Here is a 110,964-nt window from a genome sequence, read left to right as displayed (position 1 = left end):
CGAGGGGGGTTGAACAGGGGGCGAGGAGCCCTGAGCGGCTTCTCTTTGAAACTCGGTGTCTTGCCCTAGGATCAGGCCCGGTCTGGGGATCCAAGACCCAGAGGTCTGGGTCGAGGCCCGAGCTCCACGAGAAAGCCCGACTGTGCCTCCGCTGCCCGGGGTGGGGGCGGGGGCCGCCAGTCCGCTGGGAAGATACGGGGAGAGGCTGAGCTTTGATTTGGAGACTTTGTAAGACCGGGACCAGGATTGGGGCCTGCGGCGGAGGGGGGCGGGTTGGGGGAGGGGCCGAGAAGTCCCGCCCTCACCTCGCTCTAGGGCTTGGAGTAAACAGGGACACCCGCGGGGACACGCCGGAGCTTGTCCGCTCGCCTAGGGCTTGGGGATGGAGCCCACCTTAGTACCCGCCCCGCCCTGCTCTCCTGGCACCGGGCGCGGGAGGGGCAGTCCCTGGTTTGGAGGGAGGTGAGTCACTAGCGGGTGGGGTTGAGGAAGGGCCACCCCTCTTAGCCCCAAGAGGTCTGGGCTCATTTATTTTTTTGTTTGGTGTTTTGTTTTTTATACCTTCTGACTGGCTTCCTACCAAGTCGGGGTTTTAGATTCCAAGCAGCAGGGATTTGGAATAAGATGAGGGACTCTAGACCTCTGTCTCCAGGCCTTGAGTTCTAAGGAGGTGTCTGCAGAGTGCCAGACCTTTGTCCTGGCCTAAGTCCCTATGGGAATGCTGCTTTGAGTCCACTGGGCGCCGGGCGGTTCCCAGAGCCCGGCGAATGTGCCTCTGGCCACTGCCCCCTTCTGGGTGGTGTTTTGAGGCTGTACCATGGATGTCTGACTTTCTGGTGTCGACGAAGTCAGAGTTCAGGGAGAAGGCAGGCAACGTCGGCTGCCGGAAACTGACGTTTGAAATGAGGGAGGGTTGCACCACCCTTCTCCCTTTTAAAATTCAAGAAAAGGCCCCAAATCCTCACTCCAGTCTGGCCTTGGCAGAAAGCAGAGCAGCGTGGAGTGTTTGTTGATGGCAGTGAGAGCAAGAGAGGAATCCAGAAGAAGCTAGACCTTTCCTCCAAACTACAACTTCCACCAGGCTGGCTTTGCTCAGGGCCAAGGCCACCTGCCTGTAGACTCTCCCAGGCTGGAAACCTCAGACTTTTTGCCAGCTGGGCCTTTCCTATAGCCAGTCCTGCAAAGCCTGTGCTTGAGATTTGTCATTTTTTTCCCCTTTGAAATGGAGCTCAGAGTTCTTCCATTTCCACTGCCCCTGAGGGTTTCTCTGGGGAGGGGTGGGGTCTTAGCCTTTCATTCCAGGACTCATGGGGTAACAGAGGTGGTCACATTGCAGGGACTCACTATATGTTTTTAATGAATGCCTACTAGGTTGCTTCTTCTCCCTGGAATCCCCTCCTCATATTGTCATCCAAGTGAAGTCAGATTGAAAAAGACTTCGGGCAGCTTTGAAAGGAAAAAGCTAGCTGGAGTGACCATGCATAGCCTGAGAGGGTTGTGAGGGGTAGTCCCATTCCTGTTCCTGCTGCCTATTGTCTGCAGGTGAACCTTGCTAAAATTGCTTTCCCTGTGTCTCTTCCTGGCTGGTGAACCTCTACTGGGCGTCTCTAGGCAACGGAATCCAACGTGAACTCTTCTCTCGGTCCTGACCTTCCAATATCTGGCCTCAGCTAGCAAATCATGATCACTTCTCACTTGCTACCTCCCAAGCCCTACTGTCTCTTGAATGCAAATGTGTATTTATTTGTGTTAACTTTATATTGTAAAAAAATGGCAAAAAAAAGAGTACGAGGCAGGTACAAGGTGAAAGGTCAACTTGCCACTCTCCACACTCCCATTCTTCAGTCCCACCCTCAGAATAACCACAACTAAGAGTTCCTCAGGTCTCCTTCCAAGAGGCTTTTTTAAAAAATGATAAACAAATATAAATAAACACCTTTTGAAAATACAGATGAACTCATACGGTATATACTGTTCTGTAACTTGCTTTCTTCAGTTAATTCATACTGATTCCTTTCCATGTTGTACACACACATCTAGCTCACTCGTTATTTGGGCTACTTGGAATCTCCTTTCTTGGATACTCCACAGTCTCCTAGGATTGTTGGGCACTTGGGCTATTTCCAATGTGTGAAGTGCTGAGGTTGTCTCTGTAAGATGAGAGAATGCATTTTTCCACCTGAGCCTTTAATTATACTTTTCTCTCAGTTCCTTCCTGCCCTCATCAGCAAGGCTCTCCTGTTATTCTTACTCTGCCCTCTCCCCTGGCCATCTCCTGATAGGCTCAGTAGCTAGAATTTAGCACTTAATTTTGTGGGTTCTACGTCCACCATCAGACTATAAACTCCCTAAGTGCAGGGATCATGTCTCTTACTTCTCTGTATCCACCCAGTGTCAGGACTCTGGATTGTTTGATGGGTAAGGTGACAAGAGTGTTAGGACAGAGGTGTCCACACTGATAGAGGAGACAATGATAATTACTGTTGAACAGCATGTGACTATAAGCATCTTCTCCATATTTCTCCTACAGCACCCATTATGCAGTTCCTCTATGCTTCAGCTTCTTCTCTTCCCACTTCTTAAGAAGATTTTTCTACCTTTAAATGCTTAGGTTGGGATTATAATCAAATATGAGAAATCTGGGAGCAATTCTGTGCAATCCGTGATTGGGCTTTCAAGAATGATGACAGTGGGCAAAGAGGTTGGTGGATAGGATATCTCCTTTTTTTGGATCTCCCAGCAAATTATTAAATATCTTCCTTTCCTATCAGACTGTTACTAGGCCTTGAGATGGGGCATTGAAGAGGCCAGCTCTGGGGTTGAATGTTGGGCCAGAGACTGACACCACCTAGTGGTCATCTAAAGAAGTATAAATAGGAAAGGTATCTGAGCTGTCTGGTGGAAGTTAGGGAGAAAATCAAGACCTTTTTTTTTTTTTTTTTTAAGGCCTCACCCATGGCATAGGGACGTTCCCAGGCTAGGGGTCAAATCAGAGCTGTAGCTGCCGGCCTACACTACAGCCACAGCAAACCAGGATCTGAGCCACATCTGTGACCTATACCAGAGGTCACGGCAACGCCAGATCCTACTGAGCGAGGTCAGGGATCGAACCCACGTCCTCATGGATACTAGTGGGATTCATTACTGCTGAGCCATGATGGGAACTCCTGGAACTAAGATTTATTGAGTATTTACCACGTACCAAGTCCATGCAGTGGATTTGACATGGATTAGCTCACTTAAGTCTTACAACCACTTGGTGGCAAAGATGTTATTTCCAGTTTGTAGGTACAGAAATACAGGCTCAGAAAAATTAAGGGATCTGCCCCACTTCACAGTGCAGGTAGGAGCCTGGTTCACTTAGCAAACATTTGTTAGGTACCTCATGTGTGTCTGTTACATTGGTAGGCACTAGGGACAAGAGATGGAAGCACACAGTCTCAGCCTTCAAGAAGCATACAGGTTAGTGGGATTGTGCGACTAGATCACTGACAATTACAACGAAGTACCTTAATGCCTATGATAAAGGCACATGGCACAGAGGGCTATGGGAACCAGGGCAGGATACGAATTCTAGATAAGAGGGTCAAAGCAGGGCAGGATAGATGATACAAGTCTACAGCGTTGAAAGAGAGGAAGGAGATGACAAACAATGACAGAAGGAAAGTGTGTTTTAGGCTGGAGGACAGGCAAAGGCATGGAGGCATGAAGATGTTTAAAACATTTGAGGAATGGCAAAAATGGAATGACTGAAATTTAAGGTACTTACAGGGGAAGATAATGGATGAAGTTTCAGAGAGCCTAACCACAAAGCGTGATTTTAGTCACACTAAGGACTTAGAATTTTTTCTAGAAGTAGTGGGGAGCCAGATGAGGAATTGATAAATGCATTAGCCATAGAGCTGAAGAGGGAGAGGATTCCAGACTAAGAAGTAGGATCAAGTATACTAATTAATCATGTTGGCCTAGAGGATAGTGATGGGGAAAGCTAGATATAGAAACGGTGGCTCACATTAGAATGTTCTCAAGTGCTCAGAGTTTGGCCGCACATTGGAATCACCTGGGGAGGTTTTACAATCCCACTGCTAACAACAATAACAAATTCCCAGTGCCAGAGGACTCATACTGCTTGACTTCAAGACTTATAAGCTATAGGAGTTCCCATTATGGCTCAGCGGTAATGAATTCGACATGGGTTCAATCCCTGGCCTTGTTCAGTGGGTTAAAGATCTGGTGTGGCCATGAGCTGTGGTGTAGGTCATAGATGCAGTTTGGATCTGGCGTTGCTGTGGCTGCGGTATACACCAGCAGCTATAGCTCCAGTTCAACTCCTAGTCTGGAAACTTGCATATGCCATGGGTTCAGCCCTAAAAAGACCAAAAAAACCCCAAAAAACAAAAAACAATAGGCTTGTAAGCTACTGTAATCAAGAAAGACACTATGGTACTGGCATAAGGATTGACAGATCCATGGAGTAGAATAGAGAGCCAGAAATAGACTCACACTTAAAGGTCAGTTAATTTTGACAAAGATGTCAAAGCAATACACTGGGGGAGTTCCTGTTGTGGCTCAGCAGGTTAAGGACCTGACATAGTGTCCATGAGGATGCAGATTCATTCCCTGGCCTTGCTCGGTGGGTTAAGTTGCTGCAAGCTGTGTGGTAGGTCACAGGTGCGGCTTGGATCCAGTGTTGCTATGGCTATGGCCATGAGCTGTGGTGTAGGTCATAGGAATTTATATATGCCACAGGTGCAGCCTTAAAAAGAAAAAAAAATTTAAAGCAATCTATTAGGGAAAGGAATATCTTTTCAACAAATGGTGCTTAAACAACTGAATGTCCATATGAGAGAAGTGAGTGAGAGTGATCGCTACCTCACACCATGTGCAAAAATTAATTCAAGGTGGCTCATAGACCTAGCTATAAAAGTAAAATGATAGGAGTTCCCGTCGTGGCGCAGTGGTTAACGAATCCGACTAGGAACCATGAGGTGCGGGTTCGGTCCCTGCCCTTGCTCAGTGGGTTAACGATCCGGCGTTGCCGTGAGCTGTGGTCTAAGTTGCAGACGCGGCTCGGATCCCGCGTTGCTGTGGCTCTGGCGTAGGCCGGTGGCTACAGCTCCGATTCAACCCCTAGCCTGGGAACCTCCATATGCCACGGGAGCCACGGCCCAAGAAATAGCAACAACAACAACAAAAAAAAGTAAAATGATAAAGCTTTTAGGTGAAAACACAGAATATCTTCATGAATTGGAAATAGGTAAAAATTTCTTATGTCATAGAAAATGATAACCATAAAAGGAAAAAAATGATAAAAGAAACACCAAAATTAAGAGTTCCCTAGTGGCTCAGCAGATGGCATTGTCACTGTTCTGGCTTGGGTTGCTACTATATCAAGGGTTTGAACCTTGCCTTGGGAACTTCTGCATGCTGCAGGTATGGCAAAAAACAAACAAAAAACAAAAAACCATCAAAATTGAAAACTTTGGCTCATCAAAAGACACCATTAAAGAGTTTCTTGCCCATGTGACACAACAGGGATCAGATGTATCTCTGAAGCTCCAGGATGCAGGTTTGATCCTTGGCTTGGCACAGTGAGTTAAAGGATCTGGTGAGGCTACAGCTGTGGCGTGGGTCACAGCTGTGACTGGGATCTGATCCCTGGCCTAGGAACTCTATATGCTACAGGGCGGCAAAAAAAAAAAAAAAAAAAAAAAAAAAAAAAAAAAACAGCAAAAGGACTTCCCATTGTGGCTCAGTGGTTAACAAATCCAACTAGTATCCATGAGAATGCAGGTTTGATCCCTGGCCTCACTAGTGGGTTAAGGATCTGGCATTGCCCTGAGCTGTGGTGTAGGTCAAAGACGGCTCGGATCCCAAGTTGCTATGGCTGTGGTGTAGGCTGGCAGCTGTAGCTTCAATTCATCCCCTAGCCTGGGAACCTCCATATGCCGCGGGAGCGGCCCAAGAAATAGCAAAAAAAAAAAGACACCCACTTTTAAAAATGGACAAAAGATTTGAAGAGATAGTTCACAAAAGAACATATATGAATGGCCAATAAACATATGAAAAGTGCTCAATATCTTTAGTCACCAAGAAAATGCAAATTAAAACCCCACACTTGCCAAAACGGTTAAACTTTTAAAAACTGATAATACCAAATGCTAGTGAAAATGTAGAGCTGCTGGAACCCTCATACAGAGTTCAGAGTGTAAAATGTACTATCGATTTGGAACAATATGTAGCAGTTTCTTTTCTTCTTTTTTTTGTCTTTTTAGGGCCACACCCAAGGCATATGGAAGTTACCAAGCTAGGATTGGAATTGGAGCTGCAGCTGTCAGCCTATGCTACATCTGTGACCTACGTTGCAGCTCACACCAACACCAGATCCTTAACCCACTGAGCAAGGCCAGAGATCAAACACACATCGTCCTGGATACTAGTCAGATTCTTAACCCACCAAGTCACAGTGGGAACTCCTTTTTTTTTTTGGCTGCCCTACAAGCCAGGACACCACAACGCCAGATCCTTAACCTGCTGTGCTCAGGATCAAACCTACATCCCAGGGCTCCAGAGATGCCACCGATCCCACTGCACCACAGTGGGAACTCCCTGTTGCAGTTCTTATACAGCTAAGCACATATCTATCCTACGACCCAGCAATTATACCCCTAGTTGTTTATTCAATAGAAATGAAAACACGTGGTCACACAAACACTTGAAGAACGTTCATAGCAGTTTTCTTCATAATTGCCAAAAATTGGCTATGGCCCAGATATCTATCACACACACACACACACACACACACACACACACACACACACACACAAATAGGCAGTTCCCATTGTGGCTCAGCAGATTACGAACCCACCATTATCCATGAGGATGTGGTTTCAATCCTGGCCTCACTCAGTGGGCTAAAGATCCAGTATTGCTGTGGTGTAGGGCAACAGCTGCAGCTCTGATTTGAACCCTGGCTTGGGAACTTCCATATGCCTCAGGTATGGCCCTAAAAAGAAAAAAAAAAAAAGATAAACTGTGGTATATCTGTATGATGAGATACTGCTGAGTAATAAAAATAGACACACTATGGATACACACAACACAATCTCAAAACATGGTGAGCAAAAGAAGCCACGCGTAAAAGCACACCCAGCACACCCTGTTTTATTCCAGTCATACGAATTCCAGAACAAACAAAACAAGTACAAACAGTGGCTCCCCCAAAGGATGAGGTTAATGACCTATACCTATATTCTAGGATAATGGACTATACCTTGATAAGGTCTGGATATCATACTGCATCCAGGTTGTAGGGTAAGGATTTGAACCCAGGTGCCCCAGAGGCCATGGTTTTAACCACTATTATTATATTGCTTTGCCCCTGGGATGCTGCAGTTTGGGGTGTGGATGAGATCACATGGGAAAGGGGAATCTTCTGTGAAGACAGAAGACGGAGAAAACAGATACGAGGAAGATCAGGAGAGAGGGGCCATGGAAACCAATGGGGGAAGAGCTTATTCAAGAGTGGTAACAGTGTTGAATACTGCTGAGCAGTCCAGCAAGAAAAGGACAGGGACAGGCCATCATTCTAGGAGAGCATGTGTGACATAGGCCAGAACAGTCTCATTGGACTGGTGCGGGCAGTAGCCAGCTGGTCGTGTACTGAGTTGATGTGGAACGAAAGACACTGAATGTGAACGATGTTCCCAAGAGCTTGGCTGCACTAGGGAAGGGGAAGAGAGACAGAGAGAGAGAGAGAGAGGGAAGACAGCAATTAGAGTGCTGGTTAGAGGGCTGGAATTTCCTTGCAGAGGCTCAATGCTGACTACAGCTGTTTCCATGCAGAGATGCCTGATTTTGCCCACCCACCAGGGCTGCTACTTGTCCTTCTATGAGGTGAAGGTCTGTTGGCCACAGTAAGCCCCTGACAGCCACAGAGGTTCTTTTGGAATCTTGAGATCAGCTGACTCTGCTATTGCTCACATCCTGTCATCCTTGGCAGGCCTCAATGGGCGTCCACCCTTCTCCACTCGGTCTAGTGCTTCCTCTTCCTGACCACCCTTGCACTCTCTTCCCATGCCCCTTTTTGCACAAAGCCCCGAGCCACGCTCGGCCAGATTATCCTTGCCCCTTTCACTTGTCTGAAACCTGGCTCTTCCCTGAGGACACTCTTTTTTAAAAAACAGATTATCACTTATTCTCCCAATGGACAAGTCAGGTGGTGGTAGAACATGGATCGGCCTGATCTGTGCTCTCCATTTCTCACAGCCAATGTGGCTCCATTGGTCTCAGTTAGGGATGCATCTGGCAGCAAGTAACAGAAGACCCAATTAAAGTAGATCGAGGGAGTTCCTGTCGTGGCTCAGTGGTTAACAAACCCGACTAGTATCCATGAGGATTCGGGTTCGATCCCTGCCCTTTCTCAGTGGGTTAAGGATCCAGTGTTGCCGTGAGCTGTGGTTTAGGTCACATAGGAGGCTAGGATCCTGAGTTGCTGTGGCTGTGGCATAGGCTGGCAGCTACAGCTCTGGTTCGACCCCTTGCCTGGGAACTTCCATATGCCACAGGTGCAGCCCTAAAAAGCAAAAATAAAATAAAATAAAATAGTAGATCGAACAAAGAGTTCTGGAACAGATCCAGGGCTGGTTGATTCATCAAGAGTTTTCTACCTGTTTATACACTGCTCTATCCATAGTGTTTTGTTTTGTTTTTTTATTACTCAATGAATTCTATTACATTTATAGTTATACAACAATCATTATAACCCAATTTTATAGCATCTCAAACCCTCAACACATCCCCCCACCCCTCTATCCTCAGTGGTTGATGGTCTCTTTCCTTACAGTTGCAACAGTCATCACATATGGGCTTGACATTGGGGGAAAAAAAAGATCTTCCTCAAGATCCCCCTCAAGTCCTACTGTCCAAGACAATGGAAATACCATAATTGGCAAGACCAGTGAGATTCATCCCCTGAATGCAAGGGAGGGGAACACCTGTACAAAATCCAGACTTTGCCAACAAGGGAGAAAGAATGCTGAGCAGGCATCATCAATGCTTGCCCTGATGGTCATACAAATTCCTCTTCTTTTTAAAGGCCAGCTATTTTTCACCTTCCATTGAGAAGATGTGCAGCATACTCCTTAAGGGCATCAGTGCTTATGCCACACTAACTGGGTTCAAATCCCAGCTTACTTGCCAGCTCTTTGGCTTTGGGCAGATTACTGGGTCAAGAGCTGTAATAATTAGAGAATAAAGACAAAAAAAAAATAATTAGAGAATAAGAGGCTAGAGATTTGGAAGATGGAGGGGACAATTAATGGGACAGTGCCTGGGGAGGCAGAAAGAAGGGCCCTGAGCACAGGTGGCAGATCACAGTTTGGACAGGGGCAGAGACAGGGACACCCTCTCTTCTGAGCCTGTAGGGAGCTGCAGGTGCTGATGAAAGGTCTGTGGGCAGGGAGCAGGAAACTGGAGGAATTTCCAGTTCCTGACCCAGCTCTTGACCCAGTAATCTGCCCAAAGCCAAACCAATGGCCTCTGTTTCCTTTAATATAAATGGTGAGTTGATATCAAGGTGGATGAAAATTTGGGGAGAATGACAAAGGCTGGGGAGACAGAGCTGTCCAGGGGCCCACAACATCTTTCCATACTTCTTCCATGAACTTTTCCTTCTATCCCCCAGTCCTCCATAAATCCCAGGTTGCTGCCCAGTGCTCCCGAATGTGGTACTCACTCATCTTGTCTGTGAAATGAACTGAGCTCCTGCCATCAATCCATCACTTAGTTCTTAGTGTATGTAAAACATACACCAGTATATGCAAACTCAGTGTAGGGAGTTCCCGTCGTGGCTCAGTGGTAACAAACCCGACTAGTACCTGTGAGGGCATGAGTTTGATCCCTGGCCTCACTCAGTGGGTTAAGGATCCGGTGTTACCGTGAGCTGTGGTGTAGATCGCAGACATGGTTCTGATCTGGCATTGCTGGGGCTGTGGTATAGGCCAGCACCTATAGCTCCCATTCAACTCCTAGCCTGGGAATTTCCATATGCCAACTGGTGCAGCCCTAAAAAGCAAAAAAAATTGGAAAACAAAACAAAACAAACAAACAAACAAAACCGCTTAGTGTATGTAAACCTAGTGTAAAGCCCAGCACCAAGTGTACAGGAAACACTCAGTAAATGGTAGTCTTTGCATTCACTGACAAGAATGAATGTTGTTTTTTCTAGCTTCACAATGGTGTTTACAAGATTATATGTGTTCCTGCCCTCCAGGAGCTTATGTCCTTGGAGAAGGATGTACCCATAAAACAATTAAAGAGCAATGCAGGAGTTTCCATCATGGCACAGTGGAAACGAATCCAACTAGGAATCATGAGGTTGTGGGTTCCATCCCTAGCCTCACTCAGTGGGTTTAAGGATCCAGCATTGCTGTGAGCTGTGGTGTAGGTCATAGATGCAGCTCGGATCCCGAGTTGCCGTGGCTGTGGTGTAGGTCAGCAGCTATAGCTCCTATTCAACCCCTAGCCTGGGAACCTCCATATGCCACAGGTGTGGCCCTAAAAAGAAAAAAAAAAAAGGGCAAAGCAAAGTGATATTGGATTTGGGAAGGTTACCAACATCCAAATGGTGCTTGTTTCTGATCACAACTAGCACTGAAAAGTATCTTTTACATCAAGACCTACTAGAACTCACATAAATTTATAAAACTGAAACAAGTTTCATTAGACACTACTTATCCTAACTATATGTGATGCATTCTGATATTTCCTATTCTACCTACTTGGTTTTTAAGAAATGCTGGTCAAGGCTCACTGTCACGGGTTGAACTGTGTCTCTTGAAAATTCTTATATTAGTCTGTTGAATTCCTATGTCTCTCAAAAATTCATATTCACATGAAGAACACCAAGGATCTCAGAATATGACCTTATCTGAAGAAAGGGTCTTTTTTCTCTTTTTAAAGCCACACTTGTAGCCTATGGAAATTCCTGGGCCAGGAGTCGAAGCAGAGCTGCAGCTGCTAGTCTATACCACAGCCACAGAGATGCAGCATCAGAGCAGCATCTGTGACTTTTGGCAACATTGTGATGATCAGTGAGGCCAGGGATCGAACCCCCATCCTCTTGGATACTAGTTGGATTCTTTACCCACGGAGCCACAATGGGAACTCCTGGAGATGGGGTCTTTACAGAGGTAATCAAGTTTAAATGAGGTCCTTAGGGTGGGCCCCAATCCAATATGACTGGTGTGCTTGTAGGGAAAATTAGGAGTCAGACTTGCAAGCTGGGAGAACACCAGGTGAGCTTGAAGATGGCCATCTACAAGACAAGGAGAAAAGCCTGGAACCAATCAATTCTCTTTCAGCCCTCAGAGGGGACCAGCCCTGCCAACACCTTGATTTTGGTCTTCCAGCCTCTGGTACTGTGACACAAAGAAATCCTTTCATTGTTTAAGTCCCCCAGCTCCTCGTGCTTTGCTTTTGTTTTGTTTTGTTTTGTTTTTGCCTTTTCTAGAGCCACTCCCGTATGGCATATGGAGGTTCCCAGGCTAGGGGTCGAATCAGAGGTGTAGCCTCTGCCAGAGCCACAGCAACGCAGGATCTGAGCCACGTCTGTGACCTACACCACAGCTCATGGCAATGCCGGATCCTTAACCCACTGAGCAAGGCCAGGGATCCAACCTACAACCTCACGGTTCCTAGTCATACTCATTAATCACTGAGCCACGACGGGAACTGCCATAAATACTATTTTCTTACCAGTAGGTGCCCCTCACCTTCCTATCTCCCCACAAAAGAGCCGAAGTTAGAGACTGCATTCTCTCTGCCCCTTGTCTTGCCAAAGTTCAGGGGGACTTGGCCTCCCAAAGACCCTTAGATGGTGAAGCCTGAATTCAGCCACTGTCTGCGCTGCTGACAGGCTGAGTGGGCACCCGGGAGCACACAAAGCGCATGCGGCTTGAGCACCTTTGTGCACACAGTGCGATCCTAGCATTGCCTGTCTTCTAGATCCATGGACAGATCCCCTCCCCACCAGCTCCATCCCAGCCCTCCCTCCTCTTCAAATGGCTGCTTTCCTGACACAGTAAACACACATACCTCCAATAGACTCTTTGTGGTGGTAATATTACCCTCAAATCTGGGGACTCTGATGTAGGATAGAGGCCCTTCTGCCTGGCTTATTCTGGGACATAAAAATAGTGCCTGGAGTTCCCATCGTGGCTCAGTGGAAATGAATCTGACTAGCATCCATGAGGATGCAGGTTTGATCTCTGGCATTGCTCAGTGGGTTAAGGATCTGGCATTGCTGTGAACTGTGGTGTAGGTTGCAGGTGCAGCTCGGTTTCCGTATTGCCAGCAGCTGTAGCTCCGATTTGACCCCTAGCCTGGGGACCTCCATATGCCACGGGTGTGGCCCTAAAAAGACCAAAAAGTAATAATAATAATAATAGTGCCTAACGTTTACTATGTGCCAGGCATTTTTCTAAGCTTTCACATGTATTATTGCATTTCACTCTCACACTTTGTAAGTCAAGACTATTATTTGCTCTGTTTTACAGATGGCAAAACTGAAGCACAAAGAGTGAACTGCCCAGAGTTGTGCAGTTAGCAGCACTGGCAAGATTTGAACTCACGTAGCCTGTCTCCAGAGGCCAGGGTCTTAATTGCTATCCTCTGCTGCCTGGCTGGTTGCCACCTGTTCCACATGAACCCAAGTGGAAGGAGCTGGGCTTTGGGAATCTGTTCAGACACCAGGGGGCAGCATAGGCCTGGCTTTGGCCCCTGAGCCCAGCCCTGTTTGGGGAGAAAGGAGGGGAGTAGAAACCACCTCCCATCTTCCACCGCCCCTCAGAGACCACCCTTTGCCCACACCACTTCTCAGGTTTAGGGGCCTGAATAGCTCTCGGAGTCCCTTGGCCTTCTCCAGCTCCTCCTCCAGCAAAAGCTGCAGAAACCATCCACTAGTTATGATGATGACTCAGAAGCTGAGCAAGCCTTGTGTGTGAGTGTGTGTCCCCTTGTGACTGCATGTGGCTCTGAGTGCAGACATGTCTTCGAGACTGCCTGCACGTGTGTGTAAGTATGTGTGCGTGTTGGGGGGGGGAATCTTGTGGCCAGGGAAATTGTGTATGTGTGTTTGTTTCTGGGTGTGTCTCAGTGTTTACCCCAGAAACAGTTGGGAACTTTGCCAAGGCTGCACAGCAGATTCATATTCAAACTTGACCCTTGGGAATCAGGCAGCAACTCCAGCTTTTGCTGGCTCCCACCTGGGTCTGAGAATAGTCCCCTGTGAAGAGGGGGCAGAGATGACTTTCAGTCCGAGGACCCCTGGAGTCCTCCAGCATTCTGAGCTTCTGGGTCCCCTCCCCCACACGCTCCCGTCAGCGGTCACGAGACCTCTAAGGCGGTCCCCACCTAGAAGGGAGGGGAACCTAGGAGTTCCGGACGGAGTAGACTGGAGCTCCTTGCCTGCTTTCAGGGTCCTCCACTGGAGGGAGCGCAGAGCCCTGAGGGGTTTCGTCTTCCAGAGGCCCCGGGGGGAGCCCAGTCCCTGGTGAGCCCAAACTCCAGCCCCTGCGAAAGTTTTGAGTATGAGAGAGGCAGTATGTCTCTACTTGACATTAGGTGACTTTCTAGAGAAAAGTTTATTGCTTTTATGGGGGACAGGGTAAATGGGGATCAACCTCCCTTCCAGCCAGGCCCCAGGGCCCCCCAAATCCCAGTCCTGGCTCCCCTCACCCCATGCTCCCCTCCCCGGGACAGGAGGCAGATACGCTCACCCCACTTTCTTCCTCTTCCTCCTCCAGCCCACTTTCTCTTCTCTGTGTCGTCAGAGGTCCAGGGAGGGACCTGGGTAGTCGGAGAAGCCGGAAACAGCGGGCTGGGGCAGCCACTGCTTACACTGAAGAGGAGGACGGGAGAGGATTTTGTGTGTGTGTGTGTGTGTGTGTGTGTGTATGTGTGACTGTGTGTGTGTGCGTGTTTTCTTTTTAGTGGTGCTGGAGGGAGGGTGCTAGCAGGGCCAGCCCTGAACCCGCTGGACAGAGCTACAGACCCATGGGGCCTGGCAGTGCCCGCTGAGAGAGGGAGAAGACAGCAGAGGGGTTGCCAAGGTGAGGGGATACCTCCAGGAGGGGGGGTTGGGGGGCATCTGACTATGAGTGTGTGGGGGGTGGGGGAGGGCCTCTCAGAATCCTCCCTGGGCAGAGTGGATGGTCCCCAAGAAATTGTTTCAGCTGGGGCTGGTCGCTGGTGGTACTGAGTTTTGGCAGTTTCGAAATATCAGAGGAATCTGGGCTGGGTACAGGCCTAGCACTTCCCCCCTCAACCCCTCCATGCCGTGGTTCACTTTTTCCAGCCCCTCCCTCACCCCCACCCCCACCCCCGCGTCCCTGCACCTACAGGGACGCGCAAAGGCAGGGAAAGGAGGGAAAGGAGGTGTCCCTCTGCCGTCTGCGGTGGGGGAAAGTGGCTGCCCCTCCCTGGTAGGCTGATGCCTGGGCGTAGTGGGTCTTGACAAACCCCTACCAGGCCCCCCCATAAAGGTTCCCGTTCAAGGGTGTGGCTAGGGGGTGAGCGAGCCCCAGATGTAGACCTCATGGTGCCCCAGAGGAGGGGGAATTTCCCCCTCAAAACTGCTCCACGCTGGTCCCGGCGCGTCACGGAGTTAACCCTCCTCGTGCTGACCTGGCTCCGCCTCCCCGCATCCCTCCCCGCCCCCACCTCCACATACACACATTGGGCAACTCGGAGAAACTCTTTTGACTTTTGATCCTGTGGTCCCACGGTCAGAGGGCTCAGGAATGTCGGAGTTGAGCTGAGGTTTAGGCCACGAAGCCGGGCTGATGAAGATCCTGGACGTGGGGCTTCCCTTCCCTATTGGGAAGGCAACACTGGCCCCGCCCCCTCACGCCGGGGCTCCTCCCTCCCTGCGGCTGTTCAGCGGGGCTTAGAGCAGAAGGCGTCTCTGGCCTGGCAGGCCAATGGACACGGCCTTGTTATTGTGTGTGGGCGGTGGGTGTGGGTGGGGGAAAATCTAGCCCCTTGCAGTCTGGGGATGGAGGGGGGGAAGATTTGAAGCCAGAGCCGGGACAGGAAGCTGGCCACTCAACAAGAGGATGTAGAGGAAAGGTGGGGCTGCCTATGGCTTAGGGGTCATCTCAGTCCCCAGTAGGGTAGGGGTAGAGGGTCAAAGGTCTGAACACCTTGAGAAACGAGAGAGGAAGGGACAAGAAAGGAATGGAGTCCTCCCTTGGGTTGAAACACCAACCGAAAGGCGCCCCACCCCAAGGCGGGCGTAGAGAAAACTCTATTAGAGGACCCTGAGCAGGATGGGGGAGGATTCTGCCTTTGGGAGAAAAGAGCTCACGGGGAGAGGGCCTGCGGGGAGGGACTGGAGTGTCTAGAAAAGGGGCCCCTCTGTTCTCCATCCTTTTGCAAGAACTGGGAGAGGGGAGAGGCTAAAAGTACAGCCGGAGGACTTGGGGTTACTGGGTTGGGGGAGACCCAGGGAGTTTCCATCCCCATCCTTTCTATCATCTCTGAGAAGAGGGACATTTTGAGAAACATGAACTGAGAGACCCCTGGGAAACCACTGGTTTACCCACTCCTCCCTGCAGCCCACCCAGAAATGGGGAGGCAATCCTTTTCCCTACTCCCCCATCTCCTTTCCTCTTGCCCCTTTTCTTCTCCCCCTTTTCTAGCCTCTCCCCCTTCTAGACTTTTCACTACAGACTTATTAACCCTGATTTTTCTCCAGTTGCTCTCACCTTCTTCCTGAGTTCTCTCTGCTTTTCCTTTATTTATTTATTTATTTATTTATTTATTTATTTATTTTTTGCCTTTTCTAGGGCCGCACCCGTGGCATATGGGGTTAGGCTAGGGGTCTAACCGGAACTGTAGCCACTGGCCTACGCCAGAGCCACAGCAACGCAGGATCCGAGCCATGTCTGCAACCTACACCACAGCTCAGGCAACGCCGGATCCTTAACCCACTGAGCAAGGCCAGGGATCGAACCCGTAACCTCATGGTTCCTAGTAGAATTTGTTAACCACTGAGCCACGATGGGAACTCCTCTCTGCTTTTCCTTTTGCTCCATCTCCTCTTCAATTCGCCTCCAGCACACGCCCCCCGTTTAGGATTATGGGATTTGGATCTGGAAGGGATCCTAGCTGCATGATGTAATAGTTAACCCCATTCGGGTTCAAATCTTGATGTCCAAACTCAGCAAGTTGGAGAATCTCCTTGAGCTTGGTTTCTCTACCTGTGAAAGGGGATAATTCTATATTTTAAAAATTGTTGCAAGGTTATAATGAGGTAATGCATCCAGTGTAACGCCTCATACACAGTAAGTGCTTAGTTAATGGTAGCTATTATTAGTCTTCCATCCTCTTCTTCATCATCTAGCCAGGTAGTTTTCAAATTCTCTCACGGGGAGTTCCTGTCATGGCTCAGCAGAAACGAATCTGACTAGCATCCAAAAGGAGGCAGGTTCAATTCCTGGCCTTGTTCAGTGGGTTTAGGATCTGGCATTGCCCTGGCTGTGGCAGAGCTCCGATTCGACCTGGAAACCTCCATATGCCGCAGGTGCAGCCCTGAAAAGATTAAAAAAAAAAAAAAAAAAATTCTGTCACAGAGCCCTGGAATTGGGAGGGGTTTCTCCAGGGACACCTTTGGAGTCAGAAGGTAGGCAGAGGGAAGTAAGAAGCAGTAGAATTCCAGGGCTATTACACTCATTTTCAACAGAGAAACTTCAATTTTTTTTTTTTAATGTTTTAATTTTTAAAAATTTTTGGCTGCCCCATGGCGTATGGAGCTCCCAGGCCAGGGATCAGATCTGAGCTGCAGCTTTGACCTATGCTGCAGCTGCGGCAGCACTGGATCCTTAACCCACTGTGCCGGGCTAGGGATCAAACCCGCATCCCAGCACTCCAGAGATGCTGCTGATCCTGTTGTGTCATGGTGGGAACTCCTCCAGTTTCATATAATGGGAATTCCACAGGTTAAACTAAAATCGTCTACTGCTTACAAAAGTTTGGAAAGGGAGTTCTCTGGTGGTGCAGTGGATTAAGGATCTGACTTTGTCACTGCAGCAGCTTGGGTCACTGCTGTGGTATGAGTTCAGCTCCTGGCCTGGGAACTTCCGTGTGCCATGGGCAGAGGAAAAGAAGAAAAAAGAGTTTGGAAAGTTCTAAACTTTATCCACACTTTGTATGTTCTAGATGAGAGGCTCCAGGTCCAGAGAGGGGAGGTTTCTTGTCACCAGAGGCAGATTTAGAGCTACAACCATATCCTCTGTCTTCTCTCAGAGAGCTTTCCCTCCTGCCCCATCTCCTCTGTCTCTCACCCCTTACTGCAGCTCAGTTCCTCCCATCCCATCACCCCTGTGTCTACTGTTGAAGGAAATCCCTTGTCTCAGGCCTCAACCAGAGATGTCCCCGGTTTGAGGTGGTCTGGCTCTCTGGGAGGGCTGTCTATGGGAGGTCCCTGGCCGCCCCAAAACTAAGGCTGACTTTCTTGGACACCTCTCAGAGTGCCCAGAAACCTTGTTCCTTTCCTCCAGGCACCCTCCAAACCCCAGATCATGTCTCTGTGGGGTCTGGTCTCCAAAATGCCCCCAGAAAAACTGCAGCGGCTCTATGTCGACTTTCCCCAACACCTGCGGCATCTCCTGGGCGACTGGCTGGAGAACCAACCCTGGTGAGTCCTGGCTGCCTCACCCAATGTTGGTCTCCCAGTGTCCCCCACCCCCCTTCCCTCTCCTTGGTTTTCCTTTACCCCATTTCAGGATTTGGGACTCGTTATTCCATGTGTGGTGGCCCAGATTTAGCAGGAAATCTGAGCCACATCAACCAGCTTATGCATGAGGACACGTGTAGTCCCCCCACCCCCTTAGGAGGCTGAGCCAAAGAGGAAGGCGGCCAGAGCTGGGGCAAGGGCAGTTCTCACAACAGCTGGGAAATCAGGAAACAAGGGATACTGGGGAGGGCTGCAGAGGGTCTGGATGGAGGATAAGAGGGGGAAGGAACTGCTGAGCTGTTTGCTATGGGATAAAGGGTCAGCAGAGCTGAGGAAGCCCTGACCCAAGGCTGCTTCATCCCATTCTTCCCACAGGGAGTTCCTTGTCGGCTCAGATGCCTTCTGCTGCAACATGGCCAGTGCCCTGCTATCTGCCACTGTCCAGCGCCTTCAGGCCTTGGCTGGAGAGCAGGGGGAGGGGAGTACCATCTTGCAACACATCAGCACCCTGGAGGTGGGGGCAGAAGGGGAGGGGACAAGGCTGGGGTGGGGCCTGGAGTGGAGCTGGGGTGAGCCTTGGATGCTAGAAGAAAATTGGCTGGATGCTGGAAGCAAATTGGTATTCCTGTGGTTAGCTGTTAGCTAGCATGCAAATTAGATTTTAAAAGCATGCAAATGCATGAAAACTTCTGGAGCACAGCTGTGCTGCCTCTCAGTGCATGTGGGAGTAGTGGAGGCGGGTGGGAGTGGTGGAGAGGAGAAAGACACGGGTAAGAGCCAGGCTAATCCTGTCTACCACTCTTCATTTCTATAGAGCATATATCAGAGGGACCCGCTGAAGCTGGTGGCCACTTTCAGACACATACTTCAAGGGGAGAAAAAAGCTGTTATGGAACAGGTATTGGGATACCCCATCTTTCACCCCATCTTGTCCTGGGACTTTAGCCTGGGCCATGAGAAACTAGAAGGAATCTGAACTTCAGGAAAGCCTCAGTGTCATTGGGGTTTTTTTGTTTGTGTGTTTTTTGTTTTGTCTTTTTAGGGCCTCACCTGCGGCATATGGAAGTTCCCTGGTAAGAGGTTGAATTTGAGCTGCAGCTGCTGGCCTATGCCAAAGCCACAGCAATGCCAGATTTGAGCCGCATCTGTGACCTACACCACAGCTTGTGGCAACACTGGATCCATAACCCACTGAACAAGGCCAGGGATCGAACCCACATCCTCATGGACACTAGTTGGGTTCTTCACCAGATGAGCCACAATGGGAACTCCCTGTTGTTGGTTTTTTGTTTGGTTGGTTTTTTTGGCTGTGCTCGTGGCTTGCAGAAGGTCCCAGGCCAGGTAACCCGAGCCACAGCAGTGAAAATGCCAGATTGTTAACGCGTTAAGCCACACAGGAACGTCAAGGCTCAGTGTTCTAGGCCCAAGATGACCAAAGGAGGTTCCTGGGGTCAGGGTGAGCCCCAAGTTAAGCTCAGAGAAGCTTCCAGTGAGGGACTGAGGGTAAGGAGGCCTGGGGAGGAGAGAGCAAGAGGTAAGGAGCTGATTCTGCCAGCAGAGAGGTCTTATTTCCAGGAGATTCCAAATGGGCAGGAAGAACTGTCCAAGGAGGGTGGGGAGCCAGCCAAGGAAAGTGGCCTGTCTCCTTTTGTGCAGAGCAGAGCAGAGCAACAGGCACCCCTTCAGGGAGTGGAGGCCAAGTAGAAGGGATGGGCAGAGTGTCTCACCTGGTGGCATCTGTCCCTCCTGTGCAGTTCCGCCACCTGCCAATGCCTTTCCACTGGAAGCAGGAGGAACTCAAGTTTAACACAATTCTGCGGAGGCTGCAGCACCGAGTGGGGGAAACCCGCCTTCTCCGCAAAGCCCTGCAGCCCGGGGCTGAGGCTGGCCAAGGTAGGAGCCTGGGCCTGGAGCCCTAGGAGGGTTCTGGGGAGGGTGTGGGAATGCTCCCTTTTTGATCTCAACCTTGACTGAACCTCACATCTCTCTGCGCCCCTGATTTCTGCCCCTACCCTCAGTGTCTCTTCACAACTTGTTAGAAACTCCTGCCAAGGGGACTGGGCCAAGCGAGGTGAGTAATGGACTGAGATGTGGGATGAAGCTCAAAGTGCAGACTTTGAGAGGGTCTCAAATCTGTGAGAGGATGGAGATTAGACCTTGGAGAGGTGAGAAAGAGAGCCCTACCCTCGGGAGCTGGACAAGGAGGAAGTGTGTGGCCCTGGCTTAGGCCCTCCCCGCCCACAGGCCCTGGCCACGTTGCTGCAGGAGACTGTTGGGGAGCTGGAGGCTGCCCAGGCCCTGGTGCTGAAGAGGATCCAGATTTGGAAACGGCAGCAGCAGCTGGCAGGGAATGGCGCACCCTTTGAGGAGAGCCTGGCCCCACTGCAGGAGAGGTGGGGGCAGGGCTGACAGGGAAGAAGGGTGGGCTGGGGGTGGGCACCTGCTGTCACTGCTGGAGGACCCACAGGTGTGTGAGAGAAAAAACAGGCCAGGGAATTCCCTCTGTGGCTCCACAGTAACGAACCCAGCTAGTATCCATGAGGATTTGGGTTTGATCCCTGGCCTCCATCAGTGGTTTACGGATCCTGTGTTGCTGTGGTTGTGGCGTAGACCCGCAGCTGCAGCTCCAATTCGACCCCTAGCCTGGGAAGCTCCATAGGCTGCAGGTGTGGCCATTAAAAAAAAAAAAAAAAAAAAAAGGAAAAACCAGGCCTGGGTGGGCTAAGACTCAGAGAAGCCAGTTCCAGCAGAGCCGTGTGCGCTGTTGTTTGGATCTCATCCTGTACACGTGCTCCCAGCCAAGGGGGCACAAGCAGGAGTTCCTGCAACCCAGACTTTTCTCTTTAAGCCCCGTGCCCAGAGGAATGGGGAATCTATCTGGTCTATGGGGTGGACACCTTCTAATTTGCACAAAAGCATCATGTGTGCTGGCAGCTAACCTGGGTACCAGAGTCCTGGGGAAGAGGCAGCCGAGTTTCCACAGAGCTTCCAGGCCCTGAGAAGGAACCTCCTCCTCAGAGCCAAGGCAGGTCCCAGAACCCCTTCAGCCCAGGTCCCTTGCAGCCGCACCCACTGTCCATCCCACCCCCTCCACACACACTATCCTGCTTTCTTTCTGGGTTTAGGGGTGGAGGGTCTGGGCCAGGAACAGGCAGCCTAAATCCTGTGCCCCCTGACCACTGTCCTGGCCCCAGGTGTGAGAGCCTGGTGGACATTTATTCACAGCTGCAGCAGGAGGTGGGGGCGGCTGGTGGGGAGCTTGAGCCCAAGACCCGAGCAGCACTGATTAGCCGGCTGGATGAAGTCCTGCAAACACTCGTCACCAGGTATGAACCCCTGCCTGGCTACATCAGATCCTAAGAAAGGAAGAGGGTCAGAGTTGGGGGGGGCACCAGGAAGGACCCTGTCACTGACTTCCCTTGTGTCCTCCTCTCAGCTCTTTCCTGGTAGAAAAGCAGCCCCCCCAGGTACTGAAGACGCAGACCAAGTTTCAGGCTGGGGTTCGATTCCTGCTGGGCCTGAGGTTCCTGGGGGCTCCAGCCAAGCCTCCACTGGTCAGGGCCGATATGGTAACCGAGAAGCAGGCCAGGGAGCTGAGCATGCCCCAGGGGCCCGGGGCTGGAGCGTAAGCTGGGGCTGGAGAGGCCAGGGTGGGGGGATGGGGGGTGGGGGATGGAGGCCAGAGGAGCCTGGGGGACTGGCCTGAGGAGCAGGGTGACAGGGAGGGAGGGTGCCAGGATGTGGGAACCCTGTGTGGTCAAGGCAGAGGAAGGACAAGGACCCGTCAGCGCAAGAATGGGGCGCAAGCATCAGGATTTGGCTAAGGGGGGAACTGCTCCCTTAAGAACTCGAGGGGAGGCGTTCCTGTCATGGCTCAGTGGTTAACGAATCCGACTAGGACCATGAGGTTGCGGGTTCAATCCCTGGCCTTGCTCAGTAGGTTAAGGATCCGGCGTTGCCGTGAGCTGTGGTGTAGGTTGCAGACGCAGCTCGGATCCCGAGTTGCTGTGGCTCTGGTGTAGGCTGGTGGCTACAGCTCCGATTAGACCCCTAGCCTGGGAACCTCCATATGCCGCGAGAGCGGCCCAAGAAATGGCAAAAAGACAAAAAAAAAGAAGAACTCAAGGGGAGAGATGGAGGTTGGGGGCCAGTCATCCATCCCATTCACCCTTGGACCCAAGCTCCTGCCACAGCTGGCCCGGGTGGGATGAGCCACTCTCTGACTTCCCCCAGCAGCGAAAGCACTGGGGAGATCATCAACAACTCTGTGCCCTTGGAGAATAGCGTTCCTGGGAACTGCTGCTCTGCCCTGTTCAAGAACCTGGTGAGGGCTTCAGGGAGTGGTGGGCCGGGGTCCGGAGGTCTCTCCTTAGAGAGGGTGTTGGGAGCCCAGGAGAGGCCGTCTCTGCCCTCATCCTTCTCTCCCTCCCCCATCCTGCAGCTTCTGAAGAAAATCAAGCGGTGTGAGCGGAAGGGCACTGAGTCCGTCACCGAGGAGAAGTGTGCAGTGCTCTTTTCCACCAGCTTCGTGCTTGGCCCCAACAAACTCCCCATCCAGCTCCAGGTGAAGTGAGGCCCCAGCCCTTCCTGAGGTGGGGCCCCAGGTCCCCCCGCCCAGGCTACACACAGTGGGGGCTGGATCCTCACTCCTCACGATGGCCCCATACCCTGTGTGTCGGGATTTGTGTGTGTTGGGACCCGGGTGAGTAGGGAAGAGCAAGAACCGGAGTGCACCTGCAGGAGTGACAGGGTAGAAGCGACTGGCCCTTGTTACACACTGTCCACAGACCAGGGCACTATTTCAAGTCACACACATACCTGGTTTTCTCAATAACATTATGAGGTAGGTATGACTGCCAGCCTCATCTTATAGATGAGGACATGGAGACACAGAAAGATTGAGTAATTGGCCCAGGTCACACAGCTACTGAATGTTGAGGGTGGCATTTGAAACCTGGAGCTCTGACTCCATAGCCCTGACTCACAACCACTTCTCTGCATAAGGCCCACACCGAGCTTCAGAAAGCATCTGGTAACATCCCGTGAGCTTATAACGATGCTGTGTGAGTCCAGTGGCTTCCCCGCACCCTCAGACCCAGCCCTCTATGGAAGTCTCTATCCGCAGTAAGAAGAACCCCCTTTCCTCACCCGCTTCAGGCCCTGTCTCTGCCCCTGGTGGTCATTGTCCACGGCAACCAAGACAACAATGCCAAAGCCACCATCTTGTGGGACAACGCCTTCTCTGAGATGGTGAGGAAAGACCTGGAGTTGGGGTGAGGGTGCAGGCTGGCAGGCTGGCAGTTCAAATGGAGGTGACCTTAACTCCTTCTAAGAGACCTCTTTGGGTTCTTCTGACCTCTTTTCATGCCAGTCGTAACAACTGTCTTGCCGTAGCACCCTAAACTACTGTTGGGCAAATGCCATCTTTGTTGAATGAGCTCAGGGGGACACAGCTGGGGAGGGGCAGGCTTGGGGAGGTGGGAAGGATGAAGGCCCTCTGGAGGAGGAATGGGGAGGACAGCCTGAGATGCCCTCTCCTTTTCCCCTCCTCCCAGGACCGTGTGCCCTTTGTGGTGGCTGAGCGGGTGCCCTGGGAGAAGATGTGTGAAACTCTGAACCTCAAGTTCATGGCTGAGGTGGGGACCAACCGGGGTTTACTCCCAGAGCACTTCCTCTTCCTGGCCCAGAAGATCTTCAACGACAACAGCCTGAGCATGGAGGCCTTCCAGCACCGTTCTGTGTCCTGGTCACAGTTCAACAAGGTCATTCCCTTGCCCTTTGGACCGCCCATCCACAAACTTTTCCTCCCTGGGGCACTCAGGGTGTCCGTAGCTTCTGCCTAGATATCGACTGCTGGGATCGTCCCAATGCCCCACCACATGCATCAGGAAGGCCTCTGTCGTGGCCCAGGCAGCAAAACCCCTTAGCTCTCTGACATCCCCCAAGTCTTTGCCAGTGATTTGCATGACTCATCCAGATTGTGTGTAAACAGCTCTGATTCAAAATGACTTTGACCCCTTGGGAAAATAGTTCCTATTGCAAAAACCAGGATGAAATCCCACAGGGACATGTGCAATAATACCAGCTACCATGTGTCGACGGCTTGCTATACACCAGGCACTGTGTTTTAGCCCTCTATGTGTGTTATCCCATTTCATCCTCCCAACATCCCTTTGAGGTGGGTACTCTTATTACCCCCGATTTACAGAGGGGGAACCTGATGCTCAGGGGTTAAGTAGTTTGTCTAAGGCCTCCCAGAAGGTGAGTGGCATGGCCAGGATGCAAGCCCCTATGTTTGACTCTTGCTCTTCGTGACTATATTTTATGGCCCCCCAAATCAGGTGGCTCAGGACTGGGCCTGTTACACGAATAGGGATAAAAGGAGGCCTGGCTGTCTTGGTTGAGGACCAGCCGGGTAAAGGTAGTCATGTACTGATCTCTTAGAAAAAGAAGAAAGAAAAACCCACACGGCCAGAGGATGTGTTAGCAAAGGGAGCAGGACACTCACATCCTGCAAGCTGCCTTCCATGGACTCCACTTCCACCAGGCCTCGTTGGGAGGGGGTGGAACACAGTGGTTAGGACAGGGCCCAGTCTAGACTTTCTGGGCCAAATCCCAGCTCTGCTTCTCTCCAGCTCTGTGGACCTGGCCAAGTTATTTGACCTTTCTAGGCTTCCATTTTTTTCTCTGTAAGATGGGACAGTCATAGGACTTACCTCCATAAGCTTGTAAAGATCAGATACATTAATTTATGAAAAGAGCTTAGAATAGCACCTAGCACATGGTAAGCTTGAGTGCTGACCATTGTCACTGATGGGGGTCTCAGGTCCAGTGTGGACCCTCAGCCCTGTGACTCTGTTGTGTGGGTACTCACAGCCCAGTGCCTGCCCTAATTAGGCTCTCGCTGTGGCCCTCCTGTCCTCATACCAGCTCCCCACACGCCCAATAGGAGATCCTGCTAGGTCGTGGCTTCACCTTTTGGCAGTGGTTTGATGGTGTCCTGGACCTCACCAAACGCTGTCTCCGGAGCTACTGGTCAGATCGGTGAGTCCCTGCCCCGGGCGGCCTGAGCAACTGTACCTCCTGTTGCATACCCTGTACCTCCACCCATACCCTCTCCGTCTTCTTGGCCAGGTTGATCATTGGCTTCATCAGCAAACAGTATGTCACTAGCCTTCTCCTCAATGAACCTGATGGAACCTTCCTCCTTCGCTTCAGTGACTCAGAGATTGGGGGCATCACCATTGCCCACGTTATCAGAGGCCAGGATGGTGAGGTCACCCCAGCCAATCTGCTGCCTCTATCCCTAGGCCCTCTGGGATTTCTTCTGGGAAGGAAATGTCTTGGCCTTCCTTGTTGCCAACCCTGATCTTCGGGAAGATCTTTCTTAGGTCCAACTTCTCTTCTGCCTTCTGTGGGCTAAACTTCTGCCTGCTCACTGTGAGCTCTGTGGCAATGGAGACTGGTGGGTCTCCCTTGCTCAGGACCCTCACCGTAGCTCCTCTCCTCTTTATCTTGGTGGAATGAGGATAAGTCCAAGGGTGTGGTGGGGTTGGCAGGGTAAGAGGAAGAAAGTCTGGACAGAGGGGACTCAGGGCCTCATTTCTGTTGTAGGATCCCCACAGATAGAGAACATCCAGCCGTTCTCTGCCAAAGACCTGTCCATTCGCTCACTGGGGGACCGAATCCGGGACCTTGCTCAGCTCAAAAACCTCTACCCCAAGAAACCCAAGGATGAGGCTTTCCGGAGCCACTACAAACGTGAGCTGGGCCCGAAGTTCTGATTCCTTCCTGTTGTCCACCTCCTTCCTGCTCCCAGCTGCCCCCTCCCTGCCCACTGTGTGTCATTCCTGTCTTCTCTCTCCATCCTCGTCACCCTGTGTCTCCTACCTGCCTCTCAGCCATGCCCACCTTTTCCACCTCCCTAACCCGGAAGCACTCCAAGGCTCTCCTTTCCTCCCCACAACAGCTGAGCAGATGGGTAAGGATGGCAGGGGATATGTCCCAGCTACGATCAAGATGACTGTGGAAAGGTGAGTGTGTTGATGTGGGTGGAGGGTTGGGGGGGCCTGGGACTTACTGGTAGGAAGGGGTGGTGGCATCGACCCCTGGTCAGTCACCCACGTCTTCTCCCCTCCTCCAGGGACCAGCCTCTTCCCACCCCAGAACCCCAAATGCCCACCATGGTGCCCACTTATGATCTTGGAATGGCCCCTGACACCTCCATGAACATGCAGCTCAGCCCAGATATGGTGTAAGAAGCTTGAGCGATGGAAACAGGAGGGATCCGTGCAGGCGGGCCCTTGGCATGGGCAGCCAGAGAGCTGGCAAAGGGGGGGCTGAAGTGGGGCATTTTCCTTTTCTTGAAAGGAATTCCCCATCTTGAGGCAGGGGTGGGGGTGTCCAGGAGAAGGGCTGGCATCAGGGGTCTGCTTTCTTTTCCCCAGGTCCCAGATGTATCCACCACACTCTCACTCCATCCCCTCATATCCAGCCATCCCCCGGGAAGAATCGGTCAGTGTGTTGTCAGCCTTCCAGGAGTAAGTGGGGGCACCTCTGGGGGATGGGGTGGGACACCCCCCTGCATTGGGGGTGGGCAATTGCGTTTGTTGGGAGAGGCTTTTCTGTGAGAAAGGGGTGGCAAACCCCTAGCACTTTGGTCTCTTCTGTCCACTCCACTGGGGTGTTAGTGGTTAAGATCCAGGTTGGAATTCTGACTTTGGGCAAGTTACTTAACTCTGGAGCCTCATTTGTAGAATGGGGAAAAATGCTGATACCTTCCTCAGAGGATTATTGTGAAGGGTGAGTTAATAATATGTGTAAAGCTATGCATAGTACCTGGCTCCTAGCAAGAGCCATTTAAGTACTAATATTATCTGATCTGCCCTTGAAATTGACTGTCATGTATCTGCTGTCTTGATTTTTATTTATTCCTCTTTTTGGCCCTGTAGTGGTGTAGATATTTTTGTTCTCCAGGTAGCACTCACATTCTTAGTAACTCTCAGTCAAGGCAGGACATCTCCTCTCCCAGGAGTTGCAGTGGGGGTGGGGACTGGGGGGACTTAGAACCACCAGAGTTCAGAGTTTGGAAATCAGCTAATCTAGGGAGTTCCCGTTGTGGCTCAGTGGTAATGAACCTGACTAGTATCCATGAGGATGCGGGTTTGATTCCTGGCCTCTATTCAGTGGGTTAAGGATCCGGCATTGCCAATGACTGGTCATTGCATACGTGCCTTGAATCCTGTGTGGCTGTGACTGTGGTGTAGGCTGGCAGCTGCAGCTCTGATTCAGTCCCTAGCCTGGGAACTTCCATATGCCAGGGTACGGCCCTAAAAAAAAAAAAGGAAAAAATTAGCCTAGCTAATCTAGCTCTCCTCTCCCCCTGCCCCCAGTCCCTACATTTACTTATACAAGTGAGAAGACCAAGCGCACAGGTAGAAATGGCTTACCCAAAGCTATGCCGTCAGGATAAGGAGCAGGAAATTCTGTTCCTCACTCAGTGGTCTTGACTTTGCAACACCCTGCTCTTGCCCACCTCTTCCTTTCTCTGACTGTGCCCTCCTTCCTGCTTCCAGACCTCACCTGCAGATGCCCCCTAACCTGAGCCAGATGGGCCTGCCCTTTGACCAACCTCACCCACAGTGAGTGACAAACCACCCCTCCCCCATTCTGATCTCAAGCTCCCCATTGATTCCCAGCCTCGAAGCCACCCCCCCCACCTCATTTACTTTTCTGGGCCTGGGCAGGGGCCTACTGCCATGCCAGCCTCAGGAGCATGCTGTGTCCAGCCCTGAGCCCCTGCTCTGCCCAGATGTGACCATGGCAGAAGAGAGTTGCCTGAGCCAGCCAGTGGGAGGGTTCCCTCAAGGCACCTGGTGAGTATTGGCCTCGGGGTGGAGGCTGGGTGGGGGCTGAGGAATGGGTGCCATGCCTATCCCACTGCTTCTCCCTTTCTCCCTGCAGGGTTGGTGAAGACATGTTCCCACCCTTGCTGCCTCCCACTGAACAGGACCTCACTAAGCTTCTCTTGGAGGGGCAAGGGGAGTCAGGGGGAGGGTCCCTGGGAGCCCAGCCCCTCCTGCAGCCCTCCCTCTATGGGCAGTCTGGGATCTCCATGTCCCATCTGGACCTAAGGGCTAACCCCAGTTGGTGATCCCAGCTGGAAGGGGAACCCAGAGAGACAGCTCTCCTGCCCCCTCGGACCTGCTCTGGACACTTGCCCATGCTCCTGCCAAGCAGCGGATGGGGCGGGTGTCCTCTTGTCCCCACCTACATCCTGGCCAAGAGCAAAGGACTTTGCCAGGAGAACGCACAGTGGGTGGAACCTCTCAGCTCCTTCCCTCCCACCACACACCCTTGCCCTCCCCCTTCCAAATGCTGGAAGGGTAATTCAGGTTCCAAGTGAGACCAGCCCCAGCATGCCTGTACACGCGGAAAACACACATACGGCCCTCCCTGGAGGATGGGGCTGAGCAGGAAGAGGGCTGGGCAGGAGCACAGATGAGGGCACAGAGGGCTTCTCCACCTGCCTGGAGCCAGGGCTCAGGACTCACACATGTAGAAACATGTGGACATGTGCACACATCTGCACCAGATGCCAGGGGTGGAGGTATAGGCTTGGGTCCCAGCCCCCGGGGAGATGGGGAAGCAGTTCAGGAGACACTGGGTAGGAGGAGGGAGGGTCTGTACATTTGGTTACTGATATGGGTTTTGCCTGGATTAAAAGATGAATCCTGAACAGCTCCAAATTTGTCAGTCAGATGGAGGCTTCTGGACATGTGCATGAGATTATGCAGAAGTACAAAGGCTGAGTTTGTGTGTATAGCTGTGCAAAAGTATGTGTACTTGAGACATGTTACTATATAGATGTCACACACGTTAGCTGTACAGCCACATAGAACATGTACCTCTCTGATTTTGCCTGTGTGACAACACACGTTTGAAAGTGTGAGACACTGCACAAAAGATACCAGCAAGCATGCTGGCCTCTCTGGTGTATGCGAACCCAAATGCACTCACTCATCTTTGAGAACTGTGCCCAGAGGGGTCTTCGTGGCTGTGACATCTGCATATGGCTGTAGTTTTGGTGGCTCATCACCACCAGTCCTGCCCAGAGGCAGGGGGTAGAGAGTCTGGGGTCCAGACTCAAGTGTGTGGTCCTTTGGGTGTATCGGGGGCCCTACCCACTGCTTCTTTTCTATTTCCCCAGCCACCGCCAGCTTCCCTCCACTCCCCTGCCCCATGCCACCCTTTCTCCATCTTGGGGGTCATAGATCCTAAGCCATAAAATAAATTTTATTCCAAAATAACAAAATAAATAATCTACTGTACACGATCTGAAAAGAAAGATGCTCTAACTGCTCAGACAGGTGCTGCGGCCCAGCCCCCAGCTAAGGGAGACCCTGAGTCCACCCAAGCCTCCTGAGGGGGCTGGTGAAGGGGACCCCATGCCCCCCTAGAGAGGGCAGGAGGGAGAGAACCGCTGAGGACTTGGGAGAAGGATGGGGATGGGTAGGCAAACTGCAGCACTTGTTAAATTAAAGAAACAAACTAGAAGCACAAAAATGGGGGAATGGAGGGAGGATCAGGTCCAGTGTTCCCAGGCCCCCAGTTCTGGGGGGGAAATGTTTCCACTTTTAGTTGCTGGACCCTCCCAGGATAGTCCCCCTTTCCCCCATGTCCAAACCGAGTCCAACTGCTCACACCACTGGTTCAAACTAGAGAATGGGAGTGTGCTGTGTAAGGAAGGGGAGAACCCCAAGTGCCCTGGAGGCAGAGTCCTTGCCCCTTGCTCTGGGCAACGGTGAGGGGGGCACCACGCACCCTCCTTGTGTCCTCTCGCCAGGCCCCTGCTCGTTATTGCTTGAAGCCCCATAGTTCTATGCCCATGGGGCCGGTGGGGAGGCAGGAGAAGGGCAGCGGAAGGATCCAGGGCTGTGACTAGGTGCCAGGGACGCGGAGTCGAGGGGTTGTGTGACCCGGGAGCCCAGGCCCCGCGGTCTGAGGACAGCAGTCCCGCCCTCACTGCCGGCTGGCCTCAGCCTCCACTTTGACGCTGCTCCTCCGACCTTCCACCAGAGCGGGATGGGGTCCCGGCGCAGGGCATCGGTCTACCAGCCCCTCCTCGAACTCTGCGGGGAGAAGGGGTCAGTTAGGAGGCTGCGAGGTGAACGCTGTAGACAGAGGTGGTTGAGAACAAAGGCAGGTGTAGAGAAGGCTGTAAAGTTGAGCTCGGATTTACAGCCCTCAGCCCACCTCGCGCGCGCGCGGGTGAGTGCATGTATGTGGGGGGGGGGGTTTCTATAGCCAAGTGTGTGCACCCCTTCCCCTTCTTAGCAGTGTGTAGCTCTCGGTCTTTGTAAGTGTCTCTCTCTTTCTCGGTCTCTCCCGCCTCCGTTCTGCTGGAATTTCTGGTTCTGTCAGGAGCTGCGGGGGCGGGTTGGCTGTGACCTCTCCCCCTCCCCCCTTCCCAGGCTCTGCCGCCCCCACTCATCCCTGGCCTCCTCCCAGGCCCTGCCTACCCTACCATGCACGCCCCCCCCCCCCAGTTTCTTAGAAGCCAAATCAAGGGGATCACAGGAAGCCAACCTCCCAGCTCCTCCCCCAAGAAGAGCCCCTCTTTCAGTCCCCGCCCCCACTTCCCACCCACACACAGTTTAAAAATACCAAGCCAGGGTTGGTGGCTTTGTCTGCTGCGTCACTCTCAGCCCAGCCGCTGCCCGGCCCTCTGCTGGCCTACTCCCTCACTCCCCCTTCCCCCATCCACGCACCAAGCATACCCCTTTGGGCTCGTCCAATTCTAAGCTGGCAACCTCACCCCTACTCCTAGAATGCTCCACCCTCCTGTGTTGGTAAAAGTTCTATCCAAGCTTCTCTTCTTGATGACCCTCCTTTTCCTGCTCCCCAGTTCCCCCTTCAGAGATGCCCATTAGGGTCAGACCCTCCCTATTGGGAACAGCCCTCCAAGGGCTCCCCTCTCCTCAACCCAAGGCCTGGTTGGCTGGAGCTCCACCATCCTTATTGCCCTCTCTGGTGACTACATCCCTCTTCCTCCCACCTGGCCCCAGGACACCAGGATTGCTGTGTGTGTTGGGGGAGAGCCTGGGTGGCAGGGGTGGTTGGGGACAGCACTGCTGGCTGCCTCACCTGCGAGAGGCGGCTTCGCAGGCACACAGGGGCTGAGGCGGCCCACGCGGTCATGGGAGACGAGGCGGGCTAGCCGCAGCCCCTCATCCATCAGTGTCTGCTGCAGGATGTGGCGGCTCCACAGCCCATGGGCTGGCAATGCCAGAGGCAGGTCAGCAGGGGGCGGCGTCAGCCTTGGGCATGACCCCACAGCTGTGGGCATGGGCACGGGTCAGGTAAGGGACCACAGTCCACGGAACCCCCACCCTCAACTGCAAAGCCAGACCCATAGGCCCAGGCCCATTTGCCCCCATCCCGCCAGGCCTCCCAACCATGTTCCAGGGAGTTGCCTCCTGGCGCCCTCCTCCCAAGCTTTCTACCCCTGCGCTCCCCCCTCCCCAGTGGCCAGAGAAGTGTTCCGAGGCACACTCACCCTGCAAGTGTCCATCCAGGCTCTCCCCGGACAGGCTGGCACTGTCTTCCTCCAGGCTGGGGCGGTATGGGGGTGCATAGGACTCAGGGCCTGAGGGAGGCTGCTGGATTTCAGAGTGACTTTGCTCACCAACCTGTAGAGGCCCCAAATGGGGAAATGAAAACCTGGCAAGGGAGGGGACCAGGGAAGGCTGCCCTAACCCCCTATATGCACCCTGGAAAACCTACCTCTTGTTTCAGTTTCTTCAGTGGGGGGCCTCCCAATTCTTCGGGGTGAAGCCTTCAAAGATGGAGAGGAACAAGGAGAGTGAGGCTGGGGAAGGACAAGTGGTGGACAAGACACAGAATCTGGGGGGGGAAGAACACGCATTATTTCCAGAGTATGAAAAGATGCTGGCTAAGCAAGTCTCCAGCTCAGGCACCATTGTTGGGGGGGGGGGGGCAGTGGGGGGGCACAGTGGAGGCCTGCAATGGATGGGAGAAGGGGCCAGACCTCAGATAAGTGGACTTGGCCAAAGTCAAGGACACACAGATGGGGGAGAAGCAGTCCAAGAGGCACCTGAAGTAGAGATTAAGACATGACCCAGCTCCTTGGAAGGATTCTGATCTAGGAAGGACCTAGAGAAGGGAGTCTCACCTGGAGCCCTTCAAGGAGGACAGGTAGGTACTCTCTCGGGCCACCTGGCGGGACAGGGAGAAGAGCTCCACCCTCCGCAGTAAGAGCGTGTTGTCCCTCATGCAGAACTGGGCAGCAGCCTCATTGATGGTCAGCTGTGGAGAGGGCGCCAGCGCAGTCAGAATCCTAACTCACCCAGCACCTTGCCCAAACCTCCTCTCTCCCCTTCACCATCAGACAAGCAAGGCCCAGCCATCAGATGCTTGCTCGGGTTCTGACACTACGCAGGAGCTTTCTGAGGGAGGAAGACAGAGGTCAGCACCCAGGAATGCCCAGGGCCTCCTCCACTCCTGTGGGGTTCTGAGCAGCATGGAGGACAGCTGGGCTTTGCTTGTGTCTCTGCTTCCGCCTCAGTTGAGGAGGGAAGCACTGCAGCAGCTGGGGTTGGCTGGGGAAGGGATCAGGGCCTGGGGTCCTGGTCAAGGTCAATGAAACAGACTTGGGGAAGTGATCATTCTCAGAGATGAGTGGGTCAAGGCCTGGGAGTCAAGAGCACTCCTGGGAGGCTGGGATCCTTACCTCATGTAGGCTGAGCTGCTTGCCCTCCCGCCGCTTGGAGTCAAAGCGGCCATAAATGATGCTGTATTTGCGGATCTCCTCTTCCTTCTGGCTGTCGTTATCGTCCATCTCAAAGATGTGCCCCACGCTCCGTGCCAGCTTCTTGTTCAGCTTCAGCAGGGACGTTACCTCCCCAGCATCCCCCCTCGGGAAGCTTCGGAAGATTCTCTCCACGCTCTCCACCACCATGCGTACCATCTCTGGCTCCAGCCGATCCGGACCGCCCCCAGCCCCAGCTGCTGCCAGCCCCCCAGCCCCAGTCCCCTCGGGGACTCCTCCCCCTGCAGGTGGGGAGAACGGGGGTGAGCCAGACTCGTCTTCTCCTCCTGCCCCAACATCGGACTCTGGAGTACTCCGGCCTGGCCAGATCCGGGGGTCCCCTGCCCCAGGTCCCCCGGGCAATGGTGACAGCTTCTCTCCAAGTTCAAGGGGGCTCTTAGGGCTAAAACTGCGGGCACTGCCCGCCTTTTCCCCAGGACTGCCATGCCCGTTGCTCATGCTCCCCTTCCGGGACCCCGAAGTCTCAGAGATCTTGAAGAGCGGAATGCTGGAGACGGGCACGGCGGGCACTGGCTGGCTGAAGAGCCCTGGATTGGTGGCCCACTCTCTTAGTGCCTTCTGTAGGCGTCGGACATGGAGAGGCTTGGTGGCCATGCCCACGAGTGCCATGATCTCCAGGAACTCCTCCTCACCCGCCTCACACAGTTGCTGCACGTCGTCCCCTCCCTGCTGGATGAAGGTCTCATAGTAGGAAAGGAGATTGGCGCGCTGCAGGACCCGGTACAGCTGCAGCTCCCCCAGTGTCCGAGGCAGGGCCATGGCTCGGGCACTGGGCCTGAGAAGGAGGCACAGGACAGAGAGGGGATGGCGGTCAGTGCAAGTCCTCCTTGCTGGGTACGAACACACGTTCACGGTTGTTTTCTCTTTCCCACCCCTCTTCCGAATGCTCTCTCTGCCCAGTGCCTAGGTCGGAGCCCAAACCACAAGAACCAACCACTGCTCAGAGTCACAGCCATGCTAATGCCATCCCAAACTGGCCAGAAGTACTAAAAACCATACTGGTCTTTGTGGAAGTCAAAGGCTCTGTTCCCCCATCCTCAACTTTTACTTTTCTGGCCTGGCACAAGGAGACCTTGCGCGCTGAAGCCAGCCAGCACACCCCGGTGATGGCTGGACCACCCTCTCCTCCAGAACACAGTCCTCGTCTTCCCCCCAAACACCCAGCAATCTCAACATTACACAAGTTAGCTTCCCACACTGAGGTGAATGTATGAGCCCCCACCTCCCTACAATGGACACCTGGGCAGCTTTATTCTCTGGTGGCATTATGCTCATGTGGCTGAGGCAGAGGGTGTGGCTTCCCTGCCCTTTTCAGCTCAAGGAGCCAAGCAGACCCCTACTCTGCTACCTTTTCCCACCTCTGCTAAGCCTTCCCCAAGGATTAGGCATTTTCCTGCTGTCTCTCCCCAGAACCTCCCCCCTCTTCCAGACTGCCCAGTGGCCCTCGGTTGGTCCCTCTCCCAGCAGTGACCTTCCCACCTGCTCCAGAGGTAGGCCCATCCCTTCAGCTCAGGCACAGGGGAGGGGAGAAGTGCCTCAATTGTTCTGCTTTGCGGCCCGTTCCGCCCACACACACTCCCACGGTGGTAGCGTCCGTGGGCGAAAACCGCCGGGGGGCTCCCGCCTACCCCTCTCTCCCTTTTTCCATCCACATCTTCAAGTGGAGTGGGGGAGCGACTCAAGGCCTCTTGAGGGAGGGGCTGCACACCGAAACTCCCCTCCCCACTCTGTAAATAAAGGTACGGAAATGGAAATAGACGCCTAAGGCACGTCCTGCTCCTGCAGAGCCGCTCTGATGCGCTCTTGGTTCAAAGGCGCCGACTTCTCCCGACCCCAAAGCGGCGCGCTCCATGCCAACCACAGATTGTGCCAGCTGAGCGGCTCTTCCCCAGCACTGTTGCCAGCTAGAACTCCAGGGCTTCCCCTGGCACTTAGGAGCCCCCACATTCTTTGCAGGGGCTCACAGGCCAGGTCATGCTCACAGAGTAAACGAGGAATGGAGAATTAGATACTATTCCTTCACATCCAGCTTCATCAGATCCCTGCCTGCTCCCATGGCCCCCTAATTCGAAGGCGCACCCCCTTTCCATCAGTCTCCACCCCCCACCCCCGTCCCTCTTCCCCTAGTCCTCTCCTCGACCTCCGCCCTCCGGACCCCTTTCCCCGAGTCCAGCTCCACCCATTTCCACTCCCCGCCGCTTCCCTTTGCCCACTTACTTGAGTCTGGGCTGAGGGGTCCGGCGGGCGCTGTCCCCTCCGCCCGGCGGCTGCTCGGCAGTGGGGGAGGGAGCTCTGTGCATGGACGGCTGGAGACCACCGGGGATGCCCCTCTCAGTGTCCGGCGCTCGGCGCCTTCTGTGTGCTGCGATCTTCCTGGCGCGCGAGGCCGTGTCCGCCGCTGTCCGGGCTCCGTCCCTTCCTCCACGTCTCCTCTCTCCGAGCCTCCGCGCCTCTGTCTGTGCCTCTACCCCCCCCCTCCCCGGCTGCGCTTGCCGCCTCTCCGCGCCTCCGCCCCCGCAGGACGCACGGGGAGCGAGGCCCGGCGCAGCACTGGCTGCCAGGCGGGCGGAGGGCGTGGGCCGAGCCGGGGGCGGAGGCTTGTGGGCGGGGGGCGGGCGCCCGGGCCTCTCGGCCGGCGGTGGAGAAGCCTCAGCAGAGAGGCGGAGAGAGGCGGAGAATGTGGGGAGGGGGGTGTGGAGCAGGAGGCGGGGGCGGGGACTCGGCGCCAGGGCGCCGAGTTGGGGACTAAAGTGACCGAGGCCGGGCTGTGGAAGGCGGGCTTGGGGACTCAGCGGGCGGGGCGAGGTCGCTCGGAGCCGCCTACGCCGGATGCACAGCCGGCCTTCTTCGCGCCCACGTACCCACGTGAGCGCCCAGCCGGCGACATTCTTACTCCCACTCCTCCTTCCCCTCTGAGCAGAGAGCGGAGTTTCACAACCACGCACAGGTACACAAAGACACAGAGAAGCACACCGACGGGCACACGCGCCTAAACAACTACCCGGTCGCCTGCTGCCCACACTCGGGCTTCGCGGTGCTATACGTGTGAATGTTAGGAGTGAGCCAGGAAAAGTTGGGAGACTGGGGTGCGCGGCTCCTCTCGTGGGTGCTTCTGACTCCCGTAGAGTGTGCACTTAGGACAGATCTGTGAACGTGGAGCTCTGCAGGAATCCCTCACAGATCCTCGCACTCTTCCCAAACCACGTCGAAGTTCGGGGAACAGAAATGGGCGGGGTTTGCCATAACCTGCTGCTTAGACGCGCGTCTATTAGTCGCGCTGGGTTGTTAGTGCTTAGGTCAGGCAAGGATGGGAGGGGTATCCTGCCTTCTTCCGCTAGTAGCATCCTATTTGCTGAGAATGGGGACCTACCTCTGGGGAATTCTGTGTGGCAACTTTGGGAGGAGGATACCCCTTCTAGGGACGTCTGTGAAGGTATTTCGCCGGAGTCAAGTGGGAGACCGGCGGAGGCCGGGCGCGTCGGACGTGGCTCCCTACCGACGTGGCTCCCTACCGAGGAGTAGGAGGGAGGAGCTCCTTCAAGGAGCTTTGCCCCTCTCTGCCACCCACCATCCCTCCCCTTTCTTTTTCCCAGCCCCATCTGGTTCCCATTACACTCCCGCCCACGGCTGAGAGGGCCGACTGGCGGGGTCTCTTAGAGCCCGGCCCAGCGGCTCTACGCCCCGAGGAAATGAAGGAGGAGGGGCGGCAAAATTCCCCCTAATCCAAAATCTCAGCCCCACCCATCATTCAGCACTTCTGAGTGGCCCGGGCCAGCAAGGAGTGGGTAGCGTGGGCCAGGGCTGGTTCTACATTCCGGCCTGGCGAGGGGACCCTCCCGTCTCCGGGTGGGACAGGAGAAGAGAGGTGCACCACTGGGGGGAATTTCAGTAGCCAAGATTCTCTTGTCCGTTCCATGAAGCCCCCAAAATGGGGTTGGAGGGTGATCGGGAGCGAACCGAGTCCTCGGTTCTACAACTGGAGGGCGCGCCTACACCGGCTCCCGGCGGAGACACTCCTCGACCCCTCTTAAATGTGTGGGCGCCCCTCCCCCACTCTCTCCCGGTTATTTTAGAACCTGGGCGCCAGCGGCTGGCCCGGGGTTTCCACGTGCCTCCTCCCTCCCTCTGCCCACGCTCCCCGTGACGCACATCCTCCGCCCACACAGTCTCTGCTCCAGGCGCCCCCCTCCCTCCCACCCGGGCCCCCTAGGGGCGGTGCTGAGCCCCCGGATCCGAAGGGAGACGCTGGCTGGCCCGGGGAAGACGGCTGAATAGGGCGTGAATCAAGGGGGCGGTGACCAAGTGGGCGCCGGGCGCTAGAGTCCCGGCCCTGGAAAGGAGATGAGGGAGGAGCCTATTCTGGGGCCTGGGCTCCACGGTCCTGGGGCGGGTACTAGGCCAGAGAGAAAAATTGGGGGAGAAAAATCCTTTGCACTGGCTCAGCCAACTCCCCTAGGGATCAGAAGGGATAATTTCTGAGTGCGAACTTGTGTTTGAGATTGAAACTCCGGGGTGTTTATATCTTTGTTTCTCGGGTGTCGTGAGGGTCAAATGAGAGGGTGTATATGAAAACTCTGTGAATTGTGAAATGCTAATAAGCAAATTTAAGACGCTAGTGCCAGTTGGTGCCTCTGTACCCTGAGATTATGTATTTATATGCTTCTTTACATCGACTTGTGTGTCTGTGTCTCTGTCTCTCTCTAGGTTTGTGAGCCCCTCTGTGTGGATTTAAAAATATGCACATTTAAAAAATCATTGACTTGTCAAGCCCCGCCAGAGGCCCAGACGCCCCCGCAGCCGGAGCTGCTGAGATGTCTGTTCTTCTCTTACCTCCCACTCCTACCACCTCCAACTCCCCTCCTACTCCCTTCCGTTGAGAACAAGGAATTTCCAGCCTTTAGCAAATGGAGACAGAGACACAAAGAGACTGGGACTATGAAAAACTACAGAAAAACAATAAAGATAAGAGACAGGTGGGGGGAGGTTGACAAAAAAGGGGTGGGGGCAAATACAAAAATCTTAATTTCTTCTCTTTTCTCCCTGGGCCCCATTTTCCCCAGTGTGGCTCAAGCCACTTCACTACCCACTCACCTGCTTCACTCTCCCACCCCCCCATCCCGTTACCTCATTGTTCTCAGGGGCACACAGAGCTGAGCTATTGATCTCATTTAATCAAGGGTTAGTTTATTGTCTATACTGATCTCTTTCAGGAAGAGAAACAATATCCTGGGTCTCAATTTTCCAAAAACAGAGGAAAAGATTGTGAAGAAAGTGGGTGGAAGAGGAGTGCGGATATTGCTAACCAGAAGGATTGTCATTCCTAGGCAGGAGTAGATTTTCATCTAGCAGATTGCACTGCTCACCGCACCCACCCCTACCCCCCAACAAGTTTTCACCAGGCCAAATACAGCAAGATTTGGCTCAAATGTCACCTGCCTGGTCCCTCGCCTTCCTGCACCTCCGCCAGGAAGAATTAATTTCTTCCATCCTTCAGTAGCCTCATGGCTCTTGGTACGCATTTCGACTATAGTTGCTGGTTTCATCTTCAGCCTGGGGTCTTTCCTGGTCTGGTATCTGGTGGACCCTCTGAAGTGACTGAGTTGATGATGCTGTTTCCAGGCTGGAGCAGCTTTGAAAAGGGTAATTGACACAGATTTTACTCCAGAGGAGGCTGAACCTGGGCAGAACTGTTCAAGTGGAGACCATTGTTTTCCATGTCTCCATGCTTTTTTTTTTTTTTTTTAATTTTGGAAATGTTTTTTTATTTTTATTTTATTTTTTGCTTTTTAAGGGCACACCCGAGAGATATGGAGGTTCTCAGACTAGGGGTCTAATCGGAGCTACAGCTGTCGGTCTACACCACAGCCACAGCAACGCAGGATCCGAGCCACATCTGTGACTGACCTACACCACAGCTCACAGCAGTGCCGGATCCTTAGCCCACTGAGCGAGGCAGGGATCGAACCCACAACCTCATGGTTCCCAGTCGGATTCGTTTGTGCTGCGCCACGATGGAAACTCCCTGAAAGTGTTTTTTATTAAAGTATAGTTGATTTACAATGTTCTGTCATCCTGCCTTCTTAAAGTTTCCAGCGAGTCTCACAAGTCTGACTCCTTGGCCTTCTAAAATGTCTACAATTTTGGTAAATTAATTCATACCCAGTTGCTAGAGGGAAAAGTCTGAAATCCTCTCTGGTAACAGAAAAATATGAATATAAATTAATGATCATCCTTTTTTACTCTTTCATTAACATATTAGAATTGTAGTCTAAGGAGTATTGCTCTTCAATTTAGTAATTTTACCAGAGATGCTTCACCTCCCAAAAGACAAATAATCCTAACTTCTACCTTTAAGGAACTCGTAGACTAATAGGGGAGATAAATACATATACAATTACAGTGCAGTGCAAAAATGGGGATAGAGCCAATGACAGAAGTGTAGGGGGGGCAAGGGATGTCTTTCCCTTGGGGTTGTGAAGGACTGGTTTATACAGGCATCCAAAGGAGGTGATGATGCAGCCTAGGAATTTGAAATATAAATAAATTTCCAGGAGGAAGGGTCAGTCAAGTCAGAGGAGAATTTAAACTTACATGGGATGTTCCCATTGTGGCACAGCAGAAATGAATCCAACTAGGAACCATGATGTTTCGGGTTCAATCCCTGGCTTCGCTCAGTGGGTTTAGGATCCAGTGTTGCCATGAACTGTGGTGTAGGTAGCGGACACGGCTTGGATCTGGCATTGCTGTGGCTGTGGCGTAGGTCGGCAGCAACAGCTCCAATTAGACCCCTAGCTTAGGAACCTCCATGTGTCGTGGGTGCAGCCCTAAAAAAAAAGACAAAAAGACAAAAAATAAATAAATAAATAAAAATAAACTTATGTGGAAGTATGAACCAATGCTATATTTGAGAAATTAGAAATTGTTTGCTATTGCTGGATAGGGGGTGCTGGTTGTTAAAAAGGAGATCAGGGAGGTTTACAAGTCCATTTCATTAAAGATTTTAGAGACCAGTGCTTCTCAAACTACAGTAAAGGACCAATTTTTTTTTTTTTTTTTTTTTGCTTTTTGCTTTTTAGGGCTGCACCCAAGGCATATGGAGGTTCCCAGCCTAGGGTCTAATAAGAGCTACATCTGGCGGCCTACGCCAGAGCCACGGCAACACTAGGTTCGAGTTGAGTCTGCAACCTACACCACAGCTCACGGCAATGCCAGACCCTTAATCTACTGGGATCCCTTAGGCCAGGGATCAAACCCACAACCTCATGGTTCCTAGTTGGATTCGTTTCCACTGTGCCACGACAGGAACTCCCAAAGGAGCAGTTTTTAAGTCAATTTCCAATGCATGATAGAGTCCACTACTCTATAAAATACACCAAAAGTGAGTTAGAAAAATGAAATAAGATCCCCGTTTTTATTAGATTAAATATAAAATTTCTGTCAAATTGCTACAAAAATGTCTAAATGCCTATGCTTAATTTATAAAGTGATTTCATTGCAGATTGGTAACAAACTTTGACTAGCACTTGATTAAAATTTGTTTCTTTTTTAACACCCAAGATATGGAAGTTCCTGGGCCAGGGATTTAATCCAGGCTGCAGCTGCAGCAATATGGGATCCTTTAACCCAGTGTGCAGGGCTGGGAATTGAACCTACGCCTCTACAGTGACCTGAGCTGCTGAAGTTGGATTCATAACCCACTGTACTACAGCAGGAACTCCTAAAATTTGTTCCTTTTTATCAGTGTTTTAGGTCATATAAGGACCGTGAGCTTCATCATAGGAGATACCACAGAACCATAAAGACTGTAACATAAGAGTGACAAGATCAGAGCTGCATTTAGAAGTCGTGTGGAGAAAGGGTTTTATGGCTGCAAAAACAACAGTGAGGCCAGCTTAAAGGAAACTAAAGTGATCTGAGAGAGATGGCAAGGTGCTAGACTAAATCACTGGCCTGGGATGGAGAGGAAAGGACAGAGTCAAAAGATAGTCAGCAGGTAAAATTAATAGAACTTGATGACTGACTAAGGGATTGGGAGAAGAGTTCAGCATGACTTTTGGACTTCTAAATTTGGGTGACTGTGTGGATGGAATGGAGCATCTTTATCAAATATTCACTGTCCAGTCTTTTTCCTAAATTACAAAACCCAAAAGTTTTTCATAATTCATTTGACAACAGAACCTAATCTGACTTGGAGTTCCAGCTGACTGCAGCAGGTTAAAGGATCTGGTGTAGGTTGCAGCTGCAGCTCAGATTCAATCCCTGGTCCAGGAAATTCCCAGTCCCTGGCCTGAGGAAATTTTCCATATGCCGCAGACGCAGCCATTAAAAAAAATCCTAGGAGTTCCTGTCGTGGCTCAGTGGTTAACAAATCCGACTAGGAAACATGAGGTTGCATGTTCAATCCCTGGCCTTGCTCAGTGGGTTAAGGATCCAGTGTTGCCATGAGCTGTGGTGTAGGTTGCAAATGCAGTTCAGATCCCACGTTGCTGTGGCTCTGGCGTAGGCTGGTGGCTACAGCTCCGATTCGACACCTGGCCTGGGAACCTGCATATGCCACGGGAGCGGCCCAAGAAATGGCGAAAAGCCAAAAAAAAAAAAAAAAAAATCCTAATCTGACCTGAATTTATTTTGTGGCAGACCTAAACTTCCATGAGGATATTTATAGTTTAAAAAAATTAAACATTTATTAGAGTATAGTTGATTTACAGTGTTGTATTAGTTTCTAATGTAAAGCAAAGTGAATCAGTTATACATATGGTGTATCTATTCTTTTTTCTCATATAGGACTTTACGTAACATTAAGTAGACTTCCCTGAGCTAAACAGTAGGTCCTTGTTAGTTTTCTATCTTATGTAGGGTAGTGTATATGTGTTAATCCCATCCTCCCAAATTATCCCTCCCCCATACCCCTTTGGTAACTGTAAATTCAATTTTGAAATCTGTGTTTGTTTCTGTTTTATTTTTATTATTTATTTATTTATTTATTTGGTCTTTTGTCCTTTTAGGGCCGCACCAGCAGCATGTGGAGGTTCCCAGGCTAGGGGTCTAATTGGAGCTGTAGCTGCCTGCCTATGCCAGATCCGAGCTGTGTCTGCCACCTACACCACAGCTCACAGCAATGCTGGATCCTTAACCCATTGAGCGAGGCTAGGGATTGAACACGCAACCTCATGTTTCCTAGTCTGATTTGTTTCCACTGTGCCACGACGGGAACTCCTGTTTCTGTTTTATAAATAAGTTCTTTTGTATCATTTTTATTAGATTCCACATACAAGTAATATCTCATGATATTTGTCTTTGTCTGACTTCACTTAGTATGTTAATCTCTAGGTCCATCTATGTTGCTGCAAATGGCATTATTTCATTCTCTTTTTTAATGGCAGAGATATATGTGTGTGTGTGTGTGTGTGTATATATATATATATATGATCTCACATCTTCTTTATCCATTCCTCTGTTGATGGACATTTAGGTTGCTTCTATGTCTTGGCTATTGTAAATAGTGCTGCAGTGAACATTGGGGTGCATGTATTTTTTCGAATTATGGTACTTATAGTTTCATTTATTCCACTCATTGCAGAAATATTAATTTGTTTGAAAAAAGCAAAAAAAAAATGAGTTCCCATTGTGGCTCAGTGGTAATGAACCCAACTAGTATCCATGAGGACACTGGTTGGATCTCTGGCCCCGCTCAGTGGGTTAAGGATCTGCGTGAACTGCAATGTAGGCCACAGATGCAGCTCAGATCCCCTGTTGCTGTGGCTGTGGCATAGGCCAACAGCAGCAGCTCTGAAAAAAAAAAAGAAATATTAATTTGTTTGATTATGAATTGCTATTCCAGGACCCGTTGGGATTGCTGCCTTATATATTGTATATGCACCATATTGCATTTCTGAAATCCAAAAAAAATATGAAACACATTTACTATCCAGATTTCCCACCCCATTTACTCATCAGTCTTGGCCTGAGTTCTTTTGGCTATTTGCATAAATCAGGTCCACCTGCAGATAATGAATATTCATTGCAGTGTGTGCTATAGACTCTAAAGATGATTCTCAGTGTTTTGAGCAGTGTCCTCATTATTAAACAAGGCTAAAAAATTTTTTTTAGGGCCACATCTGTGGCATGTCGAAGGGTGGAATCAGAGCTGCAGCCTCCAACCTATACCACAGCCACAGCAACACCAGATTCGAGCAGCATCTTCGGCCACAGCTCAGACCACAGCTCACAGCAATGCCAGATCCTTAATCCACTGAGTGGGGCCAGGGCTCAAACCTGAGTCCTCACAGATGCTAGCTGGGTTCGTCACTGCTGAGCCACAACAGGAAATCCTAAAAGTCTTGAATGACTACCTTGAAGTGACAGAACTCATTTGGATGATAAGGTATGATGTTTTTTGTGGACAACCAATGTCATTACAGTACACCTCATTTACAGGTTTTAACAGTCAATGGTCAGTGATCCTTTGGAATTAGTTCTCCTCTTTCGCTGGCCTTTATTCAAAACCAAAGAGTGAGCTATGAATGCTGAGAATTTGGGATCTGGTAGAAAATGAACTGTGTGTATATAAATTATTTTTTAAAATAGTTTTAAGATTTATAGAAAAATTGAGAAGACAGTAGAGCATTCCCATGTACCCTTCACCCAGTCTCCACTATTATTTTCTTACATTAGTATGGTGCATTTGCCACCATTAATTAAATAGTGTTGATACAGTATTATTAACTAAAAATCTATAGCTTACTCAAATTTCCTTAGTTTTTAACCTAATTTTTCTTTTTCTGTTCCAGCATCCCATCCATGATACCACATTACAATGATACCACATTACATTTGGTTTCCATGTCTCCCCAGTCTTCTCTTGGCTGTTATAGTTTCTCAGTTTCCTTGTTTTTGATGACCTTGATAGTTCTGGGGAGTACCGGTCAGATATTTTGTAGGATACCTCTCTGTTTGAAAATTGTGTTTATCTCATGCTTAGATTTGTTTTATGGGCTTGGGGGAGGAAAACCACAGAAATACCCTTTTCATCACATGACATCAAGGATACATTGTACCAATGTGATTTATTACCCCTGATACTGACCCCTCTAGGTCAGCCAGGGGAGTGTGTGGTGTATGTATGTTAGAGACATATAGTTTGACCATTGCAGTGGAGGTGGCCTAGACTTTTCTGAGGATGAAATTTCTTCTTTTGTCCATGGCTCAGCCCCATCTTGTCATTTTAAAAATCCCTTATTTTGAAAGTTTGAACCTTCCCTAGCAGTAATCTCCTTCCCTGAATTTCCCCTCAACCCACTAGGCTTCATCATCTCTAGGATTCCTACCTGCCACTATCAGATCCTCTCAAAAATAAGATGCTTCACTTTGGACTAACATTTACTGAACACCTGTTATGTGCTAGGTACTCTGCTAGGCCCTCACTGTATAAGTCATTTAAGGAGAAGCACCTGATGCACAGAAAGACTTCCAGCAGGAGTTCCTGTTGTGGTGCAGCAGAAATGGATAGGATGAGGAACCGTGAGGTTGCAGGTTCGATCCCTGGCCTTGCTCAGTGGTTAAGGAACCACAGCCCAGCCCAATGAGCTATGAAATCTTGGGCAAGTTCCTTTACCTGTCTTAGCCTTGGCTTCTTCATAAATAAAGCTATTTGCACTGGGAACTGTGTCTAGTCACTTATGATGGTGCATGATAATGTGAGAAAAAAGAATGTGTACATGTATGTGTAACTGGGTCACCATGCTGTACAGTAGAAAACTGACAGAACACTGTAAACCAGCTATAATAGAAAAAAATAAAAATCATGATATTAAAAAATAAATAAAGCTATTTATCTCACAGGATGTCGTGAGGAAGAAACAAATTTCTCTTAATCCTTGCATGCATTTTGCTTTCAAAACAACCAACCAACAAACCAAACAAAAAAACACAAACCTCTACCAACCACTCTATGACTGTATTTTTTTAATGATTTTTATTTTTTCCATTATAGTTGGTTTACAGTGTTCTGTCAATGTCTACCGTACAGCAAAGTGACCTATATATATATATATATATATATATATGCACATTCTTTTTCTCATATTTTCCTCCATCATGTTCCATCATAAGTGACTAGATGTAGTTCCCTGTGCTATACAGCAGGATCTCATTGTTTATCCACTCCAAATGCAATAGTTTGCATTATCAACCCCAGATTCCCAGCCTATGACTGAATTTTTAAACGTTAATGTTTATTCCTTACAAAACTGTCAAAACAATTTTTTGTGCGTAACATTTCTATTTTAAATCATTTAGGACTTTGGAGAACACAGTCCTCTTACTTAAGCTTCCCACAACAAAAAGATCATGGTAAAAAGGGAACGAATGAAAACAAGGAACCTGAGATAGATTCCATGGAAATTATCATTTGGTAAAGAGGGCCTCGCCCATTCTAATTTCGTATTGGTTATGCTTACCATCAATCACTCTAGTTGTAAATAAACTGGAGACGGAAGCATGTTGTTAAGGGGTGGGATCTTCCTGTCGCCATTACTAAGGTGAGGACCCGTTTTCTAATAGGCTGAAAGCTGCTTCTTCCCGCCCTCTCGCGTCAGTTGCTGAGAGGCGGGACTATAGGATCCGTAACCAACGGAGTGCTCGAAGCCCCGCCCATCCGATTGGTTGGTAGGGGGCGGGTCTTGTAGCGGATAGGCTGCTGGCCCTGCCTGTTCCGGGTTAGTTGCCGGGGAGAGGCACGTGAGGAAGAGGCGGCGTGTGGCGACCATGGCGGGAGGAATGAAAGTGGCGGTCTTGCCGGCAGTTGGTTCCGGGCCCTGGAGTTGGCGGTCCGGGGGCTGTGGGGCAGTGTGGCTGCTCCTGGTCCTTTCCGGCTGCTTGGTCTGCGGCTCAGGTACCGCCCGGGCAGCAGCTGCCGAGGGGGCGGGTGCCGAGGGGTTATATTTAGAAAAGTGGGGAGTGTCTGCGGGGCGCTGGCCGTTTTTCTGCAGAGGGGGCAAGGACGTGGTGCAGAGGAAAAAAATCTTCATCCTCGGTGAATGGGCGCCGGCACTGAGGAGCCGGGGCCCTGAGGCGGCCTGGGGGAGCTACCTAGAGTGGGGAGAAGCCTGGAGCCTTTTGGCAGAGACCGGGAGGCCTGAACTGAGTGAGAATTGGTCCTGGGGCTGCGTCGCGCTGTGCGGGCCTCCTTAACTTTTTTGGTTAAAAGGAAGGTGACTCGAAGACCGAATGGGCAGGCAGAGCTGCAGCTGGAAAGGGAGCAGCATCCCATTCATTCAACAGATGAGCAACACATGAGCGTATGCTATCAGGACTCAGGTCGGGGTAGCCGAGCAGATATAGTTCCCTGAAAAGCCGTGATCTCTGTCAGTATCTGTCATTTCTGCCCCTTAAGATTCTGGCCCTATAGAACCGACCTGGAGTTGTTAAATTCCCGTTACCAAAAAAAGATACAAACGCTATTCAGTATCTAATATATTCGGAAATTTATTCATTTCTCAAGATGATTTACTTGGTTGCCGTTACTGGATCATTGGTTTTGGACTGTCATGACATTGTTTTCCTTTTCCACTTGAATCCAGAAAACCTAGAATGTGTTTGTAAAACCTCCCTTGTACCCTTCATAAATGCACAACAGAAAGATGAATGAGGTTTCCAAACATCCACTGGACGGAGTTCAGACTCATGGGGTTAAGGATAATCTTATCTCCTAAATGCACATGACTTCTTACCTCTCCCGTCCTTTGCTGCCTATCTCTTGCTGTCACTTATGATTATCCTTAGCTGCAGCTTTAAGGTTGTCTCAGGATCCATATAACTAGTTCCAAGGTGCAACGTCCTTCTGAAACGGTATTTTTTAGGGAGAGGGGAGAAAGTATCCAGGAAGGTACTTTCCAGAGGCAGAGCCCACAGTAACATTTGAAGGGCTGCATATGATCTGAATGAACTCTGGCTAGATGTTTGTCCTTAGAAGTTGTGTATTACGGAGATGAAAGAACACATGTGTATCAAAATGCTCCTACATAATCATTGAGTAGTTAACAGGCTCAAAGTTACTTTAATGAGGACAGAAACAGGAGAAAGGTAAACTCGGGATAAATGTTCTTTATGGCCTAGAAGATCATATAGGTGGCAGCTGCAGAGACAGTCATGTAATAGAATAGAACTTTCCAAAACTGAGAGGTATCTAAAAAAATGGAATACTTCAAAAGGCAGGGAGTTCTTTCTCTGGAGGTTTTTGAAAAATTTGATTATAAAAATAACGGGAGTTTATTTTAAACTATATGGCAAGCACAATTAAGTATAAAGAGGTAGAGAAAGCACTCACTGTTGATTCCATTCAGAGGCAGTCCATTAAAACACACTTTCTTTTGGTCTGTTTCCACATGTTTTGTTTTTTGGGTTTTTTGGGTATTATGTCTTTTTAGGGCCGCACCCATGGCATATGGAGGTTCCCAGGCTTGGGGTCGAATCAGAGCTGTTGCTGCCGGCCTACACCAGAGCCACAGCAACGCGAGAAACGAGCTGTGTCTGCAGCCTACACCATGGCTCACGGCAACGCCGGATCCTTAACCCACTGAGCAAGGCCAGGGATCGAACCCACAACCTCATGGTTCCTAGTCGGATTCGTTAACCACTGAGCCACGATGGGAACTCCATCAAAACATGTTTAAGATCCTTGAAACATCTTGTTAAAAATTTGTGACCCTGGAGTTCCCGTTGTGGCTCAGTGGTTAACGAAGCTGACTAGGAACCATGAGGCTTCGGGTTCAATCCCTGGCCTTGCTCAGTGGGTTAAGGATCTGGCGTTGCCGTGAGCTGTGGTATAGGTTGCAGACTCGGCTCGGATCCCGCGTTGCTGGCGGCTACAGCTCCGATTCAGCCGCTATCCTGGGAACCTCCATACGCCGCAGAAGCGGCCCAAGAAATGGCAAAAAGACAAAAAAAAAAAATTTGTGACCCACACCCATGCCAGCATTGGATATTCCAGACTGAAACACCTTTGCTAATTTTTTTTTTTTCGACCCCACCTGCAGCACGTAGAAATTCCCAGGCCAGGGATCCAATCTACACCATAGCAGCGACCTGGGTCATGCAATGACAACACATGATCCTTAACCCACTGGACCACAAGGGAGCTCTCATCTTTGCTAATTTGATAGATTGAAAGTGGTATCATTTTATTTTATTTTTTTTTGCTTTTTCAGGGCTGTACCCATGGCATATGGAGGTTCTCAGGCTAGGGGTCTAATCGGAGCTACAGCTTTCGGCCTACACCACAGCCACAGCAATGCAGGATCCCAGCCGCATCTTTGACCCACACCACAGCTCATGGCAATGCCGGATCCTTAACCCACTAAGCAAGGCCAGGAATCGAACCCAAATCCTCGTGGTTACTAGTCGGATTGTTTCCACTCAGTCATGATGGGAACTCCTGAAAGTAATATCTTAATTTATTTTGCATTTCTTGCATTATTTGTGAGGAAGCATCTTTCAGATGTTCATTAGTTATTTAATTTTTTGTTTAGACTTTTACAATTTTTTTGGAGTGTGTGTTCTTTGCTCTTCGCCTATTTATTGTTATTACTATTTATTTTGATTTTTGTATACTTTTATAATCCATTGGAGTTCCGTGGTAGCCTGTAGTTCCGTGGTGGCCTAGAGGCTAAAGGATCTGGCAAAAAAAAAAAAGGAGTTCCCATCGTGGCGCAGTGGTTAATGAATCCGACTAGGAACCATGAGGTTGCGGGTTCGGTCCTGCCCTTGCTCAGTGGGTTAACTATCCAGTATTGCCGTGAGCTGTGGTGTAGGTTGCAGACGCGGCTCGGATCCCGCGTTGCGTGGCTCTGGCGTAGGCCAGTGGCTCCAGCTCTGATTTGACCCCTAGCCTGGGAACCTCCATATGCCGTGGGAGCGGCCCAAGAAATAGCTAAAAAAAAAAAAAAGGATCTGGGATTGTCTCTGTTGTGACTCAGGTCACTGCTATAGTGGGGGTTTAATCCCTGGCCCTGGAATTTCCAGATGCTGTGGACATGGCCAAGAAAAAAAAATAATAAAAAAATAAATAAATTGAACTTTTTAATATATTAAAGTTATATGTATATTTTACAGTATATTATTATTTATATCTATTTTATATATACTATTATATATCTATTTATAATATGTAAACTATTATATAATCTAGTATTTATTGCAGAACTTTAATTTTTTTCCTCCCTCCCTTTATCTTTTTAGATAGGTTTATTCTTTTAGAGTTCTCTTGTCCTGCGCCATAGCCACAACTATTACCAGAGCTGCAACAGTGACAATACCTGATCCTTTTTTTTTTTTTTATTGCTCAAATGAATTTATCACATCTGTAGTTGTATAATGGTCATAACAATCCATTTCACAGGATTTCCATCCCACAGCCCAAGCACATCCCCCCACCCCCAAACTCTCTCCTCCGGAGACCATAAGTTTTTCAATGTCTGTGAGTCAGCATTTGTTCTGCAAAGAAGTTCAGTCTGTCCTTTTTTCAGCTTCCACATGTCAGTGAAAGCATTTGTCGTTGGTGCCTCATTGTATCGATGACTTCACTTAGCATGATAATTTCTAGGTCCATCCATGTTGCTAAAAATGCCGGTATTTCATTTCTTTTAATGGCTGAGTAATATTCCATTGTGTATATGTACCACGACAATACCTGATCCTTAAAACCCACTGAGCCACAAGGGAATCTCCTAAAGATGATAGTTTTTAAGGAAACTTTTAAGTGTGAACTGGATCTCTACTTCTGAAGTAGAGGCTACATAAGAATTAGAAATTGTTTTTCATAAAATGTTTTTCATGATTTTTAGGGTCTATTCTGGTCTTCACAGAATTTTTGATTGAAAAGTAGGTGAAAAGTAAGTTTGTAATGAATATAAGTAAATATGAAGTTACTAACTTTTAAGTAGCTGCTGCTTAATAGGTAAATACAGTAAGCAAGTTGTGATTCGCTAAATTCCAAGGAGACATTTTCCAAGAAGAACTAGATCATTGGACTCAGAAAGCATTTTTTGGAATGGTTAATTTATTCTGCTTTTTAACGTGCTGGCTGACTCAATTTGGGGAAGGGAAAAAGGTGTTTATGTCCTTTTGCTATGGGAAGCACAAGATTCTAACATGAACATTCTGATTCTGACAACTTTTATGTGTTTAAGGTAATTTTGATGTAGTTCTTGTTTTTTTCTAGCAATTTAAACTATAGCTTATCCCCTTAGGCTGAATTGGGGTATTTTCCCTCTTAAAGAATTTCCAAAGATGTGGCTGGCCAAGGTGCTGATTTCTGTGGGAAGGTTGCTGTTAGAGAGCTGTGTTTGTCTGTGTACTTGCTGTGCCTTCCTTTGAATGGTGTGGAACTTGGGAAGAGGAAGAACTAGGTTTTTTTTTTTAAAAGTTTCTTCCTTTTTTTTTTTTTTTTTGTCTTTTTGCCTTTTCTAGGGCCCCACCCGTGGCATATGGAGGTTCCCAGGCTAGGGGTCTAATTGGAGCTGTAGCTGCCAAGCCTATGCCAGAGCCACAGCAACACTGGATCCGAGTCGTGCCTGCAACCTACACCACAGCTCACGGCAGCGCCGGATCCTTAGCCCACTGAGCAAGGCCGAGGACCGAACCCGCAACCTCATGGTTCCTAGTCGGATTCGTTAACCACTGAACCGTGACAGGAACTCCTAAAAAGTTTTTTTTAATGAAGTTTTATTTCTTTAGGAAAACGACATTAAAGAATGTAAAAGTTAGTTTAAAAGCACTGATGCATTTTCTTGGCATTAAGCTTTTCAAATGGCTTGTGCTATTAATACATTATTTATATCTTACTATCCTCTTGAAGATAATAATGGGCTTAAAGAGGTGTTGTTTTATAATACTTGGTGCTGTGAGAGAGGTGGGGTTAATAAGTGTGACTCTTGGTTATTTGTTTTTTTTTTTTAAATTTGTAAGTACAGTAGTTTTAAGCTTCAGAAGAAAGAAAACTATCAATCTGTATTTGTAAGTGGGTGTTCTTTCAGTGTATTTGTGGATTTGCTAGTAAGACAGATATCAATAGGATTTTGAAAAAGTTTCATTTTATGAAAAATAGGCTTGGAGGAAATCCAAATTACTGTTGAATTAAACCCTAGTGAGAACTGATAGATGGCATTCAGGACATGCTACTCCGAAGTGTGGCACCTTGGCATATTGAATACCTTAAGCTGAGGGAGTTTTAGAAAACAACAGAAGCTGGAAGATCACTCTAACCTCCCCTCCTTTGCCCTTCTTCCCTGAAACGGGCCATCCTCATGTGCTAGGTGCCCTCTCTGTACCTGGTGGAAGAAACATCCTGACCTTCAAAGATAAAGGGATACCAAGAAGAATCGTAATAAACAGTCCTTGCTCAGTTTCTCCCAGTTTATTACACTCACCTCATACTCAACCTGTCATATTCCTCCACATTCAAACCCAGTATACAAGTACATAGGTCTAGGAGTTCCTACTGTGGCACAGCGGGTTAAGGATCTGGTGTTGCCGCAGCTGTGGCATAGGTTGCAGCTGCAGCTGGGATTTGATTCCTGGTCTGTGGAACTTCCATATGCTGCAGGTGCAGCCAAAAAAAAAAAAAAAAAAAAAAAAAAAAAAAAAAAAATCAGTACTAGATCTAACTCTTTCTTTAGGTCTTCATTTCCTTATGAAAGCTTTCATGTCACATAAAACAGATAAATATGTACGCATTCTCCTGTTACTATGTCTTTGCTAGTTTAATTTTCATACCCTGCCGGGGACTTTAAGAGGATCAAGGAAAACTTTCCTCCCCTGCAATATCAAGACTGAATTAAAAAATACTGAGATATAATCTACCATAAAATCCATGCATTTTTTTTTTTTTAAGGTAAGAAGTAGATTTATAGAGAGAATATGAGCCATCTCAGAAGGCGAGAGCTCATTGGGTTTTTTGTGGGGTTTTTTTTTGTCTTTTTAGGGTTGCATCTGTGGCATATGAAGGTTCCCAGGCTAGGGGTCAAATGGGAGCTGCAGCTGCCAGCCTATGCCACAGCCACAGCAACACCAGATCTGAGCCGCATCTGCGACCTACACCACAGCTCGTGGTAGCACAGGATCCTTAACCCACTGAGCGAGGCCAGGGATCAAACTTGCGTCCTCATGGATGCTGGTCAGATTCGTTTCCACTGAGCCATGGTGGAAACTCCTCATTGGTTTTTAACATAGAGTTGACCCTTGAACAACATGGGTTTGAATTGACTGGGTTCACTTGTATGTGGGATTTTTTTTTTAAACCTTTTTTTTTTTTTGCTCTTTAGGGCCACAATTGAGGCATATGGAGATTCCCAGGCTAGGGGTCTAATCAGAGCTGTTGTTGCCAGCCTACGCCAGAGCCACAGCAACGCCAGATCTGAGCTGCATCTGGGACCTACACCACAGCTCATGACAACGCAGGATCTGTAACCCACTGAGCAAGGCCAGGGATTGAACCCACAACCTCATGATTCCTAGTCAGATTCGTTTCCACTGAGCCACGACAGGAACTCCTACACGTGGATTTTTTTCCATAAGTATACGCTTTAGTACTACATGACCTGTGGTTGGTTGAATCCACAGATGTGAAACTGGATCCAGAGGACTTACTAAAGTTATATGCTGCTCTTTGGTGGTGTGAAGAGTCATTGCCCCTAACCACGTGTAATTCAAGGGTCAGATGTATTTACAAGGTTATGCAGCCATCACCACTGACTGATTCCGGAATATTTGCCTCACTCCAAAATGAGACCCCATATCTCTTAGTCTTGACTCCCTATTTACCTCACAGGCCCTGGCAACCACTAATCTACTTACTGTCTCTGTGGATTTGCTTATTCTGGATGTTTATATAAGGAGTCATTGAACATGGGGCCTTTTTTTGACTGGCTTCTTTCATTCAGCGTAATGTTCTTAAGGTTCAGCCATATTGTATTTATCAGTATTTTTATTTTTAAATTTCGTTCATTTTATTTCCATCTTGAGGTGTTTTTTGTTTGTTTTTTGGCTGCACCCGCAGCTTGTGGAAGTTCATGGGCCAGGGATGAACCTGCACTGCCTTTTGAACTGTGCCACAGTTGCGGTGACAACTGGATCCTTGACCCACTGTACCACAGAGGAACTTTCTCAGTACTTCTTTTTTTATGGCTGAATAATATTCCATTATATGGATAATACCATACTTTATGTAGCCATAGGTCAGCTGATGCACATTTGGGTTGTTTCCACTTTTTGGTTATTGTGGATATTGCTGCAGTGAACATTTTGTGTGCACATATGTTGTCATTTTCTTGGGTACATACATAGGAGTGGAACTGCTGGATCATGTAACAACTGTTTAAGTTTTTGAGGCACTGCCAAACCGTTTTCCAGAGAGGCTGCATCATTTTACATTCCTAGCAATGATGTAGAAGGGTTTCAGTTTCTCCATATCCTTGCCAGCACTTGGTCATTGTCCTCTTTTTGATTATAGCCATCCTACTGAGTGTGGGTGGTATATCATTTTGGTATATCATTGTGGTTTCGACTTGCATTTTTTTTTTTTTTTTTTTTTTGTCTTTTTGCCTTTTTAGGGCTGAACCCGCGGCATATGGAGGCTCCCAGGCTAGGGGATCTAATCGGAGCTGTCGTTGCTGCCCTATGCCACAGCCACAGCAATGCAAGATCCAAGCTGTGTCTGGGACCTACACCACAGCTCATGGCAATGCTGGATCCTTAACCCACTGAGCAAGGCCAGGGATTGAACCTGAAACCTCATGGTTCCTATTTGGATTCGTTTCCGCTGTGCCAAGACAGGAACTTCTGACTTGCATTTTCATAATGACTAATGATGTTGAGCCTCTTTTCATTGTGTTTATTGGCCATTTGTTTTGTCTTCTTTGGGGAAATATTTATTCAAATCCTTCATCCGTTCTAAAAATTGTTTTTTTTTTCTTTTTATTATTGAGTTGTAGTAGTTCTTTGTATATTTTGGATACTAGGCCTTTGTCAGATATATGATTTGAAAATGTTTTCTCCCATTTCGTGGGTTTTTCCATTTTATTTTATTTTATATTTTGGCTGTGCCTGTGGCATGTAGAAATTCTTGGGGCCAGGAGATCGAACCCACACCATAGTGGCCACCTGAGCTGCTGTAGTGACAATACCAGATCCTTAACCCACTGTGCCACAAGAGAACTTCATGTCTTTTCATTTTCTTGATAGTGGCCTTTGAAACACAAAAGTTTTAAATGTTTTGGAACCATTGTCTAATCCAAGGTCCCAAAGATTTATACTTGTTTTCTTTTTCTTTTTTTTTTTTTTTTTTTTTTTTCTTTTTAAGGCTGTACCTGAGGCATATGGAAGTTCCTGGGCTAGGGGTTGAATTGGAACTGCAGCTGCTGGCCTATGCCACAGCCACAGCAATATGAGATACACCACAACTTGCAGCAAGACCAGATCCTTAACCCATTAATCAAGGCCAGGGATCAAACCCGCATCCTCATGGACACTATGTCAGGTTTTAACCTGCTGAGCTGCAATGGGAACTCCCACCTGTTTTCTTCTAGGAGTTTTATAGTTTTTGCTCTTCCATTTAGGTTTAAGGTCGAATTTAACTTCAAAATTAGTCTTAGCTTTGCTCTAAAACCATTTTGAACTGGTGGATGTCATTGCCTTTTTTGCTTATGTAACTTTGGTTTTCTAAGGTTTGGTTGGGGTTTTGGTGCTTTGGGCTTTGCTTTTTATTTTTTTTAAGGCTGCACCTACAGCATATGGAGGTTCCCAGGCTAGGGGTTGAATTGAAACTGCAGCTGCCGGCCTACACCACAGTCACAGCAACTCTGTATCTGAGCCACATCTCTGGCTTATGCCGAAGCTTGTGGCAACACCATATCCTTAACACACTGAGTGAGGCTAGGGATCGAACCTGCATCCGCAGGTTTTTAACCTGCTGAACCACAGTGGGAATTCCTAGGCTGTTTTGTTTATTTAAACCTACTTTATACTGAGAACCAGAGACATAACTCAGTTTCCCCTTAGAGTTGCACTTCATGAGTTGGTAAGTACAATTTGGAGCTCAAGGAAGAAGTTACTGAAATGTTTTCTGATAAAGAAAGTACCTTGTGGAGTTCGTGTTGTGGTGCAGTGGAAACGAATCCAATTAGGAACCACAAGTTTGCGGGTTTGATCCCTGGCCTCGCTCAGTGGGTTAAGGATCTGGTGTTGCCATGAGCTCTGGTGTAGGTCACAGATGCAGCTCAGATGTGGCTTTGCTGTGGCTCTGGCGTAGGCCAGCAGCTGTAGCTCTGATTTTACCCCTAGCCTGGGAACCTCCATATGCCTTGGGTGCACCCTAAAAAGCTAAAAAAAAAAGAAAAAGAAAGTGCCTTGTGTACATTTAGGTGGGAAAATACCAGAGTGGCCTTAAATTAGCTGAGATTAAATACACACTCCTGAGCGGAGAGCTTTTGTTTTGGTAAAAATCAAAGGGACTGCGTATGTTCATTGGCTGCTCTTAAAACTTGGAATAAAACAGCTGGAAGAAGCTTAAAGTTCTCTAAATGCAAAGGCATTCCCAGCTCTTTGCATCCTACTCAGGAAATGGATTGAGAGGATCACCAAATGGGGTTACTTTAGCTATGTGTTTATAAGGGAAACAGGACCTGGGTTTGAATCTCAGTTAAGCTATTTACTAGTTGTGTGGCTTTGGGCAGATTACTTCCTCTTTCCTAAACATAAGTTTCCTCCTTCGTAAAATGGGGATAATGAGAGTGCCTACCTCATGGCATTGTTGAGAGGGTTAAATGAGACTGCATAGTGTCTGTCTTAATAAACACTTAATAGTGGCTTTAATTATTCTGGACTATTCTGGATTAGTGACTATTTGTAATTAAATAATTGCATTTGACAGAAATAAGATTCTGCTTTATTTCTTCTTTCATCTCAGTTTTCTTCTTTGTGTCTTAGTTGCTAATATTTTAACCCCAGCTTTAAGAAAGTGGTCGGTTTAATTCTTTTTATGAAATGGGTCACACTGGTTAACTTGTTCTGTTATTATACTTAATTCTTATTTCCTTCCTTTGCATGAAAGCCGGAATTGATTTAAAGGTGGTCATGCTTCAGGAATCCAAAGTTTATTGTATGAATACCAGTCAACAATCCTGTTATAAAAATGTGCTTATCCCAAAGTGGCATGATGTATGGACACGGATTCAGGTAATATTAACAACTTTGTTAAGGTTGAGATTACCCTTAATCTCATCAGTGTTTTCATCAGTAAGCATTTATACTTACTTTGTGTTCTCGCTGTTCCTTTAAGTAGCCCATAATACTTGACCCTGAGGTGGACTTCCTTCCTCTTTTTCCCAAAGAGACTACTTCCTTTCTTCCCCTAGCTCCTTTTACACACACCTCTTTCTTTTTAAAGGTCTTATGCCTTCTTTGGGCTGGAAACTGCTGCGTGCCTGTCAGGATGTAAACTCTTGCCTTGCTCTTGCTTCTCCTATTCTATTTTGATTCTACACAAGATGTTGCATAAATCCCCTGAACTAAAGTTTCCCCTTGATAGAATGACTTTGGTCTCATTTATTTCATAACACTGTTGAGCCACCTGGCAAGTGAGAGTGTCTGGCTGTAATGATTGAACAAAATGAGTCCTTTGGAAATGTCTCTACTGCTATAATAGGATAGTTACTGATAAGGGCATTTGTTCACATCAAAAACATAAGGATGGGCTTTTGTGGGGCTTTTTAAATCTTTTTTTTCATTGTCTGGTATAAAGATCATATTCCATCTGAGACATATTATAACCAACATTTACCTATAATCAGTGATTTGTGACAAATGGTTGAATATCTCAGCCTGTCACTATGGGAAACCTTTTTGATGCTGTTTATGCCTGGTAATTTTCTTAATATTCTAGGCCCTTGCTTTGTTGTGATCTCTTATAAATAGTTGTATTGTTAACTCATTCAGCTTGGAGGTCTTTTTTTCTCCTCTATGTTCTGGCCTAATATTAGATTCAGATCATGTTAACAAGACATTCTAACAGCTGCCTCTCTATACCATGTGCAGTGTTATTTGCCCAATTATGTTTTAGCTGCTGCATCTCTGTATTTCTCATAAGCCTGTGGCAAGCTGCTGCCATTATTGATTTAACTATTTACTCTTAAGTTTTTTGTTTTTGTTTTGATTGTACTTGTGAAAAATTTTAATTTAAATACTTCCTTCTTTCTCATCCTGATTTTACTTGTGTTACAGATCCGGGTGAATAGTTCCAAACTGGTGCGAGTCACCCAGGTGGAGAATGAAGAGAAACTGAAGGAGCTAGAGCAGTTTAGTATCTGGAACTTTTTTTCCTCCTTTTTAAAAGAGAAATTGAATGACACCTATGTTAATGTGGGTCTATACAGCACAAAAACCTGCCTCAAAGTTGAGATTATAGAGGAAGACACCAAGTACAGTGTCACTGTGACCCGGAGTAAGTCTTACCTCTGTTTTTCTGATGGATTCTGTGGTGAGAAGGGATTGAGCTTTGTAGGGTATAATTAGTGAGACAGAGAAGTCAGCCCAAGACAGCTCCTTTTGGGTTGTGATTATAACCTGAATATGCCACTGCTCCAAACAGTTCAGAGAGACTCCACCTCTCATAAACCTTCTAGGCCTAGAATTGAGACTTTACTTTAGCTCATGGTGAGTATTTCCTTACCTGGAATTGTGAAGATTTGCATTCTTAATATTTCCCATGGCCCTGAGCTGACATGCCTCGTATTCTTCAGAGTAAAATAGATGAATTCCTATCTTCTGGGCACTTACAGACAAAGGTAGATGTCCTGAAATGTACAGGCCTACACTTGACGACATGAATGGTTAAGGAATAAAAGCTGAAGAAGTGTAGAACTGAATATTAATGCCTCACAAGCAAAAGAATATAGGTGGAGGGAGTTCCCATCGTGGCTCAATGGTTAACGAATCTAACTAGGAACCATGAGGTTTCAGGTTCGATCCCTGGCCTTGCTCAGTGGGCTAAGGATCCGACGTTGCCGTGATCTGTGGTGTAGGTTGCAGACGCAGCTTGGATCCCGAGTTGCTGTGGCTCTGGCGTAGGCTGGCAGCTACAGCTCCGATTTGACCCCTAGCCTGGGAACCTCCATATGCCGCGGGAGCAGCCCTAGAAAAGGCAAAAAGACAAAAAAAAAAAAGAATATATGTGGAACCATAAGTAAATATGAAGATAACTGCAGTTTAAGGCCTATTTAGTATAACTGGGAGTTTTCCCTTCTCTGAATGTGTCCGGAGAAGCTTCACAGAGTTGGTGTCTTTTTTTTTTTTTTTTTTTTTTGTCTTTTGTCACAGCAACGTGGGATCCAAGCCAAGTCTGTGACCTACACCACAGCTCACGGCAATGCTGGATCCTTAACCCACTGAGCAGGGCCAGGGATTGAGCCTGCAACCTCATGGTTACTAGTCAGGTTCGTTAACCACTGAGCCACGATGGGAGCTCCAAGAGTTGGTGTATCTTTATCCTGTGGAATTCTCTTTGACTTTTGGTCTCTCCTTGGTAACTACTCTCCCAGAAGGGTGGTGGTGTGAGTATTGTGCCCTGTCCTAGGATTCTGCACTTTGGTTGAATAGGATTGGCCTGTTTTTTGGTGTTCCTTTCACATGTACTGATCCTCTCCCTCCTGTTCTGTTTGTGGGCCTCCCTGAGACTCAGAGCTCTTGGATGAGAAAGCTGTGAGAGTGACTGGTATGCCACTAAGGGGCCTCTGCTTGGGTCCTCTGGTTCTGGGCAAAATGTGTAGGCTTTTCCAGCACAGTGCATGTGTAGTGAAGAGAAGTAGGTGGTGGAGTTGGTCAAGAAAAGCAGCCAATTAGAGAACAACAGGAGGGCCCTGACCCAGAGTTCCAGGCTAATCTGCCAAATCTGAGCCTGTGAGTGATTCAAGGTGTGAAAGCCAGAGTGGTAGTGACCCCTTGTGGGTGACTGTTGAAATGCTGATGGTGCTAAGGCTCCATCCAGAGCAAAGTTTAGCTACTTTTAGCCTTAGGTAGGTAGCCAAAATAAAAATAAACTCTTCTTTGGTGAAGTACAGGTTAGGCAGAGACCTAATTATACTTTCTCTTTGGAAAGGTGCCCAGGCTTTGTGTAGAATTAAAAATGCTATTTAGGTGGACTGTTTGCTGCGTTTATTTCATTAGCTGACCAATGATGCCAACATTGCCTTTTATTCTATAATGGCTTAAATTGTTTGGTTCCCCTATTAAGCAGAAAACTTTTATTTATTTCAGGATTTGACCCCAAACTCTTCCTCATTTTCCTTCTTGGACTTATGCTATTTTTTTGTGGAGACTTGCTGAGCAGGTAGGTTCCAAGGCTTGTCAAAATGAGGAAGCTCAGACCTACCCTGCTTGACCTTTATCATAAAGTCTTGAAGTGCTGCCATTCCCTTTTCTAGGACCTTTCTTGAGGGCTTGGCCATTTCCTGCTTGGATAATTTTAAAAAATATTTTAATGTGTGTTATAATTATTGGTTTTTTTCTTATTAAGATTGACAATAATGAAATTCCCCCATTAGGTTACCCATCATGTGATGGGATTTAGCCAATACATCGCCAACCTTCTCACCATTAGAAATAACATGTTAAACCCTCATTTTTACAGAGGTGTGTGTTGATGAGTTTCATGCTGTTCAGAGATAAAGAAACAAATATCAACCACTTTAGGAACCTGCTAGCTAAGCTTGGTGAACCAAACATGTACAAATACAAAGAAAACATATAGATAAATAAACATTCAACAAAAGTAGAATCAACATTCACTTTGTACATGAGGAAAATATTTGTGGAGTAGTGAATGAAAGCTTATCAGTTGAAGTTCAGCTGGTGTGAGTTTGATGGAAATTGTTCCTTATTTTGGAGCTCCTGAGAAAAACTCACAGTAAGGGAGGAATATCTAGTAGAAAAAGCCTGGAGTAGGAGCTCTCTTCTGTGCCCTGTGTTTGGTTTATCCTTCTGGGTAAGCACTTCAGTTCTAGGTTCCAGTCTCCACTTGGGCAATACTTCTTACCCCTTCCTTCTACGTAGAGAAGGTGTGTGGTTCCTGAGAAGATTCTTATTAAAAATTGGATAGGGAGAGATGCTGGGGATGGAAGTGGGAGACTAGGCAGAGGTTTATTATTGCTATATATATGTGTGTGTATATATATATTCCCCCCCCCCCTTTATTGGCTGCCCTGGCAGCATATGGAAGTTCCCAGACCAGGAATCGAATTGGAGCTGCAGTTGTGGCAACATTGGATACTCAACACACTGTGCCAGGCAGCAGCTTGAATCAGCAATGTTACAATAGAGATAAGCGGGATCATTAACCCACTGCACCACAGTGGGAACTCCTTATTGAGATATGTTTGAGGAGCCCTCATTGATACTAATCCTCATGATCTAGCAACAACTACATTATACTCATATCTTCAGTTTTTCGGATCTCAAGTGTTGGGCAATTACCTACTCATCTTGTATCTTTTTTCTTTCTTTTGGTTGGGATAATTGTCTAGTTTGAAGAATGCCATGTATGAAGAATACATACATAGTCATGAAATGAATTTTCTTTCTGCAGAAGTCAAATCTTTTACTATTCCACTGGGATGAGTGTAGGAATTGTGGCCTCTCTACTAATCATCATTTTCATACTGTCCAAGTTTATGCCCAAGGTAAGTAGCAGAGTCCTCATATGCAGTTAGAATGAGCTTCAACAATTGAAGGACTCTTTTCTTGGATAATCTTACAGTACTGAAAGTTTGCATTGACGGCTGATAAGTCAATGTCTGTCTACTTGTTCCTTAACTCAGAAAGGTACTTTCCGTAATGAAACTGGAGCCTGATTACAAACTCTCTCTTTTTATTTGAAATCCTGTGCACAGTTGGGGGGATTAAAGTCTCCTTCCTGTTTGCTAATTACATAGATTACATAACCAGGCTTTTAAGTTATTTAGCATCTTATTTTCTCAGTATTCTTTGTAGACTATATCATTTTAAATATAAAGGACATCTTTTTAGGAGATGTATTTTGTGCAGTTTTATTAGGTTGAATTTTTTTTTTTTTTACATCATCGTTGCGCTTTGTTTCTTTTATGTATGGAAAGCCTGTTGTAACTTTGTTTTCACTTCTACTCTGTCTTAGAAAAGTCCCATTTACATCATCCTGGTGGGAGGCTGGTCCTTTTCTCTGTACCTCATTCAACTAGTTTTTAAAAATTTACAAGAGATCTGGAGGTGTTACTGGCAGTATCTTTTAAGTAAGTGTTACCAGTTTTGCTTTCCTTTTTGTATGGTTATAGGCTGTTGTAGTTGTTTTAGATGTTGCCTGCTTATAGCAGTTTAATAGTCCTTGCCATTTTATTAACTTGTAAGAATCATAGTTTTTTACTTATTTCTAACCCCTCTGTAGTTGCCACCTTCTCTTAAATTAAAATGATAATGCTTGGGAGAAAACTGATTTTGTTGGTGTTTATAAGTACACCTCTCTTTATGCAATAGGCATCTTTCTGGAAAGCTGTAAATTGACTTTATAGATATAATCATATTTTAAATATACTTGAGGACCTTAAGAAGTAAAGGACTCTACATTGGACCTTATCTATAAAGTGAGAATCCTTTGGTTATACAAATAGTAACCCTTAATCTATCCTTTGAGAGGTGACTAATCTGGATTTTCATATATTAGGTTTTTTTATAAACAGACTATTTTAGAACCGTTTGTCATGTAGCTTTAATTCTCCATTTGAGAATTAAGTAAATTTGGAACAACAGGATAGAAACTTAAAGAGATTAATATATATGAATAATGAAAAAAGTGTGAATAATTGAATAAAGATCTTACCCGTTTTCCTGGTTCAGTAGGTCCTATACCACACAGATTATTTTGACAAGTTATAGATGAAAAAGAATGTCTTCTGATAACTCTTCTCATAGGCTATGTCCTCGCAGTTGGATTCATGAGTTTTGCAGTCTGTTACAAGTATGGGCCCTTGGAGAATGAACGAAGTATCAACCTACTAACCTGGACCTTGCAGCTGATGGGCCTATGTTTCATGTATTCCAGTATCCAGATACCACAGATTTCCCTTGCCATTATCATCACTGCACTGTGTACTAAGAACCTGGAGTACCCTATTCACTGGCTGTACATTACCTACAGGTGACTGAGAGGCAATGTAACTTTGTACTGATACACGCAGTGTGGGATGCAGTTGCAGCAAAAGGAGACAGAGGTGTTGACCTGGGAGAGCCTCTTTGTTAATGAAAATGTATTATGTGTCACTTTTGTTTCTTTCAAGTCTTTCTTTTTATATTCGCTGTAGGCATTTTATAGAACTTATAAATTCTAGTCGTTTTATATAAAATAAAAACATCTAGTAAAGTGTCATATGTTTCTATTACCACTAGGTGGTGCAAAGTCTATCACTTTTCTAATACATGCCTCAGGTACCTGGTTTCAGATTATTTCACACTGGCTCTCAAATTGCTTTGGGAATTCAATTTTAATCCAATTTTAAGCATGTTTGTCACTTCACAGGGTGACTATGGAATGGTCATAGGTTCTGAGGTTATCAATGGTTGTTCTTGCTACAGATAGTCAAAGTAATGCTTTCATTTTGGGGGACCCAAGTTAATACACTACCATCGTATGCCATCATTTTCTTGTGGGTTTTTTTTTTCTATTTATTGGGAAATAAATATTTGGCTATCACTTATTGGAAAATAAGTGAGTATATCCACATAAATGAATACCATTAACTACTCTGACTTATCAGTCATAATCTAATGTGTCAAGATTACATTATAACTAATGATCTATAGAAGAAAGGTGGGAGCAATGACTCAAATGTGCAGGCTCTCTGCTGTATGCTTGATGCACTGAAGGGAACTAGAGGTAAGGATGGATGTAGCTTACTGATTAATCATTCATGATATTATTTTGGTGAGCACAGAAAGATGTGTAAGGCAGCAGAAAAGACTGTCCCCCCTCGTCTCCTGACAGAAGAAGAATATCGGATACAAGGAGAGGTAGAGACCCGAAAGGCTTTAGAGAAGCTTAGAGAATACTGCAACAGTCCAGACTGCGCAGCTTGGAAGACTGTTTCTCGAATCCAGTCTCCAAAGAGGTAAATAAACTCTTGGCCAGAGTGCCAAGCACAGCAATTCAGGATCTGAGCCCCTTCTGCAACCTACACCTTAACTCACAGCAATGCTGGATCCTTAATTCACTGAGCAAGGCCAGGGATCGAACCCGCATTTTCATGGATACTAGTTGGGTTCATCACTGCTGAGCCATGACAGGAACTCCTGACCTTGGGTTTTAACAGAGATCATACCTCTATAATCATTTTGGATTTGTGGCTTTGTTTTCTTGTTTATCTAGGAGTAGTCAAGAGAAAGGTACGTATATCATCATATGTTAAGCAATAGCCTTCTTCTTGATTCCTTGGAAGGAACTGTTTATTCTAGCTTTGATTGTAGCATTGAGATGAGAAGACTCCAGTACCATATTAAGTTTCCCCTCTGATAATTTTGCATCTCTCTCTCTTTTTTTTTTTTTTTTTTTTTATCTTTTTAGGGCCTCACCCGCGGCATATGGAGGTTCCCAGGCTAGAGGTTGAATTGGAGCTGTAGCTGCCAGCCTATACCACAGCCATAGCAACACCAGATCCAAGCCTTGACTACAGCCTGCACTGCAGCTCATGACAACACTGGATCCTTTAACCCACTGAGAGAGGTCAGGGTTCGAACCCGCGTCTTCATGAATACTAGTCAGGGTTCATTACCACTGAGCTATGACGAGAACTCTGTGGGGTTTTTTTGTTTGTTTGTTTTTGTTTTTTAAAGGAGGGGTGTCCTTTTTATTTTGAAGCAACTGTGTGAGTCTGTGAAGCTTTAATCTGAAATCCTGCAGGATGGCATAAGGTTTATAGGGCCATAAACACAAATAAATGTATAATGCCCCTTAATCTTCTTTTATCAGGATTATGGATGACTAAAGGAACTTTAGCACTTCCCTAACTGAAAGGGCAACTAAACTTCATTAACGAAAAGTGTTTATTAAGCAGGATGAGGTTACATGGGATGTCAGCCTGTGATCCCGGCCTTCCTTTTCCTCTTACTCCTTGCTTTAGTTTACTTACCTGCCAGAGTAAGCACAGGGGTGTTGGCTAGATGCAATATAGTTTGAATGGAGAGCATATCATGGATTTCAGTTTGTTCCTCTTTTGAAAAAAACAGAAAGGACGGAAGATACATTCCTAATGAGTGTTACCTTCTCTTTTCCAGATTTGCTGACTTTGTGGAAGGTTCTTTCCACCTCACACCAAATGAGGTTTCTGTCCACGAACAGGAGTATGGATTAGGGAGCATTATTGCCCAGGATGAACTCTATGAAGAAACATCCTCTGAGGAAGGGGACACAGATTCTCGGTACCCTGCTATCACACAACAGAACAACTTCCTGACTTAGATGGTCATCGGTTATTTGGTACCTCAGTGGTCCGGGTTGCATGTATTATGCAGGTGTTTCTCAAATCTTTGAAGCAGGGTGAGATAGTGCAGAAATTCTCCCAGTGAAATTACAGGCCTGAGTAGGCCTCTCCTCTGGAAACGGTCTTGGTGGTCTCTGTGGGATCCCAGGGAAGGAGATGGATAAAACAGTGACTGCTTCCCATCGCTTCCCAGTGTATCCTGTTGGTTAAGTTCTCGACCCACCTTTATGTTTCCAAAGAGACTGGGTGGCCACAGCTGGCACGGCATTCATTCCACTTCCTCTTGAAAATTGACTCACTCACGGCATTTCAAACTCAGAAGAGAGGACTGTTAAAGTGAAGTAATGCTTTCAGACTATAGGCTGCATCTTCCAGAGACAGATCCATAAATCTGAGCCTTTTTCACTGCTTTTGTTTCAGTGACTTTAGCATAGTTCTCATTTTAACTGTTTGAAGAAGAAAATAGATGAATATTGTCTTGTTTTTTAAATGAATACATGTAAAAAAAATGTAACAAGCTCATGTTCCAGAGCAACAAGCCCCATAGGCCCCCACGTATTTATTGGTATGGATTATCCATTAAAGCTCCAGGAGCTGTTGTATTGAGCTTTGAATTGGTTCTCACACATATGATATTCTAAGTTCTGCTTACTTTTAGGAACAGGCCTTCTTGTAGGGGAGGTTTGTTGGACTTTTTATTATATTAACTCTCAGTGCTATTTAAGCAGTACATTTGCATGCTTCCTTTCCAATTCCTCTTTGTCCCTTTGCCGCGTCAGGAAGGGTCTCTTCCCTCACCTCTAAAGTTATGTATAATTTGGTTGGTCTCATTTCTTATATTTCTCTTCCACATTATTCCTGCTAGTTAGGAGAAGCGACCTTAGTATTTAGGGAATTTAAATGCTTTCTACAGGTTCTACATTTTTCCTGTCAGTGGGTCGCATATCTTTGTTTTTGGGAGTTTTTTGGTTTTGTTTTTTGCTTTTGCTTTTTAGGGATGCACCTGCAGCATGTGGAAGTTCCCAGGCTAATGGTTGAATCGGAGCTGCAGCAGCTGGCCTATGCCACAGCCACAGCAATGCCAAATCCGAACAGCATCTGCGACCTATACCACAGATCACAGCAATGCCGGATCCTTAACCCACTGAGCAAGGCCAGGGATCGAACCCGCATCCTCATGGATACTAGTTGGCTTTGTTACCACTGAGCCACGACAGGAACTCCCATGTATCTTTGAATTGCTGTGGAATCAAGAAATTATCTCCTTCCTTTTCCTCTCCCTTCCTTTGTCCACTGGTTCTACGTATTCTTTTCAGCCTTTCCTCACCACCCGTACCCCTCCCTCCAAGGAGTCTGGCTAATTTGTAAGCCCTGAAAATATCTATGAAGTTTCTTGATACAACAAACAAGTCGTAGCTATGTAGCTGCTCCAATTTGCATTGCTGGGAGATGGACTGCCAGATGACCCTCATGCCTCTGGGTGCTTGTTCAGCCATCAGGATCAGATGCAACTTTTCTGTGAACTTATTGTACTTATTTGCAATTCCATTTCTGACCAGAGAGTCATGTTGCCTTTTATTACAGTGGCATTGGTTTCACATTCTTTTGCTATTGGAAAGTACCTTTATAAGCCAGCAATGCCATTTATGAGGGAGCAAATTCCCAAGTCTCTGTCATTTGCTTGGTTCTGTCTTTATGATCTTCACCCTCGTACCTTGGAAAAGCTGTAATTACCTTAGCCGGGAAGATAGACATTGATGGCAGGAGCACAGCATCGGACTGACTGACTTTACCATGATCATGGAGATGGCAGATGACTTTTTAAAAAGCTATGATGACTCCTTCACACCAGCCATTTAGTAGATAATTTTGAAAGACTCTGAGCTCTATTACTGACTTCCAAAATGTCAGCTTTGAGACTCTCCTCCAGGTGGCCAGTTGATTTTTTTCTGCGTTGTTTCCCATAGCTTTAAACTGTCCTAAAGTGACAACTACCTCAGTTGGCCGCAAATATATATCAAAGTGAAAAACAAGCAGTACTTGAGCAGATGCCCTGGCTTAAAGTTGCTTTATATTAGGAAACCTTTATACCTTTGTGAACTATGTACATGGTTAAGTTTTTAATCCCTCTACGATGAACTATTAAGACTTCTCAAATTTACTATTTTTTTCTCCATTTATAGAAATTGAAACCAAACATTTGAGCAAAGGTTGATTTGAAAAAATAATTCAGCTATACAAGTGATCTCAGGATTCCCTGGAGAGGTTGGTGCCTTCCCCATGTAGCTACTTTGGGACATGGTCCCTTGCCTCCAGGGTGACTTTTCCTGACTCTTTATTTCAGTGAGAAAGCATTGTGAAGGAGAAAAGATGCTCTTCTTTTTCTGTTTAGTGAACTCCTTGTAAGATAAGAGTTTTCATCTCAAGACCAGTTTTTCTCACTGTGTTTGAATTTGGGTTGAGTAAAATCCGACTCGGTTTATTATTCCCTGTCTGATAGTTGGAGAACTGAGCGGTAGGCAGTGGTGATGACAATGGGTCCCGCAGCATGAGAGCTGCTTTCAGACAGTGAAGTGCCTCTGGTGTGCTGTGTGTCCTTGCTCTTCCTGCCTGTGTGGCTCTGCCCCAGATGCTTTAGAGCCTCTGTGTGCCCGGAGATTGCTTGACTCCGCAAGCATTTAGGAGCTGCTCTTGTCTCCCTCTCGGCCGCTTAATCTGCTGGCTCAGTTGCTACTTGAAGCCCCCATTTAATTTTCTGTGGCAGTTACAGCTCTTGCAGTTTCAGCATTGTCTCATCTCAGACCGATCTCATCAAGGATTGAAGGGGTAACTATGGAGTGAGCTGGACATTGGAGCCACGTCTGCTGCCACGTCAGCGTCTTGCTTGGCAAATATTAAGCTATAAATTGGCCCTCCGGCTCAGGGTCTCATCAGCATTGGAAATCTATCGCCTCTAATGGGTCTGACCAAGTTGTGTAGAGCATGGCTCCCATTAATGGGAATACAAGAGCCAACTGGCCTAAAACATCTCTTCACTTTCCCATTTGGATTGCTTTTGTGAGACCAGTGGAACCAATGACTGAAAATAAGGGAAATTTAGCAACTTTGATAACTTCTAAAAAGAAATTCCTATCAGCCACTACATTGCACCCAAACTAGTTTATTTCTCTTCCCAAATTCATGACTCTTTTTTTTTTTTTTTTTTTTTTTGGTCTTTTTATCTTTCCTAGGGCCGCACCCACCACATGTGGAGGTTCCCAGGCTAGGGGTCTAATCAGAGCTGTAGCCGCCGGCCTACACCAGAGCCACAGAAAGGCCAGATCCAAGCCGTGTCTGTGACTTACACCACAGCTCATGGCAACGCCAGATCCTTAACCCACTGATTCAGGCCAGGGATTGAACCCACAACCTCATGGTTCCTAGTCAGATTTGTTAACCACTGAGCCATGATGGGAACTCCAAAATTCATGACTTTTATATCTGTTACAGGACTTTGCTGATAATAGACCTTGGGTCCCAGGTCCCAGGTCCCATTTTGTGCTAATACATACATTCTAGGGCCTAACGCTCTCTTCATTGACTGTGTTCCACTTGGCATATATGATAGAGATTTGATGAGTGAAAGGACCCAAGTAGGCCAGATAGTTTCCCCAGGCCCTGATATCCATAAAAGGCTTGGGAATGGGTTATACATTAGCCTTCAATTCTTTTGTTGTTCCAGAAAAAAAGATGGGCTCAGATGGATGCCTGCGTAAAAATGGTTCCTAGCTATGTACTCATAACTCCTCTGAATTGAGTACTGAAAGTTGAAGTAGGAGGAAAGGAAATTAAATGTCCTCTAGTATTCCTTTGGACTCAGGTCTGACATATGAGATAATAACTTATATTGAAATGCCAAGAATTTTATCTGAACCAAGGAGAGGACAGTTTGACAGATTTATTATGCCTTCATGTTACATAGGCCCTGAAACCAAGTAATAAACATAAAATAGCCATTGCACAAGGCAAATGTACTTGAAACCTTTTGTTTATGTTTTGACATAGCAGACACTGATCTTTTTTTTTAGGGAAACCTACTGAATTGTGGTGATCCAATGGTGTCTTTTCGTAAGTTAGCTTATGGATTCAGTTGCTTTTGAGTTGGATGCTAGATGGTTATTACCTTGAAAAGGGAAATTGGTGCCTTATGTGGTGGGAGCCAGAGCCTGCCGAGAATAAACAAAGCAAACTCGTGCCAGTGTCAGTGCACAGCTTTAGTGGGAATGGGAAGTCCACCCAGCCTCTTCAAATTTGGGGCTTTTGGCTCCCACACCCCCTGCCCATGTGTGTCATCTTCCTTTTCACACTCTTGACAATAACTTGAAAATGGTGAAATCACCTTCTCTGAAATTTTCTACAGTGTGGACAATGTTCTTATCTTGTTAATATAATAGATAGCTCCTAATGTGAGTATTAGAACTGTTACAGCCTGCAGTTGCTCCAGTTTATCAAGTTTCTAGAATTCATGGTGAAATGGGGAATTACTGGGTAAGTTTTAGCCTGCGGGTAATGCCTTAGTGTTATTTTAAAAGATTGCCAATTATATTTAAAATAAGTGTTCATGAATGTTTGAAAGGGACAAAATGATCAGGGAGGGCTCTTTGCCATGGGTCTTATTTTCATTCTTTTCTGTAAGAAAAAATAATGATGTCTTATTATATATTTTTTCATTTTTATTATACAAGTTTGTAAGTAATCCCAACTTTAATAAAGTTTTATAGACTGTATAGTGGTTTCTCTTAATGAACATGTGCTTTTCTTGTTTGGATCTCTTGTTTTCAGAAAATCAGCAATTAGCTCCTCTGTTTCATCTTTCTAATGATGGTTTCATTTTTCTTTCTTTATTATTTTTTTTTAACCACTGCTGCATATCCTAGATATGTCTTGGTCCGCTTCCATCCTTGGACTGGATGATTTCCCAGGATGCCAGATCTCTGAGGAGTTTTCTTGCAGGAGCAGTGGGTTGTACAGCTGTACTGTCTCATAGAAAAATACTTTATTGGTTTTTCCTGGCCCAGGAAGTTTTCTGTTCTTTTTATTTTTTTTTTTTTTTGGTTTGTTTTTGTTTTGTTCTTTTTGTTGTTTTTTTGGTCGCTCCTGCGGCCTGTGGAGTTCCCATCCACTGTGCCACAGAGACCTAGTTCTTTTCTTTTTTTAATGACATAGAGTACCTCTTTTGTTTCTGGATTGGGGTGGGGGGGGGGTGAGGGGAACACCTGTGGATTCAGCTGTGTGATGCCTTTGCAGAGCTTTCTATAGGGTGAAAAGCAGCTGGAATGTAGTGAGTATTAGGGACCATGGAAGAAAAACTTCAATTAGGTCTAGGCCCAGCTTCTGCAGTAGGAAGGAGTGTGGTACTTTCCATTTTCTTTTATGTTTTGACTATTTTCTTTGCTCTTCCATTATAGCACTTGCATTAATTCTGTACCTCTCCTCTCTTCTCAGTCATTTAGACTACATGGAAATCCATTGTCCATTTTTCAAAGACAGTTGGTGAAATAGGAAGAAGACAGGATATGGACCATATGTAAATTTATGTAGATTCATGCACATTATTCACGTCCTTTCTCTTCTGTTACCAAACTAGGTAAATAAGAGACAGGTGGTAATCAGTGGTTGAATTAATACAAACTTAAATTATAATTGCCAGGTTTGCAAGATCATGGGGCTTTGGCGACAGAAAAAAAGATAAAGTATGTAAAGCAGTTCTTCTCTTTAATATGCATAGGAATCATCTGGGGAGCTTGTTAAACTGCAGGCTTCTGATTCTGCATTTTTTTCTTTTTTCTTTCTTTCTTTTCTTTTCTTTTTTTTTTTGTCTTTTTGTCTTTTTAGGTCCCCACCTGTGGCAAATGTAGGTTCCAGGCTAGGGGTCCAGTCGGAGCTACGGCTGCCAGCCTATGCCACAGCAATGACAGATCCAAGCTGCGTCTGCTATCTACACCACAGCTCAGGGCAACACCGGACCCTTAACACACTGAGTGAGGCTGGGGATTGAACCTGAGTCCTCATGGATACTAGTCAGATTTGTTCCTGCTGAGCCACGACGGGAATGCCTGTGAAGTGAATATCCCTGGGAGGACTAGTGAGTATGAATTGGACCAATGAGTGTAAGGGCAAATTGCTGCCCTCCCAACTCTCAGAAGTCAGCACTGAAGAATCTAGAATGGCTGCTGCTGCTTCTAGTTCTACTTTGCCAGCTTCATTGAAGTATAATTTATAACATAATACAGTAAAATTCACAAGTTTTAAATTTTGCTGAGTTTTAGAACATTGTAAATCAGCTATAATAAAAAACTTTTTGAAAAATTTTTGCTGAGTTCTGACAAATGGAGACAGTTGTATAACCACCACCACAGTCATGACATAGAGCATTTCCCATCACCTCAAAAAGTTCGTTGCACAAACTGGAAATGTGTTTGTGTTTTGGCTGCTCCTGTGGTGTATGGAAGTTCCTGGGCCAGGGATCGAATCTGAGCCACGGCTGTGACTGCAGCAACACTGGATCCTTAACCCACTGTGCCAGGCCAGGGATAGAACCCACTGCCCCAGAGACAATGCTAGATCCTTAACCTGCTGTATCACAACAGGAACTCCTAGACTAGATTTTTTTTTTTTTAAAGTATTGTTGATTTATAATGTGCAAATTTCTGCTGTAGAGCAAAGTTTCCTAGTCATATATACATTCTCTTTCTCATATCATTCCCCCATCATGCTCTATCCCAAGAGCTTGGACATAGTTCCCTGTGCCATACAAGAGGACCTCAATGCCCATCCCTTCTAAAGACTGGAAAAAATTTTTTCTTTTTAGGGCTGCACCTGAGGCATATGGAGGTTCCCAGGCCAGGGATTGAATTGGAGCTACAGCTGCTAGCCTAGGCCACAGCCACAGCAATGCCATATCCTTAACCCGCTGAGCAAGGCCAGGGATGGAACCTGTGCCCTCATGGATGCTAATTGGGTTCATTAACCACGGAGCCACAATGGGAACTCCAAGACTGGAAATTTTAATCGAAGGAGAAGGAAGGGGATTTCAGAGTCAGAGTGGAAGAAGACCAGTACGCTCCAATTCCATCAGTTTTGCCTGGAAGTGGGAGATGATAGTTCTGCATCCCCTACCCCCAGAATGCTTTGACATATCTTGAAATCCTAACTAAGTTGGATGTGTACTTGGTATCTTGTTAATTGAGTGATCTACTCATCCCCATTCGCCTAGAACTTGCCTGGTTTTAGCATTCAAATTCCCATGTCCAGAGGATTCATCTCAGGTCCTAGACAAACCAGGATGTTTGGTCACCCTGGCTGTGACCTTCTTGGCATTGTTTCCAGGCCTGAGGCTGCCATCTCACTTTTACAGTCACTTCTTTCATGTGAGCACATAGTAGGTGCTCAATAAATAAGTCAATGGGTGGATATGGATAAACGCCAGTTGTAGGCAGCTGCAGATTTCTGGCCTGGAGGACAGAAGACCCGGTTCTGGTCTCAGCTCTGCCAGGTTTGCAGCAGTGTAATCCTGGGGAAGTGGTTTCTCATTCTAGGTCTCTTTCCTCCACTGCAACATAGGGGGTCTTTAGTTGTTTCTGCCTCAGACACTGTGATACTGCTATACCTACACCCAAGATTATGTTCTAAGACGTCATTTCCACTCAGCTCTCTCTCTTTTTTCCTTGCCTTTCCCTCCTCCCAATATATGTAGTAGATCAATAAATTATGTAAGGGCAGTTTGGTAATGGAATTGCTGATGCTCCAGGCTTATGCAGAGAGCTTTTGCGAGAGCAATAGAGTTTGGACCTTGATCCAAGCAGCTGTGGCTGGGAGTTGGCAAATCTAATCCTCAGCTAAGTGTTTGTAATTATCTAATTTGCTCTTTGTGCATGCCTGGGAGGGAGGATGGTGGGCAGAGGGAGCCTCTTATTTAGGAATTTTCTTGGGTGGGTGGGGTACCCTGGAAAATAGGATTTTATAAGCTTCTTGTCTATCGGAGGCAGCTAATTCCAGCTGGGCTAGTGCCCAGGAAACAGTGTCCTGGGATCTTACGCAGTATTCTAGCACAGGAGAAAGATTAAAATGAGAGATACCAGGACTTGGGCTGGAACCTATGGCCGACTTAGGATCAGGAAGCTGTGTTCTATTTCTGGTTCTGCCATGTACTGTCTGTGGAACTAGGGCCACCTCCTATCATCTCTCTGAGCTTCCGTGTTTGCCTCTCATTTTCCCTTTGAATGGAGTGAGTCTGTACTGGCTACTTCACAGGGTGTTGCAATTCAGTGAGTGAGAGGTGGAGTTCAGTGAAACTGAATGAATGAAAATGTCAGGTGTTATCACTAATTTTAGTCTTTGGGTCTGTGTGATGGGCTCTGATTCATGGGGGGAAGGAAGTCATGGTACATCTAGGGACTTTGTCCGCTTAGTTCCAATAATGTTATCAATACCCCATGGCTCCCAATAAGACTGGAAGGGTAGGTTTGAGGGAGGTACTGTGTATTTGGTCAGAAGACACCCCAGCCTACCTACCTCCTTGACAGAATTTCTGTCTTTTTGAAAAAGTTTTTCCTTGGCTATAAATTCTCCTACTTCTGCACTCGTTCCCTAGTTTGGGAGAAACAGAACAAGAACGCTGCTTGAACCCCTCAGCCAAGGCCAGCCAGATACCCTTTCCTATCTAGAGGGGGCTTTCTTATTTGGCCACATGTCTCCTTCTGGGTTTTCAGGTCTGTGAAGGGTTAAGCGAGCCACACCCTCAGCAGGAACAGCCTCGGACTTTGTGCTGAGCAGCCGAGCAGCCAGCAGCCAGCTCTCAGCTGTCTCTGGCCTCTCCTGGCTCAACTGGCACAGGGAGCCTTGGCTGAAGGAAGCAGCACAGAGGAAGGTCAGAAGCGTGGGCACTGGCACGAGGAGGGCCGTCTCTTTCCTGTCTTCCCCAACACCATGGACAGCTCCCGGTAACGAGGACACCTCTCCACCCTTGGGGCCTGGGCCTCCTATGCCCCCTTGCTGTCAAACTGAGATTTCATCCACCATTCTCCAAGGGACGCTGAGGTTTCCCCCTAGTTCCAGCGTTGGGTGAGTCCTGCATTAACCTGTCGCTACTCGTCCTTTCACATCTTTGTTTTGTTTGTTTGTTTGTTTGTTTTTTGTCTTTTTGCCTTTTCTTGAGCTGTTCCCACAGCATATGGAGGTTCCCAGGCTAGGGGTCTAATCGAAGCTGTAGCCACTGGCCTATGCCAGAGCCACAGCAATGTGGGATCCGAGCCGCATCTGCGACCCACAGCACAGCTCAGGGCAACACCGGATCCTTAACCCACTGAGCAAGGCCAGGAATTGAACCCGCAACCTCTTGGTTCCTAGTCGGATTCATTAACCACTGTGCCACGACAGGAACTCCCTTTCACATCTTTGGGTGCCCAGTATGGAGGCTGCTTTTTTCCCCCCTCCCCCACCTCCAACCAGTCATTTCCTACTCCTTTCAAATGTAAATCCAAAGAAGATTCCTTCTCCAGCCTTGCTTCTGCTTCTTCTGCTTCCCTGCCAAGTTATTTAAAATCTTAACTTTTTTTTTTTTACTCTAGAAAATGTGGGACGATGCTAGTAGCTACTTCATGGGGATATTGTAAGCATCAAATGAATTAGCCTGTAAAGTGTTTAGAGCCTGCCTGGCCTGTAATCAGTACTACACAAGTGCTAGAGGCTGCACTAATCAGGATTCTTATTGCTCCCTCAGTTGTGACTTTATAGGACGTGGCAGGTGCTCCTAGGGAAAGCAGAGTGAAGGGAGAAGGCAACCTGGGCCCCCCCTTCTTGCCTGACTTTCCCTTCCTGGCTCCCTCCCTTCCCCCACCCAGGTTCAGCAGTGCAGGAGAGGAGGATATGGCTCTTTTATTCCTGTTAGGGAGTGGCCTTGACCATTGTACTAATAGTTCTGTCCTGCACCAGGTCACCCCACCTACTCAGTCCCACGGGAAAGACTGAGGAGCACTGGGCTTCCTCCTTAGGGTACACCTGCTGTGTGCCTGCTGCCTGGGGGCCAAGCCCCACGATGTTCCCTGCCCCCCAACTCTGCTTTTCCTTGCCCATTTCCACCAACTACTAAAAGCTAGGTGTGTCCCTCTGGGGCAAAGTCCATGCCAGAAGCTTATGGGCATGGGTGTAAAAGCTGGAGACATAGGGGCAGACATGTAGGCATATCCAGAGGTCCTGACAGCTACTTGCTTGTTGGGGAAATAAATGTCATTTTCATTTTTCTTGGGTTATGGAGGAACTCCTACCTCTGTCCTCAAACTCATCATCCTGTCCAGTCCTCATTTAAAAAAATGACTCTCAAGGAGTTCCCGTTGTGGCTCAGAGGATTAAGAACCTAACCTAGTGTCTGTGAGGATGCAGCTAAGGGTCCAGCTTTGCACAAGCAGTGGCGTAGCTTGCAGATGCAGGTTTTGACCCCTAGCCTGGGAATATCCATATGCTGCAGGTGCGGCCATAAAAAAAAAAGTTGGCTCACTGTAGTAACAGGAGGGGAGGAAAGATTTTGGAACAATTTTTGAAATAAATGTGAATGTCCTGGGTGACTGAAACAGGCTGTGAGAGGTAGAGAGTGGAGAAGAGAACTGGGGACAAGTGGGGATTCAGGGCCCGGGCCAGGGCCTCAGTGCAGGTGGGAGGGAGCTTCTGGTTCTTGACCGTGGCATGAAGTTTGATTATCCTTTCTCCCCAGCCATCTCCCCTTTAAGCACAAGGATGCTCCCCCAGCTGCCCACTGGGCATCTTCTTTACCCTGGTGGTCGGAGGCAGGGGTCCTGTCCCCCCCCAACCAATCCTAATCCAGGGGGCAAAGGATTCCCCCACCTCCTTTCAAGAGTTTCTGTAGCCCGGAGTTCCCATCATGGCACAGAGGAAAGGAATCTGACTAGTATCCATGAGGACAAGGGTTTGATCCCTGGCCTCGCTCAGTGGGTTAAAGATCTGGTGTTGCCGTGAGCTGTGGTGTAGTTCCACAGATGTGGCTCAGATTTGGCATTGCTCTGGCTGTGGCATAAGCTAACAGTTGCAGCTCCCATTCAACCCCTAGCCTGGGAACGTCCATATGCCACAGGTGCGGCCCTGAAAAGCAAAAAAAAAAAAAAAAAAAAAAAGTTTCTGCACCTTCCACAGTTTGCTTGGGCTGTCTGGAGGCCTCTCCCAGGCTGGAGGCTCTCTCTAGGACTTGGGGGATAGGAAGGTCCTTTTGCCTTCCTCCCCTTAAACAGTTACTGGCCCCTAAAGCTGAGAAGACATCAACAAACTGATCCCAGGATCAGTAGCTCCACTGGCCATAATGCTCCTGGAAGGTTCCGTGGGAGTGGAGGACCTAGTGCTCCTGGAACCCCTGGAGGAGGAGTCTCTGCTCAAGAACCTCCAGCTGCGCCATGAAAAGAAGGAGATTTATGTGAGTGCACGTGGATGCCCGGGCTCTGGGTGTGTGGCCTGTACCTCCCCACAGCCCCCACCCTCGCTCATTCAACTTCGTCTCCTTCCCTGGCTCCAGACCTACATTGGAAACGTGTTGATCTCAGTGAATCCCTACCAACAGCTGCCCATCTATGGCCCAGAGTTCATTGACAAATACAGGGACTACACCTTCTATGAGCTGAAGCCCCATATGTGAGTAGAGGCACTGAGGGAAGGTGACCTTGCTATGAGGAGACATCCTGATTTCCTCTATCCTTCCTCCTGAAGGAGGTTCTCCAGCTGCCCCGTCCTCCCCTTGGCCCTCTGAAGACCCCTTCCTAGGCCTGTCACTTGCCTTGGTCTGGTCCAAGAGGGGAGGACAAATGAATCTGGGGCTAGGGATTGAGTGAAAGATAGTGTCTTGGATTGGCCCCCATACTGGTCATCACCCACTTCCTCCCCGCAAGCTATGCGCTGGCAAATGTGGCATACCTGTCGCTGAGGGACCAAGACCGAGACCAGTGCATCCTCATCACAGGCGAGAGTGGAGCCGGGAAGACGGGTGAGGCAGCCCTGGAATGACCCCTTTGTCTCTTTCTGAGCCAGGCCCAGCCCTGCCCTCACCCGCTGAAATTCCTTCCTGGTTTTTCCCAAGTCTGAATGGTATGAGGTGCTGGAATGAGGGAGATTAAGGGGGTTGGTGGGGACCCACCAGAGGTTTTCTCTTACAGAGGCTAGTAAGCTGGTGATGTCTTACGTGGCGGCTGTCTGTGGGAAAGGCGAGCAGGTGAACTCTGTGAAGGAGCAGCTGCTTCAGTCCAACCCAGTGCTGGAGGGTGAGAAGTCCAGTCTTTGCCCTCTTCACCCCACCCCCACCCCCATCCCCAGTGTTCCCCCAAACCGCTCTTCTTGTTCAGCCCGAAAAATCTGAGACTGGCATGATGGCCAGAGGGCCTCCCCCTTCCCCTTCTCTGGAGTCCCTTCTCTCCCCCCAGCCCTCTCACTTCCCCTCCCCTCCCCCCTGCAGCTTTTGGCAATGCCAAGACCATTCGCAACAACAACTCTTCTCGATTCGTGAGTGACCGTCTCCTTAGCCTGGGAGGAGAGGTTGTGGGTGTTTGAGACGGAGGAATGCAGCACAGATGCCCCCTGGACAGGGTGGTAAAAAGAGGAAGTAGCAAATTCTCTCTCTCTCTGGTCTCTGAAGGGGAAATACATGGATATTGAATTTGACTTCAAGGGATCCCCCCTCGGTGGCGTCATCACCAACTGTACGTGTCTCCCATCCCACTTAGCAGCCCTCCCACCTGCCCTCCCGGTGTCCCTTCCTGCTGATCTGCTGTAGGAAGATGCATGTTAGACCACCAGACTTCCCAACCACTAGGAACACCAGGGTTGAAGGCAGAATTAGAGGAAGCTGTAGCATCTCCCAGATCCTCAGAACACTATTTTCAAATTCTCTGCCAGATCTGCTGGAGAAATCCCGCGTGGTGAAGCAGCTTGAAGGAGAAAGGAACTTCCACATCTTCTATCAGATACTGGCTGGAGCAGATGCGCAGCTGCTGAGTATGTGCCTGCCCCCGACACAGGACCGCATACCCCCAGCCTCCATGCAGTCCCCAGAGACCCTGGGCCCCCATCCCTGCAGCCCTCGTCCCTGGAATCTCATCCACTCATCTTAGGGAACAAATGCCTTGACCTCTGTGTTCTCTTCCATTTTGAGGGTTTTATTGCTAGAAATAAGCCTTCTTACCTCTTCATTGCTCTTGTTTCTCCTGCCTGGATTCCTCTTTTCCCAATTTGGCTTCAAAAATGGAACACTTGCTTCCATCTAGCATCCTTTCCTGTCTTCAATTTAAGGGACTTTATTGATAGCTCAGCAGGAAATCAGCTGTTCAAGGACTTTTCACTGAGCTCTAGTTGAAGTTGTCCTGGGTCTACATCAGCCTCACCCAGTTCCTGGCCCTTGATTTCCTCTTCTTAGATAGTTCTGTGGAGGTTCCATTCATTCAGTCATCAAGTATCACTTGAACACCTGCAGTGATGGAACATTGTGCCAGCTTCTAGAGATAGAGTTGGACCCTGTTTTTTGTTTTTATTTTTAGGGCTGCACCCTTGGCATATGGAGGTTCCCAGGCTAGGGGTCTGATCAGAACTACAGCAACTGGCCTATACCACAGCCACAGCAACACAGGATCTGAGCCACGTCTGCAACCTACACCACAGCCTATGGCAACGCTGAATCTTTAACCCACCGAGTGAGACCACGGATCGAACCCACAGCCTCATGGTTTCTAGTCAGATTCATTTCCACTGCACCACGATGGGAACTCCTGGCTTTAAAGAACTTATCGTCATCTAGGGATGGCAGATGTGTGAACAGATACATCATGATACAGTGTGATCAATGCCAAGAGGCCTGTGCGGTTTGCTGTGGGAGTAGAAGGCATTGGGCATCTTGCCTTGTTCTGGGGAAGAGACCATCCCAACCTGGATGGTGGACGGGCCTGAGGTGGCTCTGGATGGGCATTACTGTAGGGTGATGGGACTTAAGGCCCTGCCAGAGTTTCCCTTCCCAGTTCCCCCTCTGGCTAAGGGTACTGTGGGTGTCTAGTCCACAAGAACCTGTCCTTGTGGTTTCTGGTTATTCTGTGCTGGACTTGTGCCTGTCTCCTTTCCCCTTCCTGGAGTCTCTATGGTTCAAGAGCCCCCACAGGTCTCATCATCCCCGCTGGCTTAATAGTCTTGATTGTCTTCAATTTGTCTGAATCATAGGTACTACTAGTCTCTTGGCGCTGGCTGATTCTGTACTCACTGGTTTGAGTTGAGTCTGTGTGGAGCCTCCTTGGTATCTTCATCCCAGGGCCTTCCTGACTCATTCTCCTTCCAAACCCCCCTCTTTAGCAGCTTCCTGTTTCAAATTTTGTGTCTCAGGGAAAGCTGCCATTAAGCTCTAGTTTGAGGGACACACTTTGATTCTCAGATTATTTGCATAACAGATAATTGATACCCCTCAAGCTCCCTGATGTAACCCACACCGTCCCATCTCAGGCGAACAGCTTGGACCATTCCCTTGATTCATTTATTAAATAGAAAAAAATTGAGAGTTCCCTCATGGTTTAGCAGGTTAAGGATCCAGCATTGTCACTGCTATGGCTCTGGTTATGCTGTGGCACAGGTTTGATCCCTGGCCTGGAAACTTCCACATACTACGGGTGTGGCCAAAAAGAAAAAAAAAAAAAAAGAAAAGAAAAAAGTTTCTGCATTCCAGCCAGGTACACAGAATACAAAGATAGAAAACACAATTGCAGGGATTTCCCTTGATGGCACAGTGGAAATGAATCAGACTAGTATCCATGAGGATGCGGGTTCAATCCCTGGCCTCACCTAGTGGCTTAAGGACCCAGTGTTGCCATGAGCTGTGGAGTAGATTGCACATGCAGCTCAGATCCTGCGTTGCTGTGGCTGGTGGTGTAGGCCAGCAGATATAGTTCCAGTTTGACCCCTAGCTGGGAACTTCCATATGCCACAGGTGTGGCCCTAAAACAACAACAACAACAATTAAAAAAAACCCACAATCCCAACACACAAGTCATTTGTGTGTAGGAGGGACAGTAGAAAACCAAAACCTAGCCCATGTGGTGTGCCCTGGGAGAGAGAAGCCCTGTGGGGGAATGAAGAGAGCTGTTTGGCTCAGCCCTACCACGTCAAAGGAAACTTTCCAGAAGGGGGTCAGGGTTGGGGAAATTTGTCAGTGCTTTGTGAAGATAATGAATGTGCTGACCTGGGCAAGGGTGAGGCATTGAGGTTGAGGGTGGGTAGGAGGTGCTCACCCTTCTTTCCTAGAGCCACTGAGAACTGAGCAGGACTGAGGCTTCACTTGTCTGTTTCCACTGTTTAGAACCCCAGGGGTGGGGAGAAGAGTGAAATGAGGCCTCCCTTTCATAAAAGTTGAAGGGAGTTTCCTGGTGGTCTAGTGGTTAGGATTTGGTGCTTTCACTTCTGTGACTGGGTTCAATTCCTGGTCTGGGGACAGAGATCTCACATCAAGCCACTGCATGCCATAGCCAAAAAAAAAGATGGGAAATCTCAATAATTATGAACATTCCAAACCCTAAATACCATTTTAAAATGAGCATAGGAATTAATGATCCCAAAACAAAGGAGGCAGGGGAAGAACCTACAACAAAAATGGCTCCTTAAAAGAAGGAACCAACCTAGAGCAAGGGCTGTGAGAGTGAAGGCTAGAGAACTCCAGAGAGCCTGTGTACTGACCCTTTCCCTTCACTCTGGCCCTCCCAGAGGCCCTGAAGCTTGAGCGGGACACAAGTGGCTACGCCTACCTGAACCCAGAAGCAGCCAGGGTGGATGGCATGGATGATGCCTCCAACTTCAAGGACCTCCAGGTGGGTGCCAGGATGGTCCCTTAGGCCATGCCCTGAGTCCAGGCTCTGGCCTTGAGAAGGGAGGCGTTGTTCTGGCACCATGGTTCAGCTTCGGACTTCTTTCTCCCCAAGAGTGCGATGACTGTGATTGGGTTCTCCAAGGAGGAGATTCAGCAGGTGCTAGAGGTGGCGGCCCTGGTGTTGAAGCTGGGGAATGTGGAACTGGCGGACGAGTTCCAGGCCAATGGGATACCAGCAAGTGGCATCCGTGATGGGAGAGGTCTGCACCCACCCAGCTCCCCAAATCTCCTACAGTTTCTGTTGTTCCACCATCTCCAGCATCATAGACCTCACTCTGATTCAGTCTGTCTCTGCCCATGCTTCCCCACACATATTCAGAACACCCTGTGAGGCATATTGGAATGAGGTTTTGATGTTTCGTAGACCTAGGTTCTGAGACTTTGCTGAGTCTCAGTGGATTCTTTGCAAAAATGAAGGCAGTTAGACCTGTTTCAGGAGATCCTCATATTAAAGGAGACAATGCATCCAAAGTATCAAGATCTCCCTTCTCTCCTCCTCCCCTGAGTTTCCTCCAGAGCCGCGTTCTGGATCAGCTGTAAGGACTTCCCCAGTATGACCCAGGAACACCAGTCTCTCCGCTGTTTCACTTACCAGCCCTCTCTCAGGCTGTGTTGTATGTCCTCATCACTCCAGGTGTTCAGGAGATTGGGGAAATGGTGGGTTTGAATTCAGGGGAACTAGAGAGAGCTTTGTGCTCAAGGACCATGGAAACGGCCAAAGAAAAGGTGATCACTGCACTGAATGTCACCCAGGTAAGGAGCCCTGTGGGGGCGGGGGGCTGACTTTAGATTAGGCTCTGTGGCTGCCTCACTAACCAGCTGGCCCTGCCCTGCAGGCCCAGTATGCTCGGGATGCTCTGGCTAAGAACATCTACAGCCGCCTCTTCAACTGGATAGTGAATCGAATCAATGAGAGTATCAAGGTGAGAGATTGCCCTCCTCCCTGAACACTGCTTGCCCCTGCCACTGGCCCCCTGCCTTGGGTTCTGAGATGAACAGAGTAAGGAGGATAGTGTGTTGTTTTGGAAACATCTCTGTGTTTTTTTTATTGTTTGTTTGTTTGTCGTTTTGTCTTTTTGCCTTTTCTAGGGCCGCACCCGTGGCATATGGAGGTTCCCAGGCTAGGGGTCAAATCATAGCTGTAGCTACCCGCCTACGCCAGAGCCACAGCAACGCGGGATCCAAGCCGTGTCTGCGACCTACACCACAGCTCAGGGATCAAACCCGCAACCTCATGGTTCCTAGTCGGGTTCGTTAACTACTGAGCCACGACGGGAACTCCCATCTCTGTTTTTTTTTTTTTTTTTTTTTGTATTTTTGCTATTTCTTGGGCCGCTCCTGTGGCATATGGAGGTTCCCAGGCTAGGGGTCGAATCGGAGCTGTAGCCACCGGCCTACGCCAGAGCCACAGCAACGCGGGATCCGAGCCACGTCTGCAACCTACATCACAGCTCACGGCAACGCTGGATCGTTAACCTACTGAGCAAGGGCAGGGATCGAACCTGCAACCGCATGGTTCCTAGTCGGATTCGTTAACCACTGCGCCACGATGGGAACTCCCCATCTCTGGTTTTTGAGTTCAACTGTCTGGATCCCCTCCTTACCAGCTGTGCGGTCCTTCAGTTTCACAAAGAGTCTGAGCCCCTGTTTCCTGATTTGGAAAATGAGACACTTAATGCCTACATGTTTCACAGGATTTAGTGAGGATCAAATAAAATTATGTACGTGGTTACCACATAAGCCAGCATTTCTACTCATAGGTATATATCTAAGAAAAGTGAAAGTAGGTGTCCACATAAAAACCGGTGCATGAATGTGCACAGAGGCACTACTCATAATAGCCAAAAGAGTGGAAACAACCAAATGTCCATCAACTGAGGACTGGATAAACCAATGTGGTATGTCCATATAATGAGATATTATCTGGCTGTTAAAAAGGCTGACGGGCTGATACATGCTCAGCATGGGTGGACCTTGAAAACAAAGGTCTGAAAGAGGCCAGACTCAAAAGGTCACATTTTGTATGATTCCACTGATATAAAAGGTCCAGAATAGACAGATCCATAGGGATGGGAGTTAGATCAGTGGTTACCAGAGGAATGAGGAGTGATGGCTAATGGGTCCATGTACAGGATTTCACTTGGGGATGATGAAGATGCTCTGGAATTTAATGATAATTATTGTATACCTTTGGAATATACTTAAAAAAAAAAAAAACCCGACCCCACTGAAAATTTAAAGGGTAAATTTTATGGTGTGCAGATTAGGTCAAAACAGAGCTATTATTTTAAAATTATATGTGTGAAAGTGCCATCAATTTAGAAACTGTTACTGGAAGCCAGCAGGGTAAAATGGGATTAGGTTTGGGTAAATGCTTAGCTCTTTTGAAGTTGTTGGGTTTTTTTTCATCAGTAAATTGGGAATAATCACATCTTTTAGGGCTATAAGAATTAATGAAATAAGAACTTTTTTTTTTTTTGGTAAAATGCTCCACAAATATAAGGGATTGTTATTTTCCTGGCGAGATTTTACTGTCTTTCTACTTTGTACCATGGGAGCATCATCCTGGCATCTTCCTTTCCTTCCTTTCCTCCCTCTTTGCCTGTCCTTCAGCGTATAGAGGAGGAAGGAGAATAAAATCACGGCAGTTCCTTGCCAGCTTAGTCAGGCTCACCCAGGTTCTCTTTGTCCCCTGCTCCACTCGCATCATCCCAGAAGGGCCTGGCCTGGTATGCAGAGGGCCGGTCCTCAGATTTATCTTTAACTTCTCTTCAGGTGGACACTGGGGAGAAGAAGAAGGTCATGGGGGTCCTGGACATCTACGGCTTTGAAATATTAGAGGTGAGAGAGCGTCAGCAGTCTCAGCACCGGGCTTCCTGAGGGTTAAGGACGGCAGGCTCAAGGGAGGCTGTGAGACAGGAGGCAGGGCTGAAGAGGGAGGAAGGTCTTGGGCTGAGCTGAAGAGGGAGGAAGGTCTTGGGTCTCTCTCTCTCTAACCCGTGTACCCTCCTCAGGATAATAGCTTCGAGCAATTTGTGATCAACTACTGCAATGAGAAGCTACAGCAGGTGTTCATAGAGATGACGCTGAAAGAGGAGCAAGAGGAGTATAAGCGAGAGGTGAGTGATGCCTTCCCTGCTCCCCCTCTCTTAGATGACTTCCAGGCAGATGCCAGATCTTTCTTTCTCCTTCGTCACAATTTCCTCGCAGTTGTCCCCAGATGGGAACATTAAGGACAGCTAAACATTTCAGCACTGCCAGGAAGCCCTAATTCTCGGCTGTCTATCCCCAGTTCCGCATACTCCCACTCCAGGCCAGGCGAGGAAGGGGGCAGATTGATGGAAGGGTGTCGGGTGGCTGGGGATGGGGAAGAGTCCTGACAAGAGTGAAGTGACAGCTGTGCTTGGCTCAAGGCAGACCATGAACTGGATTTAGGAGGGGCATTTCCTCCTGGGCTTGGCATCCTACCACATCCTTTTCTGGGCCCTTCTCCGTCTCCAAATCCTTTGTCTTCCCCCCCCCGCCCCCCCGGGCTGGGCTGGTGTTGCTGCCCTCTCTTATAGCACCCTGACCCCAGACTTCCTCACCAGCAGTGCCCCATGGCTCAGAACTTCCACACTCCTTCCCCTGGTCAGCAAAACCCCATGTTTTCTAAGGCCAAGTGTTAGAAAATGTCTCTGAGCTCATCCATTCCAAAGTGTGAATGGCTGAGTCTCACCCATCAAAAACTCTCCCTGGGATGTTCCCTTGAGCTCTCAAGAACCTGCGGTGGCAGAATTTCAGGCCATGTGGTCACAAGTAAAAGTTTTTTAGGTTTGTATGTTTTTACGGTAAAACTTTACATAGATGATACATTCCCTCCCATGCTTCAAGATTCAAAAAGCTTAAAAAGGTGTATAAAGAAAGGTCTCCCTCCAACCCCATCCCTGCCTCCTAATTCTCCCCTGCATCTAGAGGCAGCTAACTGAAGTCTGTCTTCTTCCAGAGGTCTTTGATGTAGACTCAAGTAAATCTGTAAATATATTTTCCCACAAAATATATTCAAGTGGCAGTGACTACGCTCTGTTCTCTATCTTGCTTTCGCCAGTTAACAAGAGACCTTTCTGTATCAGTACATAAAGATGCTTTCCTACAGCTGCATAGGATTGTAAGGCTATCATCATTCATTTAACCAGTTGGGAAAGGTGTTTTGGGATGGAGTTGCAGGGGGGCAACTTTACTTAATGCCATTCTGCATTCCCTAGAGACCTGTGAGGAGGGAGGAAGAGAAAGACTTGTGCTCCCTAACCACACCTGGGAATGGCCCGAGCCTGGGAGGTCTGGCTCTTGCATGGTCAAGAGCTATCCTGCCTGCAGGCCTGATGCCCAACAAATCTCTAAATTAGAGAATGATGGTCTTTGGGTCTTCTGTTTCTGTACCATTCTTGCTTTAAAAAAAATAGAGGGAGTTCTGGATATGGCTCAGTGGTAACAAACCTGACTAGTATCCATGAGGATGCAGGTTCGATCCCTGGCCTCACTCAGTGGGTTAAGTATCTGCCATTGTCGCAAGCTGTGGTGTAGTTCACAGATACAGTTCGGATCTGTTGTTGCTGTGGCTGTGGTATAGGCCAACAGCTGTAGCTCCAATTCGACCCCTAGCCTGGAAACTTCCATATGTCGCAGGTGTGGCCCTAAAATGTAAAAATAAAATGAAATTAAAATAAAATAAAATAAATAAAATAAAATAATAGATCAGTGGTTCTGAAAGTGTGGTCCTGGACGAGTAGCATCAGCAGAACCTGGAAACATGTTAGAATGGCAAATTCCTAAGCCCTGCCCCAGACCTGCTGAATCCAAAACTAGCAGTGGGGCCCAGCAGCCCGTTTTAGCAAAAGCCCTGCAGAGGACTGGGATGCACACTGGAGTTTGAGGGTCACTGATGAAGGCCTTTGATGATGTATCAAATTAGCTTTGCGGTTTGATGATAAGCTCATTTATGTGCTTTGGTTCTGTAGTTTGTTGCCAGAGCAGTATGGCCATTTGCTCTTCCACCTACTCAAGGATCCTTCTCTACTTCCAAGTAGGATAAGTAATCCCTATCCCAACCTTCACCCAGCACATCACATACACTCCCTTCTCCACCCTATAGCAGCTGCCGGGCCTTTACACTCTCTCATCCTCTCTCACTACTGCTCTGGGTCTTCCCATTCATCTATCCACCCACCCCACAAATTCTCCATCAACCTTGGAGGGATGGGGATGGAATGGGAACCACACCAAGGACCTCTGTGAATTATAAGGCTTTCTGATGGTCCTTTGTGGGGTGGGTGAAAGGGATCCTGGTTCTGGTGATGTCTTTGAAGACTTGTCTTGGACCTGTTCCATGTGACTTGTCATGTCTCCCCTTGCCAGGGCATACCGTGGACGAAGGTGGACTACTTTGATAATAGCATTATCTGTAACCTCATTGAGCATGTAAGTTATTCTTCTCTTCTCTCTGGGACCTCCCCTTCCAGGGTGCCCCGACATTCTTCCCCTCTCACCCCTCCCCCACCCCACTTGATAGGGATGGTAGACAGGGCAAAGGGGCGGCCGTGAGGATGCGGACATCTTAGCGGACCAGACGAGGTTGGACTGATTTTGTTCCCCCACCCAGAATCAGCGAGGCATCCTGGCCATGCTGGATGAGGAGTGCCTGCGTCCTGGGGTGGTCAGTGACTCCACCTTCCTAGCGAAGCTGAACCAGCTCTTCTCCAAGCATAGTCACTATGAGAGCAAAGTCACCCAGAATGCCCAGCGCCAGTATGACCACAGCATGGGCCTCAGCTGCTTCCGCATCAGTCACTATGCGGGCAAGGTATATCACCCCATATCGGCAGGGCTGGAGGGTAAAGGCTGGGACCTGGGCACAGGCTGAAGGCAATGGAGGAGGAAGTGGGGGTAGACGAGAACTGAGAATACCTCACAGTGAGACTGGGAGGGCCAAGTGCATGACAAGGTCGTGGGCTCTCCAGACCAAGTGCTGCTCCTCTACAGGTGACCTACAGTGTGAACAGCTTCATCGACAAGAATAATGACCTACTCTTCCGGGACTTGTCCCAGGCCATGTGGAAGGCCCGGCACTCCCTCCTTCGGTCCTTATTTCCTGAGGGTGATCCCAAGCAGGCATCTCTCAAACGCCCCCCAACTGCGGGGACCCAGTTCAAGAATTCTGTGGGCATTCTAATGAAGAACCTGTATTCCAAGAACCCCAACTATATCAGGTAACATGCTGGGCCCACAGGGGAACATACTGTGTATGTGATGACACATGCAGGGGCCATGTACAGTAGAACATGTCCGTGTGGGGGTTGGTCTCTGGAATGAGGGTACCAGAGGCCCTTTCCTCATGGAAAACAGTCAGCTGAGGAGCTAAGAGTCTCAGAGGGGGAGAGTGTCACAGTCAGGTAGGGACCATGCTATAGTGGGTGAAACTGGGAAGACTAGTGTGTCTGCTTCCTCTGAAATTTTTCAACTAAGGGGATTGCGTGCAGAATAGAAGCACAGAGACCATGATGGGTGACACTGGCAAGAGTGAAGCTCCTGCAGCCTGGGCCTTGTCCCACCTCCCACCAGGTGTATAAAGCCCAATGAGCATCAGCAGAGAGGTCAGTTCTCCTCGGAGCTGGTGGCAGTCCAGGTTCGGTACCTGGGGCTGCTGGAGAATGTGCGGGTGCGACGGGCGGGCTATGCCTACCGCCAGGTCTATGGGTCCTTCCTGGAAAGGTACCGGTTGCTGAGTCGGAGCACTTGGCCTCACTGGAATGGTGGAGACCGGTAAGACTCAGTGGGAGACTGGGGAGCAGGGGACGGGGTGGGGGGCAGGGAGCACAGCGAGCCTCTGGGTGCCAGGAAGGCAGTACCACATGCATCACTAAAGCCTCGTGAATGGATAGTTGGGGAAATGAATTGAGTAATCACTTTCAGAGGCTCTGAAGTCTGTTCAGGCCCTGGACCCTTTTCCCAGGGTAAAAGGGGTGGAGGAAAGGTGGGAGCAGTCCCTCCCCTGGGAGGCGCCTCGGCAGCTTTCCCCACCTGCTCTTGTAGGGAGGGGGTTGAGAAGTTCCTGGGGGAGCTGAGCCTGTCCTCAGAGGAGCTGGCCTTTGGGAAGACAAAGATCTTCATCAGGAGCCCCAAGACTGTGAGTTGGAGGGTGCCCTTGTGTCTGGTGGGGCTGGAAGGTGGAAGAGGTGGAGAGCCCAGCTGAGTGAGAGGCTGTGTGGAGGTGAGCTTCTAGAACCTGGAATAGTGGATGGGGAAGTCTTCTCTCTGCAGGGATGTTATCTCTGGGAACTGAATCCTTGGGCTCCCACCCTGCCTATCCTGAGCCTGGAAGTTAGGTGTGCTTGCGTTGCCCATCTGAGCATCTCTGTCTGAAGCAGGACTCCTTAAGTCAGGGTGTCTGAATTTCCAAGTCCTAGCACAGTGCCTGCTAAAGAGTTAGAGCTCAGTAGATGCTAATTACATGCATTTTTTTGTTTGTTTGTTTGTTTTTCTTCCCATATTTGGCCCCCCCAAGGCACATGGAGTTCCTGAGCCAGGGATCAGATCCAAGCCGCAGTCATGACCCAAGCCACAGCTGCAGCAATGCTGGATCCTTAACCTACTTCGCTGGGCCAGGGATTGAACCTGCATCCCAGTGCTTCCAAGATTCCGCTGATCCCGTTGGGCCATAGCGGGAACTCCAATGCTCATTACATGAATGAATGCATAAATGAATACACTAAGAGGACAAAGGAGTGGTCAAATAAAACACTGGCTAGGGAGCCTTTGGTGCCATGGGGTTCCCCTAGGCCAGCCTCTTTGTTCCACCCTTCCACCTCTCCACAGCTTTTCTACTTGGAAGAGCAGAGGCGCCTCAGACTCCATCAGCTGGCCACACTCATACAGAAGATGTACCGAGGCTGGCGCTGCCGCACCCACTACCAGCTGATGCGCAAGAGTCAGATTCTCATTTCCTCTTGGTTTCGGGGCAATATGGTACCAGTTATCCCCAAAGTCCCTTCCCCTTCACTCTAATAGGAGGGTGGGAAATGGAGAGGTGGTTCGGAAGGTGGCGTTTTTCTAACAGGCCCATTGTTCTCTATAGCAAAAGAAACGCTATGGGAAGATGAAGGCGTCAGCATTGTTGATCCAGGCTTTTGTGAGAGGATGGAAGGTAATGGGGAAGGGAGAGGGGTTTTTTCCCTGGTCGGTCAGTCGTGCCAGCTGCTGGGCGGGAAGAGTACGAGAGAACAAGTCCTGCTCACACCCAGGATACACCTCTGTGTGAGGGCACAAATGTGTCTGGGTGTGTTTCTGGGTCTGCTCTGTGTGTGTTTGGGAGTGGGTGCACCTTGGGGACATCTGAGTATGTGCCTGGGTGTGTCTCCAACTTGGCAGCAGAGCTCTGTCTTCTGCTTTGAGGGTCTTCCTCGTTGCCAGCTTGCCTGACTTTACTCCCTCCCTCCAGCTGTAGCGTCAGCTCTTGAGCTTACGCTGTTCTTCGTGTGGTGGAAAAATAGTAGCACCTCTTCCAGGCCTGTCTTCTGGCTTCCAGATAGATCTGTCTCTTTCCTCTGACTCCTTTCTTGTTTGTCCCTGCCAGGCCCGCAAGAATTATCGAAAGTACTTCCGGTCAGGGGCTGCCCTCACCTTGTCAAATTTCATCTATAAGTGCATGGTAAGTGGTGGGGGTTGAGGGTGGAAACAGGGCATCGAGGAGGGAGGGACAAGTTTGTAAGAGGAAATACGCGGGGTTCGAGAAAAGATGACTCGAAGCTTTTCCCCCAGAGCCTCGTTAGTTTGCATGTACTTAAACCCGAGAAGGGGAGGGGTAGGAGGCAACCTGCAGGGAGAGGGCCCCAGCGCCTCAGGGCCCAGGGGCAGAACCAGAGCACATTTTGGCGTGAGTGGACACTGCAGGCAACACTGTGTCAGGAAGGCGTCCCAGACACCCACTGACTAGTCCATGGTGAATAGACCAGAGAAGAGGCTGGGGCTGGTTGGTTAAAAACACTTAAGAAGCCCAGCCTCCTGGAAGAGCAGAGAGAGGGCACACATAGGCTTGACTAACCCAGCTCTGTCCGGAGATGCATTTTAGGGTTGAGCAGCGAAGAGGAGGGATCATATCTTCCTTCCATCTCTTCTGAAAGTAAAGCAGGCCAGGTGGAAATCGAATCTCAGGAAGGATCTCAGCTCTGGAGGACTCAGGTCAGGGTGGCAGGAAGAAGCCAGGACAGGCTTGGACATTCAAACTGTAGATAGTTTCCAGCGAGAGGAAAACAGGGACAGAGAGGGGTTGTATCCAGAGACCCATCTGACAGCAGCAATGCTTCTGAGAAGGATCACAGGAAGTCAGGCCTGGGGGAGGTGGGGAGCAGCACTTCCAGTGCCACCTTGGGAAAGACCAGGAGATCTTAGACAGAGGCCTGGGGGTGGATTAGAACTGACCTCAGCTGAGTTGGTTTTTGACAGTCGTTGGGACTCTTATGAACTCTGCTCGTAAAGACATGAGACACATTCACTGGAACTCCTGTTGTCGGAGAGGCTGGATGCCTTGGCTGGGTTGAGGACTGGGGGCTCTGGGCCTCTTCACTGCCTCCCTGCGCCTTCACTGTGTCCTTCTCCTCCTCCTCCCCAAGGAAGCTCTGTCTTTCTAGGCCTCCCCGCTGCCTGGGCTCTCCTCAGGCCGGCTCCAGGGTGTCTGCCTTCCCAGGGTACGTGCTCTCTTGCTGCACACCCGAGGACTGTCATCTGGTTTTGCTCTTATCTCCTGACTGACCTCTCGTCACCTTTTCTTTCACCTGTCAGGCATCTGCTGAATGTCACCCCCGGAGTTGTTGGGTTTAAACCGGTGTTTCAATAAATCATAGTTACTACAGATGTCTGCATGCAGGGCACCCCCAGGCGTTGATTGCTCCAGTGTTTCTGATTAGTCCATATTTTGCCGTTGCCTTGCCTATGCCCACAATTTTTTGGATACTAACTATGCACTAAGCCCTTTGCGTACATTAACACTAATACCTCCAACAATCCTATGAGGTAGATCTTTATCTTTCCCTCATTTTATTGGTAAAAACTAAGGTCCGGAGAGGTTGAATAACTTGCAGCTGGTAAGTGGTGGAGCTGGATACAAACTATTTGAGTTTTAACCACTGCCTATGGATGTTTCGCTGCCCCAACACCCCCACCCCCGGCCCCCATGCCCCCCACAGAGGTCTGGGCAACCCAGGCATCTATGGCTCTGGGTAGACCCAGGGGCAGGAGGGCTGCATAGGGAAAAGCAGAACTTTCTAGATCTAGAAAAAAAAATGAAGAATTAAAAAAAGAAAAGAAAACCCTCAGAAACTCCACATCAATTGGAACATGGAGGTTTATGGGAGATGCTTAAAAATGTTTATTGAATTAAATCAAACCAGGCCAAGGACTGGGGACTCCAGGGTTTAGATCAGACCAAGCTTAATAGACCTTTGTAGTGGGAAATACAAACAGCTTGGATAGTTCCTGGGTTCCTGGACAGTTATAGCAATATACTGCATGTTCTGCCTTTTCTTTCTTTCTTTCTTTCTTTCTTTCTTTCTTTTTTTTTTTGGTCTTTTTGTCTTTTCTAGGGCCTCTTCCTATGGCATATGGAGGGTCCCACGCTAGGGGTCTAATCGGAGCCATAGCCGCTGGCCTACACCACAGCCACAGCAACGCCAGATCCGAGCCACGTCTGTAACCTACACCACAGCTCACGGCAACACCGGATTGTTAACCCACGGAGCAAGGGCAGGGACTGAACCCTCAACTTCATGGTTCCTAGTCAGATTCGTTAACCACTGTGCCATGACAAGAACTCCTGCCTTTTTCTATTTTAGCTTTTTTTCTTTTTTAGGGTCACACCCATGGCATATGGAAATTCCCAGGCTAGGAGCTGCAGTTGCTGGCCTACAGCAATGCCACAGCCACAGCAACGGCAGATCCAAGCTGCCTCTGTGACCTACACTGAAGCTCACAGCAATGACCGATCCTTAACCCACTGAGTGGGCCAGGAATCAAACCCGAATTCTATGGATACTGGACGGGTTCGTTACTGTTGAGCCACAACAGGAACTTCCCTTTTTCTATTTTAGGTTTGTTTGTTTTTTTTTTTTTTTGTCTTTTTAGGGCCGCCCCCTCGGTATATAGAGGTTCCCAGGCTAGGGGTCTAATGGGAGCTACAGCTCTGGCCTATGCCACAACCACAGCAACGCAGGATCCAAGCTGCATCTGTGACCTACAGCACAGATCATGGCAACACCAGATCCTTAACCCACTGATTGAAGCCGGGGATTGACTCTGCATCATGGATGCTAGTCAGATTCGTTTCCACTGAGCCACAACGGGAACTCCTATTTTAGAGTTTTTTTTTTTTTAACTTAATATCTCAGTAAAAAGTTTTCATAAAAATTCCAAAAATTTGGAAGTCCTCAAGATCGAGCCATTTTCTATATCTTCAATAATTCTTTTTTTTTTTTTTTGTCTTTTTGCTATTTCTTGGGCCGCTCCCGCGGCATATGGAGGTTCCCAGGCTAGGGGTCTAATCAGAGCTGTAGCTACCAGCCTACACCAGAGCCACAGTAACTCGGGATCCAAGCCACGTCTGCAACCTACACCACAAGCTCATGGCAACGCCAGATCGTTAACCCACTGAGCAAGGGCAGGGACCGAACCCGCAACCTCATGGTTCCTAGTCGGATTCGTTAACCACTGCGCCACGACGGGAACTCCTATATCTTCAATAATTCTATCTCATAAACAAACAGGGTCCTAAGTGCTTCCTGGGATATAAAGACTTAATGTTCTGGGTTGGGGGAGACTAACCAGTCAGATGCCACAGCTGAAACCCGGCTGGATCCTGGATCAGAAAAAATGAAAACAAAGCTAAAGAGGACATTTCTTAGAAGTTTATAAAGCATATTAGGAGAGATTTGCATATGCATTGCTGGTGGGTGAGTGTATCTACTTAATGTTAATTTTCTTAGGTTCGGTGATGGAATCATGGTTGTATAGGAAAATACCCTGTTCTTGGGCAGTTCGTGCTTAAATTTTAGGAGAAAGGATGATAACTATAACCTACTTTAGGATGATACGGTAGCCAAGATTTGTATATATGTGTGTATATTTTTGTCTTTATATATTTGTATGCGTTTGTATATACGTGTGCTGTGCGTGTGTTAGACCACAAAGAAAGGGTAAGATGTTAACATTATCGGTTGGTGAATTTAGGTGAGAAGTATATGGCATACACATGTTCATTGTAATGTTTTTTCAACTTTCACACACATTTTAAAAATTTCAAGATAAGAAACTGCATGATATTTTAAAAAGTCAAAAAATTAAAGTTAAAAATAAGTCAGATTATGTCATTCTTCCCCTAAAACCCTTTAATGGTGTTCCAGTCCACTCAAATAAAAGCCAAATATCTTTACCACAGCCTACATGGCCCTTCGTGATCTGTCCTTGACCAGCTAACTCTCTGATCTTCTCTCCTCTTGCTCAATTTAGTCCAGTCACACTGGCTTTCCTTTTGTTCCTGGGATATAGGACCACTCCTTCCTATCCCAGGCCTGCTTTTTGGCATCCTAGCGTGTACAATTATCTGATGTTACATTCTGTGTTGATTTGCTGTGGGCCGTCTCATTCTCCACCCCCAATAGAATATAAACTCAGTGAGAATAACGACTTTGGTTTACTCTCTTCATTACTGTGTCTCCATACTTGGAACTGTACCAGGTGCAGAGCAGACACTCAGTAATGTTGTTGAATGGTGAAAAAACCCAGGACCTGGGATCCTGACTCACAAGGACTTACTGCCTAGAAGAGGGAGAAGATTTCCATGGAGATAACAGTAGTACAAAAACCACAAGTATAGGAGTTCCCGTCTTAGCACAGTGGAAACAAATCCGACTAGGAACCATGAGGTTTCAGGTTCGATCCCTGGCCTCGCTCAGTGGGTTGGGGCTCTGGCGTTGCCGTGAGCTGTGGTGTAGGTCACAGACATGGCGCGGATCCGGCGTTGCTGTGGTTCTGGTGTAGGCTGGCAGCAACAGCTCCGATTAGACCCCTAGCCTGGGAACCTCCATATGCCAAGGTTGCGGCCCTAAAAAGACAAAAAGACAAAAACAAATGAACAAACAAACAAAAAAACCCACAAGTACAGACAAAAAGGTACAGGGCTTTAAAGAAAGGAGAGACACCCCTGGCCCAGGGAATTGGCGAGGGCTTTGAGCTGCATCTCAAAGGACAGGTAGAATCTGAGTTGGCAGAGTTGAGCTGAGAGCAGCATGAACCAAAGCACAGAGTCATCCTGTATGTATGAGCTGGGCAGAGGGTAGGGCAAGGTGTCCAGTCTGGTTGGTGTGCCAGGGTGAGGCAGGGGATCCTGTGACAGGAGGTTGCGCTCTCAGTAAAGGACTTTGAGGTGCTGGGCTTGACTGAGCAGAGAGAAGGGGAGATTTGGTACTCGTCCAACAGCTAACACAAACAGTCTGGAGGCAATTATGAGCTGAGAGAGTAGGAAGCGGTAAGAGCAAAATACTGAGGTGTTTTCCTATTGGCTCCTCCCACCTCACTATCCCAGGTAGAAGGTATCTGCTCAGAACTAATCCCCCTCTCCCTCTATCACCATTCACGCTCTTACTGCGCAGCCTCAAGCCTACATTCCTACCGAGAGAGATCAGGAGGGACCCCCTTCCGTCTCCTCAGCTCCACTTGCTGCTGCTCCCTGCAGGCGGCCTCCTCCACCAGGGGCAGGATCTGGGGTGAGTTTGCCTGTCAGGCGGTCTTCTCATCATCCGAGTCCCAATCCCCCTGCTTCCAACCCAGGCTCGGAAATTCCTCCTGGGGCTGAAGAACAACTTGCCATCTACCAATGTCTTGGACAAAAAGTGGCCAGCCGCCCCTTACAAGTACTTCAACATGGCTAACCACGAGCTCCAGAAGCTCTTCCACCAATGGAAGGTGAGCAGGCCTGGGTAGCCCCTCTCATTTGCCTTTTTTTCCCTCTTCCTCCTCATATTCCTCTTCTGCCTCCCTCTGCCACTTAACTTTTTTTTAAATTATAGTAACACATAAAATTTACCATTTTAAGTTTTGTGGGGTTTTTTTTGTTTTTTGGGTTTTTTTTTTTCTTTTTAGGGCCACACCTGCAGCATATAGAAATTCCCAGGCTAGGGGTCGAATTGGAGCTGCAGCTGCCAGCCTATACCACAGCCACAGCAATGCTGGATCTGAGCTACATCCGTGACCTACACACAGCTCATGGCAATGCTGGATCCTTAACCCACGGATTGAGGCCAGGGATCGAACCTTCGTCCTCATGGATCCTAGCTGGGTTTGTTACTGCTGAGCCAAAATGGGAACTTGAATTTTAACCATTTTTAAGCATACAGTTTAGTGGCATTAAGCACATTCACACTGCTGTGCAACCATTACCACCATCCATCTCCATATTTTCTTTCATCACTCCAAACTGAAACTCTGTTCACATTAAACAATGACTCTTCATTCCCCCAGCCCTCAGCCCCTGGAACCTACAATCTACTTTCTGTCTCTATGAATTCAACTATTGTAGGACCCTCTTATAAGTGAAATCATAGCATATGTGTCCTATTGTTTGGCTTATTTCATTGAGCACTGTTCTCTATTCAGGAAAAGCTTGTGGGGTTTTTTTGTTGTTGTTTGTTTGTTTGTTTTGCTTTTTAGGGCCATACCCGAGGCACATGGAGGTTCCCAGGCTAGGGGTCGAAGCAGAGCTACAGCTGCCAGCCTACATCACAGCCACAGCAACGCAGGATCTGCAAACTATACCATAGCTCATGGCAACGCAGGATCCTTAACCCACTGAGGAGGCCAGGGATCGAACCCACAGCCTCATGGTTCCTAGTCGGATTCATTTCTGCTGCGCCACGATGGGAACTCCTAGTCAGGAAAAGCTTTTGAGCACTTGTCTGGGACTAGGCCTTGTGCTGTGTGCTGGGCAGAGAACCCTTCTGAGACTTGTATTTGATTATTTCCATCTCCTCCCCCCAGCACCCCTCAGCCCCAGTGCTCCTCCATCCCTGCCCTCTCTCAAGTGTCTAGTGCCTGTCCCTTTCCATCTGTTACTCTTCTCCAGTCTCTGCCCCTCTCCTCCCATGGTTTGGTGTTCCCCCAGCCCTGCTCTCTTCCTCCGCAATCTCAGTTCCTTCCCTTCCCCCATCACAGTGCAAGAAATTCCGGGATCAGCTGTCTCCAAAGCAGATAGAGGTCTTGAGAGAGAAGCTCTGTGCCAGCGAGCTGTTCAAAGGCAAGAAGGCTTCATACCCCCAGAGGTGAGGGCCCCCCAGACCCTGTGCAAGTTCATCAGCCGCAAAGAGAAGATTCCCCAGGAGGCACAGAGCTGTTGTTCGCAAATGTTTAGTGTGCATCTGAGTCACCTGGTGGGCTGGATAACCACCAGATTGCTGCACACCCTCCTCAGAGTTTCTGATCCAGGAGGCCCCGGGGAGAGGGGGGCCCAAGAATTTGCCTTTCTAACAAGATCCCACGGAATACTGATGTTGGTCCTGGATCATGCTCTGAGAACCACGGAGACAGTAGAAATGGTAGAGGATGGGCGAGCGAGCACAGGAGGGCTAAGAACGGACTCACTGGGGCAGGTGCAAACCCTTGGGGGTCAGAGGTAAAGACCCTGTCTCCACTGCAAACTTCCTGTGTGTGCTTAGTGTCCCTGTTCCATTCCGTGGTGACTACATCGGGCTGCAAAGAAACCCCAAGCTGCAGAAGCTGAAGGGTGGGGAGGAGGGGCCTGTTCTGGTGGCAGAGACCGTGATGAAGGTCAATCGTGGCAACGGCAAGGTGAGAGCCTACATCCTGAGCTTCCCCCTGCAGCCTGATCCAGAACCTCGCTGGTAGCCGAAAGGGTGGGGATTAGTCCCCGTCCTTCCTCACTCTTTCCTGTTCTGTCCCTAGACTTCCTCTCGAATTCTCCTCCTGACCAAGGGGCATGTGATTATCGCGGACACCAAGAATTCCCAGGCCAAAACTGTCATTGGGCTGGACAGTGTGGCCGGGGTGTCAGTCACCAGCTTCAAGGATGGGCTGTTTAGTTTGCATCTGAGCGAGGTATCAGAGCTGGGGGCTTGGGGCAGGGCCCCAGACTGGAGAATATGGTGGACATCAGGGGGCTGGGCAAGCTGGAGGTGAGGGGGACCAGACCTCTCTCTCTGGGCCTTTGATGTCTCCCAGGCTGCCCCTGAGGAGAAAAAAATGAATCCCTTCCCTGCTGTTTTTCCCCTTCCTAAGGTATCATCAGTGGGCTCCAAGGGGGACTTCCTGCTGGTCAGTGAGCATGTGGTTGAATTGCTGACCAAAATGTACCGGGCTGTGCTGGATGCCACGCAGAGGCAGCTTCCAATCACCATGACTGAAGAGTAAGGCCATGTGCTGGGGGGCGAGGGATGGCTTGGGGCAGATGACCAAGCTGTTGGTCATTGTGACCGGGAAAATTTGTGCATTCAGAAAGTAAAATGTGCTATGTCAGGTCAGGGCCACCCAAGTTCTCTGGGGCCTTGAGTCTTTGGATGTAGGGGCTGGCGGGGGATGTACTTGCCTCAAGAAGGGGAGGGGAAACCCTCATGAAAATACATAACTGGGGAGTTCCTGTCGTGGTGCAGTGGTTAACAAATCTGACTAGGAACCATGAGGTTGCGGGTTTGGTCCCTGCCCTTGCTCAGTGGGTTAACGATCCGGCGTTGCTGTGAGCTGTGGTGTAGGTTGCAGATGCGGCTCGGATCCCGTGTGTTGCTGTGGCTCTGGCGTAGGCTGGTGGGTACAGCTCCGATTCGACCCCTAGCCTGGGAACCTCCATATGCTGCAGGAGTGGCCCAAAGAAATAGCAAAAAGACAAAAAAAAAAAGAAAGAAAGAAAAGAAAATACATAACTGGGGGTGAGGGGATGAGGGCACCAGCTTTGTCCTTCTGTCTCTTCCCCCTCCAGGTTCTCAGTGAAGTTCAAGGAGGGCAGTGTGGCTGTCAAGGTCATCCAGGGCTCTCAGGGTGGTGGGAAAAGCAAGCTGAGCTGCAAGAAGAAGGGGAGTCGTTGCCTGGAGGTGACTGTACAGTGAGGAGGCACAGCAGTTTCTTCCTCCAGGAGCCGCACCAGCCCCACCCACCTTTTGCGGGAGGATCTGGTGTGTGAACCCCCTGATGGGGAGTGGAGCTCAGAGATTGAAGATCCCTTGAAGAGGGCGTGCTTCTCCCAAACCTTTCCGGTCCTCTTTCCAGACTTAGCTTCCTCCTACCCTCAGCCTTCACCCACTAATAAAACAAGAGACTTTGCAAAGATTTGGTCATGTGAGTGGGTCCCTGTTCCCCCATCTTTTCACCAGCTTGTACTTAGACCCTCTGCCCCCCTCCTTGCCTCTTCTCAGGCTCCTTGGAGCGAGCTAATGCAGATAATAAGAATGAAAAAGAAGGGAAATTGTCTCCAGGCTCCTCAACCGGCTGAGCTCCAGCGGGGTTTGGAGAGACGAGGGTGGGGGGCGGGGCAGCCAGGGATGGGGCTCAGGTCGCAGGTGGCCAGTGAGCTGATTCATTAAGTGTGTCCCTGGAGGCAAGAAGTTAGGATCCTTGTCTTGGCAGAATCTGGGATCCTTTGGAGATTGAGCCTGAAAAGAGGCCCACGGCTGGAAGGCTCATGTGAGTTGAGGTGAGCTGGGCCATGCAGGGTCCCCACACCCAGGAGCTCCACAGCCCCCTCCACCTCCAGCTCAGCCCTGGGCTTCATCACCCCTGCCCCCGGCACCCTTTTCCTTTCCATATACCAGAGATGCCAGGCTGCTGCCAGCAGTTATTTTGCTAATCACTGCCCCACAGCTGGGGCCTGCTGCTGGTGGGCACTTGACATCGGGAGGCTCCCCTACCCTGATTCTCCCATCCTCATGACCTCTTCCCTCTTGTCTGTATTTATTTTCTGCGTGTCGTCGTCTTTATTTCTCTCGGTTTCCAACTGTCTCACACCATCTCGTCCCTGTTTCTGTGGGCTCTGACTAGTGTTAACATCTAATATTTTGTATAATGCTTTAACTATCCCCCCACTTCCTTCCTGGCTATTTCCTCACAGACTCTGTCTTGTCTCAGCCTCTCCCTCTCTGGTCCCTACCTTAGGGAACAAGCAGCTCCTATGTTTGCAGTAAAATGTAGATCTGTGCTCTGTGAGCGCGTGCAAATGGCTGCCTTTGTTTCTGTCTGGGCGGCTGTGCTTCCTTTCAGGGTCTCCACCTTCCCTGCCTCTTCCCTGCTCACTGTGCCTGGAGGCTGGGGTCTCCCTCCACCTCAGCCTCCATCAGCAGGCAGCTCACGCCCCAGGTAATCACTCTGGTGGGAGACCTGATTAACTCCTCCTCTTGCCTGCAGATTAATCTTGCTCTCAGAGCACAAGCCAGCTCGCGGGCTGGCACACCCTGCTCTAAGCTGAGATAGGACCCAGGGAGGCAGCTCTTCCTAATGGGTGAGGGGCTAGAGCTGTCGTGGGGGGCTATGTCCTGGGCTGGGGCTCTAGCCACCCTTGTGCCACCCCCACAGCTCCCCCCTATCCTTGACTTCTCAGAATCAGAGAGGGGGATGGTGACCAGAGCCTGACCGCCTCCACTCGCTGCCTCATCTCCTGCTCCCAGGGCCCAAATTGTCGTCACTTTCCCAGTGAAGTGTCTGGTCATTTTCAGAAGCAATTTCAGGAAAATATGCAGCTGCTGCTCCCTGTCCTGCTTTTCCTTTCCAGGGCTGAAGGCACTGTCAGCCCTCCGGGCTGGTGGGAGGCAGAAGGGTTGGGGTTCTTCCCCCCTGAGTCATGTGGACGAATGCTAGGCTGAGGAACTTGGGGGGACTAGGGGGCTGGTGGGGGTAGTTTCCTCTCTTCTTTACTCTCCCATCTCTCCTGCCCTCCTTTTCTTTTCCATCTCTGCTTCTCTTCTGGGGCTCAGGAGAGTGTGTTTTTTTCCCCTGCAGGGGCTCAGTTTCCCTACCTGTGTTAGAGGGTTTGAATTGGCTCCATCATGATGGGAAAAGCTGAAGTTCCACTGCCCACCCAAAGTCTAGGTGGTTTGAGCCTCTGCGGGGCACAAGCCATCCTGGCGTCCCCTAACCTCTATGAGGGGCCATACTAGCATCTCATGGCACAAACCAGCTCTGCCTCAGCCCTCCTGGATCGGCCCGTTCCTTCCCCAGGTCTGTGGGTCATCCCCCAGCTGTTGTCCTGGCTGCAGGATGACACAGGACACAGAATCTGTCATCCTTCCATTCTTCACTGGATCTCCATCCAGGGCCTTGTGTGGCCCTGGACCCGCCCTCAGCATCCCTCCAGGACATTCAAAAGGTCCATGCGTTGCACCAAGCTGTGCATGTGGTGGACACACACAGGCCATCTGGTGCACACAAGCACATGCTCCATCTTGACCCCTGGGAACAGTCAGCCAATCTATCTCCTCTCAGCTCAACCTTTTCCTGGCCTTACCCCAACTCACCCCGTCAACAAAGAAGGGGAGCTCCAGAGGAAGGATCTGCTAGGGACCCTGCTCCTCTGGGCCAGTGACAGGCTCAAATGAAGAGTAAGTGTTCAAAGGAAAAACACCTAGGTGCTCTGCAGCAGCAACACCTGCTTTACATGCTATTTGCATATGATCTGTGGGCAAAGAGAGGGCCAGCCTGTCCTAACCCTCCAAAGCCTCCCTCCTTCATCACCTCTCTGATTTAGCATCAGTTCTTTCAAGTCCTTGCTAATCCCAGAGATCAAGGGGTGATCAATTCTCCCTGCCATTCCCTCACCCCCTCCAGCCTTGGCTCCTGCCATCCTCTCTGAGATGCCTCATCATCAAAGGACATTATTCATGGTGGACCTTTGCTGAAGCCTTGCTTCCCTAGCGCCGTGGCTTGGGGGCTGGGCTGGATGGCTTGACTGGGGGAGGGAGGCTGATGCAGAGATGGGACCCAGGAGGCTTTAGTCAGCCCTCAGTCTAACATGATCTTCCTCCTGCACCCCTAATCCCCTCTAGCCTGCCCAGCTTGGACCTCCTCTCCCAGATTGATGAGGAGGGAGGAGGGGAGGAGGTGGGAGATGGCCAGGTCCAATTAGGAATAGCACCTAAACTTTTCAAAGGCATGAACCAGTCATAGCATTTACATGTAAACAGACTTCCACTTCTACCCTTCATCCCACCAAAGGATCCCAACTTTGGGTCCTGGGCCATGGTTGTCCCACATGGCCCTGTAATTAGCTGGGTAATGGGAAACTTTAAATGAGGCCTCATTAGACTCTCACATAATACGGGGGCCTTGAGATCTAGCTGCTGCCCTGACTCGGGGTGATCGTGGGGCCCTGTGCAGCCAGAATGACTTCTCAATATGACCCAAGCCCCAGGGTGAGTGGGATGGGGAGACAAATATTTGGGGACCCTAGCAGGGCTTGAGAGGCTCTATGAGCAATTCCTATTGTGGCTACGATGCAAGTAGCTGGACTTGGGCTTTTTTTGTTTTATAAAATTTTATTGAGTACCTATTGTATGCCACACACTCTAGAGCTAGGAATCCAGTAGCAAACAGATGAAAGTCCTTGCGCTTGTAATGCTGACTTTCTGGTGGGGAAGTGGGATGGACAGACTATAAGTAAAATCACAGTATGTCTGAGGTAACATATATACGAAGGAAAGAGACAAGAGCATATGGAGAATGGAGTGGCAGCTGATTGGGCAAGGTGCTGGTGAGCAGGAGTCTTTGTAGTAAATATACAACAGAGCTATGATTCCCTTCCAGGTCCCAAAATGTAGAAGAGTACAAGGTCCCAGACCTTCAGGTCTGTTGGGGAAGTGAACCTCTGCTCCCTCTGGGAGATGCCACTGCTCCCTTGCTGTTCAAAGTACAGACAAGCACAGTAAAATGAAGGGGAGGTTTGGTGTGAGAAAAACCTGAATTTGAGGCTGTTCTCCAGTAGCTCTATGTCCAGGAGCCTGTGACTGAACTTTTTGGGCCTCAGTTCCCTCATCTGAAAATAGGGATGTTTCTTTCTTACATGGTGGTGGTGATGAAAATTGATCAGGTTTCTCTCTGCTGAAGCACCTTGCAAATATTCAAGCCCCGCACCCACTGTAAATGCTGTGAGCGATGATTGCTCTGAAGCTGGCTTTCCCTTTGCCTCCCCTCATCTCTTGCAGCAGCGTTTTTCTCTGTGTCTGTCTCAAATCCTGACTGACTCAGACTGTCCCCTGGGGCTCTCTACCTTGGGTGTGAATTGGGCAGAATAATCTTCCTCAACTGTGGGGTGGGAACTAGAGGCTTGCAAGTTCAGGGGAGAAGATGTCTGAACTGTAGGTAGACAGATCAGAGTGGGGAGAAAATGTAACTGTGAGGAGAAAAAGAAGCAATTAAGGATCAATGCTGGAACGGGGGCGAAGATAGGGGAAGAGCTCAGCTATGGTGTTCTGCTCCTCCTTTCAGAGATGACTGCAGGAAGGATACAAGTTAGAACCCTGGAAGGATGCAACCAAGTCAGTCTGATTCAGGGCCAAGGGGAGAGGCGTTAGCGCTGGGGAGGTGGCAGAGGCAGACAGACACACTGGCGATCTCTGCATTCTCTGCAGAGGGAAATGCTGACCCTCAGTTTTTCTGAGGACCAATGCACGATGGGTCAGCTTCAGCCGGAAGGGGGACAGAGGGAGAACTGAGGACTGGAGGCGGGTGTCAGATTCACTGCCCAGTCCTCAGGGTCCTGAGCCTGGTCGTCCTGATGGGAGGAGGGTCAGAGAAGCCCCTGCCAGAAATTGTTTCAGACTGGCAGTTGAGGCTGGAAGTTTAAAGGGCAAGGAGCTGGTGGGTGGACAAAGAGGAGAAAGAACCCAGGAACTGCGCCTATTGAGTTAGATCTGGCATGGAAATTTTGTGACAAACCCTATGAGACACTGTCCCTTAGCATGTCCAGCTCAGGGGCTATTGGACTGTGGGCTGCTGTAACTCCAGCTTTCTGCTGGGTTTGTGGGGTGTGTGTGTGTGTGTGTGTGACTATGGGCTGCTGTAACTCCAGCTCTCTGCTGGGTTTGTGGTGTGTGTGTGTGTGTGTATGTGTGTGTGTGTGTGTGTGTGTGTGTGTGTGACTGTGGGCTGCTGTAACTCCAGCTTTCTGCTGGGTTTGTGTGTGTGTGTGTGTGTGTGTGATTGTGGGCTGCTGTAACTCCAGCTCTCTGCTGGGTTTGTGGTGTGTGTGTGTGTGTGTGTGTGTGTGTGTGTGTGTGTGTGTGACTGTGGGCTGCTGTAACTCCAGCTCTCTGCTGGGTTTGTGGTGTGTGTGTGTGTGTGTGTGTGTGTGTGTGTGTGTGTGTGTGGCTGCAGCCTATATCCCCCTCTCCCCCCACCAGTTTTCCCCTCCCCTCCAGCCACCCTGGGATTGGTGATTCTCAGTCCCTCCCCCGGCTCCCCCAGACCCTCCCAGAGCCTTTATCAGGGAGCTGGGCTGGAGTTCCTGCCACATTCCCAGAGCCCCTCCACTCCCCCTTTCTCTCTTCACAGCAGCGCCAGCAGCGTGTGTGGGGAGCGGGCAGTCTTCGGCCAGCTCCCGGATCTTGTTAGACCATTTGCCGTAGGCTCAAAGCTGCTCCACAGGTAGGCACAAGCGGGAGAATGTTGGCTGGTTGGAGGTGGCACCATAGGACAGGGCAGAGTCAGGAGGGAATAAAGGTGGCAGCCTTTGATCGGGGAGCAGGATACTGGGAAGATTAGCAGAGTCGATAGAGGTTGATGTAGTGATGTTTGGAGGTCATGGGTACAGACTGATTCTTCCAATATTAGAAAGTTTTTGCCTAAGTCTTGGGGCTACCTAGGGTTGGAAAATAGCATCCAGGATCCTTCTTCCGGCCAACTAAGGAAATAGACCCATGCATGTCCTATAAATCTATCATCTTCCCTGGGAGCCTAGAGTCCCCGGCACCATTGCACCATTGCTCATTGGCAGGTGCACATCCTGGGGAAATATGTGATGAGGGAGCAGGGAGACCGAGCCCCTTCTGCTCAGAGACTCTCCCAGACCAAGGCTTGGGCAGGAGGATTGGGAGCGCTGGGGAAGCAGGGTCAGGCGAGGCCGTTGATCGTGAACATCTCCTGCATTTGCACCGAGTTGTGTCTCTCTCTTTGCCTTCCTGTCCTTGTCCCTCTGCTCTCCTAGGTATCATGCGAAGCACCCTGCTCTTCGTAGCCATCCTGGCCCTCAGCTTGGCTTGGAGTTTGGGGGCTGCCTGTGAGGAGTCTCAGGAGCAGCTGATGCCCGGTGGGGGCCACAGTAAGGTAAGGCACCCCCTCTGGCTTGCCCGCCCTGGCAGAGTCCTGGGCACCACAATGGGAGCCACACTCTGCCTGTTCCACAAGCTGTAGGGAGGAAAGTGGACAGGCAGATTGGGAGTTACCTGGTTACCCATCGGAGGGTTAGACTATCCTGCCTCTCTGGTGGCCTCACTTTCTGTCTCCCAGTATGTCTGTCAGTGTCCCTGTCCCTCTGCCTGTCTTTGATATCTTATATGTAAAAGGTACCCCACTAATATATTGTTTGGTTGGTCGATTGTCTGATCACTTGGTGATTGGGTCATACTAGGAGGGGCAGCTAGGGTCGTCTCTATTCCTTATGGTCCAGCTCAGGTTCTGTCCCTTTGCAGACGGACAGATCTTCCCCGCTTCCTAGATGGTATGAAACACAGAATTTCTCTCCCAAATGGTCATTTGTATGCTCTCTTACCTATCAGTTTTGTGTATTATTTTGTTTCCAAAATGCAGATAAATTCCCTTATCCCCTACTCATCCACCTCTAGTAACCTCAGGTTCCTAGATCCCAAATCCTTCTTCTCTCCTCTCCCATGTCCCCCTCTAGCCTCTGCTTAGTTCAGGGTAGGAAAAAGACACAAAACAAATTGGGGCCCCAATTTCCAAAGTTTCTCTAAGAAAATGAATAGGACTTGTCAGAGTAGGGGTACCAGGGGAGGGCAGAGAGGAAGTCTTTTCAAGATTTTGAAATGACAGCAATTACATTGGTACGAATGCTTTTAAGATGATTACAGGTGGAACTTATTACAAATTCAGTGTGTGAAGTCTAACTGCCTCTCCAGCTCAAATCTGTTCAGCATCTCATTACAGGAGATGCACAGAGTATTTGAACCATTTGGGGAAGTAGCTGCATGGGAAGCTATGTGCTGGGCAAAGAGAGGGATCACTAGCCTTCGTCCAGCTGGTGGGGTGTTCCAGGGCGTCATATGCTGGCAGCTTTGCAGGTGGCAGTAGTTGCACCAGGTCCAAAGGACCAGAACCAGTTCAGAAAACATAGAGCGAGTGCCAAATATGGGCTGGACACTGTATGTGGAACCCAAAGTTCCAGCTGGAGAGAGTCAGAATATCTGGGTCTGTTGCTCCAAGACAACTTTGCTTCGAGACCTTGCCCCTCTGGGTCAGTAAGAGAAAGAAATTGCTATCCTGCCTCTTCTTGTCACAGGTCTGTGAGGATGAGGGAAATTGGGATGGGAGAAGGATAGAATATATGTGCTCCTGGGCATCCAGGTTGGCATGTTTGAGGGTGCATCTTGGGTAATACGCATCTGCTTGTGCTCAGCAGCCCCAAGGACCCCTGGGCTCTGCAGAAGGAGGCACCACTGAGACTCAAGATGAAAATCTCCAAATGTGATCATTGTCATTGTCTTCTGCAGCTACAATTAGCTGGGCGTGTGATGTATACCCACCAACCATGCTGCTGTCCCCAGGTTGCTAAAAAAAAAAAAAAAAAAAAAAAAATCAACAAGATGATTAAGAACCCCTGCTTGGCAGTCCATTTTTGGCATGGGGTTCAACTGTGGAGGAGATGAGCCTTCATTGTGAGCATGCTGCCTGCTGCCTTCCTGAAATTCTAAATGCAGGGCAGAAAGGGGAGAGGGATAGAAAACCAGAGGCAGAAACCGATGGAGAAGAAAAGAGAGGAGGAGGCAGCAGGAAGTGTGGGTGGAGAGTCATCCACAGACAGAGTGCAGAGTGGGGCAATTGCAGGACCGCAGGTGTGCCCGCTACCTGCCCCCACCTGTCCCCAGGCTGGAGTCCTGTCTGTGACCCAATTATGGAGCACAGAGCAGAGGGCACTAGTTCTGTCTGGTGAGCCTTTCTTGGTAAGGATTAGTGGCTCACTCATTTAGTAGGGCAACCACATCCTTGGTCAGACCACTTCAGGAGAAAAGAACCCGCAGGTGTGCCCGCTGCCTGCCCCCACCTGTCCCCAGGCTGGAGTCCTGTCTGTGACCCAATTATGGAGCACAGGGCAGAGAGCACTAACTCTGTCTGGTGAGCCTTTCTTGGGGGACTCGTGGCTCACTCATTTAGTAGGGCAACCACATCCTTGGTCAGAACACTTCAGGAGAAAAGAACCAAGGAGAAAAGAACCAGTGGCCTTTCTCACTGAGAAGTGGTAGGAGCTGGGAGAGAGGTCTGAAGGTTAGCCCCCTTTGAGCTTGAGAGATAACATGATCAATTGTCCCAGTTTTCCCAGGATTGTCTCAGCTTAAGCACCAAAATCCTCACATATCTGAACAAACTGGGACACTTGGTCAGCACACAGGGGTGTCCAATATGTCCCCTTAACATGTGCTTCCCAAAACTTGCTGGGCATACGAATCACCTGGAGGCCGGCTAAAGATGCTGATTCTGTCTCAGTAAGTCTGGGGTAGAACTGAGAGAATGCATGTCTAACAAGCGCCCAGCGATAATGCTGCTGGTCCATGGACCACACTTTGAGAGCCCACTTTTCCTCCAGGGTAAACAAGAGGAAGTAAGATGTCAGGTTCAGCTGCAATGGGCTCAAGAAGAGGCCATTTCTTGTGGGAAATGAGTGAGTGGATTGGGTGTGAGCCTCCTCCTCAGCCTTCTTTGTTTCTCTTCCCTAGAAGGACTCAAATCTCTACCAGCTGCCCTCGTCGTTGCTCCGGAGACTCTGTGACAGCCGCTCCATCTCCCTGGATGGATTGCTCAAAATGCTGAGCAAGGCTAGCGTGGGTAGGAAGCAGCCCCGGGGAGAGGGACGTGTGGGCAGAATTCTGAGAATTAAATTGTCCCAGGAGAGGAGTTCCTGTCATGGATCAGTGGTTAACAAATCCGACTAGAAACCATGAGGTTACGGGTTCAATCCCTGGCCTTGCTCAGTGGGTTAAGGATCCGGCATTGCCGTGAGCTGTGGTGTAGGTTGCAGGCACGGCTCAGATCCCACATTGCTGTGGCTGTGGTGTAGGCCGGCAACTGTAGCTCCGATTCAACCCCTAGCCTGAGAACCTCCATATGCCGCGGAAGCAGCCCAAGAAATGGCAAAAAGACAAAAAAAAAAAAAAAAAAAAAAAAAAAAAAAAATTGTCCCAGGAGACCCTTTGTATGCGAAGAAGACTGGAGATGGTTTAGTGAATAATTGAGGGCTGTGGAGTTCCCATTGTGGCTCAGAAGTAACAAACCAGGCTAGTATCCATGAGGACACGGGTTCGATCGCTGGCCTTGCTCAATGGGTTAAAGAACCTGGTTTTGCCATGAGCTGTGGTATAGGTTGAAGATGCGGCTCGGATCTGGCATTGCTGTTGCTGTGGTGTAGGCTGACAGCTACAGCTCCATTTCGACCCCTAGCTGGGGAACTTCCATATGCCACAGGTGCAGCCCTAAAAAATACGAAAAAAAGTGAGGGCTGTGATCTGAACCCATTCTGATGGTCACTTCCCAGAGTCCACCACACAGTTCCATGCCTGTTCTTGCTTCACAGGTGCTAAGGAATCATCGCTTCCCCAGAAACGTGAGTAGCCTCCTCTCCCTCCCCATCTCTGCTGACCACTTGCCCAGAGCTCCATGGGCACAGGGCCCAGTGACTATGTTGGCTGGCTCCCTCTCAGCTGGCATAAATGACATGCCAGCTGCAAATGTTCAGCCAGCCTTTCCTGAATGTGAGAGGCCACAGGGAGGTAGGAGGAAGCAGATGTGAGGGGCAGGGCAGAGTATCCTCTCCTGGCTGGTGATTGGGAACCAAGAGGTCTCTTGGTGGCTGTGAAGATTCTAAGCCAGGCACCTGCTGGGTGAGAGAATTTTAGAGAGTTCTTGGAATGTGGGAGAGGGAGAGGTAGACAGAAAAGGTGGGCCTAAGAGATAGTCTGCTAACTGTGGGGATAGTGAGATAAAGAAACAGACCAGAAACTCATCCTCAGAAGTCTTGACACATGCCAGGGGCAGCGTATCAGCCCCTCATCAGCACTGGTGACAACTGGCCCTTTTTCTGCAGGTGACATGCATGACTTCTTTGTGGGTCTTATGGGCAAGAGGAACATCCAGCCAGGTAGGAGCATGTGGAGATGTGGTGGAAGGGGTAGGGTCCTGGCAAAGATATAGCAGAAGTCAACTGCCTATATTTGTCACCAGAGGGAAAGAGAGGACTTTTCTTAGCTACAGTGAGAGTTCCTCTGCCCTCCCGCCCAGTTGGCTTGGACCTGGGAGCAGAGTCGGGAGGCCTTTACAGACAGTCCTGCTGCAGCTGAAAGGGGGTCAGGGAGGCTCTGCTTCCTCCCCATCTCTGGTACAGAGCGTCCCTCCTCTTCTCAACACTGTCTTCTAAGCTGTCCTGCATAGCCAGCCCTTTGTCGTTGGGTCAGGGTGAAGGTCATATGCAGAAAAATCCCTCCTAAGTACATTGTTTACCTCACCCCAGGCACTCCTGTTGATGGGAACCAAGAGAACGCCCCCAGCCTTGGCACCTTCAAGTATCCCCCCAGTGTGGAATGAGGTAAGGATTGCTGGTCAGGGAGAGGAGAGGGGACTGTGTGTGTATGGGGCGGGGGAGTGGCCGGAAGAGCATTTCCTCTGATGCTATGGGAGTTAATCTCATTGTTAATACCTTAAATACGCTGCCAGTGCCTGACACTTAGAAGTGCGTGCTTGGGAGTTCCTGTCGTGGCACAGTGGAGATGATCTGACTAGGAACCATGACCTTGCGGGTTCAATCTCTGGCCTTGCTCAGTGGGTTAAGGATCTGGCATTGCCATGAGGTGTGGTGTAGGTTGCAGACGTGGCTCAGATCTGTCATTGCTGTGGCTGTGGTGTAGGCTGGCAGCACAGCTCTGATTAGACCCCTAGCCTGGGAACTTCCATATGCCACAAATGTGGCCCTAAAAAAAAAGGGCGTGCTTATTTGTGAGTGTGCATGCACACATGCAGACACACATGCACACACCCCTTTCTCATCTCTTTCCTCTGTCTCATGGACCCCGGCTGACCGTTGAGCAGGAATGAGTGGTGGGAAATAGGGGTCGAGGGGCTCCCCCTGGGGCTTCTTTGATGGGCAGCTTGTGTTGTTTGGACTCCATTCTCTCCTGATCTCTCGTGCAAAAGATGGAGAGATCATCATCTGATGTTTACAGGTCCCACATCTAAGTCATAGGTGAAGCATTTTGCTTCCCAGGCAGGCTGAAACTGCCCAGGCCATTCCAAATCTTGGGTTACCAGGTACTATATAGTTCTTTGCCAGGGTGATTTAGGAAGAAATGCAAGTAACTCTGAAATCTAATGGGGAGTACCTGGAAACTATATTTTAATTGCTCCGGGTAATGTAATAGATAAAAGCATGTCCCGAGTTTGAATCCTGGATCTGCCACTCCCGAGCTGTGTCCTCTTGGCCCAATTACATAACCCTTTTGAGCCTCATCTGAAAAACGGGGGTGATGACATTGTCTCGCAGGGGTGTGGTTTTGGGTATAGGCAAAGCATTCACAACAGTGACAGGCGCACATCCCTGTGTGTTGGCTTTATTGCGATTGCTGCAGTCTGGGAGGTGTGGGGAATGTCCCAGTGTTGTCCCTGGCAGGCTCTGGTCTGTCTGCCTGGAGCTGTCTGGGCTGGACCCTGGGACTGAGTGGGCTGACAACTCTCCACTTGGTATGTGGGTGAGTGCCCCCGGGGACATGTCTTGTCAAAACACGGAAACTTCCCCCTGGACACCATCTTCCCACACACAGCGATAGCAGCTCACAGGCGGCTTTCTTTGCACCAAAGAAAGAAAGTGTAGGGGGAGGAAAGGGGAGGATCAGGAAGCCTGTCTTCACAGAGACTCCTGCCCCTCTCCCTGGGGCTCTGTTACCCACACTCATTGGTCTCAAGGGAGACCCAAGGACCAGGAGGTGACTCTCCATGAACTTGCCTATGCATGACTCCCCGGGGCCCAGAGACCAGGCCTGGCCCCCCATTCAGTGTCGGGTGAAAGGGCACAAAGAGCCGTAATAACCGTAACTTGCTGATTACATGGTACTTACTGTATCATTTTACTCTCATTAGATTGTTATTTCAGTCCTGCCCACGGCCAGATAATTATACGGGCAGCTATATCTGGATGACATACTCTCCCCAACGTTATGCATCAGCCATAAAGATAATTACAGTGCAATTTTGCTATAGTATTTTATACACATGGCAGAAACAACCATATTGTGGAAATCTACTTTTAATGCTTTCTGGTGAATCTAGGCTCTTTTCAGAGGGACCAGACCCATAACTGCAGCCTTCATAATCTCACCACTGATGGTGCATCCTCACCCTGCGAGGTACAGGGAAGAATAGACATGAGGTACAGGGGACTGGCATTTACAGGAGATTAAATGAGATGGATCAACATAGATCATTGTGCCATCTTATTTCATTCATGGGAAACTGTTGAAAATGGAAGTGATCCGTGGGCCTGTCCTTTCTCTCAAAGCTGTCTGGAAAGAGGAAGAGGGTCTGGATGAGGCTGGGGGAGCATTAGTGCCAGGGTCCATCAGATGGGGCTGTGTGTTTGCCTGGCTCATGGGGAAGCCAGGATGATAAGAACTTCACCATTGCATCTCTCTGGATGGGCCCCCCAGGCTATGTGCACGGTATTTACAAACGAGTAACCTGATAAGCTTGGCAGCAGGGAAGATGCACACACCTGCAGTTAGGCGAGTTCAGTCTTCAAGTCCAAAGGCCACAGGGATAGCTGAGGTTAAGACTTTCATTCTGTCTACTTCTCCCTCACAGAGGCCCCTCCCTCTCTCCCCTGCCTCTCCAGGGGTTGGTTGTGATTTCTTTTTCTTTCTTTTTTTTTTTTTTTTTGCCACAGCACTCCACCTCTGGACTCCTGGGCTGCATCCTGAAGACACCTGTAACCCTCTCCCAAGCCCCAGGTGCATGTGCTCCTATTTCCCTTCCTCTTCCCCATCCTTGTAACCCCCTTGTACTTTGACTCCTTCCACATCCCTCTACCCCACCGTCTGTAGAAACTGCCTAGTGAGCATCCCCCGTTCCTGTGGGCATTGACTATAGGTTGCCCTGGAGTTTCTGTAACGTCTTAAAAACATGAAGTTTCCCGCCGCCCCTCAACAATAAAGGATTTTTACATATTATAACAGAGAGTGACAATATGGTTGGTGGGTAGGTGGGTTTTTCTCTTCTTTGACTCTTCTGGCTACATCATACACATGTGTCTACATCTATATGACACACACACACAGCACATCATATATAAATGGAAGTATCATTGTTTTGTACATGATTTTTCCCAACAGTGTCTTGCTCATTGCTTCATACAATTAGTTTCAGAAGATTTATTTGGTGATTGATAGAAGAAATGAATTTGGAAGATGGTTTCTAGGCCTCAGAGACTTTCACAGACCAGTTTTAGATGTAGAAAAAAACCAAACAGTTATTCTTTTTTTTTTTTTTTTTTTTTTTTTTTGTCTTTTTGCCATTTCTTGGCCCACTCCCATAGCATATGGAAGTTCCCAGGCTGGGGGTCTAATCGGAGCTGTAGCTGCCAGCCTATGCCAGAGCCACAGCAACACAGGATTCGGGCCACGTCTAC

At 48.6% G+C, this 110,964-nt stretch overlaps 5 protein-coding genes across 16 annotated transcripts; 4 read left to right on the top strand and 1 right to left on the bottom strand.

Moving 5' to 3' along the window:
• Positions 13,024-29,080, top strand: STAT6 (signal transducer and activator of transcription 6, interleukin-4 induced). Of its 7 annotated transcripts, none has more exons than XM_021090928.1 (23): positions 13,024-13,074; positions 13,806-14,111; positions 17,562-17,698; positions 18,113-18,251; positions 18,552-18,635; positions 19,492-19,630; positions 19,756-19,808; positions 19,982-20,130; positions 20,932-21,063; positions 21,174-21,362; positions 21,974-22,061; positions 22,179-22,301; positions 22,895-22,987; positions 23,293-23,499; positions 24,687-24,781; positions 24,872-25,008; positions 25,352-25,498; positions 25,707-25,770; positions 25,881-25,991; positions 26,185-26,277; positions 27,313-27,378; positions 27,484-27,612; positions 27,701-29,055. In XM_021090928.1, exons 3-23 carry the CDS (start codon positions 17,583-17,585, stop codon positions 27,888-27,890), a joined length of 2,544 nt encoding a protein of 847 aa, XP_020946587.1. In that variant the 5' UTR covers positions 13,024-13,074; positions 13,806-14,111; positions 17,562-17,582; the 3' UTR covers positions 27,891-29,055. The 7 variants fall into 7 exon arrangements, with proteins under 7 accessions (XP_020946587.1, XP_005663955.1, XP_005663956.1 ...); XM_005663898.3 differs by lacking the exon at positions 13,024-13,074 and adding an exon at positions 13,414-13,552 and having other exon boundaries at positions 21,971-22,061; positions 27,701-29,080; XM_005663899.3 differs by lacking the exon at positions 13,024-13,074 and adding an exon at positions 13,414-13,552 and having other exon boundaries at positions 27,701-29,072.
• NAB2 (NGFI-A binding protein 2) lies at positions 29,012-35,161 on the bottom strand. Of its 2 annotated transcripts, XM_001929485.5 has the most exons (7): positions 34,806-35,161; positions 32,490-33,363; positions 31,932-32,065; positions 31,523-31,574; positions 31,296-31,428; positions 30,884-31,075; positions 29,012-29,868 (listed from the first exon to the last, which is right to left on the bottom strand). In XM_001929485.5, exons 1-7 carry the CDS (start codon positions 34,886-34,888, stop codon positions 29,759-29,761), a joined length of 1,578 nt encoding a protein of 525 aa, XP_001929520.1. In that variant the 5' UTR covers positions 34,889-35,161; the 3' UTR covers positions 29,012-29,758. The 2 variants fall into 2 exon arrangements, with proteins under 2 accessions (XP_001929520.1, XP_020947484.1); XM_021091825.1 differs by lacking the exon at positions 30,884-31,075 and having other exon boundaries at positions 34,806-35,108.
• Positions 45,339-68,901, top strand: NEMP1 (nuclear envelope integral membrane protein 1). Its single transcript, XM_003481636.4, has 9 exons — positions 45,339-45,480; positions 55,693-55,817; positions 56,862-57,081; positions 58,893-58,965; positions 60,220-60,313; positions 60,784-60,898; positions 61,575-61,800; positions 62,594-62,767; positions 63,930-68,901. The coding sequence occupies exons 1-9, from the start codon at positions 45,354-45,356 to the stop codon at positions 64,111-64,113; spliced, it is 1,338 nt and encodes a 445-aa protein (XP_003481684.2). The 5' UTR covers positions 45,339-45,353; the 3' UTR covers positions 64,114-68,901.
• MYO1A (myosin IA) lies at positions 71,908-97,412 on the top strand. Of its 4 annotated transcripts, XM_021091823.1 has the most exons (30): positions 71,908-72,022; positions 72,886-73,116; positions 73,204-73,237; positions 75,415-75,593; positions 75,693-75,808; positions 76,063-76,157; positions 76,327-76,431; positions 76,623-76,669; positions 76,803-76,866; positions 77,063-77,161; positions 79,898-80,001; positions 80,113-80,260; positions 80,695-80,813; positions 80,897-80,983; positions 82,836-82,901; positions 83,075-83,179; positions 85,455-85,517; positions 85,699-85,899; positions 86,079-86,305; positions 86,658-86,858; positions 87,129-87,222; positions 87,912-88,061; positions 88,171-88,239; positions 88,669-88,743; positions 93,912-94,046; positions 95,292-95,398; positions 95,792-95,924; positions 96,039-96,191; positions 96,372-96,499; positions 97,066-97,412. In XM_021091823.1, the coding sequence occupies exons 4-30, from the start codon at positions 75,483-75,485 to the stop codon at positions 97,190-97,192; spliced, it is 3,129 nt and encodes a 1,042-aa protein (XP_020947482.1). In that variant the 5' UTR covers positions 71,908-72,022; positions 72,886-73,116; positions 73,204-73,237; positions 75,415-75,482; the 3' UTR covers positions 97,193-97,412. The 4 variants fall into 4 exon arrangements, with proteins under 4 accessions (XP_020947482.1, XP_020947481.1, XP_020947480.1 ...); XM_021091822.1 differs by having other exon boundaries at positions 72,886-73,237; positions 75,431-75,593; XM_021091821.1 differs by having other exon boundaries at positions 72,886-73,237.
• On the top strand, positions 98,972-110,509 carry TAC3 (tachykinin 3). 2 transcript variants are annotated; one of them, XM_005663900.3, is made up of 7 exons: positions 98,972-102,713; positions 103,273-103,391; positions 106,019-106,124; positions 106,870-106,899; positions 107,380-107,433; positions 107,803-107,877; positions 110,224-110,509. In XM_005663900.3, exons 2-6 carry the CDS (start codon positions 103,278-103,280, stop codon positions 107,874-107,876), a joined length of 378 nt encoding a protein of 125 aa, XP_005663957.2. In that variant the 5' UTR covers positions 98,972-102,713; positions 103,273-103,277; the 3' UTR covers position 107,877; positions 110,224-110,509.

Source organism: Sus scrofa, chromosome 5 (genome assembly GCF_000003025.6).
Source record: "Sus scrofa isolate TJ Tabasco breed Duroc chromosome 5, Sscrofa11.1, whole genome shotgun sequence".
Taxonomy (NCBI): Eukaryota; Metazoa; Chordata; class Mammalia; order Artiodactyla; family Suidae; genus Sus; species Sus scrofa.
Note: the sequence above shows the minus strand (reverse complement) of the source record. Positions and strands in the feature narration are given on the sequence as shown.

Bases quoted from the DNA above. Each gene is read 5' to 3' on its own strand.
- NAB2 (XM_001929485.5), bottom strand. From the start codon at position 34,888: ATGCACAGAGCTCCCTCCCCCACTGCCGAGCAGCCGCCGGGCGGAGGG. The intron at 31,575-31,931 runs GTGAGACTCCCT...CCATCTTTGAAG, and splicing joins TCCTCCTTGAAGGGCTCCAG to GCTTCACCCCGAAGAATTGG. The intron at 31,429-31,522 runs GTAGGTTTTCCA...GGGCCTCTACAG, and splicing joins TGAAGAAACTGAAACAAGAG to GTTGGTGAGCAAAGTCACTC.
- TAC3 (XM_005663900.3), top strand. From the start codon at position 103,278: ATGCGAAGCACCCTGCTCTTCGTAGCCATCCTGGCCCTCAGCTTGGCT. The intron at 106,125-106,869 runs GTAGGAAGCAGC...CTTGCTTCACAG, and splicing joins GCTGAGCAAGGCTAGCGTGG to GTGCTAAGGAATCATCGCTT. The intron at 107,434-107,802 runs GTAGGAGCATGT...ACCTCACCCCAG, and splicing joins CAAGAGGAACATCCAGCCAG to GCACTCCTGTTGATGGGAAC.
- MYO1A (XM_021091823.1), top strand. From the start codon at position 75,483: ATGCTCCTGGAAGGTTCCGTGGGAGTGGAGGACCTAGTGCTCCTGGAA. The intron at 76,158-76,326 runs GTGAGGCAGCCC...TTTCTCTTACAG, and splicing joins GAGTGGAGCCGGGAAGACGG to AGGCTAGTAAGCTGGTGATG. The intron at 86,306-86,657 runs GTAACATGCTGG...ACCTCCCACCAG, and splicing joins AAGAACCCCAACTATATCAG to GTGTATAAAGCCCAATGAGC.
- STAT6 (XM_005663898.3), top strand. From the start codon at position 17,583: ATGTCTCTGTGGGGTCTGGTCTCCAAAATGCCCCCAGAAAAACTGCAG. The intron at 19,631-19,755 runs GTAGGAGCCTGG...CCCTACCCTCAG, and splicing joins CGGGGCTGAGGCTGGCCAAG to TGTCTCTTCACAACTTGTTA. The intron at 25,992-26,184 runs GTAAGAAGCTTG...TCTTTTCCCCAG, and splicing joins CAGCTCAGCCCAGATATGGT to GTCCCAGATGTATCCACCAC.
- NEMP1 (XM_003481636.4), top strand. From the start codon at position 45,354: ATGGCGGGAGGAATGAAAGTGGCGGTCTTGCCGGCAGTTGGTTCCGGG. The intron at 57,082-58,892 runs GTAAGTCTTACC...TATTTATTTCAG, and splicing joins CAGTGTCACTGTGACCCGGA to GATTTGACCCCAAACTCTTC. The intron at 62,768-63,929 runs GTAAATAAACTC...TCTCTTTTCCAG, and splicing joins CGAATCCAGTCTCCAAAGAG to ATTTGCTGACTTTGTGGAAG.